The sequence below is a fragment of the Carcharodon carcharias genome, chromosome 2, assembly GCF_017639515.1.
Source record: "Carcharodon carcharias isolate sCarCar2 chromosome 2, sCarCar2.pri, whole genome shotgun sequence".
Lineage (NCBI taxonomy): Eukaryota > Metazoa > Chordata > Chondrichthyes > Lamniformes > Lamnidae > Carcharodon > Carcharodon carcharias.
The window spans coordinates 163,388,703-163,532,881 of record NC_054468.1 but is presented as its reverse complement, the minus strand read 5'-3'; the positions used below and the strand labels follow the sequence as shown (position 1 = coordinate 163,532,881).

The following is a 144,179-nucleotide window of genomic DNA, read 5'->3' as shown; positions in this document are numbered from 1 at the left end:
GCATTGATTCACCAGTTGAGGGAGGGTGGTAGTTGCTAATCAACAGGAGGTTTTCTTGCCCATGTGTGAATTGATGCCATGAAAATTCATGGGATCTGGAGTCAAAGGTGAGGATTCCCAGGGCCAATCCCTCCTGACTGTATACCATTGTGCCACCGCCTCTAGTGGGTCTCTTTTGCTGGTGGGATAGGACATATCTAGAGATGGAGATTGAGAGGTCTGGGAAATTGCCTGTAGATATATTTCAGTATGTCTTTATTAGGCTGTTGCTTGGCTAGTCTGTGGTACAGCTCTCCCAATTTTGGCACAAGTCCTCTGACGTTAGTGAAGAAGACTTTGCAGAGTCGACTGCGTGGGGTGTACCTTTGTTGTTTCCAGTGCTAAGGCCAATGCTGTGTGGCCTGTTGCTTTTATTCTTATTCAACCCTTCAGCTGCAGTTTTGATACAACTGAGCGGCTGGCATATCAGAGGACAGTTAAGTGTCAACCACAATGCTGTGGGCCTGAAGTCACATTTGGCCAGACCAGTTAAGAACAAGATTTCTTCACCTGAAGGGTATTAGTGAACCAGACGAGGTCCAGTAATATTACCATTATACTACTGCAGCAGTTCAAAAAGGAGGTCTCGCCATCACCATCTACTCAAGGGTAATTAGGGAAGGGAAATACATGCTGGGCTTACCAGCAACAGTTAAATTGCAAGAACAACTTTTAAAAAAATCCTTCTGAAGGTGTCTTGCCCAGAACCGCTCAAAAAGCTCCTGGTATAGTCTAATGAGGGTTTTGTATAGTTGAAGCATGACTTCTGCCTCCTCATATTCTAGTCCCCAGAAGGCCAGCATTCCATTCACTTTTTAAATTATTTTCTCTACCTGTTGTAAGTTTTTGGATTCAAGGTCCATAGATACCTAAGATAGACAGTCGACTATTTGTCAGTAATTTTAAGATAGTTTATTAAGAAGCAACAGTTTAGATATGATGCATTAATTAATTAGTAATAAAAAAAGTAATTTTAAGAAAACTTCCCTGATCAAAAAAACAAACTCTATTTTAAACCCTTTTTTTGAATTCTTTCGTTATTTCTTTCTTCAACTTTGTCCAAATTTTGCATAAAGTTCCAATTTTCTGAAACATTTTAGCATTTTGTGAGACATTTCTCACCCAACTTTTTTTTGGCATAACCAAAAAAGTCTTTGTAAGACCATAAGAGTTAAGAGAGACACCAACTTCTTAAAAAGACAACACTTACAGACTAACTGTAGAAAAGGAACAAAATATTTCCCATATCTTTTGAGTTGATCCTCTTCTTCCTTTAAAATCATTTTCAAGTTCTGATATTTGCTACTTAACCAAATTTGAAAGAAATAGTAACATGTGTCTTCAATTTGAATTTTAGCAGTTCTTCTTTAATTTTGGTACAAATATTTTGAAAAGTTCAATTTGGATTGCTGCCAAACTTCTTCAAGACTTTAGGCTTATCTTTATATTTGGGAACAAACTGCAGAGCCTTTTCACAGCGGTAAAATTACCGCTTTTAATTCATACTTAAAGTCATATGTTCACCCAGTAACTTTATGTTTATCATTCCTCAGCACAGAAACTTGCAGCATCTTAAATCAATGTGAGCTGTTTCCAAACTTTTTAGCTTCTTCCTTAAACCCATTTTTAAAAATCTTTGATGTTTGCGAACAACAGCCTGCTTTAACAATGACTTGATTTTAATATAAGATACACTCTCAGCTGGGTAAAAGTACTCATTCATAGGGTTGGGTAAGGATTGTAGATGGTGACGGTGGAGGAGTCAGAGTCAACTAACATCAATTGCTGACAGTCTCCCGCGTTACCATCCTTGTCCTCCTCCTCCTGGCTTTTACAGTGACAGTCGTGGAATTTCTCTGCTTTCGGTGGAGACCTACTTGATGCTAAGACTTTGTGAATATCAATGTTCTCTTCCTTTAGGGCCTTAAGCTCATCTGGAGAAAGGTGCAAGGTTGCAACCTCTTCTCTGGCCACAGTGGGTGGTTCTTGACCACTCTCCTCCGCCTCTATTCTTGCCCTGGTTTGGGGGAGCCCACACACCGGCATTCCCTTAACACATTGGAGAGGCAGAGGAGAGGGGAAGCACTTTCAACTGTATTATTCCAGCAAAACTCAGAATCCCCTGCCCTGGTTTTGGAGACAGCAGCTACAACTCCTTGCTGTTGACCAATTTGTGTCTGGAGTTGTTTGATTTTAGCTAAACACGGGGAGTGGTCTGCTCCAGGGAGGCGACTCTTTATGGCTGAATTGGCTTCCTTAAAGCTCCCCCCCTCGAATCTTCTAACTCCTCACTTAGTTTTGTATTTTCTTTTTGTTCCAGTTTTTGGTTGAGTGGCAGTTTTTCCCTGTATAACGCACGCTATCATGTGCCTCCTATTCCTAGCATAACTGATTGTTCAGCCCAGCTGTGCTCCCCTGCCAGCCATCACTTCCCTATTGTAACTTACCTATTAGTACACTTAACTCCTTGTACTTTTTATTCTGCTGTAAGGTGCACACATATGAATTGTAGGCCAACTTATTCGGGACTTTCTCCAATTCACTGTTTCTTTTCTGAACCTCTTTAGAAAGCCTATCAAAGATACACTGGTAATCTCCATCGCCCTCTTCTACAATCTCCAGTACATCATTCGCTCCTGATGCTCCTGTCTTCTTCATCAAACTATCTATCAGTCGCATTCTAGCATATGCTAATGCCTTCGTGACACCTGGCTTCACTTAATAACTATTCCATGTGTTTAACTACAACCTAAGACTGTTGCTTTTCAAATTTCAATGATACCTCAACTACTGTGGATCCCACTTCTGACATAAATCTGTAAGATTTTGGATTTGGGGGCCACAGAGACCTATGATAGGCAGTTGACCTTTGTAAGTAACTTTAAAATAGTAATTAAGCAGAAAAAGTATACGACTAGTGACAGTTGAGAGCAGTTTACCGATCCCAGAGGACGAACAGATAGTTGTTTGTGATAGCAGTGTTCTGTTCTCTAGTTGAAGTGTGAGGGAACTCTTCCCCCAAACTTCCTCCATCTTCCCTGAAACATTTTCATCTAAAGGTGGCAACTCCCTGAAGAGTACTCATTAATATACCCTTTTTCTGGGGGCCAGGAGCTTACTCAGCGTCAATCACCAATTCTGACCAATGGATATAGGACAGATACCCAAAGTTTCAGGGTGGTTACCTCTCCCCAGTTCGCCCCCCCTGCTCAAGGTCAGCTTTTTAGCTAATGTCATGCTGAGGGTCATTTCTTGGCCCTTTCTAAATGCTTGGAACACCACCTGGGAGGGTGGTGGAAGTGGGTGGGTTGCCTCACATCCTTTAAAAAGTATCTGGATGAGCACTGAGCACGTCATAACATTCAAGGCTATGGGCCAAGTGCTGGTAAATGGGATTAGGTAGGTAGGTCAGGTGTTTCTCACATGTCAGTGCAGACTCAATGGGCTGAAGGGCCTCTTCTGCACTGTGTGATTCTGTGGTTCTGTGATTTGCATAAATAAGGGGGTACACAAGACACTATCCTACCAACTTAGGAATGTCAACATGGAAGCCTGAACCAAGCAACACTGATGTTTCCAGGGACTGTTTAGAATTGCTGCCTGGTTAGAAATTGCCTTTCCATAGACAGAAAATCAAAGCTTGGTTGGCTAGTCTCATAAGAATTCTATACCATGCAGGAAATAGCTGTTTATTAAAGGCCCTAATTTCCTACACTGTTCACGACATTTTAATGATCTATGCACCTGAACTCCCAGGTCTCTTTCAACCTACGCTGTCTTTAGCTTTCCACCATTTAGAAAGTGCCCTGTTCAAACCTTTTTAGGTCAAAAGTTTGCCTACATTGAAATCCATTTGCTATAAATGTGCTCATTCGCTTAATCTGTCTATCAATGTTACACCTCCACCTGCACTGCTTCCAATGTCACCTATCTTTGTGTCATTAGCAAATTTGGATATCAAGCTTTCTATTCTATCATTTAAGTCATTAATAAATACAGTGAATTGTTGAGGCTCCAACATAGATCCTTGTGGAAACCATGAGTCACATTCTCCCAAATAGAGTACCTGCCCACTATTCCTATATTCTGTCGCTTAGCCAATTTCCTAAACAGGCCAATAATACGTCTTCAATACCCTGAAGTTTGACTTAAGCTAACAGTCTCATATGAGGGACTTTATCAAATGTCTTCTGGAAGTCCATGTAAATAACATTCATAGACATTTGCCCTGTCCATTACATTAGTTTAAAAATAAAAGTGCTTTTTGTCAGATGGAAACAGTCATTGTGATGGGCATGTAGACCATTGCCAGTAATCATTTTTAAACTTGAAGTTTGTTTTTATATGCTCACGTTTTTTAAAGCTATGTAAAATACCTCTTCAACAAATTCAATCAGATTCATCAGGCACTATTTGCTCTTTACAAATTCATTCTGTCTCTTCTGATCAACTGAAAATTTTCAAGTAACCCAATATTAATTGTAGACTTCAATGATTTACAAACAGAAGGGTTAGACTAACTGGTCTATCTTTCCTTCTCCCAGCTTTCTTAAATAGTAGAGTGACATGCACAATTTTCCAATCCAAAGGCTTACAATCATCTGAGTGAAGAAATTTTTAATTTTAGTCATAAAGGGTCAGCCCCTTGCCCTATGGCTGTGCCCCATGTTCAAGATTCCCCATCAGGGGAAACAACCTTTCTGTCAAGCTCCTTCAGAATCTTGTATGTTTCAATGAGATTACCTCTCATGCTTCCAATTTCCAGAGTGCCCAACTTACTCAGCCTCTCATCATAGGACAACCCTTCCATTCCAGAAACCAATCTAGTGAACCTTCACTGTACTGCCTCAAATGCAAGTATATCCTTCCTTACATATGGAGACCAAAATTGCGCACAGTACGCCAGGTGTTGTTTCACCAAAGTCTTGTACAATTGTAGCAAGACTTTCTTATTCTTGTACTCCAATCCCTTGTTTTTCTAATAACTTGCTGTAATTACTGCAGGGTAAATTGATGTGTAATTTGCACAAGTATGCTCAAATCTCTCTGAACTGCAACATTTAAAAGAAATTTTAAAATATTTTAAAAGCCTGTTAAAAAATATGTTCTGCTTTACTATTCTTACTGCCAAAGTGAGCAACCTCACACTTCTCACTATACTCCATCTGCCATCTTGTCACCACTCACTTAACTTGTTTATATCCCTTTGCAGCCTCTTTGTGACCTCCTCAGTTTACATTTCCACCTAACTTTGTATCATCAGCAAACTTAGACACATAGACCCAAGTCTTTCAGTCTCTGGGTCATTGGAGATGGGATGGATGTTGGGGGATGGGACAGACATTGGGCAATGTGCTTAAAGACCTTGTGTAAGTCCCGATGCACAGAAATACACAGAAATTTCCTGGGAAATGTAAACTTCCTGTTGCCCAGGACCCTCTGCGAGTGTCTCTGTCACTGAGCTCAGGGTGGAGACTTGACCAGATACGTGTGTCTTACTCGGATACTTACTCGTGAAATATTACGCTGTTTAATACCTGGCCTAACTCAGTGGCTAGCCAGTGTAACTGAACACCACGGTCAATCCCTCCCGCCCCCCCATCACCTCTCTTGACAACCAGACTACCCACTGACCAGACCCAACTAGCCCCTTTTTCCAGACCCAATTACATCCTTGACCCAATTACACCCCTGGCCTGACTATCTCTCTGACCAATTCACTCCCCTCTGACCACCTGACTACCCACCCAGCTTGATTAACCCTCCCGATCAGACCCGACTATCCAGCCGATCGCAACCAACTAAACCACAACCCCCCCCGCAACCACCCAACCACCCCATGACACAACCACCCCCTCATCTACTCACACACCTACCCATTCACTCCCTCACCCACTCACTAACTCAACTCACTTATTGAAAAACTTTGACCTTTAAAATCTTACTGAATACAGTGGCTACTGTCATGAAAAGGGGCTGTGTCCTCCCTTCCTTCTTCCATCTCTTCTTGCACCCAAAAATCTTCAACGGGGTGGCTGTGCTGATTCTTTGATGCTTCAGTTGCAAAACTGTAAAAGGGTTGGGCCGAGAAATCTTCGTTAACAGTGTCAATACATTGATACTGACCGGAAGATTTGAACCATTGCTCTCGGTCTCTTGGACTATTGTATAGATTGTAAATAGCTGATGCCCCAGCATTGGCTCCTTGCAGCACAGCACTAGTTAATAGTTAGCCTGAAAACTTGAAAATGCCCTGTTTATCCCTACCCTGTTGCATGTTTGTTAACCAATCCTCCATCCACATTAATTACTTACCCGTACCTTGCATTTAACCTTTTGTGTAGTACCTTATTGAATGCCTTTTGGAAATGCAAGTTTGCCACGTCTACTGATTCCCCTTTGTCTATCCTACTAGTGACATTCTCAGGAAACATGATTTCCCTTTTGTAAAACTATGTTGACTTTGTCTGATCATGCTATGATGTTCTAAGTGCATTGTTAAGACGTCCTTAATAATAGTTTCCAGCATTTTCCTGGGGCAGAATTTTACGGCCTCTCCTGGCAGCAGGATCTTCCAGTTGGGCCGTAAAATTCCACCCCTGATTTCTGATGTCAAACTAATAGGCCTGTCGCTCCCTTTTTTCTTGAATAGTGGAGTTACATTTGCTAACTTCTAATCTACTGGGATCATTCTAGAATCTAGAATTTTGGAAAATCATAACCAATGCATCCACCATCTCTGCAGCTGAGTCTTTTTGAACCCTTGGATGTAGGCCAGCAGATCATTGGCATTTGACAACTTTTAGTTCCTTAAGTTTCCATTGATATTATCTTAAGTCCCTCACTCTATTAGCTTCCTGATTAGCCGCCTTTTCTGATTTGCGTCCTCTACAGTGAAAACTGACAAAAATATTTGTTCAATGTCTCTGCCATTTCCTCATTCCCCATTAACAACAACATCATTATCAGTTTAAGAAGCTCACATTTCTTCTGACCGCCCTCTTTCTCCTAATGTAATTGTAAAAATTGTTTGTGTTGATTTTGATATCCCTTGCAAGCTTCTTTTCATATTCCTTTTTAGTAGCTCTTACTATCTGGTTTATCACCCTTTGCTCTTATTTGTACTTTACCCATTCACCAGGGTCTGTGCTAATTTTTGCATTTTTGTATGCTTTTTCTTTTAGTTTTATGTTGTCAATTACTTCTTAATTGTCCATAATGTTCAGTTCTGAAGCTATTTTCATTCTGCATACAACTATTCCCCCAACCTCAGAACTCTTGAATCACCCTCTTGTGAACACAGCTCCACCTTGTGCACTATGTGCACATCCATTACAAAAGACAAGACAGACATCCTGAGGAAAGCCCAGGAATGAGAGTATCCATCCATTAATGGTGGAGGAGTGACAAAAAATATGGAACAGCCTCTAAATATCACCACTTCCAGCAAATTGCATCAAAGCAAACTCAGAAACATACATCACACATACTGCACACAATCTATTATTATCCGAGGGGATAAGTGTCAGAGTTGTACCAACTTAGAAATATTCTAATCTTAAAAAAGTTTAGCCATTCTGGACAATGGCCTAGGAGAGGATAAAATTAATTTTTCTGTTAAAAAAAGATTATTTTGCATCTTCAACAAAATAAGACATCTTTAATGCGATAGACATTTGCTAGATACTATTGTGGCCTCAATTTTAATACTGCCTCTTCACCTGGAGGAATCCTGTCAGGGGGCAGTCAAAATGGAGTGGGGAACTTAGTCCTTTCTTGGTTGTCCAGTCTGACCTACAACTTCAAAAGGCACAAGGACGCTCACTTCAAGCCGGCCATGTCCTCCTTAGATATGCAGATCAGACTTTGATCATGTCATTTTTACTAGAGATCTGAGCAGGGGACCAGTGACAGCTTCTCTGCCAGGCCAAATCACCTGGCAGAGAATCTGAATATAGCTAGAAGTGGCTAAGGCAGGTAATTGTTTTAAGTTTTCTTCTGGACTAGGAGGAACAGGAGTGTTTTTCTGGACACCACAAGAAGGCCATATGCCTGTCCCCTTCCCCCCACCTTGCCCCAATCCTCCCACTCCCACAATCTTGTTCATGTCCCAAGGCCCCCTCACCACTTAACTGACTGTTGGGGATTATTTTCTAGGGCCCCTGGCCTCTTGCCGCCTCCATTTTTGCTCCTGCCCATTGGCCCTACAGTAATTTCTTTTGGGTTCGTGTGAGATTTGAAGTTAAAATAAAGCGCAGAAGTTGAAATTCTTAGGACCTCGACTTGCAAGTTTATTGCTGGTCTAGACCCCTCACAAGTAATGACCCCATCCTACAATAAAATTGGAGCCTATATGTTTATCTGAATATATGTTAATGTAGATATAGATGTATATGGCAGGCGATTATTTATACATTAAGCGTGGTGAATAATACTGGGTGTGTTTATTTAAAGGTTAATTGCTATTCTGCCTGGAGAACAGAACCCTCTTTTCCTTAGTGGTAAAAACATTTAAAAAGTTGCAGATATTGTGGTGAAATTGGTCTTGGGCAGTATTAATGAATCAGCAGCCAGTTTTATACTGCACTTGTTTTTCTTCTCCAGTCATTCATGGAAAATAAATCAGCCAGAGTGTAAGACAGGCTGCTGGTTCACTATCAGTTTCATGTTACCAATCCAGACTAATTTCACCCTTAATGCTTTGGTATTTCCTGTTTCTGTCAGAATGTTCTGTGAATTCCAAATGATCACTTTTACTGAAAAAAACAAAGACAATTGCATTAGTCTGTGAAATGTAATGCACAGAATGAGCATCCATACATAGCCCCCGACCTCTGCACAATCTGGCATAATGGTGTCGCCAACCCAAATTCATCACGCCAGCCTACGATGCTACAGAAGGTGGCCAGGCACCGAAATAAGCAGCCCATCCGCCATTTTGAAAAAACGAAACAATTAATTAGCAATTCAGTTTGTTAACGAGGCAACCAATTCTGCTTTTATGTGAGCCACTCGATTTGAGCTAGGTGCAAGGAAAAAATATTGGGGGTGAATTATGCCAGGTACAAGGACACAGTACAAGGGTCCTCAGTGGGATGATACATGGGCCAGAATTTTATGTCCTACGGGCGGGCGTATGCCTGCTCCTCCGGCCGCAATATAGTGTGAGATGACGTTGGGCGAGCGTCCTGATGTCATCGCACACTCACGCAATATCTCGCTCGGCGGGCAAGCGCAGCAGTCAGAAGCATATCAATTAAGCAGGCAATTAAGCCCATTAAGGAGACAATTGAAAGCAATTTTTTGTGCCCATCCACTTTAACGGTTGGCGGACAGGCCAATTGGCCAGGCGGCCTTTACGTTTTTCCTCAAACCTCAATCCAGGGTGGGATGAAATCTCCATGGGGAAATAAAATAAAGAGATATCTGGGGACTGTTTTTTATGAAGTATGCTCTCAGTGCTTGATTGTGCTGCATCAACATATTTTGCAGCATTTTTGTTGCTTCGTTTATTCTGTGGAGGTCTGCAGCTCCCTGAGGCAGCTGTCTGCCTTCAGGTAGCTCACAGGAAGTGTTCACCAGCACCCGCGGTGACATCAGCGCCCACTGGCAGTGCTCAGCCTTTCTCAACATGCGTTTCATGTTGGCTGGCCGTTAATTGGGTTGGGGGCTGATCACGTCAGGGGCCCATTTCCCATTGGTTCTCCGGCCCGCCAATCACACATGCCTGATGACCAAAAAATTCAGGCCACAGACTATAAGTGGACTATGGCTGCATTCGGCAGAAGAGTCTGTTAGTGCAGGCAGGAGCGTTTGCAATGTTTTCACTTCATACATTCATCTTTTACAGCCTGCCATAAAGAGAGATTGAGAGGGAAGGGGGCCTATTGACAGGGCTATCGTGACATTTGAGGACTCTAGAATAGCACCCAGAGCTTGCTGTCCCCCGTGGGCATAGCTCACTCTGAAGGAGGCTCCTCCTCCACTGAGGAGGAAAGGGGAAGAAAACAGAGGAAAGCAGTTGTCCAGGGACAGGTCAGGTGAGGAGACCAGGGAGGAGGCCGGTGTGCGACAGCTTTGGATAGCAGAGATACACAGGAGTCTCTTATGCAAAGATTTAACTAGTAATGTGGAAATTGCTATATGGTAAGACCATAAGACTTAAGAGTAGAAGTAGGCCATTGAGCCCATCGAGTCTGCTCTGCCATTCAATGAGATCATGGCTGATCTGATAATCCTCAACTCCACTTTCCTGCCTTTTCCCCATAACCCTTGATTCCCTTACTGACTAAAAGTCTGTCTATCTCAGCCTTGAATATACCCAACGGCCCAGCCTCTACTGCCCTCTGTGGTAAAGAATTCCAAAGATTCACTACCCTCCGAGAGAAGAAATTCCTCCTCATTTCTGTCCTAAATGGGTGACCCCTTACTCTGAGATTATGCCCTCAGGTCCTAGACTCTCCCACAAGGGAAAACAACCTCTCAGCATCTACCCTGTCAAGCCCCCTAAGAATCTTCTTCTAAACTCATTCTTCTAAACTCCAATGAGTACAGACCCAACCTACTCAACCTTTCCTCATAAGAAAATCCCTCCATACCCGGGATCAACCTAGTGAACCTTCTCTGGACTGCCTCCAATGCCAATATATCTTTCCTTAGATAAGGGGACCAAAACTATTCACAGTATTCTAGATGTGGTCTAACTAGTGCCTTGTATAGTGCCTTCCTTATTACTTGCTGAACTTGTATGTTAGCTTTTTGGGATTCATGCACGAGGACTCCCAAATCCCTCTGTGCTGCAGCTTTCTGCAGTCTTTCTCCATTTAAATAATATTCTGCTCCTCTATTCTTCCTGTCAAAATGCATAACCTCACATTTTCCCACATTATATTCCATCTGCCAAACTTAACCTGTCTATATCCCTATGTAGACTCTTTGTGTCATCCTCATCACTTGCCTTCCCACCTATTTTTGTGTCACCCGCAAACTTGGTGATAGTACATTCAATTCCCTCATCTAAGTTATTAATATATATTGTAAATAGTTGTGTCCCCAGCATTGATCCCTGTGGCACTCCACTAGTTACAGCTTGCCATCCTGAAAATTCCCCCCTTATCCCAACTCTCTCTCTTCTATTAGATAGCCAATTCTCTATCCATGCTAATATACTACCCCCAGCACCATGGGCTTTTATCTTATTAAGTAGCTTTATGTGCGGTACCTTATCGAACACCTTTTGGAAATCCAAATATATTACATCTACTGGTTCCCCTTTATCAATCCTGCATGTTACCACCTCAGAGAATTGTAATAAATTTGTCAGGCATGATTTCCCCTTCATGAAGCCATGCTGACTCTGCTTGATTACATTATGCATTTCTAAATGCTCTGCTATTAGATCCTTTATTAGACTCTTAACATTTTCCCAATGACGGATGTTAAGCTAACTGTCCTGTAGTTAGTTGCCTGTTTTTTGTCTCCACCCCCCTTTTTGAATTGGCAGTTTTCCAGTCTTCTGGGACTTTTTCAGAATGTAAGGATTCTTGGAAGATTACTATCAGTGCATCCACTATTTGTGTAGCTACTTCCTTTAATATCCTAGGATACAACCCATCAGGTCCAGGGGACTTATTGGCCTTTAGCCCCATTAGTTTCCCTAGTACTTTTTCTCTAGTGATAGTTATTGTATTTATTTCCTCCCCCCCTTGATTATTTAGTATTTTTGAAATGCTGTAAGTGTCTTCTACCGTGAACACTGAAGCAAAGTATTTATTCAACTTCTCTGCCATTTCCTGGTTCCCCATTATTATTTCCCCAGCTTCGTTCTCTAAGGGACTTATGTTCACGTTGGCCTCTCTCTTCCTTTTTATATATTTAAAGAAGCTTTTACTGTCCGTTTTTATATCACTTGCTAGTTTACCCTCAAAGTTTATTTTCTCCCTTTTTATTTTTTTTGGTCTTTTGTTGATTTTAAAAACTTTCTCAATCCTCTGGCTTTACCACTAATCTTTGCCACATTGTATATTTTTTCTTTCAATATGATACTATCTTTAACTTCCTTGGTTAACCATGGTTGGTTTATCCCTTTCCTAGAATCCTTCTTTCTTACTGGGATATATCTTTGTTGTGAGTCATGAACGTCGGCTATTGTTCTTCAACTGTCTTTTCTGCTAAACTACTTTCCCAATCCACTCCAGCCAACTCGTTCCTTTGTAATTACTCTTATTTAAGTTTAGCATAGTTGTTTCCAACCCAAGTTTCTCACTCTCAAATTGAATTCTAAATTCTACCATGTTATGGTCACTGTTTCCTAGGGGATCTTTTACTCTGAGATCATGTATTAAACCTGCCTCATTACACATTACCAGATCCAAAATAGACTGATCCCTGGTTGGATCCACAGCATATTGTTCTAGGAAATTGTCCCGAATACACTCTCTGAATTTTTTCTTGCGGCTACCTCTGCCAATTTGATTTTACCAATCTACATGAAGATAAAAGTCACCCACGATTAATGTACTGCCTTTTTTTACATGCCCTCATTATCTCCTGATTATTCTCTGTCCTATAGTATAGCTACTGTTAGGGGACCTATTGACTACTCCCATCAGTGTCTTCTTCCCCTGGTTATTTCTTACCTCCACCCATATGGATTCTACACCTTCCGATCCAAGATCATCTCATACTAACAAAGCTACCCCACAATCCTTTCCTACCTGCATGTCCTTTCGAAAAGTCACATATCCCTGTACATTTAGTTCCCAGCTTTGATCTCCTTTGTAACCATGTCTCCGTGGTGGCTATAAGATCATACCCATTAACCTCTATTTGTGCCATTAATTTATTTATCTTGTTCTGAATACTATGTGAAGTATATTCAAGTAAAGAACCACTAATTTTGCCCTTTTACCATTTTTCCCCCTTTGACCCTATTTGCTGTTGTTTTTTTATGTTTTTACACTCTGTCCCTTCCTGTAAACTCTGGGTAACAGCTGCCCTGCAATGCTGCCATATTCCTTTGTTTTGATAACCTATGTATCCCCTCTCCAGGACCCTCCTCCTACTCATTTATTTTAAAGCCCTCTCTACAGCCCTAGTTATTCAATTCGCCAGACACTGGTCCTAGCATGGTTGAAGTGAAGTCCATCCCACCAGAACAGCTCCTTTCTATTCCAGTACTGGTGCCAGTGCCTCATGAACTGAAACCCATTCCTCTCACACCAATTTCTGACCCATGCACTTAACTCCTTGACTTTATTTACACTATGCCAGTTTGCCTGTGGCTCAGGTAGTAATCCTGAGATTATTACTTTGGAGGTTCTGCTTGTTAATTGCTTCCTAACTGTTCAAATTCTTTCCGCAGAACTTCCTTCCTAGTCCTATCAATGTCATTGGTACCAACGTGGAAGATGACAACTGGATCCCTCCCCTCCCACTTCAAGTTCCTCTCCAGCCCTGAGGAGATGTCCTTAACCCTGGCACTGGGCAGGCAACACAGCCTTTGGGACTCATGCTCACGGCTGCAGAGACCCTATCACTACTATACTCCCATTTCCTCCCCCGAATTGAATGACTCCCTGTAACACAGTGCCATGGTCAGTTTGTTCATCTTCCCTGCGGTCCCCGCTCTAACGCACACAACTTGCAAGAACCTTGTAACTGTTGGACAGTTGCAGGGGCCGAGGCTCCTTGAATGCTACCCCCTGGGTCCCCATACCTGCTTCACTTGCAGTCACACCCTCCTGTCGCTAATCACAGACCAAGTTTGAATGATCTAATCTGAGAGGTGTGACTGCCTCCTGGACCAAAGCGTCCAGGTAACTTTCCCCCTCCTGATGTGGCACAACGTCTGTAGCTCGGTCTCCAGCTCCTTAACTCAGATCCAAAGTTCCTCAAGCTGCAAACAATTACTACATATGTGTTTGCTCTGGATCACCTTGGTGTCCAGCAGCTACCACATGCTGCAGCAGTAACACATCACCCGTCCTACCAACACTATCTTGGTTAATTTAGTTACTTAATTAATTACTCTAGTATCCCTGCTCTTTACACTTGAAGAATTTACATTTTATTGGTTTTTTTTACACATCAGTATCAATCCTATAAGTAACAAGCTATTTTTAAGAGAAAGAGAAAAAAAGAAAAAAAAGATTAGAGACCTAAACAAAAACTAAAGACCTTACTTTTACTTTAAAGAATAGAAATACTCACCAATCCTATTCACCAGTCAGCTGCTCTCCACGCTCTTTAATCTTCTCTCACTCCTCTCTCACTCTCTCTCTGGCCACAGCAGAGGTACCAGAGGACTGGAGGACAGCCAATGTGGTACCGTTATTCAAGAAGGGAGGAAGGGATAAACCAGGGAACCACAGGCCAATCAGTCTAACCTCAGTGGTGGGAAAACTATTGGAAGCAATTCTGAGGGACAGAATTAATCTACACTGGGAGAGGCAGGGATTAATCAGGGACAGTCAGCGTGGGTTTGTTAAGAGGAGATTTGTCATGTCTGACAAATTTGATTGAAATTTTTGAAGAGGTGACCAGGTGTGTAGATGAGGCAATGCATTTGACGTAGTCTACTTGGACTTCAGCAAGGCTTTTGATAAGGTCCCACATGGGAGACTGATAATGAAGGTAAGAGCCCATGGGATCCAAGGCAATTAGGCAAATTGGATCCAGAATTGGCTGAGTGGCAGGAAGCAGAGGGTGATGGTTGAGGAGTGTTTTTGTGACTGGATGCCTGTGTCCACTGGGGTTCCACAGGGATTGGTGTTGGTCCCCTTGCTGTTTGTGGTATATATATAAACAATTTAGACTTGAATGTAGGAGGATTGATCAGTAAGTTTGCGGATGATACAAAAATTGGTGGGGTGGTAAATAGCGAGGAGGATGGCCTTAGATTACAGGAGGATATAGACAGGCTGTTCAGATGGGCTGATCAATGGCAAATGGATTTTAATCCGGATAAGTGTGAGGTGATGCACTTGGGCAGGACAAACAAGGCACGGGAATACACAATGAATGGTAGGACCCTGGGAAATACCAAGGATCGGAGAGATCTTGGTGTGCATGTCCACCGGTCCCTTAAAGTAGCGGGACAGGTAGATAAGGTGGTTAAGAAGGCATGTGGGATACTTGCCTTTATTAGCTGAGGCATAGAACATAAGAGCAGGGAGGTTATGCTGGAACTGTATAAAACGCTGGTTAGGTCACAGCTAGAGTATTGTGTGCAGTTCTGGAATCCGCATTATAGGAAGGATGTGATTGCACTAGAGAGACAGTGCAGGGGAGATTTACCAGGATGTTGCCTGAGCTGGAGAGTTTTAGTTTTGAGGAGAGATTGGATAGACTGGGGTTATTTTGCTTGGAGCAGAGGAGGTTGAGGGGGGCCATGATTGAGGTGTATAAAATTATGAGGGGCATAGATAGTGTAGACAGGAAGGAACTTTTCCCCTTGGTGGAGGGATCAATAACCAGGGGGCATAGATTTAAGGTAAGAGGCAGGAGGTTTAGAGGGGATGTGAGGAAGAATTTTTTCACCCAGAGGTTGGTGGGAATCTGGAACTCACAGCCTGAAAGGGTGGTAGAGGCAGAAACCCTCATAACATTTAAGAAGTAAATAGTTGTGCACTTGCGGTGTCATGGCATGCAAGGCTAGACTTTGGGCCTAGTGCTGGAAAATGGGATTAGGATAGTTAGGTACTTGTTTGACTGGTGCAGATGATGGGCTGAAGGGTCTTTTTCTGTGCTGTAGACCTCTATGACTCTCATTGTTAATTGCCCCGCTGCTCCTTTCGCTCTCACTGTCAATGGCCCCACTGCTCTTCTCGCTGTCTAATTGTTAATGGCCTCGCTGCTTCCCTCACTGTTAATGGCCTTACTGCTTCTCTCGCTCTCTCACTGTTAATGGCCATGCTGCTTTTCTCACTGTTAATGGCCCCGCTGATCCTCTCACTCTCTCACTACTAATGGCCCCGCTGCTCCTCTCGCTCTCTCACTGTTCATGGCCCCGCTGCTGCTCTCACTCTCTCACTGTTAATGGCCTCGCTGCTGCTCTTGCTCTCTCACTGTTCATGGCCCTGCTGCTCCTCTCGCTCTCTCACTGATAATGGCCCTGCTGCTCCTCTCGCTCTCTCACTGTTAATGGCCCCACTGCTCCTCTTGCTTTCTCACTGTTAGAGATAATAAAATATGTCCAAGTTGTCATAAGCTTCACCAAGATATGGACAAACCACGGTGTCTTTCAGGTGAAAAGAAATTGCCTGCTTCAGGATACATTGAGGTAAAATTACTTGCCATTTATTTCTGTGCCTTGCCTTGTGAGCTTGTTTTGAAATTTCGCTTCTTTGTACAGTTTTCACTTTTTTTAGGATTTGTTTACCTGTCATTAGAAATATGAAGATTATATCTACAATTGGATGGGATAGTCATAAAGAGAGAGGAAGTACTCGAAGGGATGAAATCCTTGGAAGTTGATAAGTCACCAGGGCCAGATGGATTGTTTCTGAGGCTGCTGAAGGAAGTCAGGGAGGAGATAGCAGATGCTCTGAGGATGATTTTCCAATCTTCACTAGATACAGGGGAGGTACCGGAGGACTGGAGAAATGCAAACGTAGTTCCGTTGTTTAAAAAGGGATCAAAGGAAATGCCAAACAATTATAGGCCAGTTAGTCTTACATCGATGGTGAGCAAATTAGTAGAATCAATCCTGAGAGATAGGATTAACTGTCATGTGGACTAGTCAGGGATGGTCAGCATGGATTTGTTAAAGGAAGGTCTGGCCTCACAAATTTGATTGAATTCTTTGAGGAAGTGACAAGAAGGGATGATGAAGGTAGTGCAGTGGATGTTGTGTACATGGATTTTAGCAAGGCATTTGACAAGGTCCCACATGGCAGATTGGACAGGAAAGTAAAAGCCCATGGGATTCAGGGTAATATGGCAAACTGGATAAAAAGTTGGCTTTGTAACAGGAAACAAAGGGTAATGGTCAATGGATGTCCTTGTGAATGGAAAGTTGTCTCAAGTGGTGTTCCACAAGGCTTGGTGTTGGGACCCTTGCTGTTTGTGTTATATATTAATGATTTGGACATGAACGTGGGGGGCACAATTGGGAAATTTGCAGATGACACAAAGATTGGCTGAGTAGTGGATAGTGTAGAGGATAGCCATAATCTCCAAAATGATGGGTTGGTGGAGTGGGCGGTAAAGTGGCAGATGGATTTTAACATAGAAAAGTGTGAGGTCATACATTTAAAGAGGTCAAACAGTTACAGGAATTACACAATAAATGGGAATATACTAAGAGGGGTAGGTGAAGTGATTGATCTTGATGTACAAGTACACAGGTCCCTGAAGGCAGCAGTTCAAGTAGACAAGGTTGTAAAGAAGGCATATGGAATGCTCTCCTTCATTGGCAGAGGTATAGAATATAAAAGTAAGGATATAATGTTGCAATTGTATAAAACACTGGTGAGGCCATAACTGGAGTATTGTGTGCAGTTCTGGTCACCACATTACAGGAAGGACGTAATAGCTCTGGAGAGGGTGGAAAGGTGGTTTACAAGAATGTTGCCAGAGTTAGAAAAGTGTAGCTACGAGGAGGGATTAGATAGGTTGGGGTTATTTTCCTTAGAACAAAGAAGGCTGAGAGGTGACTTGATTGAGGTGTACAAAATTATGAGGGGAATAGATAGAGCGGGCAGGATAAAATTGTTTCCCTCGGTGGAGAATTCTAGAACCAGGGGACATAGATTCAAGATAAGTGGCAGAAGGTGTAGGGGGGACATGAGGAAGAACTTTTTCATGCAGAGGATAGTGGGTGTCTGAGATTCGCTGCCCAAGTTGGTGGTAGAGGCAGAAACTCTGAACTCTTTTAAAAAGTATCTGGATCTGCACTTTAAGTGCTGTAAGCTGCAGGGCTATGGGTCGGGTGCAGGAAGGTGGGATTAGAAAGGGTACCTGGGTGACCTCGGGGCTGGCATGGACAAGATGGGCTGAATGTCCTCCTTCTGTTCTGTAACTTTTCTATGGTTCTATGGTTAATGGCCCCGCTGCTCCTCTCACTCTCTCACTGTTAATGGCCCTGCTGCTCCTCTCGCTCTCTCACTATTAATGGCCCCGCTGCTCCTCTCGCTCTCTCACTGTTAATGGCCCTGCTGCTCCTCTTGCTCTCTCACTGCTATTGGCTACTTTGCTATACTCACCTCTTCTTGGTATCTCCCACACTTCAAGACCAGGGCATGTCTATGGTGACCAGACATCCCAGTTTTGCTGAGACAGTCCCAATTTTTCATTAAATGTCCTGATGTCCTGACAATTTGCTCAAAATGTCCCAGTTTGCAGCTTTTCCCTTCTGCATGAACCATATCATAGATTTCTTTCAGCACTTCACTTTTTTGCACAATATCAGTGTCCCTTCTCTTCACTTCCTCTCCGCTCCCCTTTACCTCACGCTCCACTGTTGGCAAACCCAAAAACCCTGCAGCCTGTACCCTGCGAATTGAAATGCTGCTCATTCGCTGACTGTTAAGCTGCTGTGCCGAGGCGCTCCTGCGTGTGCAGAAATCCTTCTCACCAACATCCAGGCTGGAGCTGGGGTGAATTTTTTTTCCCCCAAAGAGACAGATTCACAATGAGACAGCTTCTCGCTGTCATGGTTGGTTCACCTTTCAGTGCCCTGACTGGCCATTTTGGCAGAACATTCTGATTGGCCAATCAAGGATTCCATGAATGAGGCCAATGGGGTAGAGTTGGAGGCCATTGGGGGAGAGCAGGAGAAAGCTGGAGGCCAGCAGGGGAGAGTGGGGTAGAGCCGGAGGCCAGCAGCGGGGAGCGGGAGAGAGACAGAGGCCAGCAGGGGAGAACCGGAAGCCAGCAGCAGAGAGCAGGAGGCCAAGGGAAGGCACTGATTTATAACAGTTACTGGGGTTAATTTATAGGTGTTACTGAGGGTAATATATAGGGATTACTAGGGGTAATGTATAGGAGTTACTGGGGTTAATTTACCTGGGAGCTGGGAGGGAATCAGTCTCTGGGCGATAACAGAAGATTGACAGTGGTGTCCACCAATTGCAAGCAGCACTTGAAGAGGTAGTCAGACGGTGCCATCGGTAAACCACCAATCAGCATTGGGGAAGGTGATATGCAAGTTCAGTTGAGCTGTGACATGTTTAACTAAACTTCTCATTGAAAGGTTGCATGCTTTCTTGCTTGCAGAAATTAAGCGAGAGCAGCAAGTACACACAACAATCATTTAATGCATAGTAAAAGAAAATTTTTTTCAAACAAAAAAGGCGACACAATCACCCTTGTTAACCCCATGTGTGACTAATGTGTTCTCTTAAATCTTTTCCGGGTGATATGACGTGGTGCTCCCCCCTCACTGCTAACTGTGCTGGAAACAGTCTGCTGACCCTTGTGCTGCTTTGCCTAAGATGACTTTGATGGGTGTTCACTGGACCCATGAAGGCCCTGGTGTGTTGGAGGAGGAGTTTCCTACATAGTGGCAGGAGTCTCATCGGCATTCTGGGCATTTTGTCAATGGCAGAAGTGCTGTCCCTATCAAGAGAGCCCTGAAAGGTGCACATCTGGTGCTGTGAGATCTACGTAACCCTCCTTGCTTTCCTGAGAGTAACCAAGACCTGGCTGTTACTCCAGGAGCCTTGTCCCCCTCTCTCCTTGACCCTGGGCACCAGAGCTCAGATATACGACAATGGAATGCATGTCAGAACGCATACCCAGTTTCCCATCAGTGAGGTGCTGGGTTTGGGTCTCCATGACAATCGCCAGTTTCTCAATGGAAGAAGTCACGCATTCTGAAGAGCGGATGATCGCAACATTCATAGCCTGGATGGATTACTGCACTGTCCGTGCCAATGTGTACATCTCCACGTACCTTGTGCTGCATGTTCACCATCTGGTCACCTGATGGATGACCCCAGAGGCTCATCATCAGCCTCGTGCTCAGCAGTTAAGTCAACTTCAGTACTCCTCCTGCACTATCTCAGTCCCTGACAGTTGGTCTTGTGACTGAGATGGGCTATCACCAGTGTGTGGTTTCAGCTGACTTGTTGCATACCCACCTAGGTGCTCTGGTGCTAGGTGCTGTGCAAGGATGTGATTGTGCACCCTCTATGGCTCCTCCTCTTTCTCAGAGGCTAATGTTGTGCCCCTCAGGACTGGTGCCTGCAGTTGCCATGGGGGAAACCAGAAAGGATAATGAGGGGAACCATCAATATTTGAGATGACTTCAGAGATGCATGCTTCCTACACACGCACACATTGACTCTTGCCATTGGGAGATGGTAACCAATATTTCAACCTCAGCTCATTCAAACTTAAGATGCACATTCTTCCCCAAGTGCTGCAAGCCTCCAAAATCAAATGCAGCAATGCTCCCTCCCTACCATCATCCGCAATTTACTTCTACCCACCTCCCTTTCAGCACAATCTTTCTAGGAGAGAACGATGGGCCTTTGGAATCTCACCACCCTGAGGCCATCCTCCAGCCTCTCCATGGCCAGTGGTGTGACACCATTTGTGACTTGACAACTCCAACACCACCTCTTCCAAAGGAGTGAAAATGGCTAGGTTAGGTGCTCATCCTCCAGTCCTTGCCCTCTCGTAGGCATTATATCCCTTCTTCTCCTGCAAAGAAAAAAGGGACGTTGTAACAAATCCGCGGGAAAATTCATGCTTTCACTACTATTCCCAACATGTCCATTGTCAGCGGCCCCCATTTCACAATGATCCTTGTAAACTGACAGGTTTTGCACTTCAAAACAAGCCTACCCCAGAATCCCCTGGTTTCATGCAGTGTGGTATGTCTGCTCCTTCTGCAATTGAACCAGACGCTAGGCAAACCCACACTTGACACACATTATGCCTTCCCAAATAGATCCATCCAAAAATGGTTGTACATTCAACCTGGCCAATTGTAAGAAGTCATTCAGCCTGAAATGGCACTGTAACCAAGTCCTTTGGATGGCCCCATAACTGCACTGCAATCTCCATCCAGGCTCCTTTGGTCTGGTGGGGAGGTCTCCTCTTCCCAATGCTAGGCATGAGGACCTCCCACTGATCACTCACAGAATGGAGGACTCGCAAAGAGTCATCGTTGAAACGTAGGGCTGTTCTTGGTCTCAGCTGCTTAATTTGCCCTGCCTCCGTTCTTTGATAAAGCATTATTATATCAGCTGCAAAGTTCCCCTCTATGAAGAGACAAACAGAGATAAAAGGTAGAATTTGAGTCTTTTTCGGAACAATTCTTATTCAGAAGGAAAATGGGACAGGTGTCTTTCCTCACTGGCAAGGGTCCTGAATGAGACATTGCTGGTACAATAGTCACCAAAATGGAAAAACATTCTCTTACCCGCTGCTGCTGCAATAGTTCAATAGATTTAATGGCTCTCTTTCTATTTCCTCTTCCAAATTTTGCAGCTGTCACCAACACATGCCAGGGTGGAACTTCCAGTTTACAGCTTCACACCTCTACCGCTGGATATCTCTGGCATGGAGTCCACCCTTCCCTCACCTACTTGGCTGCCTTTCCATTCAGTGGCTGCTAGTTGGCTGCAACATGCTTTATTCATCGTGAAGAAGTGGCGCAGGATGGTGTTGGTGGACCATACACTTCCGGGTACACCTCCCTCCCCCTGCTGAAAACCAGAAAATCCAGCCCATAAAACTTTTATATTACAGAAAAATGTATATTAGATGAATCATGCAAACTAATAACTAATTTCCATAGTAGTGAGGTTTTGTGTGAACTGAGAAGAAAATATTCCTATTGTTCTTTGCTATTTTTTCGTATTACATCATGTTTTAACAGATGAAAGCAAAAAATAATTTACTTCAGGAGAGAATTGAATCTTTCCAAAAAGAACAGGAGCTTAAACTCCAGGCCAGTTTTTACACACCTACAATGACCACGAGTACAGAAATGCTGCTGATTGCTCACCAGATCTCACCACACAATACAATAGGTCTAAATGAAGGTAGGCTCTTTTTGAAAGTTAAAATTGAAGAAATGAATATGATGGTATCTCATATAATTGAGAAAATTACATTATCAAATAACAAAATATGCTCAGGTTCTTATATATGTAATATTTGGGGACTTTCTCAAGCAATCAGCTTTAGATTCTTTCTGAATACAATTAAATTACTGCACTGCGAACATTTCCAAATGTCCATTAGCGATTTAACCCTAAATGTCAGGAATTCAGTATTAAAAGTAATAAAACAAATAATTTTGGAAACCAGTATCCTGACCCAGTGGCCTTGATAGACTATTAGATGCATGTTGAATGTCAGTGTTGAATGATATTGAAAGCAATTAATAAGCAAGTTGTTGAGACAGATGGTGCAATTTCTGATCAGTAAATAATCTAGTTGCAGGGTCCCTATTATATACTGTAAAGGTTCACCAGCTGTTGATCTACATAATGTGGTGTTGACAATGATAATTTAATTGTAAATAGTGGATGAACACACTATTCTATTAAATGAATAATTTGATAATTTATTTAAAATGATGTTAAGATATTTAAAAGGATGAACATGCAGAATAATGCTTCACCTTCCCTGAATTCTTGAATGTTAACATCATGTTGTGCACTTTTCTATATTCCAAGAAATAAAATAGAAATATATTATAAATATTAAGGCAGAATGTAGAATCATAATCATTCATATTTGGCATTGTTTCCATAACTTATCAGTTGAAAATAAAAGTTCTCAGTTTCTGCAAAATAATCAACTTTGGATAAAAGCAAAATACTGTGGATGCTGGAAATCTGTAATAAAAACAGAAAATGCTGGAAAAACTCAGCAGGTCTGACAGCATCTGTGGAGAGAGAAACAGTTAAAGTTTCAAGTCCAATATGACTCCCCTTTGGAACCCCGAACTGTTTCTCAATCAATTCAGGATTTTGGAAAATTAAATCAATTACTGTACGGCAAAAGAAAAAGATGATGGGCTAGTTTCCAACAAAATCTGCCAATCTTTAAGCAAAAAACACTCATTCACCTTCTATTAACATATGTTTTGGCCAAGGAATAAAACTAAGATTGAACTGAATCACCCGATAATGTCAACTTTGCATTAGCAAAGAAAAAATTGCCATAACGTAATTGCCCTATCTGTCAAAGGATCTGAGAGGAGGTGAGCTATGGGTGGTGGAAGAGCTTCACTAATGCTGGAAAACAGTGGCAGTAAGAAAGTTAATTAAACATGAAAATTTGTCATTTAATTAAATTAGCCAGTTTTATGCTTAAAATGAATATTGGTTGCAGACAAGGAGGTAAAATATTTAGCCTACCACTTAATATTATTAAGTATATACTATAAGGTTGCAGTTCAGATGTCATGAATGTGGAATGAAGCAATTGCTAATAATGGTCCATGGTTAAATTTTACCAATTTCCCACCCTTGTACATAATTCCATATCTTATGCAATGAAGTAATAGATGATTAAATACTGAAATGATACTGCAGTATTGCATAATTTTCTGAAACCTTTGAAAAGATATTGGGCTTCCAACTTCCAACTCCAGGGCAGTGTAACTGGGGATTACCCCCAAAGATGTGCTGGGTAACGCCCCCCCCACCCCCCAAGAAGTTCCCAGCTAAGGTGTGCACGGCAATTGCATGGGAAGTGCAAACCTCCGGTGGGCAATTGCTCTGCACTGGGAACCACCCGAAAATGCGATTTAAATCTCAAACTTCAGATGGTTCTGACTGTTACATCAATAGTTACCCAGAAAACGTTAGAAGAATTAAAACCACTTTACGCTTCTGTGTAACTATTGTACAGACCCACACCAAGCTCCTATGGGACTCCCTGCCAAACCCCGAAGAAGAGTCATATTGGACACCCAACACCCTGACTACCCCCCTCAGGACATTACCCCTGTAACCACGGGAGTCCTCCAACCCCCAAACCCCCAGGAGACTCTCCAAAACCTCCGACTATCCCCCCTCAGCAGGCCTGACCTGACCTTCACCTCCATCCGCCCGCTATCCGAATCCCCCTCAACTGTCTGACACCCCTGACTATCCGACCTCCACCAATTGTCCAATCACCCACCGACTGACCGAACACCCTGACTGTCTGATCCCCCCCCCTGACAGTATGACCCACTGCCCCTGCCCCCACTGACTGTCTGACATCACCTCCTCAGCCCAAATTCTAACCACTTACCTGACAAACCTACCTCCTCCCTGGCTGGACTTATAAACCTACCTGATTTATGACAGCCTGTGCTATAAAAAAGTGGGTGTGACCTCCTTCCCTCTGACTTTCCAGCTTGACAGGAGGCCCCACGAATGTGCGGCCTTGCATAGTTCTCGCCTGGCTTGAGTCAGAAGGTCAGATGAGACAGGAACAAAAAGATTTTAAGGTAAAAAATGTAGGAGCAGAGTGGCAAATTGACTCTGCAAAAGTTCAGGTCCATTCTTAAAACTGATAACTGGCAATGCCACTGTTATAATACATGAAAAGAATTGAAGAATATATTACATTTTAAAAAAAAAACGTTTTCATTTCCAGATTGTTTCTTTGGAGGCTCTGCTGCTACAAAACCTTCTTCAAATGAGTCTGCTAGCCAACATTCTGCAATAGCAAATTTGACAGTGGATGCTGCCACAGAATATAATGAGGAAATCAGTAAAATTAAAGAAATATGTAAACAACTGTAAGATATCATTCTGTAAATTACACTTATTTTTACAGTAGTAACATTGTGAATTGGACGAAAGTATTCAGTCTAAATGAGAAAATACATTAATCTTTAAAGTGTTTCTATTTATATCCATTGGCAAAGTGATCGGGAGCAAAGGTTCCATCTTTGATCACAGTTCTATACCAAATTAGCTGGTTTAAATTGGAGGTGACAGAGAACACGTGGGGGGAGGCAGATTAATGACTAATCAGGGTTCTTACACCTGACAGCTATCTACTGACCTCCACTGGAAGTATGCATGATTGTTCACAAAGATGTACTCACAAGGTAAACATAAATGAAGAAAACCATTTGAATCATTATCATTCACTGAAAGCAAAATATTACAAGTTCCCTTATCCCTTTAGTGGAATGCACTTAAACTTTTCACCTCCACCAGCTTATTAAATGTTTCTCTGACACATCTTTGTAATTTCACCAGTAGCTCATCTTTGTTTATCTTGAATTGGCATATGGTTCAGACCACTGAACAGATAACTGCATTTGTAGACATTAAATGCATATTTAAAGTTATTATAAATTATTTAAAATCTTTAAAACTTCAATATTAAGGGAAATTGCAAAGTGAACCAAAGCATTCATTTCCTCACAAAATACTTAGGGCAGAATTGTCCCAGATTTGCAAAGTATAGTAGTGGGCGAAAAAAAGACATTTTGCTTGCTGGCCACAATGGTGGCTTTTTGCAACATATCGTCCCATTCCCGGCGTGTCTCATCTCATTAATTATTCACAGGAAAGGTGCAGGATCGCTGGCGAACGGGCTCGGATTTGCCCACCATGCCATGACCTTAGCACTTCTTTGCTCTGGGTTCCATATTTAAAGTACATCAGAGCACAGCCTATTTCATGTTTACAGACCAGGACTACTCCGGGTGACAGATGGCCCTGAAAGCAAAGAAGAAGGCGACCCCCAAATTTAGTGACACCTCTCTCGGGCGCCTGCTAGATGCTGTGGAGGTCCGCCATTAAGTCCTCTACCCCTGCTCTGGGCGAAGACCAGCTATTAAGGTTACCAATCCAGATTGGGAGGCGGTGGCAGTGATGGTCAGCATCAATGCCCTGCAAAAGAAGACAGTCAACGAGTGCCGAAAGAGGATGAATGACTCCTCTGTTCTGCCAGGGTAAGTCACTATTCTCCTCACTCTCAACTCACACACTCACAAACCCATCACACATTAACAGAGATCTTACTCGCTGCCACCTTAAGGGACATCACCATTCACTCCCTCACACACAGCTTCATCTGCCTGTGGATCATGTCTTCATCCCATCCATGGCAACACTCACCACCCACACATGCCAGGCATCCTTATCATCTGGGCTGGCAAGCATCCTGCTTACACTCTCTCCATCTGTCTTCATTCAGGACAAGCTGGCACACAACAAAAGGGAGAGGTCACAGACTGGTGGAGGAATTCCTAACATCAAGGTCCTCACAGACTTTGCAAATAGAATCATCCAGCTTTCCGGCGACGATCTGGACCATTCCTGTGCTGACAGTGAAATAAGCAGTGCTCAAACAAGTGAGGACTCAGCAGTGCAATATCCATGAGACAGCCATGCTGTGAGTCAGTTTTCTTGTTTCACAGTCCCTTGCCATGCACTAATTATCTCTCCCTTGCTTTCACAAGCACATCTGGGAAGCAGCCAAGGGGTCCATGACCCAGGTCCTCGACTCAAGCCCTGAAGACACCTTGGAAGAAGAATCTGATGATACGCTAATTGAAGACCCATCACAGCACTCACCACACCCTCCACCAGTGCAGAGACACACCTCAGTGGGGCCTGGTTTTAGAGTAGCCTCGGGGTCACAATCTGGTGAGCACATCGCACTGTCTGATCCACAACAGGCGGTGGCAGGGACTTCCCAGGTTTCCGGTGCTTGGGGCACTGCTGGATGCCAGAAATCTACTGAGTCCAAGTCAGATGAGGATCCTCTGGACTCATTAATACCTCAGGTGCTGGAGCTGCAAAGGCAAGCTTGGGAACATCAGGAAGGGATGTCTGCTGCACTCCTCAGGTTGCAAGGCACAATGGATGAGTCCATCTGCCTTCAGTCTGAGGTGATAGCGTTGGCATGTCAACACACCAAGGTCAACACTGGTAAGATGGCAGCTGCCATGGAGACTTTGGTTCAGGACACCGGTTCTACTCTGCTGCGCAGGCTGAATTCCATCACTGGCTCTATAATTGGCCTCTGACAGTGTCAATGCGTGAGGGGTGCAGGGCAGCTCGAACTCACTGCAGCTTCCTCTTCTCTTCAAGGAATCAGTCAGAGCTCCTTGGGCACCTATAGAGGGGAGGATCAGCAGATGCACACCCTGGGGCTATCCATCCAGGAATGTCTGACCCATCCGAATCCCATCTTCCTGTGACCCCAGCACTCCAGCTCCACAGGCTGAGGAGGGTGCCACAGCCACACAGCAGGGTCCTGAAAGCAGGCTGGGGCCCTCCATGTCTCAACCCTCCAGAGAACGCCCACCAAGGTCATCACAGGCAAGGCATAGCATACAGAAGGCTGCCTCCACCTCCCCTGTGGATGTTGGGGATCAGGGTTAGGAAGTTTAAGAAAATGTAGTTTCACTACACGGGCATGGATGTTAATTACTTGTACACAATGTTGACTATTGTAAATAAACTCCCAACAATGTCACCCTATCTATGGCTCCTTGTTATGATGAGCAGTGTTTGTGTCTGAAGTGAAAGCTTGGTTCCTGCACAAGATAAAGGCAGGTGTCTCAGTCTAGGGCCTCCTCCCTGCGCTTTCCCAGCACACTAATGGTGCACTTTCACAGTCGCTGGACACATTACTGATGGCTGCATCCCAACAGAGCTTATCATTGCTGCCAGAATGTCCTGGGCCAGCAGCACAGAGTTACATCATTCCGCCTGTGTGCTCCCAGCAGCTTTGAGGTGCAGCTGACCCCTCCATCTCATCAGCATCTGTATATGGTGACAGCGTGGTCCTGAAGGGTTCAGCTCACAAAGGATGCCATAGGATCAGGAGAAGGTAAGGTTTCTCTGCTGCATCTCCACGATATGACTCTGTTCACAGAGTGCAAGTGAGCTGCCATTAGCCAGAAATCCTGCACAGGTCACCTGTGGAGTCCTGGAAGGAGCCACTGGCGTAACAATTGAGCTCCATGGTCACTTTCATGGCCATGGGCAGTGGATGCCCTCCAAGTCCCCATGGTGCCAAACCCTGCAGCAGGTGGCAGATGTGACCGACTAGTTCCCTGGACATGTGCAGTCTTCGGCAACACTGGTTCTCGATCATCTGCAGGAATGACAAGCACATCTGTAGACCCTGGGTCTAGCTAGGCACTACCTGCGACGGTTCGCTGTGGCTCTTCAGTGGCATGCACAGGAGCCCCAGCTGCCCCTTCTTGAGGGTGCTACTCCTCCCTCTGCCCAGCCAGGCACCTCCATCACCCTCTTCTCCTTCATCTCCACTCTCTGTATGTCATAAGGCATACAGCTAGGTCACTAGGCTCCATGCTTCTGATGTACTGCTCCTACAGGATGAAAGAGACTCATGGGTTAGCTTGAGTATATTAAGAACCTCTCTTGGTTAAGTCTGAAGGCCCCTTAATGCATACTGGAGAGTGCTGGCCACCACTTGGATGGCCAGTGTGTAGTGCGCTCATTGGCTGTCTGAAACCCCACCTACATCTGCCCCACTAAACTTGACCGATTGGCGGTAGCTTCGACCATTGGACTGCATGGTGTGCTGTCAGCTCAGGCACAGGCACTCTCCTAACCTGCACCGCAAGGCTGCGCTATTAGCTTGAACCATGGGAAAGACTGGTCCAAACCTGAAGATGTTGCAAGGGGCTGTGAGCACTTCCACCAGTGACTGCTCCATGGCCAGCAAGGAGATTGTACAACTTGCCCAGTCATCCAATTGTTCTGCAGCCCCCAAAAACACTCATTAATTTGCAGTCTGTGCCTAAGGGGTTAAAAGTTCAGGAGCATTTGGTGACACTTTCATGCCTCTGCATTGAGTGGGCAGATAAGCTAGAGGCCCGACTCCAAGCATGTCAATATAGCTGCGCCTGAATGTCTCAGCTGCGGAAGAATGCTCACTATACAATCTTTCCCTACTGCATGGCTGCTTCCCTTCCCCACCCCCTCCACGTGCTTATGCACTACAATCAGACTGTGCTGCCTTGCCCTCTCCGCAGTGCAGCCTTTGCTCTGGCACCAGACTGTTAGCCAGCTGGGAAAAAGTGACTTGCTTGTGCCCCCACCTGAATACTTGAAGTCAAAGAGATGAGCCTCATAAGCATTGTGCAATGGTAGTGTGCACTCACCTCCAAGTTCCCCTCAAAGTTCAGCACGCCAGGTGCATGCTTCTTAAATGCTGTTGTGAATTATGTTTTTCTGAAGTCACACTGACATGGGAGTGGGGGTGAAATTTGATCTGGGGGTTAGATTCTGGCAGGCAGGCAAGATGAGATGCAAATGCATTGAAATTACGTTCCTGATGTGGGACAGCAGGAAAGGTGGTCCGCCATTGATGTGCAGAGTGGACGATGGCTAATTGGTTTAACAATGACGTTAAACTGATTTTTGGCTTTCCTGCCATATTGTCCCTCCTTGCCTACCATGACGCCTGCTGCCAACAGCCTTAGTACTTACTAGTTTTATAACTGCCTGCATAAATAAATTGAGTTGAGGTCCTGTTTTTTCTGCTAGTATTCAGTGGAAACAGCCAAATCAGCACAAAATATTGGGATATTTTAAATGTGAGTTATGCACAAAACTATTTGGATCATGTTTTACACCATCTTTTGTGCTGGTTCAAAACTCAATTCGCCTGGATTAGGCCCAGCCCATGCACTGAGATCAAAATTGCGAGACTCTGCCAATTGTGATGGTTAGAGAAGGCTCTTCAAACTGCATTCATTTTCTTAGGTGCAAAGACATGTTTTAAATTTTTTTCATACTATAAATTAATTAATTTACTCTGAAACTGACTACATCAATGAAACTATTAAATGGTTCTGCATAGTTTTTTTTAAAATCAGGTTATTCAAGTTGTTAAAAATGCTTATGTTTGGTGATAAATCAATTTTCAGCAGTATCAGTAAAGCTACACATCAGGTTACCATTCTTAAATATATCAAGGAATACACTTTAATGTTAGAAACAATTAGATGTTACTAAGCTTCTTGATTGCACTTGATTCATGCAAGATTTTAAGTTTGCGATTATGTAAATTAATTTTAGCAGAAACTTAACCTGTGCAATTTCAAGTGCATTTTGCAACTTTTTGATTGAGTCCAATGCAGAAACTCTATCTCCCTGATATTTTGATTTTTTTCAGGAAAAGAGAGCGTAAACTGCTTCTTGATGTCATGATGATTATGTACACTCGCAGATGGTTTGTTGAAGAAGCCATTCCCTATATCAAAAGAACACTGAGAAAATGTGGTATAAAATCAGTGGATATGGACTGAGCATTGAGAATATCTACACAAATCACTATTTACTCATGGGTTGATATTGTAATAATTCATTCTCCAACATGTCTATTAAGTACTGAAATGAATTAATTTTTGTATTGTGCTTAATTTTAGTCTATGGGCAGAATTTTCTCATCGGCGTGTGGGGGAGAGCCCTGCACGCTGATGCATAAAATGGTGTGCGGTGACGTCGGGCATGCGTCCTGACGTCACCGCGCGTCATTCCGATCTTTCATTCGGCAAGCGCACAGCTGCCTCCGAAGGCCTGTTAAGGCCATTAATAAACTAATTAAACAAATTCCGAATGCTGCTCATCCAACCTTAAGGTTGGTGGGCAGATGAAGAGCCCAAGCGGCCTTCATGTTTTTGATGAAACCTCATCCATGGGTGGGATGAGGTTTCATGAAGGTTTTATTAAATTAATAAATAAACTGTGCTCACTTCATAAACATGTCCCAGCTCATGTGACACTAGCACATGAGGGGACATGTCTGACTACTTTTTTTGTGCCACTGAGCGCTACCGGGTGCACATCACACCAGGCGGACCTTAATTGTTCCGCCCACGTAAAATGGTGGTGCACAGCTGATCGCAGGTGGCAATCGGCTCCACGCCCACTCACGACCGGCCCTCCCGACAGGCAGAAGATTCCGCCCTATTTGTTTAATAGTTCTTAACAGTAGTTTTCAAAATTTCACACATTATTACCTTGTAATACATAGGCTACCATTTGTTAAAGTGAAAGCTATTAGGACATTGTGAACACATTTTAAAGAAAGCAACATAAAATAAATATTTTAATTGATCGAAATATCAAATTAAAATACAAACTTCAAGATAAAGCAAATAAATTTGTATACATCTTGATAAAAATGGGATGTCTCAGAATTTCAAAATACATTAAAGTATACCAATTGTTTCACATCAATTATGTGATTAAAAGCAGTATTATTTTGTAGATTTGTCCCACTGAGCAGACGCCTGGCAAAATAAACCAGTCAGGTCTTCACATTTTTTCTGTTAAAAACTGTCAGAATACAAAGTTGTGTGTTTTTTTGGTCAAAAGGCAAAGCTTTGCATCATTTCACACTGTCAGTTAATTTATGTTTCCTTCATACTATTTCAAAAGCAAAACAAAAAGAAAACGAACAAGTTAACTTGTCATTTTCTCACTGCTGTGTGTGGCAAAGGATGGCTGCCCTACTTTTCTGCAAAACACAGCTACTTTTGAACATCAAGGACTGTATAAACATCAGACACATTTTTATGTTATAAGATGAACTATAAATCCAAGTTTTACATTGTTTGAATATTTGTTATGGATTTCTGAGATATAGCAGGTTAATCTATTGTAAATTAAATGGAGGCAGGTTGAGGGAAAATGTGAAAACAGAGGAAAAATGGATATGGAACATGGTAGGGCAATAATAATTCAAGCTGATAAAAATAGTTTTTGTTATCAAGAGAGTAAATAAGCTTTTTAGGTAGCTTTTCATTCGTGTTAGCAGTGTCTGGAAATATTAATAATTTCTAAGACTATAGAACAATACAGTTTATCAAAAATGTACAAGTGTACTTGAAGATTAATCAATTATTCAAAGATGTAATGGTACCAATATGAACATAAAATAACCCCTTCTAATTGTCACATCTTAGTAAATGGCTTTATTATGTCTGCCATTGTAAGTGTGCAGAGGTAATGTTTTTGCCCCTGTTTGTTATCTGTTTGACTGTAAACAATATATCTGAAAAACTAATGGATACATTTCAGTGAAACTTGGTACACAGGTATGGTGTGGCTCATGGAAAGAATAATTTGTTTTTGGAGATGCAGATCTGGATTCTGGAATTTTTTTCATAGGATTCATCTGTTAACATGGGGAGATAGGGCAAATTGACTTTTTCTTTACAAATGATATGGGTTGTTTGATTGGGAATGCTGTTACTTGTTTTAGAATGTTGTGGATTGTCTCAGCTGCTGTGGTGGAAATAATCACAGTTGTCAAAATGTGAGCAGAATTTTCAGAGCAGGTTGTTGAACAGAGCAGGAAGCCTCCTTGGTGAGATGGAAGCTCTTAATAAAAATATTTCTTTTTTCAGCTTTATAGTTATGGATATCAGTTAGGCAAGGAAACGTCTCAAGGAAAAGCTGCGTAATTATAATAAAGTTGAGTTATCACAGCATGGCTATGGTATGTGCTCTATTTTCATTTTCTGCTGGGGATGTCTTATGACTGTCTTATGAAGAGAGATTGGGGAAACTGGGCCTGTATTCTCTAGAGTTTTGAAGAATGAGAGGTGATCTCATAGAAGCCTACAACATACTTAAAGGAATAGACAGGATAGATGCAGGTAAGATGTTTCCCCTGGTTGGGAGTCTAGAACCAGGGGACACAATTTCAAAGTAAGGGGGGGAAGCTACTTAGGACCAAGATGAGGAGAAATTTCTTTACTGAGAGGTTGTGAAACTTTGGAATTCTCTACTCCGGAGGGCCGTGGAAGCTCAGTGATTGAGTATGTTTAAGGTGGATATTGATAGATTTCTGATCAACAATAACGTAAAGGGTCATGGGGATAATGTGGGTAAAAGGCATTGAAGTGTTTGAACAGCCATGATTGTAATGAATGGCAGAGCAGTCTTGATGGGCTAAATGGCCTTCTCCTGTTCCTATGAGTGCCTACTTCATCTTTTACTGATGTACTGCTGTGAATGTAGAGCTGTTTATGTCCTGTGCAGCTGGAACTCTTGGTTTATTCAGTAAATTAGGTCTATTGATGTAGAAAATCTGTTATTAGAATTGCAGCTTCATGCTTTAATAAAAACTGGCTGGATATTCAGGGTTCATCCTCTTCGTAACTGAACTCAGAACATATGATATTGGTTTTGTTTGTTATTTCTGTTTTCAGTTATTTTCAATGAGTGAGTTTTTCTATTGCAGTGGCTCTCAAGCTGGTGTCCATAAACCCCTAAGGGTGCATAGAGGCTTTCTAGAAGGTCTGTGAAATTATCTTTTCAGCAGGTGAGAGAAAGAGAAAAGATAAGATAGGGGAACAAGGAAGCAAAATAAAGGTGTGCATCAGCTTTGTATAAATTAATGGTAGTTACTGATAGTTCCGCACAAGAAGCTGACAAAATTTCCAACCTGAAGCTTCTGAATACTCGTCCTTCTTCATTGTGATGGATACCTTGGCTGCCATGGTTTTCAGCAATGAGTCTTAGTTACTTTTGGGAAGGGGAGGTGGGAGTCCAGCTGCAGTTATGATACTAGGGTGCATTCAGTTTGGACTGATGCAGTGAGCAAATATCATTATAATGCTGCCTGATCTTCTGAGTATTCCAGCATTTTCTGCTACTATTAATTTCTTTTTTTTTGGATGATATGGGTTTTTTTAAAATTTAGAATGCTGCTGATTGTTTTGAAATGTTATAGATTGTCCCTGCTGGTGTGGTGGAATTCGTCACAGCTATCAAAATATGCGCAGAGTTTTCAGAGTAAGTTCTTCGATGTGGATTGCCCTGAAGCTTCCTCAGTGATATGGAAGCTCTTAATAAAAATATTTCCTTTTTCAGTTTTGTAGTTACAGAGCATCAACCAAGCAGGGAAAAGCCTCTAGAAAATGCTGTGTAATTGTAATAATGTCAAGTTAACACAGTACGGCCGAGGTATGTGCTAATGCCCTCTTCACTTGTTTGACGGTGCATTAGTTCAAATGGTTCAATGTTACATACACAATACTTACATTAATAATCAGGAACCATCCTGAACATCCTAGAGTTTGCTTTGTAAATATTATCCAGGTACTTTACCAAATGCCTTATAGTGATTTAATTACTTTCAAAGCAACTTCACCATTCTTTCCTTGTCAATTCCCAGTATTAACATGTTTCAACAATTTACTGATATTTTAAAGAAGGAATTGCAATGTAGCGTAAAAAAAAAATTTTAGAAAATCAGTGTGACAAATCCCTATAATTAGTTTTTCATCCTACAGTGATGAGGTGAGAATGTTCTAATATACAGTAACTTAAATCGTGTTAATACAACATAACCTTGCTACTGATACCTTTACTATATTCTGTGTATAAGCTATTTCAAGGTTGAATTCACTAGAGCCAAATTCATAGCTACAATGCAGTATACAAAATAAAGAATTCTTATTCATTTGTTCAACTAAAAAATTGCCTCATTTAAGAACTTTGTGTTATGTGCGGTCATGTAGATTACTTCAATCTGCATCCTATTCAAACTGAAGTCTTTTTCTCAATGCATTCTTCACTCTTTTCCTTCCATGATTGGCAGCAGTCTTAATTATTGTCTCACATACAGCAAATTATCTTCTTGCCATTAATCAATAATTTAAGTGTGTTTCAGTCCTCTACTGTTCTAAGCAATTCAGTACTTTGCATAGTTGAAACTTGTTAGTCACCTAGACTAATCTTGACCAGGCAATGCCTGTTGCATCTTGATATAAACCTGCTAAGGAATCGTTCAGTTGGTTCATTGCCAGTAAACTTATTCTTAGCATCTGACTAATGCTGGTTTTCAGCTTTAGAATTTGTATTGAATATCACAGATGTTTTTCACTATTAATACACAATGTACATTTAATGTGTTCGTTCCTTTGGACTGTCAAGATCAAACAGCCTATTCTAAACTCAACTGACAAGTATTCTGCAGATTCAATATTTGCAGGCACAAAACTGTGATTTCCCTACCACCTCAGAAATAGACTTCAGCATCAGCGCAAGTCTTCAAAATTGATCCAAAGCATTTTTCTAGACAGTTCTAACTCACCAAAAACCAGTGAACAAAAAGATACAGGAAATAATCTATTGCAATTTATGGTCAAATGATCTTGAGATGCATCAGCTCTGAAGAAGAGTCATACGGAATCGAAATGTTAACTCTGTTTTTCTCTCCACAGATGCTGTTAGACCTGCAGAGTTTTTCCAACATTTTCTGTTTTTGTTTGAACTCTTGATCTTAGGGTTACAAACCCAGTACCATAACCACTTGGCTATTTAGGCCAAGCTCTGTTTTTGTTTGAGATGCATTAGAGTTGCCTTGTTAATAGTTGCTTCATATTAACAGAACACATTCTGTGAGTGGCCAATCATTGCACTTGAATTGAAAAGATTAGCAAGGAAACATACAAAGGTTTTATGCTGAGCCTTCAATTCGGTAAATTTCAGGTGATTAAAGATTTTTTTCTTTAATTGTGTAGGAATGGTTCCAGTTTACAATAGGCTATTCTAAGTGTAGGACTAAACGAGTAGGCATTGCATACTGGTATTTATCATCAAGTGAATTACAATTGCAAACATGGGCAAGTCGTCTGATTGAATATGTTGAAATTCAATATAAAGGGTTATATTGGAAATGCAAATAATAGGAGGGCACTTTGGTCCATGTGATTTGATGCTGTATGGAAATTCTAAAGGACCTTTCTTCACTTCAAAATCACATCTATTTGAGATGATTCTTCAACTCTAGTAATTTTATGGGAACTGGGTTTGCTAACATAGATCAGTTCATATGGTCATTTAACTGACAGACCCAACATTTGACGAATGGCTGGAGGAGTTACTGGTTACAATTGGTGTGAAGAGTGACTTTTTTGGGTGAAAATAAATATCTGAGACAGAGAATTTGGTCCCTCCAATCAATCATGATCCATGGGAAAGTTTTGGGGAAGATTTCCACAAAAGTATAGTAAAAATTTGGAACTTTCTCCCCAAAAGAATGTGGATGTTAACACAATTGGAGCTTGTTAAGCTAATTGGAGCTTTCAAGACAGAAGTCAATAGAACCTTGTTAATAATGGATATCACATGATATGGAGTCAAGTTGGGTAAAAAGGTTTGATGTACAAATCAGTCATGCTGCAACTGACTTGAGGGACTGAATGTCTTACTCTGTTTCCATGGGTGGAATTTTACGGTCCCTCCCGCTTGCCGAATTTTCCAGCATCTGTCACTGCTCTATGTTTCTAAATTATCCTTGATGGTTCATCTTAGGAGGTAGGCCTAAGTGGAGCAAATACACCAGTATGTGGGCTTGGTCTAAATAGCCAAGTGGTTATGGTACTGGGCTTGTAACCCCAAGATCAAGAGTTCAAATCTCACAATGGCAAACTGAAACAATGTAACCTCATCTGAATACAGATGGAAACATGTTTGTACTCGAAAGAGTTACACTCTATCATGTTGTGGTAACATTTGGGCTTGGCCTAAATAGCCAAGTGGTTATGGTACTGTAACAATGTAACTTCATCTGAAACAGATGGAAACGGGTTTGTACTCGAAAGAGTTACACCAGTATGTGGGCTTGGCCTAAATAGCCCAGTGGTTATGGTTTGTAACCCCAAGATCAAGAGCTCAAATCTCACAATGGCAAACTATGAAACAATGTAACTTCATCTGAAACAGATGGAAACATGTTTGTACTCGAAAGAGTTACACCAGTATGTGTTGATTTGGGCAAGACTGAGCTAACTTCCTTATTTAAGAAAAACAAGAAATAGTTTCTATTGCTGAATGCAGATATTGCTCTTAGTTTACAAATATATCTTTCCATAAATATTAATTTGTTTATTTTAATAAATATTAAAAGATAGCTGTTGGTTTCTGCAATTAAAGTTTCAGGGCAGAATTTTTTTTATATTCATTCATGGTATTGTTGACTAGGCTAGTATTTATTGCTGATCCCTTATGTTTTCTTGTATTTTGTTTTCCATTTCGAAAAATTGTTTACTCTCTTTATTGAATACTATATTTTTCATGTCTGCTGTTCTTTTTAAAAAAGAAAAACTGAATTCTTTTTCTGTAATTATTCTTCAGGGTCCATTCACATCAGAAAATATTCATGAGGAGGCCAAGCTACATAATGAACCAAATTATTCATAGCAGTTGACAGCAGGCTAGCAATAACATTAGCAATAAACTTTCCGTTACTATAGAAGGTGGCACTTGCTTTCCGTTGAGCTTTTTTAAATCTTGGTTGTTAATCAGAATCAAATTTGAAAGACTTGAATCTAATTAACTAACTCTTGAACTTGGAGCTCATAAGTGCAGTCATCAGTTTAATTTTTGCGGTACATGAGGGCTGTGTTGTAATATTTTAAATGCATACATATTTACCTCTGGAAACTGATGCACTAGCTCATATGATGAGAATACTTTCATTGGCATTTTCAATTTTTACATGCTGAATTTTGGCCAAAATGTTTAGAAAACAGGTTCAATGTTAATACAAGTGTCTGTCTCTGCTAGAATGCAGCATTTAAGTCAAAATGTTTGAAGCATTTTCACAATCAATAAGAAGAGTTAACATTTAATATTAGTTGGATTTCTGCTGTATGGTTGAGAATGCACAACACAAACTTGTCAGACCCTTTATAAAAAGCAATTAATGTTAGTAATAAAAATGAATCAGTTTCATGATTAAGTGTTATTCCGTGAATACCAGAATTTACCAGTCTTTGATCATCTTAAAAAAAGTTAATCCTTTAACTTGATAGAAATAGTATCCACCAGGGAAAAAAAGTAAATGTAATTAATATTAAATAAATATTACTTATACAGTCAATTTATATCAAATCTTCATATTTCTTTGACTTTTTTTAGTCACTCGGCTTCACATTCTTTGAACTCCTTTTCTTCCATGTCGCTCAATTCCTCAATGTGCTTACTACCATCTTGATCGTTATCAGATTCAAATCCATCAGTTTCTTCTTGAGAACTAAAGAAATAAGTTTTAGATCCATACAAATAGCCTCCACTGTTCTAATCTTAGCACTTAAGGGTAACTTAATGTAGCTTAGAAAAGTTTACATTTGAGCAAATTAGACTTTTAGTTTAAGTTGCCAATCTCACTACATCTTCAATCAAACGTGTTAGTTTGATGAGCTGCAACACATTTCTTTCTTTTCACCTGATCTGTAGGATCCTGAAAATATGTTTATTTAACTCCTAACATTGAGCAAATAAAAGTAGCAAAATATTTTGTCTATATGTTTAAATAATATAGTCAAATTTGATGTTAAACATTGTGGATGATATAATAAATTATTCTACAAGGATAGGTTTACAGCAATACATGAATTCCATAAAGGTACAATAAAACTAAATGAAATCAAAATTGGTTAATCAAGTTTCACTATAAATCTTAGACACTATTTAGTCCTCATCTTTTCTTATGAAGTAAAGGAACACAAAATTAAACCTAACGCTATACAATTTTATCAGGACAGGGGATGAAATTGTAAATTAAGAGCAATAAATGACATTTCCATCCACCAGTGAGGGAGTTAATGTTATCAGCCCATATCTTCTGGTCTCCAGATTGTCATGGACTGGACCCCTAGGAAGTTCCAATGCACTGACCTCCATGGGAATTGCCTGGGAAGTTTGAACTCCCGATGGGCTACACCCCTCCTTCCGAGACCCCTCAAAAATGTCCCAGACTCTGAGCTAGAGTTGAAGGCTTTTTTAAATTCATTCATGGATTTGGGCATCGTTGGCTAGGCCAGCATTTAAGGCCATACCTAATTGTCCTTGAGAAGGTGGTGGTGAGCTGCGTTCTTGACCTGCTGCAGTCCATGTGGTGTAGGTACACCCACAGTGCTGTTAGTTCTGCGGGACTTACCTAAGTAGTTACCCAGGAAATGTTAGACTGGAAAATCCTTGTCTAACTTTTGCGTAACTAACTACAGAACTGGCCTGACCCTCCCCAATCACTCATATTGACCTCCCTGCCCCATCTGACTAACCCTCCTTGACTAACCCCAGCCCAACTACCTCCCCCACCACCTGAAAAACCCTCCCCACCACTTGACCCGACTTGCCCGACTGACTACTCCTTCCTGACCCGACTATTCACCAACCCACCTGCCACTTCACCCACCCATAACCTCACACACACCTACCACCCTACTCACTTACCTCACCGATCTAACCATTCACTCATTTACCCACTCACCAACATTCATACTGGACCTTTAAACTTACCATATGGCAGCTAGTTTCATAAAGAGGGGGAGTGCCTTGTCTTCCCCAATGCTACAGTGCTGCCATGGATTTCTCAGATGGACACTGCGCTCCACATTTCTGGAGAAGCTGGGCTCAGACGACCCAGCAAGAAATGCAACGCAGCGTCTAGGAGTGGAAAACTTAGAGCAGAGTGGCAATCAGATGATGATTACCATTTCATGGAAGATCAGGCCATCATGTTTTTACTGCATTTATTTTCTCACAAACAGTGCAAGAAAATTTCTATTGGCAATATTAAAAGGAGAATACCATAATACCATAATACTCTAAAACAACCCTAGCCACTAGAAGTCTCAACTTATTAAATTAACTAATATTTAAGGAAGCTAGATCCAAAATTCATAATTGCTTGTTAACTGTTGAAATATAACTAGATAAATAAATAGCCTTTCTAAAACTGAATAACTGAAAACCTCGAGCATTAAAAACAAAAGTCAGTTGTCATTGTACAGAAAAGAGTTACCTTTCCTCATTTACACTGTTGTTGTGTTCATTCTTCTCAGGATCTTCATTACTAGAATGTAAAATGAAGCCTGGAACAGAGTGACCTTTTCTGGAAACAAAATCTTCACTTAATCCCTGCTCTTTTAGTGCTGCAGCGTAATATCTCTCTGCTGCTCTTCTGGCATTCCTCTGAATACAATAACATTTAACAGCTTAGTTCTATTTTCTCTAACATTTTACTAAACTGTCCTTTACAACTTCACACTAAGTATTGTACAGTTGGAAGCCAAGATAATATCTGAATAGGATATTAACTATTGAGATATCGGAGCTGCATATTAAATTAGGATGGTAATATGGTTTGAGAGATCCTCTGTACTACCATTTCATCAACAAGGTAGTCTAAACTCCTACACAGTGTACCGTGATTAAATAAAATTATGATTAGTCATAACTAAAATTATAGTTAGTCGTAAAGGGGCTTCGGAAAGTGGAATGCAGTTTATAAATGTTATATATATTCCATGTGTCTTTCAGACTTTAACACTTCTCTCTTGATAAATTTTCACATCTTTTAGCCCTCTATCCCTATCCGGGATCTGACTGACAAATGAATCGACCAAGTTTTTATTGCATGTTAAAAAGCTAGCAGCAGTGCACATTATTTGGAATGTTAGCTGCTTTTACATCTATATTTCCCTGGTCATTTTCAAATATAGAGTCTTGTCCTTATTAATTAAAAAAATACAAGGACACATCTATGCCCAGCCTCAACTTCTCAATTCATCATTGAAATTTAGAAACCAGTTAGCAAAGTAACATCTCTTTAATGCAAGCCCAAAAAGATTTTAATTCAAAGAAACAATATGATTCATAAAAACATGGCTAATTACCCTTCTTTTGAAATGTGCAGTAAAAAGGCTGAAAATAAATCAGAACAAATGTTAATAATTGTAATGAGGAATACTTAAACAGTTCAAACTATTTTAAGAACACACCTGTGTGAGCTCTTCTAAGAGCAGAGGCCTCCTGCTTACTCTCTCCTGCATCTTCTCAAGTTCCATAAGGTACTCTTTTGTCCTTTTCCTTTGGCGATTCCTACAAAGACACAATGGGGGTTAAATTGAATCACCATCAAAAATGAGTGCAGGTATTGTAATGCATGATTAGCCCGCACTCTTTGATTCAAATCCAGGCAGGATGCCAACTCCATGCTACCTGCACATTTGCATGATTTGTGAGTGCAGCCAACACTCCCCTGCTATTCATTGCACATATCAGCAGGGGGCACTTGGTCAAAAAGGTATAAAAAAGGAGAGAGGACCTCCACCTTTGAGAGGAGTGGGGTCAGAAGGCAGTGGCAAGAGATAGTGGAGGAAGGCAATGTCAGGAGAGTGGCCCCAAGGACCTGGATACAGTGAAGGATGAAGTTTAATGATTTCCTACAAATTGTCCATGTCAGTGAGTGCATCTTCAAATGCCATATCATACCAACTACACCACTGGCCTCACTCCTTGCTCAATTCAGTACATACCCACTGCTCACTTATCAACAATCTCTATCAATCAATACTCATACCTAATATTCATATGCTTTACATGACCCTCACATACTGGCACCTATTCAACCATAATCGCCAGATCACCTTTTTTTATTATTCATTCACTGGATGTAGGCGTTGCTGGCTGGACCAGCATTTATTGCCATCCCTAGTTGCCCTTGAGGTGGTGGCGGTGAGCTGCCTTCTTGAACCGCTGTAGTCCATGTGATGTAGGTACACCCGCAGTGCTGCTAGGGAGTTAGTTCCAAGATTTTAACTTAAATATATTGCATGACACTCACTGACAGACTTCCCTTTTCCTGAACAAGGTGGTACACAATGTGGGAAGCAGGAATTAACAGAAAGGGAGCAACATGTCTGCATGTTTAAAACTCCATGGAGGAGACAGTAAAATAAAAGCAAAATATTGCGGATGCCGGAAATCTGAAATAAAAGCAGAAAATGCTGGAAAAACTCACCAGGTCTGGCAGCATCTGTGGAGACAGAAACAGCATTAACGTTTTGAGTCCGTGTGACTTTTCTTCAGAGCTCTGAATATAAATAGTAAAAGTGTGATAAAAGGAGGACTAGGGTTGATTAGGGACCAAGGAGGGGATTTACACATAGAGCATGGCTGAGGTATTAAATTAATACTTTGCATCTGTTTTTAACCAAGGAGGATGATGTTATGCAGTTCATATGAGAGAGGAGGTAAATCAAACACTTGAAGGGTTTAAAATTGATAAGGAGGTGTTATTGGATAGGTTGTCTATACTGAAAATTGATAAGGCACCAGGATGAATTCCATCAAAGGATACTGAAAGAAGTGAGGGTGGAAATTGCGGAGGCACTGGCCATAATTTTCAAATCTTCTTTGTACTCAGGGGTGGTGCCAGAGGAAGAATTGTAAATGTTACACCCTTGTTCAAAAGAGGGCGTAAAGATAAGCCCAGCAACTACAGGCCAGTCAGTTTAATCTCAGTGGTGGGGAAGCTTCTAGAAATGATAACTCGAGACAAAATTAATAGTCACTTGGGCAAAAGTGGGTTAACTAAGGAAAGCCAGCATGGATTTGTTAGAGGTAAATTGTGTTTAACTAACTTGCTTGAGTTTTTTAAGGAGGTAACAGAGAGGGTTGATGAAGGTGATTTTTTTGATGTGGTGTACATGGACTTCCAAAAGAAATCAGTGAGCTTGAGTGAAGTTGGAGCTCATAAGTCCTCCTTACAATCTGCAAAGTCCTCCTTACTGACACCTAGGGACTAATGCTAAAATTGGGAGGGCTGTCTCACAAACTAGTAAAGCAACAGCCTGACATAGTCATACTCACAGAATCGTACCCTACAGGCAATGTCCCAGACACCGCCATCACCATTCCTGGGTATGTCTTGGACAGACACAGCAGAGATGGCAGTAGAGATATAAAGCCGGGAGAGAATTGCCCTGGGAGTCCTCAACATAGACTCCGGACCACATGAAGTCTCATGGCATTAGGCTAAAGATGGGCAAGGAAACCTCCTGCTAATTACCACATGCTGTTCACCCCACCACCGCACCGCCCCCCCCCACCCCCAGCTGAAGAATTAGTACTCCTGCATGTTGAACACCACTTGGAGGAAGCACTGAGGATGGCAAGGGCACAGAATGTACTATGAGTGGGGGACTTCATTACTCATCGCCAAGAGTGGCTCGATAACACCACCACAGACCGAGCAGGTTGAGTCCTAAATGACATAGTTGCTAGACTGGGTCTATGTCAGGTGGTGAGGGAAACAAGCTAGAAAATATACTTGACCTCATCCTCACCAACCTGTCTGCCATAGATGCATCTGTCCATGACAGTACCTGTAGGAGTGACCATCACACGGCCCTTGTGAGGACGAAGTCCCATCTTCACATTGATGATAATATCCTCCATCATGTTGTGTGGCACCACCACCGTGCTAAATGGGATAGATTTTGAACAGATCTAAATAGGGCAGCCATGAAGCGCTGTGGACCATCAGCAGCAGCAGAATTGTACTTGAACTCAACCTGTAACCTCATGACCTGGCATATCCCGCATTCTACCAGGGGTTCAACCTTGGTTCAATGAAGAGTGCAGGAGGGCATGCCAGGACCAGAATCAAACATATCTAAAAATGAAGTCATCCTTGTAAACTCAAAACAGGACTACTTGCATGCCAAACAACATAAACAGCAGGCATAAAAACAAAAAAACTGCAGATGCTGGAAATCCAAAACAAAAACAGAATTACCTGGAAAAACTCAGCAGGTCTGGCAGCATCGGCAGAGAAGAAAAGAGTTGATGTTTCGAGTCCTCATGACCCTTCGACAGAACTTGAGTGAATCCAAGAAAGGGGTGAAATATAAGCTGGTTTCAGATGTGTGTGGTGGGGGGGGGGTGTTTGGGTGGGGGGAGAGAAGTGGAGGGGGTTGGTGTGGTTGTAGGGACAAACAAGCAGATCATCAAAAGATGTCACAGACAACAGAACAAAAGAACACATATTATCTAAACGAATGTGCTAATTAAGAATGGATGGTAGGGCACTCAAGGTATAGCTCTAGTGGGGGTGGGGGAGCATAAAAAAGATTTAAAAATATTTTAAAATAATGGAAATAGGTGGGAAAAGAAAAATCTATATAATTTATTGGAAAAAACAAAAGGAAGGGGGAAGAAACAGAAAGGGGGTGGGGATGGAGGAGGGAGCTCAAGACCTAAAGTTGTTGAATTCAACATTCAGTCCGGAAGGTTGTAAAGTGCCTAGTTGGAAGATGAGGTGTTGTTCCTCCAGTTTGCGTTGGCTTCACTGGAACAATGCAGCAAGCCAAGGACAGACATGTGGACAAGAGAGCAGGGTGGAGTGTCAAAATGGCAAGCGACAGGGAGGTTTGGGTCATTCTTGCGGACAGACCACAGGTGTTCTGCAAAGCGGTCGCCCAGTTTACGTTTGGTCTCTCCAATATAGAGGAGACCACACTGGGAGCAACGAATGCCGTAGACTAAGTTGGGGGAAATGCAAGTGAAATGCTGCTTCACTTGAAAGGAGTGTTTGGGCCCTTGGACGGTGAGGAGAGAGGAAGTGAAGGGGCAGGTGTTACATCTTTTGCGTGGGCATGGGGTGGTGCCATAGGAGGGGGTTGAGGAGTAGGGGGTGATGGAGGAGTGGACCAGGGTGTCCCGGAGGGAACGATCCCCACAGAATGCCGATGGGGGGGGGTTGAAGGGAAGATGTGTTTGGTGGTGGCATCATGCTGGAGTTGGCGGAAATGGCGGAGGATGATCCTTTGAATGCAGAGGCTGGTGGGGTGATAAGTGAGGACAAGGGGGACCCTATCATGTTTCTGGGAGGGAGGAGAAGGCATGAGGGCGGATGCGCGGGAGATGGGCCGGACACGGTTGAGGGCCCTGTCAACGACCGTGGGTGGAAAACCTCGGTTAAGGAAGAAGGAGGACATGTCAGAGGAATTGTTTTTGAAGGTAGCATCATCAGAACAGATGCGACGGAGGCGAAGGAACTGAGAGAATGGGATGGAGTCCTTACAGGAAGCGGGGTGTGAGGAGCTGTAGTCGAAGTAGCTGTGGGAGTCGGTAGGTTTGTAATGGATATTGGTGGACAGTCTATCACCAGAGATTGAGACAGAGAGGTCAAGGAAGGGAAGGGAAGTGTCAGTGATGGACCACGTGAAAATGATGGAGGGGTGGAGATTGGAAGCAAAATTAATAAATTTTTCCAAGTCCCGACGAGAGCATGAAGCAGCACCGAAGTAATCATCGATGTACTGGAGAAAGAGTTGTGGAAGGGGGCCGGAGAAGGACTGGAACAAGGAATGTTCCACATACCCCATAAAGAGACAGGAATAGCTGGGGCCCATGCGGGTACCCATAGCCACACCTTTTATTTGGAGGAAATGAGAGGAGTTGAAGGAGAAATGTTCAGCGTGAGAACAAGTTCAGCCAGACAGAGGATAGTGGTGGATGGGGATTGTTCGGGCCTCTGTTCGAGGAAGAAGCTAAGGGCCCTCAGACCATCCTGGTGGGGGATGGAGGTATAGAGGGATTGGACATCCATGGTGAAGAGGAAGCGGTTGGGGCCAGGGAACTGGAAATTGTTGATGTGACGTAAGGTGTCAGAGGAATCATGGATGTAGGTGGGAAGGGACTGGACAAGGGGAGAGAGAAGGGAGTCAAGATAACGAGAAATGAGTTCTGTGGGGCAGGAGCAAGCTGAGACGATCGGTCTACCGGGACAGTTCTGTTTGTGGATTTTGGGTAGGAGGTAGAAGCGGGCCGTCCGAGGTTGGGTGACTATCAGGTTGGAAGCTGTGGGAGGAAGATCCCCAGAGGAGATGAGGTCAGTGACAGTCCTGGAAACAATGGCTTGATGTTCAGTGGTGGGGTCATGGTCCAAGGAGAGGTAGGAGGAAGTATCTGTGAGTTGACGCTCAGCCTCCACGAGGTAGAGGTCAGTGCGCCAGACAACAACAGTACCACCCTTGTCAGCGGGTTTGATGACAATGTCAGGGTTGGACCTGAGAGAATGGAGTGCAGTAAGTTCAGAGAGAGAGAGATTAGAATGAGTGAGAGGAGCAGAGAAATTGAGACGACTAATGTCATGCCGACAGTTCTCAATGAGAAGATCAAGAGAAGGTAAGAATCCAGAGGGAGGGGTCCAGGTGGAGGGAGAATATTGGAGGTGGGTGAAAGGATCCGTTGAATGGGGAGAGGACTCCTGCCCAAAGAAGTGAGCCCGGAGACGAAGACGGCGGAAGAAGAGTTCAGCATCGTGCCGAGCCCGAAATTCATTGAGGTGAGGGCATAAGGGTATGAAACTAAGTTCTTTGCTGAGCACTGAACGTTCAGCATCGGAGAGGGGAAGGTCAGGGGGTATAGTGAATACATGGCTGGGGCTGGGATTGGAAGATGGGGTGGGGACGGAGGGACAGGCAGGGGTGGAGGGTCCTAGATGGGTGTTGGTGTCGATGAGTTGTTGGAGCTTGCGTTCCTCAGCACTTGAGAGAAAGAGAAAAAGTTTCTTGCTGAGGCGTCGGATGAGACGAAGAATAAAATGAAACTGGGGGCACGCGCAGCTTTGAAAAAGGGTACGGTGGTGCTGCTGGAGGGAGAGGTCGAGTGTGTTCATATGGCGGCGCATGGCACTGAGTGTGGATCTCAGAATGTGACGGGAACAGCAGTCCGAGAAACGTTTTATGTCCCGGAGATACCTGTAATCCTGGGTGGGGTTCAAAACATGAGGGGTGGAATTTCAGTTGAAATTCACGTGGGGTAAGTTGGAGATGGAGACAGTCACTGAGAAAGGAGATATGGCTGTGAAAGCGGGTTTTAGTAAACACCTTGTCAAACACCAGGAGAGAAATGGAAAGCAATGAAGGTAGGTGTTAGACAGGGCTAAGCAATTTCACAACCAACAGATCAGATCTAAGATCTGCAGTCCTGCCACATCCAGCCGTGAATGGTGGTGGACAATTAAGCAACTCACTGGAGGAGGAGGCTCCACAAATATTCCCAAACTCAATGGTGGAGGAGCTCAGCACATCAGTACAAAAGATAAGGCCGAAGCATTTGCAACAATCTTCAGCCAGGGGATGACCCATCTCGGCCTCTTCCGGAGGTCCCCAGCATCACAGATGCCAGTCTTCAGTCAATTTGATTCGCTCCATGTGATATCAAGAAATGGCTGAAGACATTGGATACTGCAAAGACAATGGGCTCTGATAATATTCCGGCAATAGCACTGAGGACTTGTGCTCCAGAAGTTGCCGCACCCCTCTAGCCAAGCTGTACCAGTACATCTACAACACATGCATCTACCCAGCAATGTGGAAAACCTTCCAGTTATGTCCTGTACATAAAGCAAGACAAATCCAACCTGGCCAATTATCGCCCCATCAGTCTACTCTCCATCATCAGTAATGTGATGGAAGGGATCATCAACAATGCCATCAAGCGGCACTTGCTTAGCAATAACCTGCTCACTGATGTTCAGTTTAGGTTTCGCCAAGGCCACTCAGCTCCTGACCTCATTACAGCCTTGGGTCAAACATGGACAAAAGAGCTGGACTCCCGAGGTGAGGTGAGAGTGACTGCCCTTGACATCAAGACAGCATTTGACCGAGTGCGGCATCAAGGATTCCTAGCAAAACTAGAGTCAATGGGAATCAAGGGGAAAACTTTTCGCTGGTTGGAGTTATACCTGGCACAAAGGAAGATGGCTGAGGTTGTTGGAGATCAATCATCACAGTTCCAGGACTTCACTGCAGGAGTTTCTCAGGATAGTGTCCTCGGCCCAACCATCTTCAGCTGCTTCATCAATGACCTTCCTTCCATCATTAGGTCAGAAGTGGGGATGTTTGCTGATGATTGCACAAAGTTCAGCATCGTTCCTGATTCCTGAAATACTGAAGCAGTCCATGTCTAAATGCAGCAAGACCTGGACAATATCCAGACTTGGGCTGACAAGTAGCAAGTAAAATTTGCACCACACAAGTGCCAGGCAATGGATCATCTCCAACAAGACAGAATCTAACCATCGCCCCTTGACATTCAATAGCATTACCATCATTGAATCCCCCACTATCAACATCCTGGGGGTTGCCATTGACCAGAAACTGAACTGGGCTAGCTATATAAACACTGTGGCAACAAGAGCAGAGGCTAGGAATCCTACAGCAAGTAACTCACCTTCTGACTCCCCAAACCCTGTCCACCATTCTACAAGGCACAAGTCAGGAGTGTGGTGGAATACTCTTCACTTGCATGGATGATTTTAGCTTCAATAATACTCAAGAAGCTTGACACCATCTAGGACAAAGCAACGCACTTGATTGGGACCCCATCCACAAACATTCACTCCCTCTAGCACTGACGCACAGTGGTGCACTGCGGCAATTCACCAAGGCTCCTTAGACAGCACCTTCCAAACCCACAACCACTACCATCTGGAAGGACAAGGGCAATGGACACATGATAATGCTACCACTGAGAAGTTCCCCTCCAAATCACTCAGCACCCTGACTTGGAAATATATCAGTGTTTCTTCACTGTCGCTGGGCCAAAATTCTGGAACTCCCTCCCTAACAGCACTTTGGGTGTACCTACAACATGACGGACTGCAGCAGTTCAAGAAGGCAGCTCATCACCACCTTCTCAAGGGCAATTAGGGATGGGTAATAAATGCTGGCCTAGCCAGCAATGCCCACATCCCATAAATCAATAATAAAAAAGAGAGAGTAGTGGTTAAAATGGTTTTAGACTGCATTCGAGACCTTGGTGTACAGGACACAATTTAAAAATTTACAGATGATACAAAAGTTGAAGTAGTATTGTGAATTGCGAGGAGGTTAGTGTAGAACCTCAAAAGGACATAGACAGGTTAGTGGAATGGGCAGACAAGTGGCAGATGAAAGTTCATGCATAGAACTGTGAAGTGATTCTTTTTGGCAGAAAGAATGTGGAGAGTTAATATAAAATAAAGGGTACAATTCTAAAGCTGGAGCAGAAGGACCTGGGTGTATATATGCATAAATCATCGAAGATGACAGGACAAGTTGAGAGAGTAGTTAATAAAACAAACAGCATCCTAAGCGTCATCAATAGGGGCACTGAGTACAAAAGCAAGGAAGCTGTGTTAAACCTGTATAATGACTGAAGCAAAAAGCAAAAAACTGCGGATGCTGGAAATCCAAAATAAAAATTAAAATACCTGGAAAACTTGAGCAGGTCTGACAGCATCTGCGGAGAGGAACACAGTTAACGTTTCGAGTCTGTATGACTCTTCAACAGAACAGTTCTGTTGAAGAGTCATACGGACTCGAAATCTTCTAAGGTGAACAATGGATTTTGACCAGAGGCATAGATACTGATTGTTAACCTGAAACTGAATCAATGAGCAACACCACATAACTTAAACTCCTCTGGCCTTTGGAAAGTTTTAATGCTGTATTCCTAGACTCCCAGGGCAGTCTGCTGTTAACATTCAGCCTGTCAACATTCAGCCTGTCAACATTCAGCCTGTCAACATTCAGCCTGTCAACATTCAGCCTGTCAACATTCAGCCTGTCAACATTCAGCCTGTCAACATTCAGCCTGTCAACATTCAGCCTGTCAACATTCAGCCTGTCAACATTCAGCCTGTCAACATTCAGCCTGTCAACATTCAGCCTGTCAACATTCAGCCTGTCAACATTCAGCCTGTCAACATTCAGCCTGTCAACATTCAGCCTGTCAACATTCAGCCTGTCAACACCAAAGCAGGACTCCAGGTTGACAACAAAGTCTGCCTGAAGTCTAAACCTCCTTGAAGCCTGGTTCTCTGGAAGATTCCTGCTCTTGCCTAAAGGGTGGACCAAGTCTCTGTATACCAACCTCATCTTGCTGCTTGATAACCAACTTTGAAGAAATTTGGCAACTCCTACTTTCAGCTAGCTGAACCCACATGAACTTTAACTCCTACATGAAGGAACCTCCACCAGACTCTGACATTCTGGACTCTAGCATTCATATGAATTAATATTCCTATCTTTGTTTTTTTTTGTTCTACGTTTTTCCTAGTTGTAAAGCTCTTTTCCTTCCAAGCTTCTTGTGTGCTTGTGTGTGTGTGTATATTTGTGACCACCATTTCCTGGGTTTGAATGTATGAATAAACAACACCTCTGATTGAACCCTAAAGAGAGTTTGCTGTGAGTCACTTTAAAATTGATTTCACAAACAGAGGGTTAGGGGAAACATGCCACAATGTATTTCAAAACTTAAAACGCTTTTGCTTAAGGACAAAGGCTAGAAAAATAAAGGAGTTCAATTTGCCTCTCTCCCCTGTCTATAACAGAAGGATGTGATGGCGTTAGAGAAGGCATAGAAAAGATTCATGAGAATAATTCCAGGGATGAGGAACTTCAGTTACGTATATTGGAGAAGTTGGGACTGTTTTCCCTGGAGAAGAGAAGGTTGAGAAAAGATTTGACAGAGATCATGAGAGGTCAGGACAGAGAGGATAGGGAGAAACCTCCTCGATGTTCCTATTGTTGAAAGGATCAAGAACCAGAGGGCACAGATTTAAAGTGACTGGCAGAAGAAGCAATGACAACATGAGGAAAAACATTTTCATACAGTAAGTGGTGTAATTTTTGCAGCAAGGAAGATGGAGGAGAGGGTTGTGCAATGACAGTCTTGTTTGACTCCAGCCTCCATTGAAATAGAGTCTGCAGTGACTCTGTTGTTGAGGAGTAGGCGGCAGATGGCGACAAATTTCTGGGGCAGCCAAATTTGAGGAGGATACTCCATAAGCCTTCACTGTTGACAGAGTCAAAGACTTTTGTGAGGTCAGAAAAGGCCATGTACATCAGTTGGTGCTGTTCCTTGCATTTTCTAGGATATGTTTAAAGTGAAGATCGTGTTTATGGTGCCACTCAATGGGGCTGAAAACTGCATTGCAACTTTGGAAGGAGCTCTTCAGCTACTAGCAGGAGAGGACTGTGGAGGATCCTTGCAATGATTTTCCCTGTGACAGACAGCACTGAGACTCCTCTGTAGTTACCACAATCAGACTTGCACTGCCTGAGAGTGTGGTGGAGGCAGGTTCAATCGAGGCATTCAAGAGGGAACTGGATTATTATCCGAAAAGGAAGAATGTGCAGGGCTATAGGGAGAAGGCGTGGGAATGGCATCAGGTGAATTGCTCCTTCAGAAAGCTAGCACAGACACGATGGGACAAATAGCCTCCTTCTGTGCTGTGATTCTATGAAGGCAATGGTACAGCATAAAACCCACGACATAAAGAACATGGTGGGTAGAAAGAGCGTGGGAGATCCACTGATGGATACCAATGGCATATACGATTTCTTCAGTGCTGTCAAGACGATCTATACCCACACATACAAGGGCCCACCAACTGAGAGCCAAGCATGGAGGGAAGTGCATCAAGGACAGGGAGGCAGTCAGTGTTCACTGGAAAGAACATGTTAAAAACTCAACTGAGACTCTGTCTTCGATTTGAACATCCTCAATACCTCATCTTGCTCAGCCTTGGCGCCATCCTGGGTCTGGATCAAATTTGGAAAAGCCATTTGATAGCTGAAAAACAACAAAGATACACTTCTAGCACAGCTGCCCAACCTCATAAACCTCATCTGGGAAGAGGAGTGCATGCTGGGGGATCTCAGGGATGCTGTGATCACAACTATATTCAAGGAGACAAGTCTGATTGTGGTAACTACAGAGGAGTCTCAGTGCTGTCTGTCACAGGGAAAATCATTGCAAGGATCCTCCACAGTCCTCTCCTGCTAGTAGCTGAAGAGCTCCTTCCAAAGTTGCAATGCAGTTTTCAGCCCCATTGAGTGGCACCATAAACACGATCTTCACTTTAAACATATCCTAGAAAATGCAAGGAACAGCACCAACTGATGTACATGGCCTTTTCTGACCTCACAAAAGTCTTTGACTCTGTCAACAGTGAAGGCTTATGGAGTATCCTCCTCAAATTTGGCTGCCCCAGAAATTTGTCGCCATCTGCCGCCTACTCCTCAACAACAGAGTCACTGCAGACTCTATTTCAATGGAGGCTGGAGTCAAACAAGACTGTCATTGCACAACCCTCTCCTCCATCTTCCTTGCTGCAAAAATTACACCTCACCTCCAGCAAACTACCCAAAGGCATGGAGATAATTTACAGAACAGATGGGAAACAGTTCAATCTACATTGCCTTCAGTTCAAAACAAAATCACTCCAACTTCAGCCACTGAGCTCTAGTAGGCTGATGACGCTTGTGTGTACTCAGAAACTGAAGTCCAGGTCATTGTCGACTCTTCTCCAAAGCATATGAGAAAATGGGGTTTTCACTAAACATTCAGAAAACTAAGGTCTTCTTCCAGCCAGCTCAACACTTCCACCTCTTGATAAAGAGCAACAGTGAGATCCTGGAAAATATCTTAGGTTCATCCTCTCGACGAAGGCAGACGTAGAAATTCATCATCACCTCCAATGTGTTGGCTGAGCCTTCAGATGACTGAGAAGAGTACTTGAGGACAGGATCACAAACCCATGACTAAGTCATTGGTTATCGGGCATCAGTAATCCCTGCGCTCCTATTAGGAGACCTGGACAATCTACAGCAGGCACCTCAAAGCACTGGAGAAGTACCACGATTAATGCCATCACAAGATCCTCCAAATCTGGTGGCAAGAAAGACAGTCCAACAGCAGCTGCCTTTCCCAAGCCAACCTTCCCAGCATCTAGACGCTAGTCACTCAAAACCGTCTCTGCTGGGCAGGGTATACCTGACACCAGACTCCGGAAGCAATTGCTCTACTTGAAACTCTGTTGTGGCAGGAGACTCCTAGAGGACAGTGAAAATGTTTTAGGGATGCCCTCAAAGCATTCCCAAAGATTTAAACATCCTCACCAACTCATCGAAGTCCCTGGCTTGTGACTGACCAAAATGGAGAAGGTTCATTCAGGAAGGCACCGAACACATCAAGAGACTTCTTTGGGAACACGCAGAGGTGGAGAGTGAGCACACTACCTGACCCTTCAAGCACCACGTGCCCCATATGTTTCAGAGTCTGTAAATTGCACATTGGACTTATCATCCATCTCAGAACTCACTGAACTGGAGTGGAACCAAGTCACCCTTGATCCCAAGAGACTGGCTAAGAAGGGAAACAACTCTAACTCCTTTACAAATATGGCATTCGCGCACTTCCTCAAAACCATTCTGGTGGTTTAAAAGACCTTGAAGTACCTAAAAATAGGTGTTTCAAAGACCCAGCAAGTCACTCACTCAGTTGTACCAAGCCACTATAAAAAAAGTCAAAAAAGAATAAAACCAGACGGACTATCTGGCATCAACCTAGGCATTGGAAATGACAACAGCACATGATGCCCAGCTGACTCTGCAAAGACCTATTTATTAACATTTGGGTGCTTGTGCCCAAATTGGGTGAGCTGTCCTACAGACTGGTCAAGCAACAGCCTGACATTGTGAGTATGACTATGTCTCAGACACCGCCATCACCATTCCTGAGTATGCCCTAGGTAGGGACATCAATGCCCATCACCAAGAGTGGCTCAGTAGCACCAATACTGAATGAACTGGCCAAGTCCTGAAGGAATATCTACCAGACTGGGTCTGCAGCAGGTGGTGAGGGAATTTACCTCACCAATTTACCTGCGGTAGATGCATCTGCCCATGACAGTATTGATTGAAGTGACCACAGCACAATCCTTGCAGAGACAAAGACTCATCTTCACACCAAAGATCCTGTCCATCATGTTGTGTGGCACTACCACTGTGCTAAATGGGATACATTCAGAACAGATCTAGCGGCTCAAAACTGGGCATTCATGAGGAACTTTGGACCATCAGCAGCAGCAGAATTATATTCAACCATAATCTATAACTTCAAGGCTAGCATTATTCCCTTACTTTACCACTGCCATCATGTCAGAGGATCAACCTTGGTTCATGGAGTGCAGGAGAGCATGCCAGGAGCAGCACCTTGCATACCTAAAAAATGAGGAGTCAACCTGGTGAAGCTATAACACAGGACTACATGCATGTTCAAAAGCAGAACAGCATGCTATAAACAGATGTGAATGATCTCACAACCAATAGATCAGTTCAAAAGCTCTGTAGTCCTGCAATATCCAGTCATGAATGGTATTAAACAATTAAACAGAGGAGGTGGTTCCACAAATATGCTCATATTTAATGATGGGGGAGCCCACGAAACCAGTGCAAAAGACAAGGCTGACGCATTTGCAACTTATTCAGCCAAAAATGCTCAGTGGATGATCCATCTCCGCCTCCTCCTGAGGTCCTCAGCGTCAAAGATGCCAGCCTTCAGCCAATCCAATTCACTCTACCACATTTCAATAAATGGCTGAAGGCACTGGGTACTGCAAAGGCAATGAGCCCTGACAACATCCAGGCAGTAGTACTGAAGATTTATGATCCAGAACTAGCTGCAGCCCAGTTCCAGTACAGTTAGAACATTGGAAAGTTGTCCAGGTGTGTCCTGTCTATAAAAGGAGGACAAATCTAATCTGACCTATGACTGCCTCCTAATCAGTGTACTCTCAACCATCAGAAAAGTGATGGAAGGTGCTGTAGACAGTGCTATCAAACGGCGATTACCAGCAATAACTTGCTCATTGATGCTCAGTTTGGGTTTCACCAGGGCCACTTAGCGCCTGACTTCATTAATACCTTATTGCTAAATAAAGACAAAAGAGCTGAACCCAGGAGGTAAGGTGAGAGTGACTGTCCTTGGCATCAAGGCAGCATCTTACTGAGTGTGACGTCAAGGAGACTAGCAAAATTTAAATCAATGGGAATTGGGAAAAACTCTTCACTGGTTGGAGTCAGACCGAGCAAAAAATAGTTGTGCTTGTTATAGGCCAATCATCTCAGCCACAGGACATTGAGGCAGGTGTTCCTCAGGGTGGTACCCTAGGCCCACCAACATTTAACTGCTTCATCAATGACCTTCCTTCCATCATAAGGTCAGACGTGGGGATGTTTTTTGATGATTGCAGTGTTCAGTAACGTCTTGACTCCTCAGATACTGAAGCCGTCCATTCCCACATGCAGCAAGACCTAGACAACATTCAAGCTTGGGCTGATAGGTGGCAAGTAACATTCACACCACACAACAAGAGAGAATCTAATCATCTCCCCTTGACATCCAACTGCATTACCTCACTGAATCAGCCACCATTAACCAGAAACTTAATTGGGCTAGCTATATAAATACTGTGGCTACAAGAACAGGTCAGAGGCTGGGAATTCTGCGGTGAGCAACTCACCTCCTGACTCCCCAAAGCCTGTCCACCATTTACAAGGCACAATTCAGGAATGTGATGGAATACTTCATGGAATATTCTCAACTTGCCTAGATGAGTCAGCCTCCAATAACACTCAGAGTTCAACACAATCTAGGACAATGCAGCTTGTTTGATCAGCAGCTTAAACATCCACTCCCTCCCCCACTGATGCTCAGTGGCAGCTGTGTGCCATATACAAGGTGCACGCAGCAATTCAACAAGGGTCCTTCAACAGCATCTTCCAAACCTACAATCTCTACCACCTAGAAGGACAAGGGCAGCAGATGCACGGGAACACCACCACCTGCAAGCCACACACCGTCCTGCCTTGGAACGATACTGCTGTTCCTCCTGTGATTATGACTGTGACTGTGTCACTGGGTCAAAATCCTGGAACCCCCTTCCTAACAGCACTGTGGGCTTACCTGCACCAGATGCACTGCAGCAGTTCAAGAAGGTGGCTCACCACTGCCTACTCAAGAGCAATTAGGGACGAGCAACAAATGCTAGCCTTGCTGGCAACATTCACCTCCCATGAAAGAATTTTTAAAATTGTGCGTGGCAGCTGTAGGACCATGATGCAGAGCAGTATTCTGCTGCAGAATAGACCAGGGCCACCTTTTGAGGCTTGAAGTGTTCTGGCTGTACATCCCCATGACATTCCAGCGAGTTTCCGGACCATGTTCACCCTAGTTTATTACTTTCTAATTGATGTTGATGAGATGAGGCTGATGGGTAAGATTCCCTTCCAGGTGATATCCATGTATTTTGGATGAGGTCATGGATCACCATAGAAAGAAACATTGTTCAGGTGGAATAGAAGTCTTCTCTGGATTGGAGAGGAGGTATCAGGTCTGGAAATAGCATTCCAGTAGGTTTAGGTTGCTTGTTACTATCCAACTTGCTTTCTCCAGTGTTGAAACCTGCACAGGCAGTGCTATGTTGTTTGTATAGACAAACATCTGGGATTTGGAAAATACGCGCTGTATAGATGTTGAAAAAGGCCAATGACAACGCTAACTGTGGCAGACCATTGAGCGCCCATGTTCAGCTGGTTTTGTCATTAATGTCATAAATGTGTAACCTATGCTCGTTAGTGTGTTGATAAACCCAAGAGTTTTTCAGCAATGAATGATTGTTGAAAGGTTTAGTAGCAGGCCTTCGAACCAGATTGTGCTGTATGCTGATGACAAGTCATTGAAGGCAGCTCCAGCCTTCAGCTGCTTCTAGGCCCCTGTCTCAATGCTGGTAGTAAATGCAAGGACCTGGTCAGAGTAACTTCTTCCAACCTTGAAGCCTGTCTGCTTGTTTGGAAGGACGGTTTCTCAAACCAATTTAATCTGTTTAAGGACAGACTGTTCAGCCATCTTGTAGACCATAGGTGATGGCACAATAAATAACTTTTGGAATCATAGGCTGGTTTTCCTAGCTTTAAAATAACAATGACTTTGGAATGGTGCCTAATTTTGGAATTATATGTGTCAAGGATTTTGGAGGTGAGTTTGGACGTCACATTGGTCAATTTGGGTCCTAGTTCTTGACGATTTCCGTATAGATATCATTGATCCCAGGAGCCTTTCCAAACTTGGTGGCTGTCAGCACTGTGTCCAGCCCTTCAGTGGTGAAGGCAACTGAAAAGATGACATGTGGAGTAGCTACGTGGAGTGAGCTTAAGCAGCAACAAGACAATCCAGTGAATACTGCCATCCTCAAACAACAATGTCATGCTGGTCTTAGAATAGCAAGAGATTGCTGGCAGGGTTTCATGTCACTCAGACCCATATAGAGCAACAATACTCGGAGATTCTCTGGACAAAGGCAGATTAGCACAATGTGAGAAATAACTTAAAACCTGGATTTCAAGACTTCGAACAGAAACCCTGAAATTTGTTTTGCTGGTTTGGTGTCACCTCACTGTCTCAACATGAGGCACCGAAGGACAGTGCATTGTGGCCTGCCTCCTAACCAACTCAAAGTCAACAACTATCACCAAAAACAAACACAAAGCACAGTGAGATAATTCATTATACAGTGTGGGCACACTGAAACTCTGGTCCAAAAATAAGGATATCACACAAGCTATTGACAAAAAACACACCTGTATTGTTTTAATTTTGATCTTGACACTTCAGCCAGGCTCTGGTGTGGATCATTGGCCTGGGCACGGGTAGATATGAATTTTTTCAATTTTCTCTCCCTCAGTTTCTGCTCTCGTTTACAGTTTGCTTCCTGTTCTTCTTTCTTCTTTTTCTCTTCTAGAGACTTCCTATAGAATGAGAAAGTATGAAATTTGGTATAGTTAGCTACAGAAATGTTTAACAAATTAGAAATTGTCGTTTGGTAGTACAGAACTTGAGTATCGCTGAAAAAAAGACACTTGTTGAAGCTTTCGTCTTGCATTCATCAAGGCAATCACAAGAATACCAAATGTAAAGGGAACAACAATTTATACTTGATGAGAGAGTGCTGATTGGTTGGCAAGTGGACTCTGATTGGTAGAGGTGTTGCCATTGAGAATGCATCAGTTAACTGATGACTGACAGTTAACTGCCAAGCTTTAAGTTCAAACCAAGGCAGGTTGACTCTGGTCAAGGCATTGCCCTGGGAATGAGCCAGAGAATGGCTATTGCCTATTTTGCTCAGTTGAAACAGGCACAATATTTATTCAGCGATACTCAAATTAGAAATTGTTAAGAATTAAAAGCTTGAAATTGGAAAATTCTCATATTGGCAATCTTTGGTAACTTTAGGTCTACTTCAAAATAGATATAACATCCATAGCATTTCACTCATTTTTTAACGTTGTTGTATATGTCTGAAAATAATTTTTGGTTTAGGGATCGAATTTTAAATGCAGATAAACAGAAAACTTGGTTGAAAAACTGGTAAACAGACCTGGGATAATTACAGTTCAAAGGATAACCTGTGTCCATTTAGTAAGATGAAACCCCTTTGACAAAGTGTTTACCAAAACTTTCTTTCACAGCCATATTTCCTTCCTCAGTGACTGTTTCCGTCCCTGACTTACCCCACGTGGATTCCAACTGAAGTTCTATCCCTCATGTTTCGAATCCACCCAGGATTACAGATATCTCCGGGACATACAGTGTTCCTCAGACTGCTGTTCCCGCCGCATCCTGAGATCCACACTCAGCACCATGCTCCGCCATATGAACACACTTGACCTCCAGTAGCACCGACTCACCCTATCTCAAAGCTGTCCTTGTCCCCAGTTTCATTTTATTCTTTGCCTCATCCGCGCCTTAATAAGAAACTTTGTCTCTTCCTTTCAGGTGCTAAGGAACACAAGCTCCAACAACTTATTGATACCAACGCCCACGCAGGACTCTCCACCCCATCCCGTCCCTCTGACCCCATCCCGTCTTCTAATCATAGCCCTTGCCTTGTATTCACCATACCCTCTGACCTTCCGCTCTCTGATGCTGAACGTTCAGTGCTCAGCAAAGGACTCAGTTTCATACCCTTACAACCTCTCCTGAATGAATTCCAGGCTCAGCACGATGCTGAACTCTCCTTCCACTGTTTCATCTCTGTGCTCACTTCTTTGTGCAGGAGTCCTCCCCCTGTTCAACGGATCCTTTCACCCGCCTCCAGTATTCTCCCTCCACCTGGACCCTTCCCTCTGGCCTCTTATCTGCTCTTGATCTTTTCATTGAGAACTGTCAGCGTGACGTCGGCTGTCTTAATTTCTCTGCTCCTCTCACCCACTCTAACCTATCTCCTTCTGAACTTGCCGCACTCCATTCTCTTAGGTCCAACCCTGACTTTGTTATCAAACCTATCAACAAGGGTGGTGCTGTTGTCTGGCGAGCTGACCTCTACCTCGCAGAGGCTGAGTGCCAACTCTCAAACGCTTCCTCCTCCCACCCCCTGGACTGTGACCCCACCACTGAACATCCACCATTGTTTCCAGTACTGCACCTACCTCATCTCCTCTGGAGATCTTCCCTCCATAGTTTCCAACCTCACAGTCTCCCAAACCTGGACTGCCCGCTTCTACCTCCTTCCCAAAGATCACAAACAGGACTGTCCGGGTAGACCGATTGTGTCAGCCTGTTCCTGCCCCATGGAACTCATTTCTTCCTATCTTGACTCCATTCTCTCTCACCTTGTCCAATCTGTTCCCACCTACATCCACGATTCCTCTGTTGCCCTACGTCGTATCAAAAATTTCCAGTTCCCTGGCCCTAACCACCTCCTCTTCGCCATGGACGTCCAATCCCTCTACACTTCCATCCCCCACCAGGAGGGTCTGAGGGCTCTCCGCTTCTTCCTTGAACAGAGGCCCGAACAATCCCCAACCACTACCGCTCTCCTTTGTCTGGCTGAACTTGCTCTCTCACTGAACAATTTCTCCTTAAACTTGTCTCACTTCCTCCAAATAAAAGGCGTGGCTATGGGTACCTGCATGGGCCCCAATTATGCCTGTCTTTTTATGGGGTATGTGGAACATTCCTTGATCCAGTCCTAATCAGGCCCCCACCCATAACTCTTTTCTCGGTACATCGATGACTGTTTTGGTGAAAACCTTTGGACTGTCTGCAAGCATGACCCAGACCTTCCTGTTGCTTACCATTTCAATACACCATCCTGCTCTCATTCCCACATGTCTGTCCTTGGCCTGCTGCAATGTTCCAGTGAAGCTCAACGCAAACTGGAGGAACAGCACCTCATCTTCCGATTAGGCACTTTATAGCCTTACGGACTTAACATTGAGTTCAACAACTTCAGTCCATGAACTCTCCTTTTTTACCCCCTTTTTTCAATATTCATTTTTATTTTTTATCCACTTATTTCTATTCAATGTTTTATCCCCACCTTTTATCCTATTTTTGATCTCCCCCCCCACCCCCCCCACCCCACTCCCATAAGTGCCATCTGTCACTAGTTCATGTTGTTCTTTTCAGAGTACTTAGCCTTGTCCTATTATCACCTTCTGATTTCTTACCTTAATGCCCTTACCACTACCATTAACACCCCCTTTGTCCTTTTGTTCATCATATCTCTGTCAATCTCTCCGTTGCCCCCACCTATTGCTGGCCTTCTATTCAGATTCACCTGCTCCAACCCCCTTAAACAATATAAATTTCATCACATTTTTACTTCTCTTTAGCTCTGAAGAAGAGTCATATGGACTCGAAACTTTAACTCTGTTTTTCTCTTCACAGATGCTGTTAGACCTGCTCAGTTTTTCCAGTTTTCTGTTTTGTTTCATTTAATAAGGACAGGGCTGGAAGTGAGGAAAAAATAAACAATAGATGACCCATCTGTGAGCTCTTTGTAGGGACAAGAGGTCTATAGTTATTTCAATAAGGGATTTAAATTATTCATGTAGTTTCCAGATCAAAGAATCTTAAAGCACTTTTGTAAACAAGGGGGTTTCTTGGTGGAATCAGCAAGTGTTAAAAGAGAGTCGTTAACTTCATTAGAGATATAAATTATTCATGTAGGTTGTTTTGAAGGTAAAGGATAATTAGTTCACACTTTTGTTTAGCGCATCCAGAAGTATGCCATGTTTCCACGGAGATAGGCTATGGGGGTTAGGAAAGTTCTTTTATTTTAATTTATCTGTGTGTGTTTGCTCAAAGAAACAGGCAGTCAACAGTCAGCTTGGCTGCAGCTTGGAGAAGGCAGAGATAGAGTCTGTCAGAAGCTGTAAAGCAGTTGTGGGACCAAGGGCTGTGGGAGCAGACTGGGAGAAAGCAGATGTGTAGAGGCCATTAGGAACCAGAATGTTCCTGATTTTTAAATCACTAAGTATGAAGGCAGTGAAGCCCATGGTTCTGCTCGGGTGACCGTGTTCGTGAGTTGCTTAAAGAGAGTTGGACGGTCACCTGGCTAAACGCTAGTGGAAGGATCCCAAGGAAATTCATAATTTGGAGAGTAGCAGGAACTTGGAGCAGAAACAAAGTGAAATCCTAAGAGTTGTGATACACCTTGGTTTGGTCCTGGGAGAAGTGAAAGAACCCTCAAGGTTCTGGAACATATAGGGGAACTTTTGGGTCAAAATAACAACAGGACGGAAAACGGTCTGTTAATATTTTCGGGTTTAAAGAATAAGGGTTTATGAAAGAGTTCAATTTGTTTTAAAGTTAATGGTCTCCCTTGAGATTATTACAATGGTGCAACTTTGGTGTTTCTTATTTGATAGGTTTGTGAGATATTTCTACTGGGTAAGGCAATATAAATTTCCAGATATAAATTTAACCAAAAAATTGAGGGAAGAAAACTTCTACATACTTGATAATCCACAAATCAAAATGCTTTCCTGTAAAAGACTTTAAAGAAATATATTTTGCATTCATTTTTGTTGCATCGCTATCAAATGCAAACAATATAAATATTAAATATTTGCTAATTTTGAGCCTCAATATATTAATGCAACTAGCAGTTAAATACTGTGCCACAGAAACATATAGGGCGGGGGGATGTGTGGGAGCGGACTGGCAGGTTCCTGATCAGCACCCCCCCTCGGGGGTGCACTGCCATTTTAAATAAGTGGGCCAATTCAGGCCCACCCAGCTTGATGTCCACCAGGAAGCGCTATGCACTCTCTGTGCGGGCGGGCGGGGGGTGGATTCCCTGAGCCGGGAGTGCACACTTTCGCAAAGTTGCTCAGGGAGATTGGCTCAGGTTAGAAACATTAAATAAAGGTGAGAAAAAAAAATTACTGACATGTCCTCTCATGTGCTACTGTCACATGAAGTGGGACATCAATTTCTTTTATTTAGAGATTTCATAAAAATTTTAATAACCTCATGAAGCCTCATCCCGCCCGTGGATGAGGTTTCATGTTTTCCAGAAGCCCACCTGGGCTCCCGGCCTGCTCGCCAACCTTAAGGTGGACAGGCAAGTCCATTAATCACTTTAAATACTTTTTTTAACGGCCTTAATAGGCCTTTGACAGTTTGGCAGGCGCGCAGCCGACGCAGGGTGATGTCGGGATGCACGCCCGACGTCACCCTGTGTCATTTTACGCATCGGCAACCAGAAGTTACAGCCCTAAATGTCTAAATAAGAATTATTTGGTTTATGGAAATAGGAGAAAAAATGTTCCACTTTATTGTCAAAGTGTCTATGCTACTGCAGCTTCAACAATGATATCCTCACTTTTGTAGTCATTTTAGCAAATATTTACAGTTGGGCACAATCTAATGATTATCCAGGTTGAATGGAGTTAACAAAATGAACTTCCCCTGGAGAGTTTGTTAAAGGTGAATGGTTAATAAGGGCATTTATAGTTTTGATTTTGTTTAACAAAATGATCTCTATTGCAAATGCTTTTTTTTTATTCATTCATGGCATGTGGGCATCGCTGGCTAGGCCAGCATTTATTGGCCATCCCTAATTGCCCTTCAGACGGTGGTGGTGAGCTGTCTTCTTGACCACTGCAGTCCATGTGGTGTAGGTGCATCCACAGTGCTGTTAGGGAATTCCAGGATTTTGACCAAGCGACAGTTCACATCACCATCACATCATCACCTACTGGTGCAAAAGCATTGGAATCTTGAGCCATTCACCTTTTAAAATATAACATATTTATCTAGAGATTTCAATAAACTATTTTAGAACCGATTCTGCTTTTCTTAATTGAAACATTTTCAGCAGGATTTCACTGCATTTCTCATTCTTCTGAAGTTTATCTTTCTGAAATAGTTTGGCTCAGATTTTTCTGTCAGAATAACAGTGAGTTAAAACTAAAAGCTGACAAGGCCACAGGTCCTAATGGATTTCATCCTAGGGCCTTAAAAGAAGTGGCTTCTAAGATTGTAGCTGTATAGGTTTTAATTTTCCAAAATTCCCTAGGGCTGAATTTTCTGTTCGGTGTGTGGGGGTGGGCCCCGCATACCGACACATGAAATGACGCGCGGTGACGTCGAGCATGCGACCTGACATCACCGCGCGTCATTCCAATCTTCAGTTCGGCAAGCGCGGCCGTCGAATTGTCAAAGGCCCGTTGAGGTTATTAACGAACTAATTAAAGTACTTGTCAGGGCTGCCCGTCCAACCTTAACGTTGGCGAGCAGGCAAAGAGCTCAGGCGGGAAATTTAACATGAGGATGAGAATTTTAAAATCAAGATGTTGGTGAATTGGAGGAAGCCAATGCAGGTTTACAGCACAGATGGCGGGTGAGTAACATGCTGTGAGTTAGGACATTGACTGCAGAATTTCACAATAAGAAACTCTACAGATGCTATATATCATTACTATTAGGCAGTATTTATTCTTCTTCTTAATGTGGCTTTAATTAATAATAGAAATAATGTCTCAGAAGCAGAAAAAGATAAAAGGTTTGTAATTTTTGCTTAGTGAGTTATTCCCATTCATTTCACAATATAAAGCATGTGTTCTAAATTCAATTTTGATTATGAATACTGTACATTTACTCTTGTTACCATTTTGTTTTTATTTTACCTACTGCATGATCTAATTATCAGACAGGAATTTGTGCTCTTTTAATAGGCAGTGTGAGAACAAATGGTTGAAACTACCATATTGTAAAAACAATCTGGTTCACTATTGTCCTTTAAGGAAATTTGTGGTCCTTACCCCATCTGTTCTATCTGGGACTCCAGACCCACAGCATTGTGATTAACCTCTAACTGCCCTCTGAAGTGGCCTAGCAAGCCACTCAGTTGTATCAAACCACAACAAAAACATCCAATAAAACCGTCTGGACCACCCAGCATTAATCTGGGTATGCACTGATCATGACAAAGGCACACCCAGTCCAGTCAACCTTGCAAAGTCGACCTCACTAACATCTGGGGACTTGTGCCAAAGTAAGGAAGAGGTGTCCTGCAGACTAGTCAAGCAACAGCCTGACATAGTTAAATTCACAGAATCATACCTTTCAGCCAACGTCCCAGACTCCTCTATCACATCCCTTGGTATGTTTTGTTCCAGCAGCAGGTCAGACCCACCTGAGCTGGCAACACTGTAATACATAGTGAGGAGGGAGTGGACCTGGGAGTCCTCAACATTGATTCCAGATCCTATGAAATTTCTTGGTGTCAGGTCAAACATGGCAAGAAAATGTTATGCTGATTATCATCAATTGTCATCCCTCAGATGATGAATCTGTACTCCTCCATGTTGAACACCAATTGGAAGAAGCACCAAGGGTAGCAAGAGCATAGAATGTACTCTGGATGGGAGACTTCAATGTCCATCACCAAAAGTGGCTCAATAGTGCCTCTACTAGCCAAGTCCTCAAGGATAGAGCTTAACTGCCAGATTGGGCCTGTGGAAGGTGGTGAGAGAACCAACAAGAAGGAAAATCTTACTTGAGCTCATCCTCATCAACCTACCTGATGTAGAAGCATCTATGAGAGCATTGGTAAAGTGGTCACTGCACAGTCCTTGCAGAGACGAAGTCCCATTTTCCCACCTTCACACTGATTATGTTGTGTGGCACTACCACTGTGCTAATTGGAAGATATTCAGAACAGATCAAGCTTAGATTAAGACACACCCACAGACTAAATCTCTATTTTAAAAGAAAAACCTTTTCCAATAATATTATATACATTAATAGCTTCATGACACACACCTAAGTCATGATTGGTGTTGGACAATTAAATAATGGGAGGAAAGGCTCTGTAAACACCCCCATCCTCAATGATGGTTTAGTCCAGCACATGAGCATAAAAGGGAAGGCTGAAACATTGGTGTGTGGGGCCCACATGTAAAATGATGTGCGATGACGTCCGGGCACGGTGACACACTGGAGTCGGCTGCGTGCCCGCCGAACTGTCAAAGGCCTGTTAAAGCCATTAATGAACTAATTAAAGGACTTTTCAAGGCTGCCTCTCTAGCCTTAAGGTTGGCGGGCAGTCGAAGAGCCCAGGTGGCCTTTGTATTTTTCATGGAACCTTATCCACGGGCGAGATGAGGTTTCATGAAGGGTTTATTAATTCAATAAAAAGTTTTATGAAAATTCATAAACATGTCACATGAGGGGTCATGCCTGAATAATTTTATTTTTTTATTTTTCCCATCTTTATAACTGAATTTAATCTCCCTGAGGCGAAAGAGCAAATTCCCCAACTTTCCCTCCTCCCTCCGCCTGTACAGGTAATGCTGAGCACTTCCAGGCACACGTCACGCTGGGCAGGCCTTAATTGGCCCGCCAACATAAAATGGCAGCACGCAGCCAATCGTGGGTGGCGATCGGCCCTGAGCCTGCTCCCAACTGGCCCGCCCGACGGGGAGAAAATTCTCCCCCTAGATTCTGGAAATGTCCCATCAGATTAGAAAATAATGAATGTGACTCCTCGATTCAAGAAAGGAAGGAAACAGAAAGCAGCAAACTATAGGCCAGTTAGCTTAACATCTGTTATAGGGGAAACATCGGAATCTATTATCAAGTAAGTTATAGCTGGGCACTTAGAAAATTTCAATGCAATCAGGCAGAGTCAACATGGTTTTGTGAAAGAGAAATCATGTTTGACTAAGTAAGCAGAATGTGGATAAAGGGGAACATATAGATGTGGTGTACTTAGACTTGCACAAGTAATTTGATAAGATGCCACGTCAAAGGTAGAGCTCATGGTCTAGAAGATAATATATTAGCATGGATAGAGGATTGGTTGGCTAACAGGAAACAGACAGTATGCATAAATGGGCCATTTTTGTGTTGGCAAGATATAATGAATGGAGTGTCACAGGGATCAGTACTGAAGCCTCAACTATGTACAATCTATATCAATGATTTGGAAGAAAAGATTGAATGTATATTTGCTGGCAAATAGATAGATAGGAAAGTAAGTTGTGAAGAGGACATAAGGGTGGAATTTTACGCTGGTGGAATTTTGCGGCCCTGCCCCTCCCCGATGGGGCTGTAAAATTCTGCCCAAGGAGTCTACAAAGGGATATAGATAGGTTAACTGAGTGGACAAAAAATTGGCAGATGGAGTATGATATGGGAAAATGTGAACTTGTCTACTTTGGCAGGAAGAATAGTAAAGCAACATATTATCTAAATCGAGAAAGATTGGAGAATTCTTGAGGTACAGAGGGGTCTAGGTGTCCTGGTACATGAATCACAAAAAGTTAGTACGCAAGTACAGCAAGTTGTCGTTTATTGCAAGGGGAATGGAATATAAAAGTAGGGATGTTTTACGACAGTTGCACAGGGCATTAGTGAGACCACATCTGAAGTAGTGTGTGCAGTTTTGGTCTCCTTATTTAAGGAAGAATATAATTGCGTTAGAAGCAGTTCAGAGAAGGTTCACACAACTGATTCCTGGGATGAGGGGTTATTTTATGAGGAAAGGTTGGACAGATTGGGCCTGTATCCATTGGAGTTTAGGAGGATAACAGGCGATTTTATTGAAATATACAAGATCCAGAGGGATACTGAAAGGATGATTCCCCTTGTGTGAAACAGCAAAACTAAGGGATGTGATTTAAAATAAGGGGTCTCTCGTTTAAGATGGAGATGAGGAGAAATCTTTTTCTCAGGTTATCGTGAGTCTGTGGAACTCTTCCCCAGAGATTGGTAGGGGCAGGGTCACTGTGATTTGGACAAGCTGAGTGAGTGGGCAGATGCATGGCAGATGCAGTATAATGTGGATAAATGTGAGGTTATCCATTTTGGTAGCAAAAACAGGAGGGCAGATTATTATCTGAATGGCTATAAATTGAGAGAGGGGAATGTGCAACGAGACCTGGGTGTCCTTGTACACCAGTCGTTGAAGGTAAGTATGCAGGTGCAGCAGGTGGTAAAGAAGGCAAATGGTATGTTGGCCTTCATAGCCAGAGGATTCAAGTACAGGAACAGGGATGTCTTGCTGCAATTGTACAGGGCCTTGGTGAGACCACACCTGGAATATTGTGTGCAGTTTTGGTCTCCTTATCTGAGGAAGAATGTTCTTGCTATAGAGCGAGTGCAGCAAAGGTTTACCAGATTGACTCCTGGGATGGCGGGACTCACATATGAGGAGAGATTGAGTCGGTTAGGATTATATTCACTGGAGTTCAGAAGAATGAGGGGGGATTTCATTGAAACTTATAAAATGCTAACAGGACTAGACAGGGTAGATACAGGAAGGATGTTCCCGATGGTGGGGGAGTCCAGAACCAAGGGTCACAGTCTGAGGATACGGGGTAGACCATTTAGGACTGAGATGAGGAGAAATTTCTTCACCCAGAGAGTGGTGAGCCTGTAGAATTCGTTACCACAGAAAGTTGAGACCAAAACATTGTATGCTTTCAAGAAGGAGTTAGACATAGCTCTTGGGGCGAAAGGGATCAAAGGATATGGGGAGAAAGTGGGAGCAAGCTATTGAGTTGGATGATCAGCCATCATCATAATGAATGGCGGAGCAGGCTCGAAGGGCCGACTGGCCTACTCCTGCTCCTAGTTTCTATGCTTCTATGAATAATTTTAAGACAGAGGTTAATTGATTCCCTCCTTAGTCAAGAATCTAAGAGCAGGATTTTCAGCTTGGCGTGCAGGCGCACACCCAACATGCATAAGCGTGAAATAGCGCGCAACGACATCAGGCGAGCATCCTGGCGTCATTGTGCACTTGCACGATATTTCACTAAGCAGGCACGTCGGAGAGACAGCAGCCCGCCCACCGACAATTAAGAGGGCTATTAAGTCCATCAATCAATTAATTAAATTGAATTTTTCCCTGCCTGTCCATTCTCACAGTTGGCGGGCAGGCGAATAGGCCAGGCAGCCTTTGCATTTTTTGCGAAATGTCATCCATGGGCGGGATGAGGTTTCCAACACTGAATTATAAAAAAATAAATTTTTAAACTAATTTTTCACATGTCCCTATTTATGTGACAGAGTTACATGTGGGGGAGCATGTTTTCCTTATTTTTCATATCTTTATTTTTCATGGTAAAAATCTTCAGCTCCCTGAGGCAGCTCTGTGCCTTTAGGGAGCTTTCACTAAGTGCACCCCCGCACATGCGCACACTTCAGCACTCACGCTCCTCCCGACCCAAACCTGGCAGCGCGTAGGTTATCAGCGTGCTTTTAATGTTAATTGGCCAGCCAGCGTGAAATCGCGGGCGGCGGACCATTGCGCAGCCTTTCCTGGGCCCACCTACCCAACAAGAGGAAAGTCCTCCCCAAAGGGTATTGGAGTTCAGGGATAGGTAGGATAGTGGCTTGAGGACACAATCAGATCAGCAGCGATCTTATTGAATGATGGAGCAGGCTTGAGGGGCCAAATGACCTACTCCAGTTCCTAATTCATATGTTCGAGGCCAATGGCACTCACTGTTATTTATGCAGAAATGGTACAGGAACTGCCACCAAACTCAAAAGCTGCTATCGTAGATGCTTTGTGAAAACAACATCTCATTGTCTGTTTCATCATTGAAATGCCTTGAATGGGGTGAAGTAGCTGCTTTTGCACAGTTGAAACAATCCAACCTCTTCACAGAAAGCTTCTGATGAAAGTTCATTGATCTGAAAAGAGTTCATTGATCTGAAAAGTTAACTGTTTCTCTCTGCACAGATGGTGCCAAACCTCCTGAGTATTTGCAGTATTTTCTACTTTATTAAAGAAAGTTAAGCATGTTGGGTGTGCGCCTGCACGCCAAGCTGAAAATCCTGCCCTTAGATTCTTGACTAAGGACGGAATCAATCAATCTCTGTCTTAAAAATATTCATAGAAACATAGAAACTAGGAGCAGGAGTAGGCCAGTCGGCCCTTCAAGCCTGCTCCGCCATTCATTATGATGATGGCTGATCATCCAACTCAATAGCTGGCTCCCACTTTCTCCCCATAACCTTTGATCCCTTTCGCCCCAAGAGCTATGTCTGGTCGAAATATTTGTTTAATGATGTCATAAGTGTTAATTAGTGCCAAACAATCTCACTGGCATCGGAAATTAACTTTTAAAATTGTTCCCTTTGGTTTTAATTGTTGCTGATTTTTAAAAAATGTAAATTTAACATTTTTCTGTTCCCTTTCGCTTGCTCTCTCCTAATTCAATCTTTCATTCTCTTTATGCGCCTGATTTGACATTGAATTCACCCAACCTATTTTTCATTCCTACTCAGGCCTTGCACTGCTAATTTCACAACCACTGAATAGTTACGCGATGCACATTTGTTTGTCCTGTTCCCTCAAATCCCAGCTGCACATTTTCATTTGTTGCATCTTCCATTTGTTGCAGCTTCCATTTTCAACAATTTTGTACGCAATACCTTTATGAACCTAAAGGTGCAAGGATTAGTCTAACTTAGACCCCTGCTCCAGAAAGATTTAGCCTGTTATTTTAGCCTTAGTGCTGACTGGCACCAACTACCAGATTATTCATAAATGTACTCATATTATGATTACTAGTCCCAGCTAGGTTTCTCTAGCGCCACTTAGTTGCTGACCACATTACAGCCTTGGTCCAGGCATGGACAAAAGAGCTGAACTCCAGAGGTGAGGTGAGAGTGACTGCCCTTGACATCAAGGCAGCATTGACCGAGTGTGGCACCAAGAAGCTCTAGTCAAACTGGAGTCAATGGGAATCGAGGAAAACTCTCTGCTGGTTAGAGTCTTACCTAGCACAAAGAAAGATGGCTGTGGTTATTGGAAGTCAATCATGTGTCTCAGGAAATTGCTGCAGGAGTTCCTCAGGGTAGTGTCCTAGGCCCAAACATCTTCATCTGCTTCATCAATGCCCTTCCCTCCATCTTAAGGTCAGAAGTGGGGATGTTCGCTGATGATTGCATAATATTCAGTACCACCCTCAGACACTTACACAGTCAATGTGTAGCAAGTCTTGAAAAACATTCAGGCTTGGGCTGATAAGTGGCAAGCAACATTCGTGCCACACAAGTGCCAGGCAATGACAATCTCCAACAAGACAGGATCTAACCATCTTCCCTTAATAGTCAAGTGCATTACCTTTGCTGAATCCCCCACCATCAACATCCTGAGGGCTACCATTGACCAGATAGTGAACTGGACCAGCCATATTAGTACTGTGGCTACAAGAGCAGGTCAGACACTATGAATTCTGTGGCAAGTAACTCACCTCCGGATTCCTCAAAGCCATTCAACCATCTAAAAGTCACAATTCAGGAGTGTGCTGGAATAATCTCCACTTGCCTGGATGAATACAGCTCCAACAACACTCAAGAAGCTCAACACCATCCAGGACAAAGCAGCCCCACTCGACTGACACCCCATCCACCACCTTAAACATTCACCCTCTCCACTACCAATGCATAGTGGCAGCAGTGTGTACCATCTACAAGATGCACTGCAGCAACTCACCAAGACTCCTTCAACAGCTCCTTCCACCCATAATCTTTACCACCTAGAAGGATAAGAGCCACAGATGCAAGGGACCCACCAGCTGCAACTTCCTCTCCAAGCCATACCAGTCTGACTTTGAACTATATTGCCATTCCTTCACTGTTGTTGAATCAAAATCCTGGAACGCCCCTCCAAACAGCACTGTAGCTGTAACTCTTTCCAGTAAAGGAATTTGCAGGAATTGCTCATGATTTCTGCGATTTAAATGAGAATCGGTGAGTGGCAGTTAAAACTCATCACCTGAACATGGACTTGAACCCTGGACCCTCAGATTAAAAGTCTGATGCTCTACCAACTGAGCTATCTGGGCACATTAAGAAGATGTAAGTAACTCTTATGAGTTAAAACCAATCAAACTAAATTAACAAAATTGGGATAAATTAGGCACAGCCCCTAATTTAGGTCAGCTGTATAATCAAGAACAAAATTTAAAGGAAACTTACAACTTTAAACCAAAATGTGATAAAAGGGGTCAATAAAGCACCCTAGTCCCTGCGGTGCCCACCGAGCATGGAAGGCCTCGAGGGTGCCAGCAGACACCGCGTGCTCCCTTTCCAAGGACATCTGGCATCGAACGTAGCCGCGGAAGAGAGACAAACAATCGGGCGGGACTCCCCCGTCGATCGCCCGCTGCCTGGACCTGTTAATAGCCAACTTGGCCAGGCCCAGGAGCAGGTTCACGAGGAGGTCCTCCTCCTTCCTGACCCCTTTCCGCACCGGGTGTCCATAGATCAGGAGTGTGGGGCTGAAGTGCAAACAAAACATTAATAACAGGTTTTTCAGGTAACTAAAAAGGGAGTGCAGCCTACCACACCCTATATAAACATGGTCCACGGACTCCACAAGACCGCAAAAAGGGCAGGTGTCCTGGGAGTCCGTGAACCTATGCATCCTACGATTATAGGGGACTGCTGCATGCAACACCCTCCAACCCAGGTCCCCGATAGAAAGGGGGAGGACACCTCCGTAGAGGACCTCCCATCGGGGGCCTCCGCCGTCGGATGGCACTGTAGGTGTACCTACACCACAGACTGCAGCATTTCAAAAAGGCAGTTCACCACCACCATTCTCAAGGGCAATTAGGGATGGGCAGTGAACGCATAAAAAAACTGATTCCGCTGTTACACTATTCTGATCATTAGCTCACATGGAAAACTGTAAAGTGAAGCAGTAATCTATAATATACACTGCAGTAGGCTAAGAGACTTTTTTTTAAACCATATATTATATCTGAATAATGTTATCAAGGAATCCAATGGCAAGCTTTGGATTTTTTGCTATCTCAAACATCCCACGAACTTTAATGTAATCCTAAATATTTAATGTTGCATTTTACACATGAAAGTTCATAATTTTAATTCCAAGGAGGTGGGAGGAGAGAGAAAATCTAAAATAATAAGTATTCTGAACGAATTAATGCTGTGGAACATTTGGGCACAATTTCTATTGGGGAAAAAGCGGAAGCAGGTGATTGAGTTGGATGATCAGCCATGATCATAATGAATGGCAGAGCAGGCTCGAAGGGCCGAAGGCCTACTCCTGCTCCTAGTTTCTATGTTTCTATGTTTTACTCAAATTTTACATTTGGATCATGTCATAGAGTCAGAGAGGTCTACAGCACAGAAAAAGGCCCTTCGGCCCATCGAGTCTGCACCGGTCAAACAAGTACCTAACTATTCTAATCCCATTTTCCAGCATCAGGCCCATAGCCTTGTGTGCCATGGCATCACAAGTGAACATCCAAATACTTCTTAAATGTTATGAGGGTTTGTGCCTCTACCACCCTTTCAGGCAGTAAGGTCCAGATTCCCACCACCCTCTGGGTGAAAAAAATTCTTCCTCACATCCCCTCTAAACGTCTTGCCCCTTACATAAAATCTATGCCCCCTGGTTATTGATCCCTCCACCAAGGGGAAAGTTCCTTCCTGAATACCCAAACTATGCCCCTCATAATTTTATACACCTCAATCATGTTCCCCCCTCAATCTCCTCTGCTGCAGGGGGAATAACCCCAGCCTATCCAATCTCTCCTCATAATTAAAACTCTCCAGCCCAAGCAACATCCTGGTAAATCTCCTTTGCACTCTCTCTAGTGCAATCACATCCTTCCTATAATGCAGATTCCAGAACTGCAGGCAGTACTCTAGCTGTGGCCTAACCAGCGTTTTATACAGTTCCAGCATTACCTCCCTGCTCTTATATTCTAGCCTCAGCTAATAAAGGCAAGTATCCCATATACCTTCTTAACCACCTTATCTACCTGTCCCGCTACCTTAAGGGACCGGTGGTCATACACACCAAGGTCTGTCTGATCCTCAGTACTTCACAGGGTCCTACCATTCATCGTGTATTCCTGTGTATTGTTTGTCCTGCACAAGTGCAACACTTGACACTTATCCGGATTAAATTCCATTTTTCACTGATCAGCCCATCTGACCAGCCCATCTATATCCTCCTGTAATCTAAGGCTATCCTCCTCAATATTTACCCACCCCACCAATTTTCGTATTATCCGTGAACTTACTGATCAACCCTCCTACATTCAAGTCTAAATTGTTTATAAATACCACAAACAGCGAGGGACCCAATACCGATCCCTGTGGAACCCCACTGGACACAGGCATCCAGTCACAAAAACACCCCTCGAACGTCACCCTCTGCTTCCTGCCACTCAGCCAATTCTGGATCCAATTTGCCTAATTGCCTTGGATCCCATGGGCTCTTACCTTCAGTATCAGTCTCCCATGTGGGACCTTAACAAAAGCCTTGCTGAAGTCCAAGTAGGCTACGTCAAATGCATTGCCCTCATCTACACACCTGGTCACCTCTTCGAAAAATTCAATCAAATTGATCAGACATGATCTCCCCTTGACAAAACAGTGCTGACTGTCCTTGATTAATCCCTGCCTCTCCAAGTGTAGATTAATTCTGACCCTCAGAATTGCTTCCACTAATTTCCCCACCACTGAGGTTGGACTGACTGGCTTGTAGTTCCCTGGTTTATCCCTTCCTCCTTTATTGAATAACGGTACAACACTGGCTGTTCTCCAGTCCTTTGGCACCTCTCCTGTGGTTAGAGAGGTAATGAAAATTATTGCCAGCACCCCTGCTATCTCCTCCCTTGCCTCACTCAACATCCTGGAATATTTTTCATCTAGGCCTGGAGATTTGTCTACTTTTAAGCCTGTCAGACCACTTAGAACCTCCTCCCTTTCTATGCTAATTTCTTTAATTATATCACAGTCCTTCTGCCTGATTTCCATACCCACGTCATCTCTCTCGCTTGTGAACACTGACACAAAGTATTCATTTAGAACTCTACCTACGTCTTCCGGTTCCACACACAAATTACCACGATGGTCCTTAATGGGCCCTACTCTTTCCCTGGTTATCCTCTTACTCTTAGTGTCCTATGTACTTTTTGCATTATTACTTTCAAATGAGGATACCAGTATACTACTTGTGGATAGATGTCTGCTAACACAGCATAAAGTTCACACTGTACCGATATTTCCTCACAAAAATATCAGAATGCTTTCTGTGTTTGACTTTTCTTCCCCAGATCAAATTAACTTTTAATGCTAATTAAATTATTTATCTGCCTTAATGCATAAAATTCTGAACCAAAAAGTAAATAAGTTGATAAGATTTAATTTTTAAAGGTTATTGGACAAGGCAGCTTTACAATGAGATTCAAGCTTTCATTAAAATGCTGCTTTCAGAAAATAGTGCAATATAGATCACTGTCATGTGACTTAATGAATCACTTTAAAGATGAAAATTGTTCTTACCTAATAGCTTCTTTCCTCTTCTTTGCAGACTCTGTGATCTTTATAATTTCCAAGTCCAAAGATCCTGATTGAGATGAAGTTATGCTGTCACGTGATTTCCACTGGTTTCTGCAAGATATATAAGGCCAACGGGTCTCTTTCAACCGGTTTTCGTCTGCCATTATATCATCCAAAATCTTTTCTTTTTTTGAAGGAATATGAGGTGTGAGCAGTTGAAAGGGTTCACACACGGTTGTCAATAGCAAGTTCTTCTTTCTCATGAGCTGTCCCTGAGACTTTCTGTGCAACATCTCAAAATCAGGTACTTTTGCATTAATCTGGGGTTTGAATTTCAGTTCTTTGTGTGGGTCCCAACATGTTGCTTTCTTCTTTTCTAAGAAGGTATTATGAAGCATACTTTTTGGAAGGGATGCACTATGTAATATTTCTTGAGCTCTCACTTTCATCCTAATTACTCTGTAGAGTTCTTCCTCTTTAATCCTGTCACTAATCGTTTGATCATAAAGATATCTGGGAACTGGTTTTGCTTTAAATTTCTTTGGTTCCTTTACTGAAACATCCAGGTTCTTTATTTGCATTTTTCTGATTTCTTTTTTCTTCTCCTCCCTTGCAAGAAAGCTAAATGGTTTTTGCATCGCCAGTAGAATTTCTTTGTTTCTCATCTTTACAAACCTCCTTCTTTCTTCATTCCGTTCTATTATTTCTTCCAACAGTGGAATATAGGTATGGGCTGGTACAGGGTTAGCACGGAACTTTCTCTGGCATTCTGCTTCTTCTTCTAATTGTTTTCTTAGCATATCATTCTCTATTTCAATTTCACACCTTGATTTGATCTTGTGCTTCTTTTTCTCAGCCTCTCTGAGAGTCATTTGGAAAGGTTGTGGTATTGTGATCTTTGGTGACCACTGCTTTTGCTCCTTCTTTATTGCTTTCATTTTTGTTAAATTTGAGCTTCCTGGCTTCTGGGATTCTTCATCTGAAATATACTCCTGCACAGAAAATCCATCCCACATTCCCTGAATTCGATCCATTCCACAGGACATGAGATTTTCTCCACCTTTTTCCTGATCGTCACCAGAAATTTCTGAAAGGCTTGAGTACGTAGTATTGTCCACCTCAGTTGTCGAGTATGATAGATGGACATCATTTTTCTTGTCTGAACTATAAAAATTTACAAACACAAGTTTGTTTTTATTTAGAATATTATGACACATTCATTAAAACAACTCACACAATCCATTCTTGTAAAAGTACATCTCAAGAGTGCTACATGGGAGAGAGATGATGCAGTAAAGGGAGTAAAAGAATTTGGTGATTGCTTTCAGTAACAGTGAGAAGGGCTGCAAGGCAAAGTTGCTTTGGAAGAGCATTTTAGTAGAAACTGAAGATCACACTCAGGGGAGAATGTGAAGTGATGGTAATATCACTGGACTAGTAATCCAGAGGACACAGCTCTGGGAACACAGGTTCAAATTACACCATGGCAGATGGTTGAATTTAAATTCAATTAATAAAATCTGGAATTGAAAGCTAGTCTCAATAACAGTAACCATTAAACCATTGATTGTTGTAAAAAAAAACTCATCTGGTTGACTAATGTCCTTTAGGGAAGGAAATCTGCTGTCCTTACCTGGTCTGGTGCACATGTGACTCCAGACCCACAGCAAAATGGTTGACTCTTAAAGGCCACCTGAAATGACCTCACAAGCTATTCAGTCCAAGGGCAATTATGGATGGGCAACAAATGTAGGTCTTGCCAGCAATGTCCACATCCCATGAAAGAATAAATTTAAAAGAAGACCCCAATGACAGGGTGAAGGAGTGGAGACAAGGAACTAGGGTAATGGATATGTTGAACTAATGCAGTGAAGGATAGAGGTCACAGCAGAATGAGGTACAAGCGTAAGTGGATAATAAAAGCTCAGCTCAGGTTAAAAGAAAAAAAATTGAAATGACCACCACCTGGCTCTGCACAAGTGTGCAGTTTAGAAGGTTGGCGGGGCCAAAAGCACAACAAGGTGGCTTAGTTTTGAAGATATTAAGTTATAGCAAAAGCAATCCCAGCTCTGGTAGAAGTCACAAATAATTACACTGGTGATTTCATCAAAAATTATACTGGAGGGACCCACGCAGGAGTGCTGAACACATGACTCAGTGACTATCACATTCAGAGAGCAGCCACTGAAAGGGTAGGTTAATGCAAGTGTAGAAGGGTCAACAATGTTTTTTTCAGAGAAAAATGGTGCAAGAAATAAGAGGCAATCCAATGAATGGCCTGATTTTTAAACAAAGAAGTCCATGAGCACCATATTTGGAATCAAATATGTGTGGATGGAAGGTAAGGAGAGTGGATATTGGAGGAGGCTGTTTGTGGGGACAGAGATTTCTGGGTTGTCCATAGCCTCCAAGGTGATCGTGGATCAATAGGAGGTTTTTCTTAGAGTGATAAGGCAATATTGCTTGAACCGGTCAAATCAGATGCAGTGGTAAACAACCAAGCAGGTCGTATTCCATAGGTGCTCTAGTCCCTGATCCAAAGATCCTAGACCACATATGTATGTGGCTTTGCATGTTTGGGGAAGGAGCGGGGAACCATCCAGGAACTTGTAATAAGGGCACTGAAGATGGGAACATGGTGGTTATTGAGCAGGTCAATGAGGCACTTGTCGTCAGTATAGATGATGGGCCTGAGAAGGGAGAGGTGTGAGTTTAAAAAGTTGCTAATGAGAGGTCATGGATCATTTTCCAGTTGTGGAAAGAACGATCATGGAGGGTTTAACGGGGGAACTGTATGGTCAAAGAGATGAAGTAATGATCAGAGGTAGTCCTATCCAGATGAAAGAAGAACCTAGCACACTAGTAGGTTAGGAATTCAGCAGGCATGTAATGGTAGATGGATTAGCAGGTTGAAAGGGGGCTAGAAAAGGTGTATGAATGGCAGAAACTAGGACTAGGATTGGCATCCAGAGGTAAACTGGGAGGAGAAACTATACGTTTATATTTTTGGAAGTAAAAATCTATCTCTGTGGGACTACTGACAAATACTGCTGTTTGGTTGAAAATGGTATTAAGTAAAATTTTGAGTGCCAACTACATCATAGCTACCCTCAGCCCTAGCAGCCAATGATATTTTTGCCATGAGTTATTCATATTATATATAATCAGTATCTAGTTTAACTCGTTCAATTCTGATAGTGTGCAATATATTGATAATTTCTCAAAATTTCACCGCCATAAAAAGAGCTACACTTCCCTTATATGTTTCTGTACAGTGGTAGACAACCACTATCAATCCAACTTGCATTTGAATATATTATATTTAGTTCTCAATGTGTCCTACCTGTAATGCACTGAAGATTCACAGGGATCCTCTGAAGCAGCTACCATGCCTCTGACACAGAGTTTATTCTCATACAATTTCGCTAGTATTGCCATTGTATTTACATGAGCATTTTTTAGTTCCTCAATTTTCTCATAGTAGTCTTCATTGGACATGCCACATAAACTATTGGGGATTACTGAATCCCTATCATCCATATAATGAATTTGTTTGGTTTCACTGGTATCAGGATCAGAATCATTTTCATTCTAAACACAGAGAAAGTTGGTTAACTGTTTGTGTTATTCACAATGTAAACCTACAATTTCACGAATATACTATGTTACCATTAGCGTATGATTGTTAACTAAATTGATAAAAACAATCAAATGACACATCACAGAATCACAGAAATGTTACAGCACAAAAGGAGGTCATTCTGTCTATTGCATCTGCATAAAAAAGTAAAAAGATGGAATGAAAGGAAGCAACACTAGGTTTGTACACCAGAAAATGCAGTACAAAATAAGATACAAGAGCCAATGAATCATAAACATATAGCTCAAAATGTGGTAAATAAGTTCATTTCTGCAAAACATATATCAGAATAATTCTCTAAGATCAGGCTCAAATAAGTTACGATTTTTTAAAAACTCATTCATGGGATGTTGACACCTCTGGCAAGATCAGCATTTATTGCCCACGCCTAAGTGCCCTTGAGAAGGTGGTGGTGAAGGCCTTCTTGGACTAATGAAGTCAGTGTAATGAAGTTTTTCTCCCAAGTGCTGTTAAGGAAGGAGTTCCAAGATTTTAATCCAACAACAATGAAAAAACAGTGATATGTTTCCAAATCAGGATGGTGTATGACTTGGAGGGGACCTTGGAGAGTTGGTGTTCCCATGCATCTGATTCCCTTGTGCTCCTAGCTGATGGAGGTCATGGGGTTTTGAGGTGCGATCAAAAACGCCTTGGCAAGTTTCTGAAATGCACCTTGTATGTGGTACACACTGCAACAATGGTGCACTGGTGGTGGTGGGAGTGAATATTTAAGGTGGGGATGGGGTACTGAACAAGCAGGCTGCTTTGTGTGGAGCTTCTTGAGTGCTGTTGGAGCTTCAACAGCACCTCATCCAGGCAAGTGCAGCATATTCCCCCACATTCCTAACTTGTGCCCTGTAAATGGTGGAAAGACTTTGGGAAATCAGGAGATGAGTCACACATCATAGAACACCCAGCCTCTGACCTCTCTTGTAACCACAGTATAGATGTGGCTAACCCAGTTAAGTTTCTGGTTAATGGCGACTCCCAGGATGTCAATAGTGGGGTTTCAGTGATAATACCTTTGAATGTCAAGGGGAGATGGTTAGAATGTCTGTTGTTGTTACTTGCCACTTATCGGCCCAGGCATGAATGTAATCCGGGTCTTGCTGTACTTAGGAAAACTAGTTCACTATTTGAGCAGTTGCAAATGGGACTCAATAATATGCAATCATCAGTAAAATCCCCACTCCTGAGCTTATGATACAGAGAACATTTTGGATGAAGCAGCTAAATATAGCTGGACCCACTCCAGTGGCATGAGGAACTCCTGCCAGCAATGTCCTGGGGCTGAGATGACTGCCCTCCAACAGATTCCTTTGTGTGAGGCTCCAGTCAGGGGAAAGTTTCCCCTCTTGATTCCCATTGACTTCAATGTTACTAGAGCTCCTTGATGCGATGCTTCAAGGAATGCTATCCTGATTTCACCACAGCTCTGGCATTCAGCCTTTTGTCCATCTTTGAACCAAAGGTGTAATGAGATCTGAAGCCAAGTGGTCCTGACAGAACCAGAAGGTTATTGGTAAGTAAGTGACACCTGTTGGCACTGTCGCCAATATCATCCATCATTTTGCTGATAATTGTGAATAGAATGATGGTACAGCAATTGTCTAGATTGGATTTGTTCTTTTTGTGGACAGGGCAGGCATGGGCAAGTTTCCACTTTGTTGGGTAGATGCTGCTGTTGTAGCTGTACTGGAACAGCTTGGTTAGAGGTGCCACTAGTTCCAGAGCATAGGTCTTCAGCACTACCGCAGGGATGCTTTTTGGGGCCCGTAACCCCTGCCATATCCAGTGTGTACAGCCATTTCTTGATCTCACATGAAGCGAATTGAATAGGCTGAAGACCGTGATGGTGGGGAACTCAGGAGGCTGAGATGGATCATCCACTCAGCATTTTTGACAGAAGATTGTTGTAAATGGGGAGAATTTTCTCCCCGTCGGGCGGGCTTGTTGGGAGCGGGCGCAGAGCCGATCGCCACCCACGATCGGCTGCACGACGCCATTTTACACGAGCGGGCCAATTAAGACCCACCCAGCGTAACACACGCCCAGTATCACTGAGCTACCTGTGCAGGCGGGGGAGGAGGGAGAGTCGGGGTCTGTGCTCTTTTGTGCATACACGCAAAAGAGCGCGGAGATCTCCATGAGGCATGGAGCTGCCTCAGAGATTAAATTCAGTTTTGAACTTGGCATAAATTTTTTTTTAAGTTATTCAGACATGACCCCTCATGTGAAGTGTCACATGAGCTAGGACATGTTTATGAATTTTCATAAAAATGTTATTTATTTAATAAAACCTTCATGAAACCTCATCCCACCCGTCGATGAGGTTTCATGAAAAAATGCTGCCTGGGCTCTTTGCCTGCCCGCCAACCTTAAGGTTGGACAGGCAGCCCTGACAATGATGTTAATTAATTTATTAATGGCCTTAACAGGCCTTTGAAAGTTTGTCAGGTGCACAGCTGACTCTGGTGCGCACCCACCGAACGGAAGATCGGAATGATGCGTGGCAACATCGGGACGCATGCCCGTTCCCACAAACCAAACAGAAAATCCTGGCCAATGTTTCAGACTTTCCTTTTATTGCTCATGTGCTGGACTACACCATCATTGAGGATGGGGATGTTCACAGAGCCTTTTCCTCCCATTATTTTACTGTCCAACACCAATCACAACTTAGGTGTGTGTCATGAAGCTATTAATGTATATAATATTATTAGAAAATATTTTTCTTTTAAAATAGAGATTTAGTCTGTGGGTGTGTCTTAATCTAAGCTTGATCTGTTCTGAATATCTTCCATTCAGCACAGTGGTAGCGCCACACAACATAATCAGCGTGAAGGTGGGAAAATTGGACTTTGTCTCTGCAGGGACTGTGCAATGGTTGCTTCTACCAATGCTCTCATAGATAGATGCATCTACATAAGGTAGATTGATGAGGATGAGCTCAAGTAAGTTCTTCCTTCTTGTTGGTTCTCTCACCACCTTCCACAGGCCCAATCTGGCAGCTAAGCTCTATCCTTGAGGACTTGGCTAGTAGAGGCACTATTGAGCCACTTTTGGTGATGGACATTGAAGTCCCCCATCCAGAGTACATTCTATGCCCTTGCTAACCTTGGTGCTTCTTCTAATTGGTGTTCAACATGGGGGAGCACTGATTCATCATCTGAGGGATGACAATAGGTGGGTAATCAGCATAACATTTTCTTGCCATGTTTGACCTGACACCAAGAAATTTCATAGGATCTGGAATCAATGTTGAGGACTCCCAAGTCCACTCCCTCCTGACTATATATTACAGCATTGCGAGCTCAGGTGAGTCTGACCTGCTACTGTAACAAAACATACCAAGGGATGTGATAGAGGAGTCTGGGACGTTGGCTGAAAGTTTTGATTCTGTAAATTTAACCAAGTCAGGCTGTTGCTTGACTAGTCTGCAGGACACTTCTTCCCTACTTTGGCACAAGTCCCAGATGTTAGTGAGGTCGACTTTGCAAGGTTGACTAGACTGGGTGTGCCTTTGTCATGATCAGTGCATACCCAGATTAATGCTGGGTGGTCCAGATGGTTTTATTGGATGTTCTTGTTGTGGTTTGATACAACTGAGTGGCTTGCTAGGCCATTTCAGAGGGCAGTTAAGGGTTAATCACAATGCTGTGGGTCTGGAGGCGCAGATAGAACAGGTGGGGTAAGGATCACAAATTTCCTTTCTTAAAGGACAATAGTGAACCAGATTGTTTTTACAATATGGTAGTTTCAACAATTTGTTCTCACACTGCCTATTAAAAGAGCACAAATTCTTGTCAGAGAATTAGATTATGCAGTGGTAAAATAAAAACAGTATGGTAACAAGAGTAAATGTACAGTATTCATAATCAAAATTGAATTTAGAACACATACTATATGTTGTGATCCTTTTCTCCTTCTGAAACATTATTTCTATTATTAAAGCCACACTAAAAAGAATAAATACTGCCTAATAGTAACGATATATAGCATCTGTAGAGTTTCTTACTGTGAAATTCTGCAGTCAATGTCCTAACTCACAGCATGTTACTCATCCGCCATCTGTGCTGTAAACCTGCTTTGGCTTCCTCTAATTCACCAACATCTTGATTTTAAAATTCTCATCCTCATGTTGACTTTCCTCTATGGCCTCACCTCCTTCCCACGCTCCCTTTATCACTGTAACCTGCTTCAATCATATAACCAACATACCCTCTAATTTCTTTTGTAGTGCTCAGTTGATAACTTAAAGGGGTTGACTTGTGTGCAGCCTTTGCAAGAACCGCAAGGTTGCTACATGACTGCACAACTTTGAGGAGCATTGCCTATAATTCTGAGAAGTCTACACTCTTCCAACCCTGGTCTCTTTGCATCCTCCACTTCTTTCACCCCACTATTGGTGGTCGTGCTTTCAGTCATTTAGGCCCCAAGCTCTGGACTTCCCTCTCTAAATCTCTCTGCTTCCCTCTCCTCCAATAACCTACCACTTTTGGTCACCTGTCTTAATCTTTTCCTTCTTTGACTCAGTACCAATTTTTCTTTTGTCACGCTCCTGTAAAATGTGTGGAGATGCTTTACTAAGGTACAAGTGCTGTAAATGCACCTATGCAAGTTCATTGAATTATGGAATAATACCTCACAGAAGGAGGCAGTTAGGTGCATTATACCTGTGCCAGCCCTTTCAAAGAGCTTTCCAATTAATCCCAGTCCCTTGTTCTTACCCCATAATCCTGCAAAAAATTTATTTTCAATTCTATATCCAATTCCCTTTTGAAAGTGACTATTGAATCTGCTGCCGCCACCCTTTCAGGCAATGCTTTCTGGATCATCATAACTCACTACGTAAAAAAAAAATTGTCCTCATCGCTCCTTGGTTTTTTTGTCAATTACCTCTTGTCACTGATCCTTTTATTAGTGGAAACAGTTGCTCATATCTACTCAACCAAACCCTTCATAATTTTGAGCACCTCTATTAAATCTCCACCTTCTTTGCTTTGAGAACAATCCCAGCTTCTCTAGCCTCTCCACATAATTGAATTCCCTCATTCTTGGAACCATTTTGGTAAATTTCCTCTGCACGCTCTCCTAAGTCTTGACATCCTTCCTAAAATTACATAGAACTTGCAGCACAGAAATAGCCATTTCACCCAAATGGTCTATGTTGGTGTTTATGCTCCACACAAGCCTCCTCCTGCCCTACTTGATCAAAGCTTTTCAACATAACCTTCTATTCCTTTCTCTCATGTATGTATCCTTCTTCCACTTAAATGCATCTGTTATTCATCTCAACCACTACATGTGGTAGCACGTTCCACATTTTAATCACTCTCTGGGAAGAGGAGTTTCTCCTGAATTCAGATTTGTTAGTGACTCTCTCTTATCTATGACCCCTAGTTTTGGAACACCCACCCCCAACTATTAAACAGAAAGCAAATATATATAAAATGGGCCAAGTGCCCTTTTTCTGCGCCATAAACATTCTATGATTCTATAACAGGAGTTAACTAGTTTCTTGATAATCAGAAGAGTATAAAACAGGAGGAATCTTATCATTAGAACACATTTTAAAAGTTAATTGCAGACAATTCTGATTTTTTCCAACAGTCTTTTGCTTCACTCGATTTTGGTCCACTTTTATTTAGAGTACTAATTCAGGGATACTAAAGCTGAATTTTTATGAAATTATCTTTCAGCATTAGCTGCATATAAATGCTGACATAATCGCTATGTTTCTACTAATGTTACTTCGTCTTCTTCATTATCCTCCTCAGTAACTCTAATCATTGCCATCAACATTTGGACAAAAGAAATACAAGAAATGGAAATGAATTGAACTAAAGCCCAAATAGACGAACAGGAACTGCAGATGATTTTATCCCAACTTCGCCCACAGTAAACTAAGACAATTTTAGTGGTTTTAATGCGAACAGGCTAGTGTACCCAACTAAACGAACGGACCTCTGGCAGTAATGTAATTAAAGGTTCAAATGACATAATCAATTCATAATCATCCAATGATTCTCCGGGAAGCCTTGAAATCACACGCTGGTGGTATCTGTTTATAAAGTATATGCATGACTCCTTTTTTAGGCTAATGTTTGTGCTAACACTACTCAACGTCCTTGACGAGTGTGTAGAATTAAGGTAAAAAATGCAGTTTATTACCAAGAAATGCCACATTCAACAAAACTATTATCATTCTGAAAATTTCCAGTTACATTCTATCTACCAATACGTATACAACTCACGTTTGGTTACTGCCGACTAAAACCAGACTAAGTATCGAAATCCTGAACCACCCAACTGCCAGGATTTAAATAGATACCGGGGATGGAGCACTAACTCTTCCTTTGAAGGAAAGGTGAATACAACAATTTTTTGTGTTGACAGGACAGTCAATCCAGACATTTAGATAAGACTCTGCCGTTCGCTTACATTGCTTTAAAAATTACACTTACTTGAACAATTTTCATTCTCAAATAAATAATGGATTTCTCACATTACTGCAAATCCTGACACCTGGCAATGCTGAAGACAGCTCGAACTACAGGCATCCGTTACCATTGACAACGCGGCCGCCCTACGTCATCCATCCATCACAGACAGACGCTTTGGACCATCCCCGCCCCCTTCCACCTGCTCGCCCCTCCCTCACTTCTGTTGCCCTCATTCACCTCCTCGGCATCAGGCAGCTTCTGGCTCATCCGCAGAGGTTGGGCCTCCTCTCTCTCGTACAGGGTAGTGGGTATTCTGGTCTTTGGGTCCACAGGGACTTTGAGGCAGGAAGTGATGAGAACAGAGCTTCGATGTGGATTCTGCATCCTGACTCGGCCGTTAAACCTTAACCGCCAGCTCCTAGCAACGGTGACAGCGGGGGCGCGGCAGGGTGGGTGGGGGAATTAATAGTACGGACAGCTCGTGAGGTCAAAACAGTCATCTTTAAAACGCGATTATTCTAATTCTTCCATACATTATTCTGCAGAAAAGAGGCAGAAAGACGTTGGCCCATAATCTTTGCTACAATTATGAAACTGTCAGTGTTCATATTCATTACTGTTATGTTTTAATACTGGTAAGTCGATAACTTTTTAAAGACTGAACAATACTCCCGGAGGTAAAAGCAAAATACTGCGGATGCTGGAAATCTGAAACAAAAACAAAAGTAGCTGAAAAAATTCAGCAGGTCTGACAGCATCTGCGGAGAGGAAGACAGAGTGAACGTTTCGAGTCCGTATGACTCTTCATCAGTGCTCAATCACTCCCAGAGGCGTGGAGTGATTGAACATTGCGGCCCTCATTTAACAGAACTAACAAAAAAACATTGATTCTACGATCTCATAATACACTGGCTTGCAAATTGCAGCAAGCTAAATAAGACAATCAATACATAAGATATTCCTCCTCTTTCATTGGAATTGTCAATTACAAAACATTTTTCTGAACTAGGGAAAGAGGGTAGACTACCTCTATTTCCGCTGAACCCATCTCAAGTCCCTGGCTTTATAAATTCAGAGGCTCAAGAGGTTTTCTCGGTGTGGGTTATGGCAGACTCCTTGTGCTTTTATAGGGTAATGTTCATTAAGACTGATGGCAATTTAGGATTTGTAGCTGTGTAGAAGTTGTGTCTAATGCAGGAGAAGGTAAGATGACTTCAACTTCAGACAAGCTAGACTGAGGAGGTGAGACTGGAGTTGGTATTCCTTGACTTGTTGATGGCTCATCCATAAGAGGTGTATCCTTAAATGGTGTTTGACTTGGCAACAGTTGGTCAGCCTGTCTGCTAGGTGAGATCATTTTCAGGACTGTACAAAACAGGTCCTGTCTGAGCATTCACTGTAGAGGAACCCATTTAGCTCCAGTAGCATAATTACGAGCTAGAGCTCCTTGTCCAGAACAGAAAATTCTTGGCTTTGATCTTTGAGCTCTTCTCTCCACTTGGTTGTGCTGTTGATCTTGCGTAACTTGCCGTGCTTTTGTTGCTCTCAGCAAATCAAAGCAAGTGCTCAGTTGCCATCCCATTAGTAGGAATGCTGGAGATGCTTTAGTCGTAGCATGTGGCATGTTTCAGTATGTCAGCAGAAATGTGTCCAGACACTTTTGAATGGAGGAATGTCCTCGTGCTGAACTTGAAGCGTGTTTCATGGTTTGAACAAATCTCTCAGTTAACCCATTGGTGGACGGGTGGTATGGTGCTGAGGTGATGTGATGAATTCTGTTACTTCTCAAAAAATTCTCAAACTCCTGTGAGACAAACTGAGAGCCACTGTTGGTCACAAATTGTTCTGATAATCTGTAAGAACTGAACATTTCTCTCAGCCTTTGGTTGTACTCTCAGCTGTAGTAGAGGACATCACTGAAACTTCTGGCCATTTGGAATGAGCATGTACAACCACCATGGACATTGTTTCTTCAAATTGTGCAGCGAAATCGACATAGATGTACTGGCAAGGGTTTTCCAGCCAGTCCAATGGATGGGACAAGACCTTGGCTTCAATGTCTTGGTCCAGGCCAGGCCACCAAAAGTAGCTTCTTGCAATCTCTTTCATAGATACTATTCCACAGTGTCCAAAATGCAGTTGGTCCAACACTGGCTTCCTCAAAGTTGGTGGAATAATAACTCGCATGCCCCAAAGCAAACAGCCTGAAGTGACTGATAATGCCATCCTCCTGGAAATGTAAGAATGAAGGTCAGGTGAGACACAGAAGTTCAGGGAAGAGTTGCCATGCATCACAAGGTCCATGATTATGGACAATGTTGGGTCCAGTCGGGTGGCCTTCTTGATTTGGACTAAAATGATGAGTGTGTTCTCCACATGTGCAAAGTAGAAAATGTCTTTTTGAACAGTGTCCACATGGCTGACTGGTAGGGGCAGCCATGCAAGGTAGATTGTCGTTATTTAATGTCACATCAGTGCCCAACATTGCATTCTGCTTGCAGCTAAAGAAGGGATGCCAGCGTGTGGACCGAATATTGAGGTGAGTGGTCGATGATCAGTCATCAGTGTCAATTTCCGCCCAAACAGATAATGGTGAAATTTCCGGAATCCAAAAATGATTCCCAGTCCTTTGTGTTCGATTTCAGCTTATTGGCTCACTGCTTAAAATCCGTGAAGTGAAGGCTATGGACCTGTCCACACCTGAGGGCATTCCATATGAAACAACAGCTCCAACTCCATAAGGTGAAGCATCACATGCAAGTTGTAAGACCATAAGACATAGGAGCAGAAATTAGGCCATTCGGCCCATCGAGTCTGCTCCACCATTCAATCATGGCTGATAAGTTTCTCAACCCCATTATCCCATCTCCCCGTAACCTTTGATCCCCTTACCAATCAAGAACCTATCTATCTCGGTCTTAAATGCACTCAATGACCTGGCCTCCACAGCCTTCTGTGGCAATGAATTCCATAGATTCACCACTCTCTGGCTAAAGAAGTTTCTCCTCATCTCTGTTCTAAAAGGTCTTCCCTTTACTCTGAGGCTGTGCCCTCAGGTCCTAGTCTCTCCTACTAATGGAAACATCTTCCCCACGTCCACTCTGTCCAAACCTTTCAGTATTCTGTAAGTTTCAATCAGATCCCCCCCTCATCCTTCTAAACTCCATCGAGTATAGACCCAGAGTCCTCAAATGTTCCTTATATGTTAAGCCTTTCATTCCTGGATGGTTCTCGTGAACCTGCTCTGGACTGTCTCCAGGTCCAGCATATCCTTCCTGAGATACGGGGCCCAAAATTGCTCACAATATTCTAAATATGGACAAACCAGAGCCTTATAAAGATTAAGCAGCACATCTCTGCTTTTATATTCTAGTCCTCTCGAAATAAACGCCAACATTGCATTTGCCTTCCTAACTACCGACTCAACCTGCAAGTTAACCTTAAGAGAATCCTGGACTAGGACTCCCAAGTCCCTTTGCACTCCAGATTTCTGAATTCTCTCCCCATTTAGAAAATAGTCTATGCCTTTGTTCTTCCTACCAAAGTGCATGACCTCACACTTCTCCATGTTGTATTCCATCTGCCACTTCTTTGCCCATTCTCCTAACCTGTCCAAATCCTTCTGCAGCCTCCCCGCCTCCTCAATACTATCTGTCCCTCCACCTATCTTTGTATCATCGGCAAACCTAGCCAGAATGCCCTCAGTTCCTTCATCTAGAGGTAAGGAGGGGTCAAAGTGCATCATTACCTTGGAATCTGTCAGTGCTGCTTTAGCCTTCTTGATCGCAGCATCACAGACTTCTATCTATTTCCAGGCGTTGTTCTGACACAGAAGCTCATGCAGGGGTTTCAGCAGGGTTCCCTGCTGTGGAATAAATCTCCCGTGATAATTCAGCAGCCCTAAGAACAAATGGGCAACACCCACCGTTCCAGTGCTCAAGAAAGATGGCTCCATACACATCTGTGGAGATTTCAAGGTTACTGTTAACCCAGTGTTGACTTCTCCATATTGAGGAACTTCTTCCTGGCCTGGCTGGTGGACAGAAATTCAGCAAGCTAGATCTATTCCAGGCCTACTTACAAATGCACATTGATGAGAAGTCACAAGAATATCTTACCGTCACAGCACATGGGACTGTACTGATAGTTGACTGATATTCCGAGGAGCTGGAGCATCCACAATAGCCTTGACTTTGGAGGACGCTTTGTGAAGCCCAGCAGCATCAATGACATGCCCCAAATATTCCACAGTGGGCTGAAAAAACTTGCTTGTGAACTTGCTATACTCCTCTAGTCTTTGTAGGGTGGCATCCAAGTTCATGAGATGATCCTCATCAGTCCTGTCTGTTACCATGATGTTGTCAAGATAGCACTGAACTCCAGGCAAGCCACTCAGGATCTGGTCCATGACCCTCTGAAACAAGACTGGAGCTGATGTTATTCTAAAAGACAAACAGCAATATCGGTACAGTCCATTGTGTGTTGCGATGGTAAGATATTCTTGTGACTTCTCATCACATGCACTTGTAAGTAGGCCTAGAATAGATCTAGCTTGCTGAATTTCTGTCCACCAGCCAAGCCAGCAAAAAGTTCCTCAATATGGGGAAGTCAACACTGGGTTAACTGTAACCTTGAAATCTCCACAGATGAGTTTGGAGCCATTTTTCGTGAGCACTGGAACGATGGGTGTTGCCTGTTCGCTATGGGAGATAGGTCCAAGACTTCTATTTTGGCCAGACGCTCCAGGTCAACTTCCACTTTTGGTCATATGGCATAAGGCACGGTTCTGGCCTTCAGAAATTTTGGTTGAGAGTCAGCTTTGATATTCAATTTTACAGTGATTCTCTTCATGCTTCCCAAATCTCCTTTGAAAACAACAGTATGTTTTTTATAACAGCTGTCAGACCAGTTTCTTTTTTTGCAATGCTGTGTACTTCTGCCCATTTTAACCGGATCTTCTGAAGCCTTAACCGTCCAACTAAAGCTGGGTAGTTGCCTTTCACCACAAACAGTGGTAGTTTAGCATTTAGTTTAGTTCCACTTTAACTTCTATTCTGCCCATCATAGGAATAGATTCCCCTGTATATGTTTTCAGAACGATTTTTGCAGGCGTGAAGGAAAGACGTTTAAGTTTCTCCTTATACACAGCGCCTGGGACCAGAGAAACTGCTGTCCCTGTATCTAGTTCCATACATGTTGGTCAGCTCTCCAGCAGCGGTGTCACCCAGTAGCCTTGTGAATCACTTGTCACCGTGGAGGGCAGTGTGGATGTGGATGTGAACTCGACGTCACTCTGGTCCTCTGTTCCTGCTGCATAACATGCAGATTTTTCTTGTTACTCCAAATGGCAGATTCCTTTTTCTATGGTTTGCCTTTCTGATTCACTGCTACTATTTTGTTTTTACAGGCAAGCTTAATGTGTCCCTTCTTGCCACACTGACAGCATTCAAGGTCTCTGCACCAACACTCAGATGGATGGTGACCAGGCTTTCCACAATGGTAACAATCTTGGCTGCTTGCTATCTTGTATGCACACTCAACTGTCATGTTATGCACTCGAGTCAATGCACTCAGCTGCTGTGCTTCTTTTGCAGCCAGCTCCATGAAACTGCAATCTTTGTGGCTTTCTGGAAAGTGAGGTTAGCCTCTGTCAGGAGGTGTTTCTGGATTGTTTCACTACAAAGGCCACAGAACAACCTGCCACGGAGGGTCTTGTTCAATACATGCTTGAATTCACAATGTTCAGCAAGGTTTTTAAGTACTGCAACATACTGCGCAATTATTGCCCCCTCTTTTTGGTTTCTTCTATGAGAAGTGGCTTAGGGGAAAAATGCATCTCCAGGATTTTTACAATGTCCTCAAAAATTTTGCGCCAGGTTTGTCAGGTTGCACCAAGCTTCTTAATAAGCCAAATGTTTTAGCTCCCATCACATTTAAGGAAGTTGCCATCTTTCTATCATTTTCAATTCCATTCGCAAGGACAAAAAACTCAAAGAGTACACTGTAGGAACTACATTGTTATACAGTCTCATCAAAACGTCCCATTGGTCTGGTAAGTGTAGTCGTTTTCCACCTTTTTATTTTCTCTTTGTCAGTTGCTTTTTGTTTATTGTCGTTTCCTTTTTTTAACTTACCACTTTAAATGCTCTTACCGCATTAAGACAGTAACTTGTTTTTAACTCAGACTGTCAGCAGCTGCCGGTTATGTCTGTGGTTTTCCCATACTTTTCGGGTTTTTGGTGAGCTCTGCAGTGATCATGGACCTTCCCTTCCTGTAAGTTTTTAAACTTTTTAAAACTGCAGCACGTTCTTCCCTTGGTGTCTTCTTTTTGAACCCTGCATGTCCTGTATATTTGGAACTTTGGAGGTTGGCTGCAGCTGGCAGCCCCGTCGCTATATTTTTCCCGTGCTTTCTTGGAACCCCCGTGATCATGGGTCTCTTGTTTTTTTCTGCAAATGTGGCTTCTTTGCTTTTTTCTGTAAGCTTTTTTTTCTAAAATTCTTTCCTGCTCAGAAAAGCACAGCAGCGATTTCTTCCCTTTTTGTCTTTTTATCTTCACCTTTTGATTGAACTTTGGGAGCGCTCTGGGAGAGTAGGAGCACTTTTTTGTTTACTAGTAATTTCCTTTTACTAGCTGTTTCTCTTTTTGAGTGGCCTTAGCGCAAAGGTTCGTCGTCCTTGTTGTCAATTTATGATGTTTTAATATTGGCATGTTGATAACTTTTTAGAGACTAAACAATACTCCCTGAGGCACAGGGATGATTGAACATTGCAGCTCTTGATTATTCTAGTGCAGTAACAGAACTAACAAAAAAAAACTTGTATATACAGAGCAAAAATTCGCATCTGAAAATCACATAAATCACAGGTAGAAAATTAGCAAACAGGACCTCTAAAGTAGTAATCTCCAGAATACTCCCAGTCCCACGTGCAATTGAGTTAAGAAATAGGAAGATAAGACAGATGAATGCGGGGCTGGAAAGATGGTGCAGGAGGGAGGGCTTTAAACTCCTGGGTGCTGGGACTAGCTCTGGGGGAGATGGCACCTGTACAAGCTGGACGTGTTGCATCTGAACAGAGGCGGGACTGAGTTCCTTGCAGGTTGCTTTGTTTGTGTTGTTGCGGAGAGTTTAAACTAACTCAGCAGGGGTGTGGGAACCAAGAGAGAATATTAGAAAGCAATACCAGGGTGCACAGAATGCTAGGAGAAGCAGAACACTAAAATAGCGAATAGGAAGTTAATAGATGGAGTAGGAGTAAGAGAGCAAATAATGAAGTCTAAATCAGGGTTACACTGCATGTATGTGAATGCACAGAGTATGGTTAATAAAATTGGGGAGTTACAGGCGATAACGGGGATCTGACTTAAGGAAGGGCAGACCTGGGTGTTAAATATTCCTGGTTACAAGGTGTTCAGAAAAGATAGGAAAAGGAAAAAAGGAGGAGGGATGGCATTTTTGAGTAAGGAGACCATGACAGTACTGGAGAAAGAGGATGTGTCAGTGGATTCAAGGATAGAATTGATTTGGTTAGAGCAAAGGAATAAATAGGGTGCAATTACATTGTTCAGTGTAATATATAGACCAACAGCTAATGGGAGGGATATAGAGGAACAAATCTGCAAGGCAGTTACAGAGAGGTAGAGTGGTTATAATGGGGGATCTTAATTACTCGTTTATAGACTGGGATAGTGGTAGTGTAAGGGGCCGTGAGGGACAAGCATTCCTAGGTTGTGTTCAGGAGAATTTCCTACAGCAGTATGTGTCCAGTCCAACAAGAAAGGAGGCACTGCTAGACCTGGTTCTTGGGAATGAGGTAGGCCAAGTAGATCAAATGACAGTGGGGAACATTTAGGGGACAGTGATCATTGTATCATAAGGTCTAGGATGATGGTGGAAAATTACATTGGTCAACCCAGAGTAAGAATAATCAACTGGCAGAGAGTTAGACTTCAGTGGGGCAAGAACGGAGCTGGGCCGTATAGACTGGAACCAAAGGTTGACAGGAAAAACAGTAGCTGAACAATGGGCTACCTTCAAAGAGGAGATGGTTTGGGCACAGTCAAGGTATGTTCCCTCAAAAGTGAAGGGTGGGACAATCAAATCCAGAGCTCCCTAAATGACAAAGGAGATAGAAATTAAGTTAAAGAAGAAAAAGTGTGCTTATGTCAGGTGACAGGTAGCAAATACAATTGAGAACCAAGCTGAATACAGAAGGTTCAAAAGAGATGTGAAGAAGCAAATACAAGAAGCAAAGAGGGATTATGAAAAAAGACTGGCAGCTAACATAAAAGGAAATCTCAAGATATTCTATAAACACATCAGTAATAAAAGGGAGGTAAAAGGATGAGTAGGGCTGATTAGGGACCAAAAAGGGGATTTACACATAGAAGCGAGAGGCATGGCTGCGGTGTTAAATTAATTATTTGCATCTGTCTTTACCTACGAGGCAGATGCTGCCCAGGCCATAGTGACAGAAGCGGAAACTCAGTCACTAGTTGGGTTGAAAATTGATAAGGATAAGCTGTTGGTACTTAAAGTGAATAAAGCACCGGAACCGGATGAGATGCATCCAAGAATATTGAAGGAAGTGGGAGTGGAAATTGCAGAGGCACTGGCAATAATCTTTCAAAGTTCCCTGGATTCGGGGAATGTGCCGGAGGACTGGAGAATTGCAAACATTACGTCCTTGTTCAAAGAAGGTTGTAAAGATCTGACGTGCAATTACAAGACCAGTCAGTTTAACTTAGGTGGTGGGGAAACTTCTGGAAACAATTATTCGGGATAGAATTAATAATCATGTGGAAAAATGTAGATTGATTCAGAAGAATCAGCATGGATTTGTTAAAGGAAAATCGTGTCTAACTAACTTGCTGGAGTTTTTTTTAAAGAGGTAACAGGGATGGCTGATGAGGGCAAGGCCCTTGATGTGGTGTATATGGACTTCCAAAGACATACGGTACAGTGCCACACAACAGACTTGTGAGGAAAGTTATAGGTCATGGAATAAAAGGGACAGTAGCAACATGGATACAAAATTGGCTGAGGAATAGGAAACGAGAGAGTAATGGGTATTTTTTGGGCTGGAAGAAGGTTTGTGGTGGAGTTTCCCAGGGGTCGGTATTAGGACTCTTGCTTTTCCTGATATATATAAATGATCTAGATCTTGGTGTGCAGGGGACAATTTCAAATTTTGCAGACAACAAAAAACTTGGGAGAATTGTAAACTGTGAGAAGGACAGTGTAGAACTTTGACACATTGGTGGAGTGGGCAGATAGGTGGCAGATGAAGTTCAACGTGAAGAAGTGTGAGGTGATACACTTTAGTACAAAGAACATCGAAAGACAGTATAAATTAAAGGATATTATTCTAAAGGGTGTGCAGGAGCAGAGAGACCTGGATGTATATGTACATAAGTCATTAAAGGTAGTAAGACAGGGAGAGAGAGTTGTTTCTAAAGCATACAGTATTCTAGGCTTCATTAATAGGGGCATTGAGTACAAGAGCAGGGAGGTTATGATGAACTTATACAAGACATTGGTTAGACCTCAGCTGGAGTATTATGTATAGTTCTGGGCACCACACTATACAAAGGATGTAAATGCATGGGAGAGAGTGCAGAAGAGGTTTACGAGAATGGTTCCAGGGATCAGACACTTCAGTTATGAGGAAAGGTTGGAGAAGTTGGGACTGTTTTTCTTGGAGAGGAGAAGGCTAAGAGGAGACTTCTCAGAAGTTTTCAAAATCATAAGGGATCTGGACAGGGTAAGTGGGGAGAAACTGTTCCCACTCATAAATGGATCGAGAACCAGAGGGCACAGTTTTAAAGTGTTATGCAAAAGAAGCAAATGCGAGGTAAGAAAAACTTTTTCACACAGTGAGTAGTTAGGGTTTGTTATGCACTGTCTGGAAGTGTGGTGGAGACAGGTTCAATTGAGGCATTCAAGAGGGCAATGGATGATTATTTAAAAACAAACAACGTGCAGGGTTACAGGGAAAAGGTAGGAGATTAGCACTAAATTAAAATGCTTAGAGAGCCGGTGCAGACACAGTGGGCCAAATGGCCTCCTTCTACACCGTAACAATTCTGTGATTCTGTGATAACTTGGAGTTATAGTGATTTGGAAGTAAGGCTTCAAGAGAACACAGGCTGGTAGAATGCACAGACATGCGGCAGATGAAATTTAATGCAGAGAACTGTGAAGTGATACATTTTGGTGATAAGAAGGAGTTGAGACAAAGGGCATAATTTTAAAGGGGAAACAGAGACAGCTAGGAGTATATGCACACAAATCAATGAAGTTGCCAGGCCATGTTGAGAAAATAGTTAAAAAGGTATATGGGATCTTGGACTTTCTCAATTGAGGCATAGCATACAAAACAAAGAAGTTATGAACCACTTTATCAAATTCTGGTTCAGCCTCAATTGAAGTATTGTGTCCAATTCTGGGCAGCAGACTTTAGGAAGGATATGAAGGCCGCAGAAAGGTTAATGAAAATGGTTCCAGGGATGAGGAATTTCAGTTACGGAGATAGTTTGGAGAAGTTGGAGCTGCTGTCCTTAGAGAAGAGATTTGGTACAAGTGTTCAAAATCATGAAGGGCTAGACAGAGTGGATAGAAAGAAACTGCTCCCGTTGGTGAAGGGTCAAAAACCAGAAGGTACCAATTTAAGATGGTTGGCAAAAAAACCAATGGCGACATTAGAAAAAAAATCTTTTTTTCACGCAAGTAGGATATAGGGGGCCAGTTAGCTCAGTTGCCTAGTGTATGGTTCAGAGTAACGCCAACAGTACTGATTTGATTTCTGTTCCAGCTGATGCAGACTTGGGACCTGCCCCTAAAAGTAGAAGGCAATGGCAAACCACCACTGACAAAAACTGCCAAGAAAATGACTCAGATGTAGCATCAGCAGACAATGATCCGCTTTCAGGCACAGCATACATGACATGAGTTAGGATATGGAATGCACTATGCGAGAGTGTGGTGGAAGCAGCTACAATTGGGGCTTTCAAAGGCAGATGAGAAAAGCACCTGAAGAGAAAAAAAATCAGTGGCTACAGGGAGGGGCAGGGGGTAGATTGGTTGAGCTGCTCTTGCAGAGAATCAGCATGGACACGATGGGCTGAATGGCATCTTTCTGTACTTCCCATTGTCATTTTTTTAATCATTGATTTGCACTGTAAAAACCATTGAAGATGTTAAGCCTTGTTGAATGAGGCGTAACTGAGCTTTCAATGATGTACTAAGCCAGTCGTAATTCTTACTTAACTTTTCTGGCCCTGAAAAACTAATTTTATATGTGTGGAATGTCACTTCCTCATAACATTTTGAAATTTAATTATTTTGAAATCATTTTTTAAGTTTAAGAAATTTCAGTTTCTATTTTAAGCCCATGTGTATGCTCCAATTTTTATTTTGGTTTCTGTAAAATGATCAAAAAGTGAATCACAATCCATACTTTTTACTTCCTGCTTTACCGTCTGTGAGAATTCTTCAATCTGATTGGCTGCTCAGCCTGCTTGATGATTTTACAGTCCTGGACAACGCAAATTCACCTTAGCTGGGGTGGGAAGGGGATGTGGGGCACCTCTTTCAATGGTTTCCTTTCCACATTGGGCACCACCACCCAGAGTCTGTCACCCCACAGGTCCCCCCCCAGCCTATCCATTAAGAACCCCACCCCTCTCTTCCCACCTCTCCGGGCCTCACTTCCCCTGCCTTGAAGCCACCTGCATTAATCTGACTGCAGGGCCTTGAATCTGGGGACAGCACGTAGTCCCAGTCCTGGGTACTGGGACTAAATATATGTCTGCCAGTCAGATTGGCCAGCCACTCCCTGAGGTGGGACTTCCTCCTGAGTGAGGGACGGAAGTCCCTTCTTCAGCCTATTAACGCACTTTGGAGTGTTAAATGGCTGCAGGGCAGCCAGTATTGATGGGGATGCATTCCCCACTGACTTTTCAGGTGGTCGGGCCGGAAACCCTGGGCAGAATTTTACATTCGGCTTGCAGGGGCGGGCCCGACACACCAGAACATAAAATGACGTGCGCTGATGTCAGCCGTGCGTCCCAACATCATCACGTTGTCTCATGATATTTTGTTTGGCAGGCACATGCTGGATTCAGCTGTGTGCCCGCTGATACTTGAAAGGCCTATTAAGGCCATTAACATACTAATTAACTCCAAATTTACACTGCCTGTCTAACCTAATGGTTGGTGGGCAGGCGAAAAGGCCAAGCGGCCTTTAGGTTTTTTAGGAAACCTCATCCATGAATGGGATGTGGTTTCTCTGAGCTAATACTGGTTATATAAAAACATCATTTTGAAAATAAAAACATATCCCATCTCATTTGACACAGTCACATGAGGGGACATGTTTCATTAAATTTTTAATGTTTTTAATAATGTCTTTAAAAAGCGCTTCAATCTCCCCGAGGCACTAAGCTGCCTCAGGGAGATTGAAGCGGTTTTTCATGTGCACATGCATACATGAAAGAGCACTGGACCTGACTCTCCCTCCTCCCCCTGCCCGCACAGGTAGCGCAGCGCTACCTGCTCGCAATCCACACTGAGCGGGCCTTAACTGGCCTGCCTGCATGAATTCGCTGTGCCGAGCTGAGCACGGGCGGCAGCATGCTCCGCTCACGCCGCACCCACCCGACGCATAGAAAATCCTGGCCCGTCTTTTTCTTTATTCGTTCATGGGATATGGTTGTCGTGGGCTAGGCCAGCATTTATTGCCCATCCCTAATTGCTCTTGATAAAGTGGGGGTGTTGACCTGTGTCTAGCATGTCCTACGCACTTGCCAGTGGTATCGAGTCACAACCAGGGCGCACAAGTTTCCACTTAAATGATCACAATGCTTTATTTTACTAAAGGTAGCTTAATCACTAAATATCCCAATTACATTAACCAAATACTCTCTTATGTGTGTGATATTACCCGTCTGTACTCAGGTTGATCAAGCCTGCCACCAGGGTACTTGCTCACGAAGTCCAACTTCGGGTCTGCTTCTGGCGTGTTGGTTCCGGATTCTTCTGCCTCGCCTGGCCTTCAGTCTTCCTCTTATCCTACTTTCCTCATGCATGACCACAGCTGCTAGAATTCGGCTTATCAGTGGTATTGTGCTGTTGATTGACTCATCTCTCGGACCCATTCCTACTGGTTGATTAACTCGTCTCTTTGTGTTGTCCTTCACAACAAGACACAATGGGCCCCTCCTCATGGTGAGGACACCTCCGGCTCCAAATGTGATCAATTTTGTTGTGATGTCGTTAAAGTATAATATCACAGCAGATACCACACCTTGTGGTTAGAGTTTCCAGTAAGCTTATTATCAGGAATGTGATCAGAAATCCGTGGTCATGCCCATCTCTCTGCATTAGCTGTTTTCTGACATGTTCTTGTTAGGTTAATCCTTTACTGGGTATCACAGTGGTGAGCTGCCTTCTTTAACCACTGGAGTCCATTTGTTGTAGGTACATCCACAGTGCTGATAGGGAGGAAGTTCCAGGACTTTGACCCAGCGACAGTGAAGGAGCGGCGATATATTTCCAAATCAGGATGTTGAGTGGTTTGGAGGGGAACTTCACTGTGGTGGTGTTCCCTTGTGTCTGCTGCCCTTGTCCTTCTAGATGGTAGTGGTTGTGGGTTTGGCAGGTGCTGTCTGAGGAGGCTTGGTGAGTTCCTACAGTGCACCTTGTAGATGGTACACACTGCTGCCACTGTGCGTCGGTGGTGGGGGGAGTGAATATTTGTGGATGGGGTGCCAGTGGGGTGCTTTGTCCTGGATGGTGTCAAGTTTCTTGAGTGTTGTTAGAGCTGCATTTATCCAGGCAAGTGGAAAATATTCCATCACACTCCTGATGTGTGTCTTAGATATGGTGGACAGGCTTTGGGGAGTCAGGAGGTGATTACTTGCCACAGGATTCCTAACCTCTGACCTACTTTTGTAGCCACAGTACTTATATGACTATTTCATATAAATGGTAACCCCCAAGATGTTGATAGTGGGGGATTCAGCGATGGTAATGCCATTGAATGTCAAGGGGTGATGGTTAGATTCTCTCTTGTTGGAGATGGTCATTGCCTGGCACTTGAGTGACATGAATGTTACTTGCCACTTGTCAGCCCAAGCCTGGATATCGCCCAGGTCTTGCTGCATTTGGACATGGACTGCTTCAGTATCTTAGGAGTCGCAAATAGTGCTGAACATTGTGTAATCATCAGCGGACATCCCAACTTCTAACCTTATAATGGAAGGAAGGTGATTGATGAAGCAGCTGAAGATGATTGGGCTTAGGACACTATCCTGAGGAACATCTGCAGTGATGTCCTGGAACTGAGATGACTGACCTCCAACAACCACAACCTTTGTACTAGGAATGACAGTGGAGATAGTATTGCCCGTGGTTGGACCAGTGGAGAGTTTTCCCCGATTCTCAGTGACCTCAGTTTTGTTCGGGCTCCTTGATGCCACACTCTGTCAAATGCTGCCTTGGTGTCAGGGGCTGTCATTCTCACCTCACCTCTGCAGTTCAGCTTTTTTCTCCATGTCTGAACCAAGGCTGAAATGAGTTCAGGAGCTGAGTGGCCCTGGCAGAACCCAAACTGAGCATCAGTGAGCAGGTTATTGCTAAGCAAGTGCTGCTTGATAGCACTGTTGATGACCCCTTCCCATCACTTTACTGATGATCAAGAGTAGAATGATGGGTCAGCAATTGGCCGGGTTGGATTTGTCCTGCTTTTTTTTGGACAGGACGTACCTGGGCAATTTTCCGCATTGTTGGGTAGATGCCAGTGTTGTAGCTGCCCATAGCCTTTGCAGTATCCAATGCCTTCAGCCATTCCTTGATATCAAGTGGAGTAAACAGAATTCACTGAAGACTGGCATCTCTGATGCTGGGGACTTCTGGAGGATGCTGAGATGGATGAAGATTGTTGCAAATGCTTCAGCCTTATCTTTTGCACTGATATGTTTGTCTCCCTCATCATTGAGGATGGGGATATTTGTGAAGCTTCTCCTCCTCCAGTGGGTTGTTTAATTATCCACCAGCATTCACAACTGGATGTGGCAGGACTGCAGAGCTTAGATCTGATTCGTTGGTTGTGGAATCGCTTAGCTCTATCACTGGCTGCTTATGTTGTTTGGCATATAAGTAGTCCCTTGATGTAGCTTCACCGGATAGACACCTCATTTTTAGGTATGCCTGGTGCTGCTCCTGGTATGCCCTCCTGCACTCTTCATTTAACCAGTGTTGATCGCCTGGCTTGGTGTTAATGGTAGAGTGGGGGATCTGCCAGGCCATGAGGTTACAGATTGTGATTGAGTATAATTCTACTGCAGCTGATGGCTCATAGCGCCTCATGGGTCTAGTCTTAAGTTGCTAGATCTGTTTGAAATCTGAAAAATCATGCCCATAGTTCAGCTCCAATACTTTGCATCCTTTCCATTCCTTGACTTCTGTGTCTCCACTTCTGGGGATAGGATGATGACCAATATCTACTAGAAACCTTGTGACTCCCTCAGCTATCTTGATTACACTTTCTCCCACACTACTTACCATAACAACTCTGTTCCATTCTCTCAGGTTCCCCCTCTCCATCATATCTGTTCTGACAATGCTACCTTCCGCATCAATGCTTCCAATGTTACTTACATTTTTCCTCAAGGTTTCCTTGTATTCCAGTTGATTGAGCTCTCGACCATGTCTGTACCATTTCCTGTACTTTTACTCCCATTTCCCTTCCTTCACATCCAGGATTGGGTTCCCCTCATTGTCACTTGCTACCCCCAACAGCTTCCATATTCAACAGATCATCTGCCATTTCTGCCATCACAGCGTGATGCCATGATGCTACCACGAAGCACATCATCCCTTCCCTTTCAGTATTCCGGTGGGACTGTTGCCTCCATGACACACTGGTCCATGCTTCAATTACCCCCAACAAGCTTTCCCATCCTGTACAAGTGCAGGAGATGTAACACCTTCCCCCTTTTACCTCCTCTATTATTCAGGGCCCCAGACACTCCTTCCAGGCTGTACCTAAGGATTTTTTTTTGTCAATGTGAGCTCCTTTAGTCCCACCTTTCATTTCTTATCCGATTACCGCTCCTTTTACCTTGTGCCATCATCCCTTTTGTCATTTAATCACTCCTGCCTTTCACCCTGTCAAAGACCATTCCTCTTGTTCTTTCCTCCCTTCCTTTTCATGTTCCTGCCTCTGTCCTTGTTTAAAGCCTGTTACATCTCTCATTTTTTACAGTTCTGATGAAAGGTCATCAACCTGAAAGCTTGGGTTGAATTTTACACACCCATGGGTAGAATGACAGGTGAAGAGGCCCATAAAATTGGACAGCATGCTAGCAGCGCCTGTGCTGAAATTTTACCAGGGACAGGGGAGATGGTGTGTAGCTCAGCCATGGGCCAGTTGAGGCACAAGCGCTTCTTTCTGCCAGTGCTGGGATTTTACCTGTGGTGAGAGGAGGCCAGCGTCAACTGTCCAGCCCGCCACATTTCACTGGCAGTTTGGTGGCCTGGCAAGGGAGTGTGCCTCCTTGTTGGGTGCCCCTGTGGCCATCTGAGCTTCCCCTCCTCCAAAGTATTCCTCATCACCCCTATGTTTCCCCTCCCCAACTGCCCATTTGATGGCTGGAAGCTGTCTGAGGCAGGACGTCTTCCCCTTGGGGGTGGAGGTGTCTCACCTTAAGCCAATTAATGGCCCATTAAATGGCTGTGGGGCGAGCAGCCAAGTGTGGTCAGGCTCACCCCTGACCAGGGGCAGGGATTCTGCCTCCCATGTAAAATTCAGCCTATTTTCTCGGTTCTCTCTACACAGAAGCTGCATGACCTACTGAATATTTTCAGAATGTTGGTGGTGTGCATTAAAACTGCGTTCCCTCCAATTGCCAGAAAACTTTCTAGCACTGTTCAGTCCTTTGAACTGTTGACTATGGTAAACGTGTGTTTATTAACGCACAAAATTTGTGTTTAGCACAAAATTAGTATCAGAAATTGCAGAGGATTCCATTCTACTCAATACATTTGGCTTACACAACTGTACACCACAACCAGAAAACCTTAATATTTTTGGTGCAGCAATATTCGGAAAGTAAGTGACACAGAAGGCTGAAGCAAAAAAAAATTCCACCAGGTAACCTGCTCTAAAGGTTACTTTTCAATAGGTCTGCACAATGGCCATGAAAAGCAAATGTCAGGGGCTTTCTTAAAACCAAGCTTCTCAAATAATTGGTATGACTTTCCATTTTCCTCTTCAATGAAGCAATAAATAGGATATCCAAGCTTCTGCAGAGTTTTCACCATTTTGGTCACCAGTAGTTTGGCATAGCCCTTCCTGCGATGCTCTGGTAGAGTGTACAGTAATCCCATTGCACAGTATTGGTAGGTCAGTAGCCAGGAGACAGGATTACCAGTTTCATCCAGGATACAATAGCTGGGGAAATTTGCTATGATAGTTTTCACAAATCTGAGACCATTTTCATCCTTTCCAAACTTCCAATTTCTGTTAACGATCTGTGCATGTGATGGGAGTAGATGGCTTATTCTTGAAGCAACATCAGCCCTTTAAAAACAAAAAAAAGTGGGAAGAAATTTGTGTTTATCATGATTAATGATCACTGCAGAAATGAACATGTTCAATTTTTAGCAAGCAATGTTACCAGCAAGTATTTTCAGATCAGATGTGATACAGGGCAGATCCAGAAAAAACGTCCGTCAATGCAACCCAAGGACACTCATCACAATCGAAGCGCAACCTGTACATTTTTGCATCAGTTATCCTAGTGGCCTAAGTGTGATTGTGAATTTAGAACTAATTTGTTGTAAATCTTGGTTGATTTTCTGGTTAGTACTAGGATCTTTATAGTGAGCAGAAAGAAAAGACCTGTATCCTATCAATCTGCATGGCTTTCAACTCAGGTTCTAAAAATTGGTAACTCTTGAAGGTGAAGATATGCATGTTTCTGTACCTGGCATTGCATGTAGTATGTTAATCTTATCATTTTTAACCTGATGTTCTTCTTTAATGAATTTTGGGTATTAAATTAGTCCTTCCTGGTTATCGGCTTTGAGTATCCCACCCTGGCCCATGTGAATGTTAGCAGATGTAGTGTAAACAGATGGCACTGCTGACTCAAAGTGAGAGCAAGCTGAGGAAACCTGCTCTAAGAGGCATTACTTTTTCTTCTCGAGTGGGAATCTGCCTCATGAATCTACACATCACAGGTCCCAACATTCTGTGCATCTGATCACTATTGATAGAACCTTTTTAGGTTTAATTGGAACTGCATTTGTTTTCAATTGTGTCTTTACCAAGAATTATGTATTTGAAAGGGAAAATAAGATACTGAGAAATACCATGACTCATCAAAATGGGGCGGTGCCTTCTCTATCTGTCCAATTTCACAAGGTACAAATATAAATGTTAATACTTCCATCTTCTAACGATTCAAATAAAGCAAATGAAAAGTAAAAAATAAGAAGTCCAAACACCAGTTATTTGTTGCTACTTTATCAGTAACTCAAAGATCCCAGGTGAACATTTAGAAGCATTTAGTTCAATTGGTCAGTTCTACTGTTAGTGAAAAATAGCTCTGAAAGAACATTTGTTCTTTCAAATGATTTCTTTTTAAAGGAGTTATCCAATTTAAAAAAAAATCTTATTTCTGGACAGAAGGGACGTCTGAACACTCATTGTCAGCAGGTGCATGGTAGTTATCAATGATAGAGATTTCAGCTGCCTCGGTGTTACTTTCTGAAACTAGCCTATTTCCATTCTTTTAGGAACCTTCTCAAGACCCTATTCAACCTAATTTTCAAGCTTTCCATATCATTTCTCACACTGTGGCTAAGTATTTGTTTACTTATCTATTTCAATTTGTGAAGCACCTCAGCATGTTTTCTAAAAGTTCCGTATAAAGTCAAGTTGCTCTTTCGCGTCTGCCCCATAATTAACTAAGCAATATGGACCATGAAATTTCAGGTTTCATCCCAGGACACATGATTACATTTATTCAATTAAATACCTTATGTTATTGTGAAATGTAGTTTATTTTATTCAAAATCTTATTTTGGACAGCAGAAATTTCAACTACTGAAAAAATAGCAGATGAAAAACATTACCAACCAGTATGTGAGTAATTCAATTGCTTCATTTTTGTCCCTTTTATTTAGGTTGATTCTTCTGGCTGGTAATTCATGATTAATAATTTTTGCATGTCCTTAGTATCTGTGATGTCTCATGGTACGTGGGTAGCGTCTCTGCCCTTGAGCCAGAAGCTCTGGGTTAAAGTTCCACTCCAGGACTTGATGGTCAAGGAAGGTGCGTTCATAGCACGGCCAAACACTGAGTATCAACTTGCAAATCCTTCCAATATATACCATGGAAGGCGGTTCCAGCAGAAGAGTTCCTGGTCAGCCATGTGTTGGAAAGAAATTGGCGCCCCTACCATCAATAACATAGCTCTAGGCTACAACATTCATGTAAAAGTAATACAGCAACTTGGATTCCTTGGGTCTCAGTTGGCCGGATGACTGGTGTGAATCAGAGTGGTGCCAGCGTAGGATTGATCCCTATTCCAGTTGGGGTGGATTTGGAACCTGCCTCCTTGTCTTACCTGTATTGCTGTGCTGTGAGTCGGATCTGCCTTCGGGCAGAGAACTCAAGAAGTAGTACTTTATCATTGCCATTTAATTTGCTGCTTACTTTATTTTATTTGTACGTTCACTATTAGTTCTGATTTGTTGATGTTTAAAGTCCATTAATCTGAGAATGATAAATTGTTGCAATAGGAAGCAAATGCAACAGGAAATGTGTGTAGATACTTTGTTTTACATATTATAGGTAAGATTTGTTTGCTGTGTACATAATACTGCCTTATTTCACTGGGCAGGAACTCCACCTGTAAAATTTCATTACAGCTATGAAGAGTTTTGTTTTCTATTTTGAATGTCCTGTTACCATTTTAGACCAGCAGTATTCAACAATTCAGGCAACAACACATGCAAATACTTTTGGCAATAGAAAACAGATATTAAGATAATGCACATTACTTGATTTTGGCCAGTACTGCACCTTATTCTATCCACAGAAACCAGAATCCTAGCCTCTATATTAGCTACAGAAACTACCTTTAGTAGCTCCTCCCTCAATCATAATAACTCTCAAAATAAGTAATGAAGGATAACTAAGGAAGCAGGATAATGGTAGAATTATATTTTTAAAGTATCAGCTTAAAGCAAGCAGTTTATTAATGGTGGAATTCAAACATCAAGTCAATAAGTTTTGTTTAATGTAAGCTAGAATAAATTTCAGATATGTAAGAATTCTGGGAATCCCTACTTCAGGTTTCCTTGCTAATTAATGTTAACTAACTCAAATACCATTGCTGACATTACATTGTAATTTCATTGTTATACTGAATTATACTTTAATGCTGTTATTTAAAGCATCCTGGGTAAAGCAGTTGAGAGATGACTTGGTGGGGGAATTATGGTTAAGGCCTTCACTGACCAAAAAAAGCAGATATCATGTAGAGTATGAGAGAAGACTAAAAGGTAAGAACCTCTCAGATATGGAAATGCTAGCACTAGCGTTGAAATATTTCCAAGCTGAAAATAGAATGCATATTTAAAAAGTTATTGGGCAGTGAATACTTCAAATCTTTGAGGAGACAGTGGGCTAGCAGTGGGACCACACGTGAATGTGCCGCACTGACTGGTGCAACCAAACAGCAATTACGTGGAGATCAGCCTCTTATCCAGAGTGTAATGGTAATGCTGCTACATTTTAATATTGTTGTTCAGAGATCAGCATTCATCAAGTTTCACTTGTACTGAATAAAATATAACCACTGACACCAATAAGGATTATCACTTTGAATCATATCAGTATAGGAAAAAGGGATAAATGGTTAATTGAGTCCCTGAACCCCTTTTTTCTAACATAAATTACAACTAGAAACTGTTTGATCATGATGTGTGAGGTACTGAGAAGAGGACAATTTGATCACATCTTATGGGCTATTGACCATTGTATCCCAGCATGAGGGCTTTTGATCAAGCGAAAGGCAATTACAAAGACTACAGTCTTTACACAATCCAAAGGCAGGTTTGCATATTAAATAAGTTTGCATGCCTTCTTAGGCAGTCCCTTGGGATCAAGGACGACTTGCTTCCAGACCGGTTTGATCAGTTCTGAGATGGCTGATAAATCCAATGTGCTATCTGCAGACTGCCACATACAGGGCAGGTGATGCTTGGAGTGTTAGGTAGATGAGACCTCCCAACTTCGCCTGTGTGTGTTCCGGATGAAGTCTCTCGATGTGTTTGGCGATTTCCCGACTAACCTTTCTCCATTTTGGTCAGTCACAAGCCAGGGACTCTAATGAGTTGGTGGTGATGTTTGATCTCTTCAGGGATGCTTTGAGGACGTTGCTAAAACATTTTCATTGTCCTCCTGCGAGTCTTCTACCACAGCAGAGTTGAGAATAGAGCAGTTGCTTAGGGAGTCTGGTGTCAGGCATATAAATGACATGTTCTGGTTGCATACAAAGAAAAGGGAACAATACAAGAAAGGAGAGATAGTCGAGTCATAGAACCTGGACCACAGGGTGATCAAATGATACAACAAGAAAGGAATATAAACTGAGAGAAAGATAGAACTCATGGTTAGAGAATTGATGGATGAATACCAGAAAGAGGCAAGAATTAAGTCTCTACCCAGAGAAGTGGGTAATATTTTAATCATAACCACTGTCTTAGATGATATTAAGAGTAGTAATATCAGTCGTTAACTGTTTTGTATGAAGTAAAACTCCAGTTACCACAACCATTACTGTATAATCACCTCAATGTCTTACGTGAACTTAACCCTTAACAAAATAGCAGTAGAATCATTGAAGCTTACAGCACAGAAAGGGCTATTTGATCCATCCTGCTTGTGCCAGCTCTTTGAAAGAGTCTTTCTTTGGCAGCCTTCTGGCTTGTGAGACAGTGGTTTGTGCTTTGATTGTCAATTCTGTATTAAATATCCCCTAGTGTGGCTCAGGAGTCCCATTCTAGCATGGCAGTCTCTGCCATATTTACTGCAGATGAAGACAGGGGGCTGAGAAGGTGCAGGATTCACTAGCCTTTTATTTTCTCTGGGCTCTCTTAGACAGCTGATCTTTCCATTTCTCCTCACCTCTCCCAATCCCCATCCTGTCAGCCTCCAGAGCTTACAGCTGTCGGTGACTGTCTCCAAATTGTCAGTGTTAATGTCCGCCATCTTCCTATCTCACTTGCAGGTGTCCTTAAAGCGGAAGTACGAATATAACCAAAGGTATATGACAGCAGCAAAGAAAAGAACAGACAAAGAGTGTCAACACCAGAACGCAGCCCTGTGTGACCTTACTTCAGATCTCAAAGGGTTCTGGTGTTGCTCCAGCATTCACCCATCATATTGTCATGGAAAGAGGAAATCATCTCAAGGAACTTTGGTGGTCAGTCAATTTTCTTCCACAGTTTAAATAGACTCCATTCACATGGTCAAATGGCTTGGTAAAATTGATGAAGGCATTTTTAAAAATTCATTCATAGGATGTGGGTGTCACTGGCTAGGCCAGCATTTATTGCCCATCCCTAATTGCATTTGAGAAGGTGCTGGTGAGCTGCCTTCTTGAACTGCTGCAGTCCATGTGGTATAGGTACACCCACAGTGCTGTTAGGGAGGGAATTCCAGGATTTTGACCCAGTGACAGTGAAGGAACGATGACATAGTGGCCTCCTTTGTTCATGGCATTTCTCTTGCAGCTGCAGGGCTGACAAGGTTATGTCAATGATAGATCTTTTAGTTCTGAAACCACACTGATTCAGGGTAGATACACTCAGTCAAGGTCTGCAGTCTGGCAAGGGCAACACAGGCAAATACTTTTCCCATGATGCTCAGCAAGAGCTGTCCAATTTGGTTCCACACTCCAGCTTTTTCCCAGTAACCATGCAAATTAGATCAGTTCAATGCATGGGTTTTTGTGGTGAAACACTGCAATTTCTAGCAGCTGTGGGTTACAAATCCACAACCAGCACAGACTGGAACTTTAATCCAGCCTTAGATTGCTTGGTCACTCTTATCATAATGATATGATTTCTAGAAAAAGTCCCAATGTCTCATGTGGCATCAGCTTTATTACTCTAAGGTTACAAATTGGTATAGATTTTCCAAAGAGTTTCTAATCAGGCATTACTGGTTAGCAATATTTTATTTGTGCCCATTTTCCCAATAGCATGCTGATAGCACCTAATTGTAAGGGATCACCTTTATTAAAATAATATGGTTAAGTTTCCAGTCCATTTTGGATCTGGTGTTGATAGTTCAGTTAGGAGAGGGGGAGTACAGAAGGGGAAGGCAGATCCAATGCTCTCTGTCTGTGGATCACCTGGCTGTTTGGGTGGAAGAATTCAGTGCAATACTCTACTGAAGAACACAAAAGGAATGTTGCTAGAAAGCAGGGCCTTTGCAAATACGATAGTGCCAGCACAGGAGATCTATTAAAATTACAGCTGGTATTGTTTTACTAGATCCTATTCACGTGCAATATGGTTACTGGGATATCGCTGCATCCTAATATGATGCCCTTGCTTTTGTTGGGAGGCAGATGGATCTTTTGTGAATTACTGCTTCAAAATAAGAGCCCCTATGAAGCATAAAACAAATTAAGATGACTCAGTAAGAAATTGTAAGCGAGGTGAGAAATAAATCGTTGGTGAACATTCCCTCCCTGAGAATTAATATTCCTGTTCTGCTTCCTCTCTCACACCACACACATTCCATCCAAAATAATAGTCGAAAGATCTCCTTCCAGTTGTTTCTCAATGATATTCTTTACCCTGTTGCTAGCAGGAGTACATGAATGTTGAAGGATTGTTCACCATTTTGATTCACTTCTTCCCCCTTTCTCCCTTCCTTCCTGTGAAAACGTTGGTCATGGTCAGGATTTAAAATTCACTATGCGTGTAAACAGTGTATTACGATCAGGTTAGGGACCAGTAACTTCTTGTTTAAAGTAGACAAAGTTTGAAATCCCAGTTACCCACTGGGAGAATAAAGCCACAAGATTTCATGGTCTTAAACAACAAAATAAACTTTACTATACAAAGTCAGAAAAGTAAAACAATTTACAATATCCAGATTATATTCTAACGTTCAAAATTAATGAACTAAATATGAATTAACAGGCAAACCAGTTGAACACAAGACAGATCCCATGGATTTCTCAGCAACCCACCCATACATCAATGACCACAGAGTCACAAAATCTTGTTAAAACTCTTCCACATGAGGGATTTCAACTCTTCCCTTTTGAAGGTCTAGTTTTTGAATTCCCTCAAAAGCTGTTCTGACTCAGATTGCTTCAAAGACTGCTCACCTCCCAATGGTTCAATCTCTTCTCCTGAGACTGTGTCCTCCGGAATTCACAAAGCTGCTCTCTTGCCTTTCATTACCAACAGCTCTTTTACAGACTGCTACCTTCACTAAACTGGCACTGTCCTGGATTGCTCTGAACATCAGTATCCCGGCTGCAGCGAGCTGTAAACGGCTCCCAGGGCTTCTTCTGAGCCCTTAAAGCCTGACAGAGAATCAGTGACCTTGCACCACCTTTGTAGCTCTCCCAGACTTCTGAGCCCTAACTGCACCGAATGGCTCCCAGGGCTTCTTCTGTGCCCTAACTGCCTGACAGGGAATCAGTGACCTTGCACCACCTTCTTAGCTCCCCCGGACTTCTCTGAACCTTAACTGCACCGAATGGCTCCCAGGGTTTCTCTGTGATCTGCAAACCATACAAGGTCCAAACTGCAACTAACAACCTCTCTCAGAAAATACGCAGGTAAATTGAAACCAGGGAACTTTCTTAAGCTCCAGGCATCTTCATGACAACGAAGCCTTTCAGAGTTCACTGAATTTTAAACTAATTTTACTCTAACAACCAAAACAAAACATCTCTCTGGACTGCGCTTTTCAAGCAGTGTAGACATCACATCTCCACCTGCTGTTTTAGATCTTGCCTTTCTGGCTGTTAATCCCTTAAGTCAATGTGACCCCAAACGTTTAAGTGTAATAGACTCCAAACTGCTTTAGTTGCATTTATCCCATTTCCTACAGTTAATCTTTAATCTTCCCAGAACTAAAAATTACCTCTAAAATATTAACATGAACCATGAACTAAATATTTGTAACATCCCACCATTCTGGTGCAGAAAGCTGGAGCATTTGAGAGAATAAAACTGCTTGTAAGTTAATGTGCTACAGAAAGTTAGTGCCTACCTTTCTGGGGTGATGTCATGCAAGTCCTTTGGATCTTCGAGTATCATTGCAAAGACACGGTTTGAAATGCCGACTGTGAATTTTTTGCAAGCTGCAACATCCTTCACCAGTTCAAGAAAACTTATATCAATCCCTTAAGAGAAATAAAATAGGAACATAAGTAATTGCTCTTCAGGCAGTACAAGGGCTGCAATTCAATCTTGGAGATCAAAGACATCATAATCATAACTGTCACTGACCTCATCTCCTCTGGAGATATTCCCCCCACTCCTTCAAACCTCATAGACCCCAAACCCACAGAGCTTGTTTCTAGATCCTTCCCAAGATTCATAAACAGGACTGTCTTACTAGACGTATTGTTTCAGCCTATTCCTGCCCCACTGAACTGATTTTTTGACTTCTATTTTTCTCCTCTTGTGGTGAGGGAGGCTGCCTGACTAGAACTGGAACAGGAAATGTTCCACATATACAAAAAAGCAGGCATAACTAGGATCCATGCAGGTACTCATAGCAACAATTATTACTTGGAGGAAGTGATTGGGATTAAAAGGAGAAATTGTTCAATATGAAAACAAGTTCAACCAGATGAAGGTAGGTGGTGGTGCATGGAGACTGGTTGCTTCTCACCCATATCTGTGATTCCATCACAGTTTCCAGGTCCTGTCTCCTCTTCACCATGAATGTCCAATCTCTCTATACCTCCATCACCCACCAGGGTAGTCTGAGGGATCTCCACTTCTTCCTTGAACGGAGGCCCTACCCTCCTGGCATGTCCTGCAAAGGCTGCCAGCGCTTCTGATAAATAGGCCGCCGGGTTGCCATTGGACCCGGCGGACAATGCCCTCCTCCCGCCGCCCACCCAGTCCCGCTATCCTTGGGAGTCGGGCATTATGTTGGGCAGACCTCTTAATTGCCCGCGCCTGCTCCCCCCCCCCCGCCAAGCAGAAAATACAGCCCAGTGTCACAAGTCTGTGTAAAAATATCTAAGAATTGCAGCACTAGGGTGAAATATTTTTGAAATGCTACAACTGCATTTCACTCTTTTTGCCCATCTGACTCAAGCTGTTTAAAACAAAAACAGGTTGGTCTTCTACAGGTAAGTGCAATGCTCCCACCATTATTTATTTATATTTTAAAATGATTGTTGGGAACAGTAATGCTGAAATTAATATATTTACAAAGTTCTACATATTATACTTGGTATTGGTATTGCAGCTCAGATTGAGTGAATTCACTCGCAGGTCAGAGAAATTCACCAGTTATTTATAGGTCAGGGTCAGGTGAACTAATTTATTCCTTACGGGTAAGAAAAAAAAAATCATTTATAGGTTACAATTGGGAGAATTGGCTATTCCCAAGTCACTCTCCTGTTACCAATGGCACTGCCAGGAGTGGAATCAAATAATATTTCTTGTGAAGTGAGTTGTTAGACACAACTAGGAAGGTGAAACTGGAAGCACATCAAAGTCACAAGTAAGTATTTGGAAGCTTGAAAAACATTGAATAAGGTAAGTTTTAATAACAACACGTGTTGAAATGGGAAATGAAACTTTTCATAATAGGCGTAACAGGAATGGAACTTATAAAAGTATACGTGACATAATATATTGCAAATATATATATTCATTCAAGTACCATAAAATATAGTGTACAAATTATTCATTAACGTAGGTTAATTTTTAAAAAGTTCGTTCTCCCGATGTGGGTGACACTAGCAAGGCTACTTTCATTGTTCATCTCTAGTTTCCCTGAGAAGGTGAACCAATGTAGTCCTCATAATAGTTAATGAATTCTCCCAATTGTAATCTATAATTTTTTTTCCTTACCCGTAAGGAACAAATTAGTTCACCTGATGATAGAAGGTAGGTTTGCCGAGTCACAGAGCTGCATAGTGGCTTTTGTCTTGGTGCAATGTAAAAATTTTATAGAACAGCTTGTTTACAATCAGTGCTGCAATATTTCAAATAATGAACCCATTGTTAAAATATTTAAGGTGTGTCATTATTGCATTTATATATAAACTTACATTTTATATGTAAAATTATAAATGTGATGGGGAAGGTGAAAGAGAAGAGTTTATAGATTGACAATTATTATGATGGCAAAGATCTTTGTATGAAATATTAAATAAATTCAGTTACAGGTATTTTACTCTCTCTGTATACACCGTACCTCCAAGCACGAAACAGGTTGCCCAGTTGACAACATTGTCATCCATTAGAAGATTGCACAAACTACCCTGATCTTTGGAAAACACTGTAATTGTACGGTCAGTGAGATTGGATGTTTTTTCCTATAGAGCAGAGAATAAAAGCAAGACAAAGTTATGATTGATTATTCCATCTAATAAACTAAAAGGAAAATTCTTCCTCATCAATCTTCCATCTTTCACTTTAAAAAAAGACAAATTTTAATTCTAATGTTTAGTCCCTCTCCTCACCTTACTAATTCAGCTTTCATGGTAAGTATGGCAGTTTATGTGACAACATAGTAATTGTGTGGTTGTCATTTAAGGACAGATCAGGCTGGGCTGCAAGGTCTTCCAACATTGCTGAGGCTGCCAACACTCATTTGAGGCATGGGTACGAAAGATGGACACTACAATTGCCTGTGGAACCACAGCCCAAGAGAAGATCTTCAGTGGAGGAGCTGAGAAAATGATGTGATATATAAATAGTGCTGCACATGAAGAGCCTGAAGTATAGAGTTGGTGGAAAACAAAGAGGCAGAACACACAGCAAAATAGACAAAGGAAAATGAATTGGGTTATTGGCATAACTAGTTTGCATTAGATCAGGAAGACAGTAAAACATGGTGGTATTATTTGGCAGCATTGTATTGATGTGCTAAACTATGAAGTGGGAAAGAGGTGGCTTAGTTTGTGAGTTTCCTACTTGATGCTTGGGAAGATGCTCTCCAAGAGCATGGAAGAATTAATCTCCTGATTGCCCTTGTGCACCTCTTATTTGCTCTGTACAATAATTGTGAGCTCACTTATACAACCTTACCCGAGGACACCCATAACATGAAAGAATATAAATAAACAGGTAGGAAAATAATGAATTATTGGTATCCCACACCTCTTATTTGTTAGACAAGTATTTTCAAAATGAGAATGCTCTAGTTTTGCTCTTAGACCTGTTAAATTAAAGTTCGGGGAAGGGGAACAGGGTGACTTAAGAGTTATAAGTGATCTTGCCATTGGGTGCCTGAAATGGGAAGAATGTAATTTAATTTTAAGAAACCCAGAAAGCTTTGTGAGATCCATCCTGCATCATGTCCTAATATATTCTATTATCTGCATTTGTATTTAATTTTTATTCATTCGTGGGATCTGGACATCACTGGCCAGGCCAGCATTTATTGCCCATCCCTAATTGCCCTTGAGAAGTTGGTGGTGAGCTGTCTTCTTGAACTGCTGCAGTCCATTATGCTTTTAGGGAGGGAGTTACAGGATTTCTTTCCCAGCTATAGTGAAGGAATGCCAATATAGCTCCAAGTCAGGATGATGTGTAACTTGGGAGATGGTGGCGTTCTCATGCATCTGCTGCCCTTGTAATTCTAGGTGGCAGAGGTTGTAGTTTAGAAGGTGCTGTTAAAGGAGTCTTGATGAATTGCATTTTGCAGATGGTGCTCACTGCTGCCATTGTGCATTGGTGGTGGAGGGAGTGCCAATCAAGCGAGCTGCTTTGCCCTGGTGTTGAGCTTCTCATTGGAGCTGAATTCATCCAGGTAAATAGAAAGTATTCCATCATTTTCCTGACTTGTGCCTTGTAGATGATGGATAGGCTTTGGGGAGTCAGGAGGTGAGTTACTTGCTGCAGAATTCCCAGCCTCTGATCTGTTCTTGCAGCCAGAGTATTAATATGGCTGGTCCAATTCAGTTTCTGGTCAATGGTAACCCCAGGAAGTTCATAGTGGGGCATTCAGCAATGGTAACATCCTTGAATATCAAGGGGAGATGGTTAGATTCTCTCTTGTTCGAGATGGTCATTGCCTGGCACACCTCACATCAGCCCAAGCCTGAATATTGTCCAGGTCTTGCTGCATGTGGACACGGATTGTTTCAGTATCTGAGGAGTCTCGAATGGACAATGTACAACACCAATCATCCACAAGTATCCCCATCTTATAATGGCGGAAGGGTCATTGATGAAACAGTTGAAGATGGTTAGGTCTAGGTCCTTAACCTGAGGAACTCCTGCAGTGATGTCCCAGGACAGAAATGATTGACCTCCAACAACCACAACCATCTTCCTTTACGCTAGGTATGACTCTAACCAGCGGAGAGTTTTACCCCCGATTCTTATTGACTTCACTTTTGCTAGGGCTCCTTGACGCCACAATCTGTTAAATGCTGCCTTGACGTCAAGGGCAGTCACTCTCTCCTCACCTCTGGAGTTCAGCTCTTTTGTCCATGTTTGGACTAATGCTGTAATGAGGTCAGGAGCTGAATGGCCTTGGCAGAACCCAGACTGAGTGTCAGCGAGCACTTTTTTTTACTGAGTAAGTGCCACTTGATAGCACTATCGATGACCCTCTCCATCACTTTGCTGATGATCGAGAGTATACCGATAGGGCGGTAGTTGGCCGGGTTGGATTTGTCCTGATTTTTGTGGACAGGACATACTTGGGCAATTTTCCACATTGCTGGGTAGATACCAGTGTTATCGCTGTTTTGGAACAGCTTGGCTAGGGGGCGCTAGTTCTAGAGCACATCTTCATTACTATTGCCTGAATGTTGTCAGGGCCCATAGCCTTTGCTGTATCCAGTGCCTCCAGTCCTTTCTTGGTATCATGTGGAGTGAATCAAATTGGCTGAAGACTGGCATCTGTGATGCAGAGGACCTCCAGAGGAGGCTGAGATGGATCAGCCACTTGGCACTTCTTGCTGAAGTTTATTGCGAATGCTTCAGCCTTGTCTTTTGCACTGATCTCCTGAGCTCTGATGGAGATATTTGTGGAGCCTCCTCCTCCAGCGAGCTGTTTAATAGTCCACCACCATTCACGACTGGATGTGGCAGGACTGCAGAGCTTAGGTATGATCCATTGCTGTGGGATAACTTAGCTCTGTCCATCGCATGCTGCTTATGCTGTTTAGCATGCATGTAATCCTGTGTTGTAGCTTCACCAGTTGACACCTCATTTTTAGGCACGCCTGATGCTGCTCCTAGCATGTCCTCCTGCAGCCTTCAATGAACAAGCATTCATCCCCTTTTTAAAAAAAAAATTAATTTTTTATCTACTTATTTTCATTTGTATTCATTTATTCATTGTTTTGTCCCCTTTTTTGTCCCTATTTTCCATCCTTTTTCCCCAACCACCACCCCCTCCTCCCCAAAACATGTTACTTGTTCCATGTTGTTCTTTCAAATTGCTCACCCTTGATCTGCTATTAACACATTCTGCTTTCTTCCCTTTATGCCACTATTGGTACCTCCTTTAGCCCTTACCACTATCATTAACACTCTTTTTTGTCCATGACATCTTTGTCAATCTCTCCTTAGCTCCCACCTATCGCTGGCCTTCTCTCCAGCTTCACCTGCTCCATTTCCCTTAAACAGTATAAATTTCATCACATTTCTACTTCTCTTTAGCTCTGAAGAAGGGTCATATAGACTCGAAATGTTAACTTTGTTTCTCTCTCCACAGATACTGAGTTTTTCCAGCATTTTTTGTTTTTATTTCATCTCTCAGCCTGATGGTAATGGTAGAGTGGGGAATATGCCAGGCCACAAGATTACAGATTGTGGTTATATATAATTCTGCTGCTGCTAATGGGCCACAGCAACTCATGGATGCCCAGTTTTGAGTTGCTAGGTCTGCTTGAAATCTATCCCATTTAGCATGATTGTAGTGCTTCACAATGCAATGGAGGGCATCCTCAATGTGAAGACAGGACTCTGTTTCTACATAGACTGTGCTGTGGTCACACCTATCAATACTAGACAGATGCATTTGTGACAGGTACATTGGTGAAGACTAGATCAAGTAGGTTTTTTTGCCTTTGTTGGTTCCCTCACCACCAGCTGTAGATGTAGTCTGACAGAAATAATTAGATATAGCTGCATTGCCTTAGAATCATGGAATAATACAGCACAGGAAGTGGCCAGTCAGCCCATTGTGCTTGTGCCGATTCTTTTTGTATATCTATCCAATTAACCCACTTCCCTAAATTTATTCTTTCATGAGTGTGGGCGTCACTGACAAGGCAAGGCAAACATTTGTTGTCTGTCCCTAATTGCCCTTGAACTGCATGGCTTACCAGGTTATTTTAGAGGACAAGTTAAGAGTCAGCCACATTGTGTGGGTCTGGAGTTACATGCAAGGTCAGCAGATTTCTTTCCGTAAAGGAGATTAGTGAAACAGATGGTTTTTTACAACAATCAATGATAGTTGCATGGTCGCCATTACTGAGACTTGCTTTTAAATCCAGATTTTATTAATTGAATTTAAATTTCACCAACTGCCACGGAGGATTTGAACACGTCCCCACAGCATTATCCTGGGTATCCTGAGTACAAGTCGAGTGACATTATTACTATGCCACAGTCTCTCTCTACTCCTTGCCTGTAGTCCTGTAAATGTTTTCCCCCTCAAGTATTTCTAATTCTATTGAATGTTACTATTGAATCTCCTTCCACCACCCTTTCAGACACTATATTCCAAATCATCATAACTCATTGATTTACACACTGTTTCCTCATGTCATGTTTAGTTCTTTTACCAATCACCTTAAATCCATGTCGTCTGGTTACTCGCCCTTCTGCCACTGGGTACAGTTTCTCTTTATTTACTCTATCAAAACTATTCTCATTTTGAACACCTCTATCAAAACTCCTCAAAACTTTTTTTTGCTCAAAGGGTAACAACCCCAGCTTCTCTAACCTATCCAACTAACTAAAATCCCTCATTCCTTATACCATTTTAGTAAATCTCTTTGGCACTCTCTCCAAGGTCTTGACTAAAACTATCCAGAAAGCCTGGTGAAGGATAAAACAGGAGCCAATATTTATACACTTTTATTCATAGAGATACACATTACAAATCATCACCTCAAACTCATAACCCAGTTCCTGTCTGTTCCTATCTATTTGAGCCCAAGTGAATCCCTAGTTAATGTCCACCACCTGCATTCAATTAAACACAATTAATATACAACTAACATTAAGAAGGATGTCAAAGTCTGGTGCCCAGAATTTAACAGAATACACCAGCTGAAGCCTAACCAGCAGTTTATAAAAGGTTTGGCAATAACTTACTTGTTTTTGTATTCAATTTCTCTATTAATAAAGCTAATTATCCCCTAAGCTTTTTTAAACAGCCTTCTCAACTTGTCCTGCCACCTTCTAAGATTCATGTACATGCACCCCAGGTCTCTGTTACTGCATCACCTTTAACATTGAATCATTAGTTCATAATGCCTCTTTTCATTCTTCCTACCAAAAATGTAGCACTTCACATTTCTCCGTGTTAAATCTTATCTGCCATGTGCCTACCCATTTCACCAGTTTATGCCCTTCTGAAGTCTGTTACTGTCCTCCTCATTGGTTTACTAGATTTTCAAGACTTGAATCATCTATAAACTTTAAAATTATGTCCTGTATACCCAAGTTAAGGTCATTAATCTCCGGCTGGAAAATCTGTGGGACAGCTGTCCCAATTTTGGCATAAGTCCCCGGATGTTAATGAGGACACTGCAGGATCAACTGGGTAGGGTATAACTTTGTCATTTCTGGTGTCTAGGTCCACGTTGGAAGGCCAATGTTGTAACTCTGATGTCACTGTCCCTTTCATCCAGCTCAGATGTCTTTTGTGTGATACTTTTTAAGTCTATATACATACCATCAACTTCATTACCCTCATCAACCCTCTCCATTATGTCAAGGAATTATGCCTTTTCATATGAATTTTGAGCTAAACAATGAAACGATCTACATCCTGGCAGATGGAGTTTAATTTGGACAAGTGTGAAGTCATTCACTTGAGATGTGTGTGTTTTGAAGGGGATGCAGTGCAGATTCATCAAAATACAGGTAATACTGGGCAAAAAGGGTTTAATTATGAGGACAGGCTGTGTGGACAAGGTTTGTTTTCCCTAGGATATAACAGATTAAAGGGTGATTAATTGAGATGTTTAAGATGATTAGTGGAATGGTACCATTGTGGTAATGTTACTGGACTAGGAATTCAGAAACCCAAGGGAACCAATGCTCTGGAGACACCAGGGCAGCAGCAAATTTAAAATTTCAATGTATAAATGTGGAATAAAATGCTAGTCTTGTTCATAATGATCATGAAACAAACTATCAGATTGTCATAAAACCCCGTTTGATTCACTAATGTACTTCAGGGGAGGAAATCCACCAAGCTAACCTGGTCTAGCCTTCATGTCACTTCAGACCCACAGCAATGCTGTTGACTCTTTACTGCCTTCTGAAATGATCTAGCAAGTCACTGAGTTGAATAAAACTGTTACAGAAAAGTCAAAGAAGAATAAAACCAGACAGACCTTCCAATGTGGACCTAGACACCAGAAATGACAAAGTTATACCCTGCCCAGTTGATCCTGCAGAGTCCTCATTAACATCTGGGGACTTATGCCAAAATTGGGACAGCTGTCCCACAGACTTAGTCAAGCAACAGTCTGACAGTCTCACCGAATCAAAACCTTACAGCCAATGTCTCAGACTCCTCCATTACCAGCCCTGGGTATGTCCTCTTCCACATAGAAATGGCTGCACAGTGGTGTATATCGGGATGGATTGGTCCCAGAAGCCCTCAACATTGACTTCGGACCACCTCCTGTTGATTACCACTTACCGCCCACCCTCAGTATTAGATTGAGTGATCACCAGAGTCCTTATGGAGACAAAGTCCCATCATCACACCGGAAATACCCTGTGTCGTGTCATGTGGCATTACTGTGCCAAATGGAATAGTATCAACAGACCTAGCAGCTTAAAACTGGACATTTATGAGATGCTGTGGGCCATCAGTAGCAGCAAATTGTCTTCACCCATAATCTGTAAATTCACAGCCTGGCATATCCCTCACTAACATTTCCATCAAGCCAAGCACCAACCTTGGTTCTACGAGGAGTGGAGGAGAGCATACCATGAGAAGCACCAGGCATACCTAGAAATGAGATGCCAACCTCATGAAGCTACACAGGACTACATGTATGCTAAACAGTGAATCAAATCAAAGCTCTGTAGTCCTACCACATCCAGTTGTGACTGGTGATGGATAATTAAACAACTAACTAGAGGAGGAGACTCCAAAAACAACCATACCCTCAAATCATGTTGAATTAGCTCCAGGCCTCATTATAGCATTGGTTCGAACATGCTGTCAGGATCCCCGTAGAGATCGATAACTTTTAAGAAGAAATTTGAACATCCCATTAACAGCTGAAAGAATGACATGCCAAGATTTCATGTTTTAAGATTTCTACTATAACAAACAGATTAAAAGCTATTGCCTAAACACTATTGTTGTAGGCAACTTATACTTTAAACTACAAAACACAAATTTCTCCTTTTATTTTTAACACAACTGAAAAATCCACTTCACAGGTATACTTTACACAACCGCTTAAGTCATCATTCAATTCCCCAGACCTAGTCCAAAGTGATTCTTAGCTCCTGGGGTTTACTTCTGTTTCTTTCCTTTCCCAGCCTGATAACTTTTAATGCTAGAATTATCTTTCATGGTGAGGGTTGTTCCTGGGGATTTTCCTTCTAGTGCAAGCTAGTCAAATCTTCCAGCCTCATTTAAAATCCTTGTGAATTTGGCCTTTTCAATCTGAGTGCGAGCTCCCACCAGCATTCCTGTGTGGTGAACCATAGAGACTTTAGGCCTCTAGCTGCTCCCTCCCAGGATAAGAGAGCGCGAGGAGAGCGGCGGAGGCACGCGATAAGAGAGCGCGAGGAGAGCGGCGGAGGCACGCGATAAGAGAGCGCGAGGAGAGCGGCGGAGGCACGCGATAAGAGAGCGCGAGGAGAGCGGCGGAGGCACGCGATAAGAGAGCGCGAGGAGAGCGGCGGAGGCACGCGATAAGAGAGCGCGAGGAGAGCGGCGGAGGCACGCGATAAGAGAGCGCGAGGAGAGCGGCGGAGGCACGCGATAAGAGAGCGCGAGGAGAGCGGCGGAGGCACGCGATAAGAGAGCGCGAGGAGAGCGGCGGAGGCACGCGATAAGAGAGCGCGAGGAGAGCGGCGGAGGCACGCGATAAGAGAGCGCGAGGAGAGCGGCGGAGGCACGCGATAAGAGAGCGCGAGGAGAGCGGCGGAGGCACGCGATAAGAGAGCGCGAGGAGAGCGGCGGAGGCACGCGATAAGAGAGCGCGAGGAGAGCGGCGGAGGCACGCGATAAGAGAGCGCGAGGAGAGCGGCGGAGGCACGCGATAAGAGAGCGCGAGGAGAGCGGCGGAGGCACGCGATAAGAGAGCGCGAGGAGAGCGGCGGAGGCACGCGATAAGAGAGCGCGAGGAGAGCGGCGGAGGCACGCGATAAGAGAGCGCGAGGAGAGCGGCGGAGGCACGCGATAAGAGAGCGCGAGGAGAGCGGCGGAGGCACGCGATAAGAGAGCGCGAGGAGAGCGGCGGAGGCACGCGATAAGAGAGCGCGAGGAGAGCGGCGGAGGCACGCGATAAGAGAGCGCGAGGAGAGCGGCGGAGGCACGCGATAAGAGAGCGCGAGGAGAGCGGCGGAGGCACGCGATAAGAGAGCGCGAGGAGAGCGGCGGAGGCACGCGATAAGAGAGCGTGAAGCCATACCTTATAGTTAAGAAGCCTTTGTTGTCAGCGGTACTAGCATTCAATAAACACAATATATTGTAGCGTACATAGAAAAGAAGTAATTAAAGTAAATTAAATGACATAAGTTAGAATGGCGGCAGGTGTTTTGCAGCTGTGAGATGTGGGAGCTTTTGGATGCCAAGGCAATTCATGACAAACACATCTGCAGGAAGTGTAAGCAGCTTGAGGAATTCCAGATCAAGATTATTGATCTGGAAGCAGAAATGCAGACACTGACAACGTGAGGGAGGAAGAGAAATACCAGGATACTTTCTTCCAGAAGGCAGTTGCACCTCTTAGAATAGGGTCATCTGTTTTGGTCAGCAGTGAAGGACAGGAGTATGTGACCATCATTGAGGCAGGTAATGGGACCGACCAGACAGTAGTGGAGGAGCGTCAGACTCTGCAATTGTCAAACTGGTTTGAGGTGCTCAACCTGTGTGGATGAAAGCGAAGTCTGCAAGGTAGATGAGCTGGCTGGCCATGGCACTGTGATACAGGAAGCCATTCAAGTGGGGGGAACAAAAAGGAATGTAGTGGTAGTAGGGGATAGTATAGTGAGGGGGATTGACACTGTTCTCTGCAGCAAAGAGTGAGAGTCCAGATGGCTATGTTGCCTGCCCAGTGCCAGGGTTCGGGACATTTGCTCAGGGCTGGAGAGGAACTTGCAGTGGGAGGGGGAAGATCCAGTTGTTGTGGTCCATATAACATAAGTAGAACTAGGATAGAGGTTCTGCAAAGTCAGTATGAGGAGCTAGGTATCAAATTAAGAAGCAGAACCTCAAAAGGTAATAATCTCTGGATTATTACCCATCACGTGCAAATTGGCATAGAGCAAATAAGGTTAGAGAGATGAATGTGTGGCTCAAAGACTGGTGAGAGAAGTGGGTTCCGGTTTGTGGGGCACTGGCATCAGTACTGGGAAAAGTGGGGGTTTTACCGTTGGGACTGTTTACACTTGAACCATGCTGGGACCAGTGTCCTCGTAAATCACATAACTAGGGAAGTAGAGAGGACTTTAAACTAAATAAGAGGGGTGAGGAATAAAGCTTGAGTAGAGGGAGCAATTCAAGGTGTAGAGTCAAGACAGGAGAATAAAATAGTAATATGAGAAGTGAGGGTCAGAGAATGGCAGGAAGGGACAGAGAGAGAAAAAATCCTAAGAATACATCAACAGTCAAGACTAAATGTTACAAAGGTAACAAAAAGACAAAACTGAAGGCTATCTATCTGAATGCACATAGCATTCATCACAAAGTAAATGAATTGATGGCCCACACTGAAGTAAATAAATATGATTAGATAGCAATTATGGAGATGAAGATTGGGTCCTTAATATTGAAGGGTACTTGACATTCAAGGAGAATAGGAAGCTAGGTAAAGGTGAAGGGATGGGACTGTTAATCAAAGAGGGCATTGGTACAATATTAGAGATGACCTTGGTTCAGGAGATCAGGATGTAGAATCAGTCTGGCTGGAGATGAGGAATAGTAGGGGGAAAAAGTCATTAGTGGGAGTGGTCAACAGGCCCCTAATAGCAGCCACAGTGTAGGACAAAGTACTCAAGGAAAAATATAGTGTGCTTGTGATAAAGTGACAGCAATAATCATGGGTGATTTTAATCTACACATAAAATAGAAAAATCAGATTGGCAGCAGTAGCCTGGATGAGGGGTTCTTAGAATGCTTTTGGGATAGTTTCTTAGAGCAGCATGTTCTGGAACCAACCAGAGAGCAGGTTATATTACACTTGGTATTGTGTAACGTGACAGGATTAATTAATGACTTCAGAGTAAAGGCACCCCTAGTAGCAGCGACCACAATATGATTGAATTTTACATCCAGTTTGAAAGGGGGAAGAGTGGGTCTAAGACTAGTATCTTAAACTTAAATAAGGGCAACTATGTGGGGATGAAAGCTGAGCTAGCTGAAGTGAACTGGGAAACTAGGCTGGAGGATAGATCAATAGAGAAGCAGTGGCAGACATTTAAGGGGATATTTCAGAGTATTCAGAATAAGTATATTCCTACTATAAAGAAAAATTCTAAGGGGAGGACCCACCATCCGTGGTTAACTAAAGCTGTTAAGGAAAGCATCAAACTTCAGGAAAAAGCATAGAACTTCACAAAGATGAGTGGCAGGACAGATGATTGGCCAGGATATAAAGGACTGAGAATGACTAAAAGGTTAATCGGGAGAAAGAAATTAGAGAATGACAGGAAGCTAGCTAGAAATGTAAAAATGGATAGCAAGAATTTCTACAGGTATTAACAAAGGAAAAGAGTAAGTTAAATGAGCGTTGGTCCTCCAGAGAGTGACAGTGGGGAGTTAATAGTAGATAATAAGGAAATAGTGGAAGAAATGAACGAATATTTTGCTTCTGGGTTTTTTATAGGGGAGACAAAAAACATTCCAGTAATAGCTGCAAATTGGGGTGAATAGGAGAAAAGAACTTGTTGAAATTGAAATCACTGGGGAAACGGTACTGAGCAAATTGATGAAGCTGCAAGTCTCTGGGTCCCGATGGACTACATCCTAGGGTCTTAAAAGAGGTGGTTAATGAGGTCGTTGGTGTGCTGGTGTTAATTTTCCAAGAAGGGAGGGAGGCAGAAAACAGGAAACTATCGGCCAATTAGCTTGACATTTTTTGTGGGGAAGTTATTAGAATCAATCATTAAGGAGGTTATAGCTGGGCACTAAGAAGAGCTTAAGGCAATAGGGAAGAGTCAGCATGGTTTTGTGAAAGGAAAATCATGTTTAACCAATTTATTGGAGTTTTTGTGAAGGAATAACATGCGCAGTGGAGAGGTACTGTACTTGGATTTCCAGAAGGCATTTGATAAAGGTGCCACATCATAGATTATTACAGAAAATAAAAGCACATGGTGTAGTGGGTAACATCTTGGCATGGATAGAAGATTGGCTTTTTGACAGAAAGCAGAGGGTATGCATAAATGGGTTTTCTTCTGATTGGCAGGATGTGATGAATAGAGTCCCACAGGGGTCTGTACTGGTGCCTCAACATTTTACAATTTACATCAATGACTTAGATGAGGGTAGTGAAGACATGGTAGCTTAACTTGCAGATGACACAAAGATAGGTAGGAAAGTATGTTGTGAAGAGGACAGGAGGTTGCAGATAGATATAAACAGGTTGAGTGTGGGCAAAGATCTGGCAAATGGAGTTTAATATGGGAAAATGTGAAGTTGTTCACTTTGGCAGGAAGAACAAAAAAAGCATTACTTAAACAGAGAATGGCTGCATAATTCTGAGGTGCAGAGGGATTTGGTATTCTAGTGCATGAGTCACAATGTTAGTATGCAGGTACAGCAAGTAATTAAGAAGGCTAATGGAATGCTTTAAGAGAGGGATTGAACATAAAAAGGATGTTATGGTTGAGTTATACAGGGCATTGGTGAGACCACACCTTGAATACTTGTGTGCGGTTTTGCTCTCTCTATTTAATGTAAATGCATTGGAGGCAATTCAAAGGAGGTTTACCTGGAATGAGTGGGTTGTCTTATGAGGAAAGGTTGGACAGACTGGGCTTATTTCTACTGGAGTTTAGAAGAGTGGGGGGTGATTTGATTGAAGTATACAAGATCCTGAATGGCCTTGACAAAGTGGACATCAAAAGGATGTTTCCTCTCGTGGGTGAGTCCAGAACTAGGGGGCACTGTTTTAAAATTAGGGGTCACCCTTTTAGGACAGAGATAAGGAGAATTTTTTTCTCTCAGATGGTTGTGAGACTTTGGAATTCTCTGCCTCAGAAGGTAGTGGAAGCGGGACCATTGAATATTTTTAAGGTAGAGGTAGATAGATTCTTGTTAGGCAAAGAAATCAGAGGTCATTGGGGTTAGATGGAAATGTGGAAATTGAAATACAAGATGATCAAGATGATTCTTATTGAATGGCAGAGCAGGCTCGAGGGGCTGAATGGTCTACTCCTGTTCCTATTTCTTATGTTCTTATGTTCTCTTCTGGATCCTGATGAACTGCCTGTGTCTGGGTTTCAGAGACATCCTAGAAACCCTCCCCCTCTCAAAGTTTATCTCCATGGTAACGTGAATCAAATGGGCCTTGTATTGAGGTAGAAAGGCCAGTTTGCTACCCTTGCGACCCCAAGTCTCTCTTACCTTGGAAGTAAATGGACATTTTAAAGCATAATTGTTTATAACCCTACATTCTGAACACTTTACGAGGGCTTTGGAGGTGAGAAGTCTAGCACAAGTGCTGCTGCCATTGTGTGTGTGCGTGAACGCCTTACACCCACTTCCCAGCAAAACCATTTGGGTCTTCCTTTAACAGCCCCCTCACCCAGGCCTGTTGTCAGGTGGACATCAGCACACACCCCCTTCATTTTACCCTGAATTAAAGACACAGTTTGAAAACAACCTTAAATTGTGATTCTTCCCCCCACCCCAAGAAATGAAATCACCATTGAAGTGAGTTTTCAAAAACTCTACCCAAAATATAAATTACATTCCACAAGTTAACAACTAACTTACTACATATAGTACAAGTAATTTTCCCCCCCAGCCCCACCACCACATTTTCCATCGAACAGTCCATCTTAGCAGCATCACGATATTTAACCTGCATCAACCAAATGCATATAACAGTTGGGATGTCCAAATTCACTTTATATAGATGTTTAAAATTTTCTGTCATATAGATGAGAATTTGTTACACTGCTCATGACTTCGCCTTTTGTCACACGTCATAGCAAATCTCCTTTCTCATGATGGTTAAATTTCATTGTGTTTATATGTCCTTGGTTAGACAATTGTATCCTTGGACTTAGGGTCTGCAGGCAGGTTCAACTCAGACAGATTCAGTTCATTTGCAGTTGGCAGCAACTTTGTTTCAGTCTGATGTCTCAAGGTTTCTTTACTCTCAGAAATCTGAGCTTTTGACTCTTTGGACACATCCTTAGTTTAAACAGTACTTTCTATAGCAGGATTACAAATAATTCCTGATTTTTTTTTTAGTATACTGTCACGTTCAATGGACTTGCCTACCATCCCAGGAGATGGCAGCACTTTATCTCCCACAGGTCATTTCCTGTATGAAATCGACATTATTAATGGGCAACTTCAACACCACCCCAATAATAACAGATCCAATGACCGAAGCATAGTTTAAATTCACTCTACACAAGCTAACAAGTAAACAATTTCCATCAATGCCCTGTATCAATATACTTTTATTTAGTGAACTCTTAGGAAATCCATGTCTTTTGTTAGCATGAAGCTTTGAGCCAACCGTATATATCTAAAACAAACAAACCTTTTGGCCTCTTTATCAGCCAAAAATTGAGTTACGAAATCGTCAAATATAAGACTTCCATACTGTTGCAATTTACATCCACTGTGAATACATTAAATGGTATTGGTTTATCACAAGCTTCACTCACCGATACAGCATTTCTGGAGAAACACGAGGGAATCTGAAAAAAAGCTACCAGCTTAGCTTTTCAATATCCAGCAATCTGCCTTCATGTGCCCTCTTGTATGGCAAAAGTATAATGTTTGTCTCCTTGACTCATACTTATCTTCCATACTGTCGTTTCTTTACTACTCTTGAGAAAAATCTGTCATTTCAGTTCTGCCATCTCCTTCAGGGTAATCAGTGTTCTGTTGGTTATCAACTTATTTATCTCTTCAATTTCTCTGTGGGTTTGCATACAAAGGTTTGCTGCCACCCATATGTTTGTGGGACAGTTTGTAAGTATTAGCCAAAACAGCCGCTTCCCTTATTTTAGAAACTTTACAGTCTGCTGGGTGGGACCTGATTCCTAAAGGAATATTGTTTTTTTAAATTCTTCCATTAACAACACCTCTCAAACCCTGATCAAGTTTCATCACTATACTATCGATCATTTATTTTTCTCTGGCAAATTCCACAAAAGTCTGATTCTGTGTCTTCCTCAGATTTTTAAACTTTTGCCTATAAGCTTCTGTGACTAACTCAAATGCATTAAGCACAGCAGTCTTAACCATATCATAACCTGTAGACTGCTCATCCGAATAGGTTGAATAATCTCCAATGCTTTTCCTACAAAAACACTTTGTAATAGAATTGTCCAAATTTGTTGTAGCCACTGTAACTTTGTAGCAATTTTCTCACACAAGACAAAATACATTTCAACTCCTTCCTCACTGAATTTCACATAATTGAAGCCTTTCTCTGTCCAGTTCAAATTTTCTGGCTTCCCTCTTTCTGAAATTCAAGGCTTTCCCTTTCTCTTACTTTCTGAAATTCTAATTCAAGTTTTCAGATTTCTTTTTCCCTTTCTTTCTCTTTTTCCAATTCAAGTTTCTTCATTTTTCTTTCTCGAACTCAATTTTTTTCATTCTTTCTTCAATTGTTCAACAATTCAAATTGTTTCCTCTGCAAGTGAATCCAGGCTAAGTCAATATATGTTTTATCTAGGAGGTTCAAATGTTGAGTCAGTACTTCAACTATTTATGACTTCTAAGCACCTACTTTTAAATCTATTTCTAATTTCTCCACGATTGTCTTTAAATTAAATTTTATTAACTGCTGCAAGTCCTCTCTTTTGAGGAATGCTTCAGCAATAGAAATAGCCATTTTAACTTTAAATGAATACTGCAAAAGTCACCGTGTAATCTTGTCTATTTAAACTGTGGCCAAACCCAATGTTTTCATCTCAGCCTATAGAATCAAAATCCCGTAAAAGCCCCCAGTTTTGTTATGATTCTCGTACAGATCGATACCTTTTAAAAAGTATTTCGAACTTCCAATTAATAACTGAAAGAATAACACAAGATTTCACATTTTAAGACTTCTATTGTAACACAGACTAAAAGCACAGTTGACTAAATGCTATTGTTATAGGCAACTTGAGCTTTAAACTATCCTCTTTTATTTTTTAACATAACCAAAAACCCACTTCATAGATATACTTTACACTATCCCATAAATAGTCATTTGATTCCCTGGACCCAGTCCGAAGTGATTCTTAGCTCCCGAGGTTTCACTTCTGTTCTTTCCTTTCCCAGCCTAGTAATTTTTAACCCTAGAACAATCTCTTATGGTGAGGGTTTTTTTCCTGGGGATTCTCCCTCTAGCGCAAGCTAGGCCAGTCTTCCAGCCTTGATACAAATCCTCACGAATTTAGACTTTTCAGTCTGAGCAGAGCTCCCACCTGCATGATGAGCCACAGAGACACTCCCAGATCCTGGCAAATGCATGTGCCTGTGAGTTTCATAGATATCTTAGAAACTCTTACCCTCTCAAAGCCCATCACCATCAGCAGGAGTTTTCAGTCAGCTAACGGGGGCAGGCCCAACACGCCGACGCATAAAATGACGCGCAATGCCGTCATGCGTGTCCCGATGTCATCGCACAGTCCCGCGATATTTCATTCGGCCGGTGCACAGCCGATATGTAAACGGCCTATTTAGGCCATTAAGAAAGTAATTCATGTCATTAGTAACGCTGCCTATCCAATCTTAAGGTTGGCTTGCAGGCGAAAAGGCCAAGCGACCTTTGCATTTTTAGGAAACCTCATCCACGAACGGGATGAGATTTCCTAAAGCTTTTATTAAATAAATTTCAAAATTTCCTGAAATATAAAAACATGTCCCATCTCATATGATACAGTCACATGAGGGGGGCATTTTTAAATAACTTTTTAAATCCTTTATTTAAATATCGATTCAATCTCCGAGGCAGCTCCGTGCCTCAGGGAGATTGAAGCACTCTTTCGCACGCATGCTCCCGCCAAACCCACCTGCCGCCTGAAGAATTCAGGCCCATGGAATCATGAATCACATGGGCTTTGTATTCAGGTAGAAATGCTGATTAGCAATCCTCAAGACCCCAACTCTCTTATCTTGCAAATAATTGGACAGTTTAAAGCATAACTGTTTAAAACCTGACGTTCTCAACACCTTCCTGGGACTTTGGAGACTAGCAGTCTAATCATTGTAAACACAAATGATAATGCCTTTGTCTCCAAGAGTGAACACCTTACACCTTAATTACAGCAAAACAATCTGGGCCTTCCTTTGATCTTCAACAGCCCCCTCATCAGGCCTGTTGTCAGACAGACGTCAGCACACGTCATCTAACTCCTTCATTTTACATTTCCGACAGAAGGTCATAAGTGGAGATGATCACTGATGATTGTACAGTATTCAATACCATGCAGAACTCCTCAGATATTGAACTAGCCTATGCCTGCTTGCAGCAAGATGTGGATAACATTCAGGTTCGTTTAATAAGTGGCAAGTAACATTTAAACCACAAAAGTTGCAGGCAATGACAATCTTTAATGAGAGAATCTAACTATCGCTCCATGACATTCAATAGCAGTACCATCACAAAATTCCCCACCATCAACATCCTAGGGGTTACCATTGCTGAGATACTACAGACTAGTCATATAAATACTGTGGCTACAAGAGCAGGCAAGAGGCTGGAAATGCAAGTAACTAATCTTCTGACTCCCCAAGCCTGTCCACCATTTACAAGGCACAAATTAGAAGTATGATGGAATACTCTACACTTGCCTGAACGCAGCTCCAATAACACAAGAAGCTCAACACCACTCAAGACAGAGCAGTCCACTTGATTGGTACCCTATTCACCACATGAAACATTAATTCCCTCAAATCAACAGTGCACAGTGGCTGTGGTGTGTACCATCTATAAGATGTACCACAGCAACTCACTAAGGCTCCTTTGACAGCACCTTCCAAACACATGACCTCTACCAACTAGAAGGACAAAAGCAGCAGATACATAGACGCACAACCACCTTCAAGTCTACATGCCCTCCAGCCTTGGAACTATATTGCTGTTGTTATGGTTAGGTGAGAAGCAGTAGAGTGGCTCCCCTCTCTTTCCATACCTCGGTTGACCATAATGGGTTTTTTATTTAAATAAAGAATTCACTTGCCAAATTAATTGAGTGTTTAACTGTTTAAGTGCTGTGACTATAAAACGTCCACAGACAGGTTTTCTTGTAAGTTTTTTTAAAAAAGAAAATAGTACTTATTGTACTTAACACCTGATCTAAATAAAAACAATAAAAATGCCCCAACCCTCAGTCACATGTACATTCAAGAGTTTACACATACACAAAGTTGTAAGCCACAAAGTGAGGGTGGGGGAGGGGTAGGCTAAATTGTTTAAGAGTCCAAAAAAGCTAAATTGTTTATGGAGTCTGTAGATTGATGGTTTGGATGATTTCAGATTGGGCTCGATGGTCTTCTGATTCTGCATCAAGACGATTTAAAGATGCTGCCAGATGATTTCTGTCTTTCCTCCTGGAGCCAGCAACTGCCAAGTTGATATTTAAGATGCTGCCAGCACTGTGTGGCTGATTAAAAAACAGACAGGGCACAAGTTTGCAGGATGACTGGAGACAGATAGTGCCAACTCAGTGTCTTTCTAATCTCATTCTGACTGGCCTGGAAAGAAGCAGTTTCTTAAAAAAAACAAAGTCTTACCTTGCTCATCACATGATCTCCTCCCACAAACCAGCCAGTGACCCAAACATGGTATTGGCCAGCTGATTCCAGGTCCATTGTTTAAAAACGATTAGGTCATGGCTGGGAGAGTTCCCTTCTCAGCCTGGGCCCACTGTCCAAAATGATGAGTCTAATGGTTATGTCTGGATGTTTTGTGAATAGTTCAGGAGACAGGTCATTCACACTTATCCAAGTTGATTGTCTCTGGTGGGCCACTTCTAAACAGCTATGTGAATTTTAGGCTACCTTAGAAACTGTTGTTTAAGTCAATTAAAATGCTGGTGTGCAGTCTTTTTAAATGTATCCCGGGGTTTCAGCCCACTCAATAAAGTCATTTTCGATATCAAACATGTTTTAGTGACACTGAGGGAACAGTGTTATGAGTCAAAATCCTGGATCTCCCTCCCCAACAGCATTGTGGGTGTATCCACACCCAAACGGACTGCAGTGGTTCAAGAAGGCAGCTCACCACCGCCTGCTCAAGGGCAACTAGGGACGAGCAATAAATGTTGGTCTTGCCAGGGACGTCCACCTCCCAAGAATAAATAAAAAAGGTAAATAGATAAAGGGATATGATAAAATAAATAAATAAATAGAGGGAAACTATTTCTTTTAGTGACAGAACCAGAATAAGAGGGCATGACCTTAAAATTAGAGCTAGGCAGTTCAGGTGTGACATCAAAAAGCGCTTCTTTGCATAAAGAGCAGCGGAAATCTGGTAACCTCTCCTTCAAAAAGCTGTTGAAGCTAGGTAAATGGAAACATCAAACAGATTGATAGGTTTTTGTTAAACAAGGATAATAAAACAGTGCAAAGGCAGGAAGATCGGATTAAGACTCATATCAGAGGAAGATCGAATTAAGATTCATATGAACTAACTGAATTGCAGAACATTCTCAATGGATTGAATAGCTTACTCCTATGTTCATTTAATAAGGAAAGTTATTTGAGAAAAAGTAATACTAAAGGTTGTGGGGGTATGGACAGAAGAGTGAAATTAGACTGCGTGACTCTTGGAGAAAACAACAGTGCAGACTGATGAGCTAACTGTCACCTTTCAGCATTGTAACACTCCATGACTTGTTGAGGAAGAACTTAAGTTTCACTGGGAGTAAATATGGGCAGCAGCCATTGTTTAGTTCACTGAGTTTAACTGTTTATCTTCTCCATCACAGAGAAAGAACTCCATCAGGATTCCATAAGAAGACTCTGTTAAAGGATTCTAAGAAATCAAATACTTGCTATTTTGAATATAAAATATGAAGTATTTTGTGTTTTAAATCTTATTCTGTTTCTCTGTTTATTTTGCTTCGGAGTAAATACATTTCCTATAATAAACATAATGTGTGTAGTTTTAGCCTGAAGTCTGACAGCATAGTCGTTTCCTGCCTATCAGGGTAATCTGCAGTGTATAACAAGCATCCCATGTAAATTAATTTACATAATTCCACATGACAAGAGTATACTATTGACAGGGGTCATTCAACTCGCATTTGCAGCCTTTTTTAAATTACAAATTTTGGTCCTTAGGGAATACAAGTTCACCAATGGAAACTGCCATCTGCCACAGATATAAATGAAGACAAATCTTAACACTAGGTCTGCTCCTTTTAATTCTATATTATATTAATTAATTTTCTTTTCTTTAAATGGTAATAAAGTACATAATTTCTTAAAAGCACATTTGGATACCTTTTCACATGGTTGACATAATACAGTGCTGAAGTCAGGCCAAGAGTCAACAACAACTTCCAGATCAGATATCTTGCCTCTATTGATGTTTAGAACAGTTCCGTAAGTCTAGAACAATTAAACAGAACACTTTTTACTACAATGGAATCTAGAAAAATGTTCTCACTCTGCATGATGAGGAAACTCAATGAAGACAGTTCCTAATGTAAAGGAAACAAACTCAGCTTCTCTTCTAACAAAAGGGTGTAGAGTATGATTCTGATTAATTATAAATGACAGAAAACAGATAATTGCCCCCGGTTATATCGACATAATCTGAACAAAAAGAATGAGATAAATGTAACTATTTAAATTGTTTTCACAATCACCACGCTCTACTAAACTATCAAGTAACCCTGCTGGGTAACTGAGACTTTGATGATGCAGTTGATTGACGAGGCAACTAAGAATCCGAAATACAACAAAAATCCCCCATCTGCTTTCCTGTTGTACAAAGGATGAATGAATTAACCTCTCTGTCTTTGTTTATGCTTTGGTTTACCTGGAGACGAAATCTAGTCCCCAAGTCAGGGCATGGCTGCTCGGCTGGTTCAGCTTCTTATGTGACATATATATTACAAACTATCCTCTGAAGATGGTGCAGAGTGGAGTATGTTCCAGAGTGGGGAATGTTCCTCCAAAGAACACCATCTTGCAAGGTAGTTTTACTTCCTGTCTCTAGAGGTAAAGTGATACCAGCAGCATTGCTAATTGGCTGTTGCTGGCACTGCTTGCTACATGACCCACATGTGAGCAGAGTTCTGACCATAATTGGGTAGCCCAACAGGGCGATTTTGCACTCTGTTTACGGTGACTTGAAAGGCACAACAAAATGTGGCAAAATGCAATGCTTGAAAATAATCTTTTGAGATAATGCAAAGACACATTAAGGCCTGCATTTTCACAATGACAGCCAAAATGCTGAAAGAGGCCTGAATCCAGATGTCCTGCCTCCTAACACAGCACCTTCTATTTTCATGGGAGCAGGAATGGGTCTGGGCCGCGATTCACACATGCGCATTTCACAGAGGTAACTGGCCATAGAAATCAGCAGCTGCCTCTGCTCATGTGCAGTTTTGGTGTGAGAGGTGTCTGAAACCTGATGTGCACAGATTAGATCTGGTAAGAGCAAGTCTGAACTTTGTAGATTATTTGGATAGCCAGGGTATCCTTTTAGAGAGGAAAGGTAACCCTTTGGATATTGTCCTGGGACACCTTTGGATGAGGTCAGGTGCCCTTCAAGATTGCTAAAAAATAGGAATGACCATGTTTAAAAAGTGCAGAAACTCATTGGAACTGTGAATCTCATTGTAATTGTCAAAAAAGTGTCAAGGTGAACTGTCAAAGGGAGCCATAATGCTGTTAAGGTATTTAAAAGCTCCTGCTCTTTAACTTCTTGAAATATCTGTCTGGAGTATTAAAAATGCTTGCTATTTCACTCTGTCTGTTGATATAACCTTTAAGGGTTCTACTACTGGAATAGTGCTGCATCACTGATTTCACAAGTCCATCATCATAGTAGAATGCCTGCCATTTCACAGATTGATTGACAACAGCAAGTGATTATGGACTCTTTGAAGTGGGACTATGAATTCCAATGCTTGTTTTTGTATGGGATTGTGCAATTGAATGAAATGTTTGTTGTTATAAGGGATAATGTCGTTGAAGGAATTTAAATATAGTAAATGGGTTTTTATGAATGGGAGTTTAAAAAAAATAAAGTCTGCAATAAATACTTAGAACATTATTTCATTTAATCTCAGCGTGGATCCGGAGGTCTGCCCATAATGGATCCTGGGTGAGTTGGCATGGTAGATGTAAGGGCAAAGATGATTGGTGTGGGATATGAGTTGGCACTAAGTTGGCATAGGGGCTATAAAGTGCCACAGGTGGGCAGGGGACATTGGTTGGCATGGAGATTATGCAGGGCCATGGGGGAGTAGGCAGACAGGTATAGGTTGGTATGAAGGGCCATGGGAGTGGGTGGGAGGCAAGAGGTAGCATGGATGGGGCATGGGGAATGAGAGGCTTGGGGTGGAAGGCTGTTTGATGTTCATTTTTTTTTTTAAAACATCGATACAGTGCCAGTGCACCAAGACAGGCCTTGTGCCTGCCCATTTCTGTACTTGGCATCCTCCATACTCATACTGGGGTCACCTGGCCCTTCCACCCTGGAAAATCCAAGCTTCCAGGTAACATTCTCCAGGGTGGGGTTTGGGAGCCAGGAAATGTCCTGACTCTGTGCTCCTTTTGCAGAGCAAAAATCCAGGCCTAAATGCATTTCCACCAATTGTATTCATATTTTTGTAATTTTATTGTTGACGCTCATTCAAGAGATTTTTGTGAATTAATATTTTCTGCCAGAACCAATAAGAACATAAGAAATAGGAGTAGGCCATTCGGCCCCTCAAGTCTGCCTCACCATTCAATAAGATCATAGCTGATCTGCCCCAGGCCTCAACTCCGCTTTCATGCCAGCTCTTCATAGCCCTCAACTCCCCAATATTTCAAAAACCTCTTTAAATACTCTCAGTGATCTAGGCTTCACAATTCTCTGGGGTAGAGAATTCCAGACATTCACTACACTCAAAAAAAAATTTACACCTCAGTTTTAATTAAGTATCCCCTTATTCTGTAACTATGCCCCCTAGTTTGAGATTTCCCCACTAGTGGAAATATCTTCTAAAGACCTGTCAAACCCCCTCAGAATCTTGTGCGTTTCAATAAGATCACCCCTCATTCTTCTAAACGTTAATGAAAAAAGGCCTAACCTGTTTAGCCATTCTTGATAAGTCAACACCTTCATCCCAGGAATCAGCCTAGTGAATCTCTTTTGAACTGCCTCCAATGCCAGTATATCCTTTCTTAAATACGGGGACCAAAACTGTACACAGTACTCCAGGTGCAACCTCACCAATACCCTGTACTGTTGTAACAAGATTTCCCTATTTTTAAACTCCAACCCCATAGCAATACAGGCCAAAATTCCATTTGCCTTCTTAATTACTTGCTGCACCAGCATGCTAACATTTTGTGTTTCATGCACAAGAACACCCAGATCCCTCTATGCTGCACTTTTTTAGAGTCCCTCTCCATTTAAATAATAGTCTGCCTTTTGATTCTTTCTACCAAAGTGCATGACCTCACACTATTCTACATTGAACTCCATCTGCCAAGTTTTTGCCCACTCACTCAACCTATCTATATCCCCTTGCAGATTCCTCATGTCCTCATCACAATGCCCTCCCACCTATTTTTGTATCAGCAGCAAGTTTGGATACAGTATGCTCTGCCCCCTCCTCCAAGTCATTAATATAGATAGTAAATTGAGATCCTAGGACTGATCCTTGTGGCATTCCACCAGTTAAGTTTTTCCAACCTGAAAAAGACCCATTAATCCCGACACTCTGTCTTCCGTGTGTTAACTAATCCTTAATCCATGCTAATACATTACCCCCAAAACTGTGAACTCCTAACTTGTGCAATAACCCTTTATGTGGCACCTTATCTAATGGGGTTTATAAAGAAAGGTTGAAGCCAAACCAAATCAGTTGCTGGCTGATTTACACTGCTCCTTCATCAATCTTGGGAAAATAGCAGCTCGCCCTTAATTTCCTGTGAGTTTCATGAAGTTGCTATATTTGCATATCAATTGCACATTACAGACAAAGTTAAGACTAGTAATTAACACAAATACCCTATTAATGATGTGATAATTACTAATGGTTATCAACCAACCTCTCTTGCCCAGAAAGTGAACAAATATACATGGATGATTTATATTGTCATAACATCAATGTTCAATCATTTAAAATGACTTAAATTGTGAACAGCAATCAGAATAAGTCACAAGTCCATGAGACAATTATGGATAAAGGCAGCCATTCAGTCCATCTAATTCGTTCATCCATAAAGACCCTGCAGTCTTTCCTATTTCAGCACCTGTTTCTTGAGTGATTCCAGGTTTTCGCCTCCAATACTCTATCTAAAAAGAGAATACGGAAATGGTTTTAGCCCCAAAAATGGGATTCATTTGGATTCAGCACGTATTCAAGCTGTCTTGCCAGTGACTTGTATAATCTTTATTGCAGCTAAAACTCTTGTTGTTGCCATCTGCTATACATCAAAGAATGTTTGGTGGTCCAGTGCAAGGTCACAATTGTAAAAAAAGCAACACTGTAAGCTCTGATATTAATTGCAAGACTGGTAGTAGCTATCCTTGAAGCTGTTAGATGTCACTGCTGGGAAAGGGTCTGGGGCATGTACATATTTGGAGGCACGTGAAGGTACCAAGCGCACAGTCCCGCATGCACCGCTGTCAGGCGAAGCGTACCTGGATAAGGGCGTCACTGGCGTCTCTGCCATGCATTTCTCTTGAAACAAGTATCATTGGAACCTCTGCACTGGCTTGCTCCTCCAGCCACTTCCTCCTTCAAGGAAACTGTGCATGCTTAGTTATCTTGCAGAATCAGCTCCACTCCTTCCTGAAGCATCATGTTGTGCAGGGTGCAACAAATCACCATGATGCAAGATATCCTGGGCTTCAGTATTGGAAGACAGCCCAGACTAGTCAAGGCACCAGAAATGCAGTATGAGCAAGCCTATGGTCTCCTGGTCAAATGACAATGATTTTTACATCTACCTCCATGGTGGGGTTTCAGACAGGTGTCATTAGCCATTGCTTTAGTCGAAACTTCTAGTCACCCAGGAACCATCCACTGAAGCTGGCCAGTGGGGTGAAGAGTTGAGGCATCTGGGACTGCTTCAATATGGAAAGCAACATGGCAGCTACCCAGGGACCTGGCACACACTTGCATTATCCTATTGCAGTGGTTGCACACCAGCTGGTTGTTGAATGAGTGGAATCCTTTCCTGTTGCTAGATACAGCTGGCTGCTTTGGAGGAAAATTTGATCATCTTGTACCGGAGGGAATCTTGCAGGGAGATGAAGCCGACAGTCCTCTGCCCTTGACTGGCAGCATCCATCTCAAAGTCGATCTAATCAGCTGCTTTTGCATTCAAGGCACTCGTCACCTGTCTGATGCAATTATGGGTTACGAATTGTGAAATTCTGCATATGTCGACTGCGGTCTCTGAGAATGTGGAGGAAGCTAAACAAAATTAAGTGCCAGAGTTAACTTGATTGATACTTCAAGGAATGGCCACCAGCTCCTTCTGGTCTCAGGTCTTTCTCCAAATGGCACATAGGTCTTGTCTCAAGAGTGGAAGATTTTGGAGGTACTGCAGCTTGCAGAGGTCCAAAATATTGACCCTTGGCCTGTAGGCCCTCTGTTGCATCACCTGCATTGCATACTGCAGCTGTTCCTCCTCTTGCATGGGATACCCCACACCCTGTGGCTGCTGATACCTCTCAGGTGATCCCTCCATCCTACCTCAGGAGAAGGATGGACCAGTTTTCCCTGTGTTAGCTCAAAGGCACAAAGGTCAGTTGCCTCTTTCAGGAGTGCAAGTATCCTAAACGAGAGGACAACGGATTGCTTAGACCATCCACAATGAGAAATGTCAGCCAAAATGACCTGCACTTGTCAGCACTAGCCTCTTCCTATTATTGAGCTTTGGGCTTGCCACTATGGTCCTTTATCATGCAGAGTTCCTGTTAGTTTCAGGCTTCAGTTAATAAACTCTGTTTACTCACCTCTGCTAAGCTGACAAGTTGTTGACAAAGCATATGGTCCATGTGTCATTGGTAAAAAGCCATTGCATGTTCAAAATGGCTTTTAATTGGCTGCTTAATTACTGAAATAGGCTTCCCCTTTCAGCCAATGGGTAAATGCGATTAGACAGAGTTGATTGACCAATCTGAGGCCAATCCTTTCCAGCTTGACTTTCATCTTCTCCGACTTTCAGGTCAGCTGAGGTTCCTGTTACAGGCAGGTGTGGGCCTGCTTTCAGTTCAAAAGATGTGACCCAATATCTTTCATCAGTGTCATGATCTGACTTTAGCATGGTGTCAAGGGGAACCTTCAAAGTGTGGAACCAGACAGTCAAATTACATTGGGAGGTGCTGCATCCTGGCTCTTCCTCACCTTCTGTGCACTGGCATCAGATGCCAAAGCCGTTGCCCAGTGCTGAGGACTGTTCCATCAGGCCCCCAGTGTTTTTACTCTACAGCAAATCCAAGAAAAATGCAAAGAACAGCATCAACCACTGTAAATGCCCTTTTTTGACCTCACAAAAGCTATTGACTGTCAACTGCAAAGGCTTATGGAGTATCCTCCTCAAATTTGGCTGACCTCAAATTTTTCACCATCCTCAGCCTATTCCATAATGACATGCAAGCTATGATCCTCACCAGTGGAACCACCACAGACCCTATCTCAGTGAAGACTAGAGTCAAACAAGGTTGTGTCATCATACTAACTCTCTTCCCCATTTTCCTCACTGCAATACTGCATCTCACCTCCAACAAATTACCCACAGGTGTGGTGATATTTTATAGAACAGATGGGAAGTTATTAAACCCAAGTCATCTTCAATCCAAAACCAAAATTATTCCAACCTTAGTCAGAGCTTCAGTATGGAGGTGACGTTTCCGTGTGTACTAACTCAAACTGAGCACCAGGTCATTGTCGACTCCTTTTGTGAAGGATGAGAAAATGAACCTTTCACTAAACACCCATAAAATTAAGGTTCTTTTCTAACCAGCTTCCACAGCACAATACCTCCCCACGCCGTCAATTAAGCTGAGGCGACGGAGAGAGCATACAAATCTCCAAACACCTCATCTACCCAACCCTTCAAGCACCACCTGTCTTGCATGCGGCAGAGTCTGCAGAGCACACATTGGACATATCAGATCCCAAAGAACTGGAGTGGAAGCAAGTCATCCTCAATCAGAGGGACTGTCTAAGACGAACAGTGCCAATGGACCAGCATTTATTGCCCATCCCTAGTTGCCCTAGAGAAGGTGGTGCTTAGCTGCCCTCTTGAACCTCTGCAGTCCATGTGATGTAGTGAGGGAGTTCCAGGATTTTGACCCGGTGACAATGTAGGAACGGCGATATATTTCCAAGTCAGGATGGTGAGTTACTTGGAGGGGAACATCCAGGTGGTGGTGTTCCCATCTATCTAGTTCTATTGTCCTTCTAGATGGTAGTGGTCGTGGGTTTGGAAGGTGCTGTCTAACGAGTCTTGGTGAATTCCTGCAGCATTTTGTAGATGGTACACACTGCTGCTACTGTGCTTCAGTGATGGAGGGAGTGAATGTTTGTGGATGTGGTGCCAATCAAGCAGGCTGCTTTGTTCTGGATGATGTCCAGCTTCTTGAATGTTGTGGGAGCTGCACACATCCAGGCAAGTGGGGAGTATTCCATCACACTCCTGACTTGTGCCTTGTAGATGGTGGATAGGCTTTGGGGAGGTGGGAGGTGAGTTACTCATCACACAATTCCTAACCTCTGACCTGCTCTTGTAGCCACATACTATATAATAGCAACTTATATAGCTAGCCCAGTTGAGTTTCTTGTCAATGGTAACCCCCAGGATGTTGATAGTGGGGGATTCAATGATGGTAATGCCATTGAACATCAAGGGGCGATGGTTGGATTCTCTCTTGTTGGAGATGATCATTGCCTGGCACTTGTGTGGCGTGAATATTACTTGCCACTTGTCAGCCCAAACCTGGATATTGTCCAAATCTTGCTGCATTTGGACATGGACTGCTTCAGTATCTGGAGGAGTTGCATATGGAGCTGAATATTGTGCAATTATTGGCGAACATCCCCACTTCTGACCTCATGATGGAAGGAAGGTCATTGATGAAGCAGCTGAAGATGGTTGAGCCAAGGACACTACCCAGAGGAACTCCTGCAGTGATGTCCTGGAGCAGAGATGACTGACCTCCAACAACCACAACCATCTTCTTTTCTGCTAGATATGAATCCAACCAGCAGAGAGTTTTCCCCCCAATTCCCATTGACTCCAGTTTTGTTTGGGCTCCTTGATGCCACACTCGGATAAATGCTGTCTTGATGTCAAGGGCAGTCACTCTTACCTCACCTCGGGAGCTCAGCTCTTTTTTCAACGTTTGAACCAAGGCTGTAATGAGGTCAGGAGTTGAGTGGCCCTGGTGGAACCCACAACTGGATGTGGCAGGCCTGTAGAGCTTAGATATGATCCGTTGGTCGTGGGATCGCTTAACTCTGTCTATCACTGCACTGGTCAGATGAAGTGCAAGAAAATTTTGACTTGTAAGGTCGTGCAAATCAGGTGCTCCCTACCTGATACAGGGTTCTGAGTACTGATATCGACTTTGATAAAACAGTGTATCATGTAGGATATTTAAAAGGTGGCCCATGCTATACCACCTGTTTCATGTCCCCATTTGTTCTTGATTAATGAGGCTGCAAAAACTCCTCTCTTTTTTAACTTGATTCTCCGTTATCCTCCACATTCACTGAGTATACCTGTCACTCACTCATTTTTCTTTTTGATGTGATACTTTATACTTGTAGGTGTTAAGTTTCACCAATGTTCTGCATGTATATACATTTTTGTAACTACTGTATTTATGACCATTTCCTTCAATTCTATCTACTTTAGTATCTTAAATTTACCTTTTTGAGCAAATGACAATGTACTAAATATAGGTTCTGTATATTTAAATTTTAATAATAAATAAAAGTACAAAGATTCTTCTACCATACATACTAGTATAATACAAAATATCTATATATTTCATCCTTACCTTTATTGCAGCTGGCAGATAATTGCGCAAAGCTTTTTCTAAAGTCAGTAGCTTCTCTTTATTCAGTAATAAAAACATTGTTGTAGGAGGCAGAACCAAAATGACTTTCAACCAAAATGGCAAGGCCCTTATTGAGATTTGCTGCACAGCACTAATAACATTGCCTGGTGCAGATGGCAGTTCTGTTTGAACAAAGCAGAGGAATACCAGTTTACCAATTAACTTTGTGAATGTTATGCCCTCTTAAGTATTTGACAGTTCCCCTTCTGGTAAGGAGGAAGATGAACCAGAAGAGACTTTTTTGTCACAACAATATTCCATAGAGATGACATAATACAATTCAAGATTACTTAAATTATCATACCATTTGGTAAGCATAAGATTTGACATTGGCTAAACAATAATACGAAAAATGCTAAAGACCATGTAAACATATTTAACATAAATGGATCAAATGACTATGAATAAAATCCAGTTTGGCAAGATCGTTGGGCGGATTTTGGGTTGGATAACAAACTGCTTACATTCTTCTAGATAGAATGTATAATGTTCCTTGCTGTACATAGCCCATTTTTTGGACTGTATGGTCCCTTTAAGATTGCCTCATAGCCATACAAGAATGCATCTTAAAGAGCCCATCACTGTGCACAGCCTGCTAGTCCCTTACATGACATATTCCTGATTGCTGCATAGCCATGCACCCACGTAGCTTAAGCAGAATACTGGTGGGAACTAGTCACTAGTGGAGTCCTGCAAAGATTAGCATTAGGGCCTTTTCTCTTCAAAATCTACTCCCATAACCGCTCCCTTTGTTTTTTGTTCTAATGACATCTTTGATGTTGTTATGGCATGCTGGATGGTAAATACCGAGCTGCTCAAAACCCAGGGGTAAACTTGAAACAGCTGCCAAAACAATTTTTGCAATTAGTATAGTGTGAGGAGTGGTTCTGAAATCAGGAAATACTTCCCCAACTACATATGATAATTTTATAGCAAACATTTATTAAAAGAATAAAGGATAAAAATAAAACACAATTACATTTAAACACAAGAATAGCTTCATACAGTAAGCAGTACTTTAAAACAGTTCCACAAATCTTAACTACCCTCAGAGCTAATCTTTCCCTTTTCTGTTTAGCAATTGTCTTTATTTTAAAATCTGGAAGATTCCAGTAACTTTTACCACATGGTGCCTTTTTTCCTTGGGGTGTCCTCTGAGGCTGACAGCAACTGGGTCTTCAGGTCTGATCTTGTTCACACAGTCTTCCCGGAATTCTGCCGTTACCCTGCTGTTTTCTGGGAAATCTGACCAGCTACCCCCACCTAGGCATCAGTATTTCCTTAAATGCATTCCTTCCCTTTGATCTCTCTATTGTCTCAACCAGCCTCTTCAGAAATGCACCTTCGGTTTGTCCACAAGCATGACCCAAACCTCCCTGTCGCTTGCTGTTTCAACACTCCACCCTGCTCTCTTGCCCACGTCTGTCCTTGGCTTGCTGCATTGTTCCAGTGAAGCTCAACGCAAACTGGAGGAACAGCACCTCATCTTCCGACTAGGCACTTTACAGTCTTCCGGACTGAATATTGAGTTCAACAATTTTAGATCTTGAACTCTTTCCTCCAACCCCACCCCTTCCCGTTTCTTCCCCCTCCTTTTTGTTTTTCCAATGATTTATACAGATTTTTCTTTTCCCACCTATTTCCATTATTTTTAAATGTATTTCCACCCATTGTTTATTTCTACCTTTTAGTATTCCCCCACCCCCACTAGAGCTATCTGTACCTTATCTGTCCTGTCTTCTATTCTTAATTAGCACATTCCTTTAGATAATACCACCACCTTCAACGCTTCTTTGTTCTTTTGTCTGTGACAGCTTTTGGTTATCTCCACCTATCACTGGCTGCTTGTCCCAACAACCACTCCCCCCAAACCAGCTTATATTTCACCCCTTTCCTATTTTTACTTAGGTCTGTTGGTGTCATGAGGACTCGAAACGTCAACTGTGCTCTTCTCCGCCAAAGCTGCCAGACCTGCTGAGTTTTTCCAGGTAATTCTGTTTCTGTTTTTGTCTTCAGAAATGCTTTCTTTCCAGGATTAATTAAATTGTTCTTTACTTTAGCTCTTAGACTTGTAAAAGCAAACTTATCCTATCTTCACTTCCTTACACCTTTTTACAACCTGCATATACCCCACTTCGAACTAAAACTCAGTTCAACCAAATCCTGTTATTGCTTTAAGTAAAACTCTGAAGTTCCTCTTGGTTCGTTAACATATCAAAACCACTTGGTACTGTTGGCTTTAGACCCTTGCTGTCACTCTAACTCTTGATCCAATTACAGCCTGATTTCCAGTACATAAGAAAAGATGCCAGGGTAATTACAAGAAAAATATTGCAATTTCTTGTTTTCTTGACAGTATGTAATCTCCCCCTACCCTCTAATCTATCCATGACCTTCCATTTTGTTCCACCTGACTAATCTTCTAATTCATTTACGGGATGCGGGTCAGCTGCCTTCTTGAACCACTGCAGTCCATGTGTTGTAGGTACACCCACAGTGCTGTTAGGGAGTTTCAGGAGTTTGACCCAGCGAAGGTAGATACATGTTATTTTATATTTTACATTCAAATTCCTATTTTATTTGTATGCCTCGTTTTTAAAAAATCTGTTAGCATATCCATTTATGAATATAAATAATCTGCTGGTTGGATTGAATTCCGGTTCCTCCACACCACCATATTTACTGCAGGACGGGCTCTGCAGTTCGGGGTTATTGCTGTATGAGTGAACAAACACCATCGGCGGGATTTTCCACACCTGCCGCGATCTTCCGGTCCCGCCGCAAGTCAATGGGCTTCTGGCTGGGGCGCTGGAAAATCCCGACCCGAATATTGATGCCACCCAATGCTAATATCCACTTTTTGGATTTCCAGCATCCGCAGTATTTTTGTTTTTAATCCACTAATAATCTTAGTTTGTGTCCATGTCATTTCCCCTCCGCCTATAAACTCCAGGAACTCCACCTCGAACTTTGGCCTCTTCAATCCCATCTCCTTCATGCCTCAGTCAACCTTTCAGGACAAATTCTCTCTCCATTTCTCCCCTTTTAAGATGCTCGTTAAAAAAGACCCTTGGCAAAGCTCTCGTTCACCACTCGATGTGGATTTTTATTTCATAAACACGACTGTGACCCTGACCCTTGTACAACATTAAAGGCGCTACAAAAACTCAAGTTGTTATAAAAAAAAATTCTGGTGGCAAAAGTTTGAAAATTTAGCAAACGCCGAGAAACCTACCCGGGCTCGTCCGTGTCCTAAACAAATATCTAGCGGGATTGCCAAAATCAGGAGTTACGGTCCGAGGTGGAATGGTGTTAACAGCTTCCCCCTGTCAGGGTTAATCTCACTCAGCTGATTGGTGAGATTTAGTTTTATGCGCAAATAGCGTCAGATGTTTGCGTTTAATTTCAACCACATGGCGTTAGCCAAAAAAAGGGAGTAAACATAGGAGAGAGGAGCGGCTTTAGAAACAACTGAAGTTAAAAACAAATATTCATTTTGGAGAAGTTTTTTAAAAATCGAGAAAAGGCAACGGGGGGGGAGTGGAGGGGAGGGGAGTGGGGTGGGGGGTTGGAGGGGGAGGGTGGGAGAGGGGAGGGGTTGGGGAGGGGGGGAGGGGGACTGGGGGGAGCGGGGGGAGGGTGGGGGGAGGAGGGGTTGGGGGGAGCGGGAGGGGGGGTAGGGGGGATGGGGGGGAGGGGTGGGGGGAGGGGGGGAGGGGGATTGGGGGGGAGGGGG

The 144,179-nt window shown here is 42.6% G+C and overlaps 2 protein-coding genes and 1 non-coding gene across 8 annotated transcripts; all 3 read right to left on the bottom strand.

Moving 5' to 3' along the window:
* Window positions 1-37,574: 37,574 nt before the first annotated feature.
* fam161a (FAM161 centrosomal protein A) lies at window positions 37,575-84,717 on the bottom strand. 4 transcript variants are annotated; one of them, XM_041209796.1, is made up of 7 exons: window positions 84,555-84,717; window positions 77,575-77,822; window positions 74,235-75,395; window positions 57,233-57,400; window positions 40,751-40,850; window positions 39,772-39,941; window positions 37,575-37,998 (listed from the first exon to the last, which is right to left on the bottom strand). In XM_041209796.1, exons 1-7 carry the CDS (start codon window positions 84,699-84,701, stop codon window positions 37,884-37,886), a joined length of 2,109 nt encoding a protein of 702 aa, XP_041065730.1. In that variant the 5' UTR covers window positions 84,702-84,717; the 3' UTR covers window positions 37,575-37,883. The 4 variants fall into 4 exon arrangements, 3 of the variants coding, with proteins under 3 accessions (XP_041065730.1, XP_041065740.1, XP_041065748.1); XM_041209806.1 differs by lacking the exon at window positions 84,555-84,717 and adding an exon at window positions 84,339-84,529; XM_041209814.1 differs by lacking the exon at window positions 39,772-39,941.
* Window positions 70,681-70,753, bottom strand: trnak-uuu. The gene has a single exon. It is a non-coding gene; the product is annotated as a tRNA-Lys (tRNA).
* A 16,556-nt stretch (window positions 84,718-101,273) lies between the features above and the next one.
* On the bottom strand, window positions 101,274-143,815 carry LOC121294057 (glycine N-acyltransferase-like protein 3). Of its 3 annotated transcripts, XM_041217600.1 has the most exons (7): window positions 143,679-143,815; window positions 140,384-140,565; window positions 131,638-131,745; window positions 111,814-111,934; window positions 109,642-109,774; window positions 108,206-108,286; window positions 101,274-101,904 (listed from the first exon to the last, which is right to left on the bottom strand). In XM_041217600.1, the coding sequence occupies exons 2-7, from the start codon at window positions 140,459-140,461 to the stop codon at window positions 101,493-101,495; spliced, it is 933 nt and encodes a 310-aa protein (XP_041073534.1). In that variant the 5' UTR covers window positions 140,462-140,565; window positions 143,679-143,815; the 3' UTR covers window positions 101,274-101,492. The 3 variants fall into 3 exon arrangements, with proteins under 3 accessions (XP_041073534.1, XP_041073543.1, XP_041073548.1); XM_041217609.1 differs by lacking the exon at window positions 108,206-108,286; XM_041217614.1 differs by lacking the exon at window positions 131,638-131,745.
* Between the last annotated feature and the right edge of the window lie 364 nt (window positions 143,816-144,179).

What these genes read in the sequence shown, in the direction of transcription:
- fam161a (XM_041209796.1), bottom strand. Translation starts at nt 84,701, where the DNA reads ATGCAGAATCCACATCGAAGCTCTGTTCTCATCACTTCCTGCCTCAAA. An exon ending in AAGAGGAAAGAAGCTATTAG is followed by an intron (nt 57,401 to 74,234) that starts GTAAGAACAATT and finishes CTCATTCTATAG; the next exon opens with GAAGTCTCTAGAAGAGAAAA. An exon ending in AACAGTGTAAATGAGGAAAG is followed by an intron (nt 37,999 to 39,771) that starts GTAACTCTTTTC and finishes TTATTTCTTTAG; the next exon opens with TTCTCAAGAAGAAACTGATG.
- LOC121294057 (XM_041217600.1), bottom strand. Translation starts at nt 140,461, where the DNA reads ATGTTTTTATTACTGAATAAAGAGAAGCTACTGACTTTAGAAAAAGCT. An exon ending in AACCTGTTTCGTGCTTGGAG is followed by an intron (nt 109,775 to 111,813) that starts GTACGGTGTATA and finishes ATTTCTCTTAAG; the next exon opens with GGATTGATATAAGTTTTCTT. An exon ending in CATGACATCACCCCAGAAAG is followed by an intron (nt 108,287 to 109,641) that starts GTAGGCACTAAC and finishes ACGTTTTCACAG; the next exon opens with GAAGGAAGGGAGAAAGGGGG.